The 134,629-nt window shown below is 34.5% G+C and overlaps 1 protein-coding gene and 1 non-coding gene across 2 annotated transcripts; both read left to right on the top strand.

Annotated features, from left to right (window-relative positions):
* The first annotated feature begins 13,520 nt into the window (after positions 1–13,520).
* Positions 13,521–57,370, top strand: BTC (betacellulin). Its single transcript, XM_049789870.1, has 5 exons — positions 13,521–13,539; positions 29,678–29,776; positions 48,617–48,737; positions 54,302–54,448; positions 57,265–57,370. Exons 1-5 carry the CDS (start codon positions 13,521–13,523, stop codon positions 57,368–57,370), a joined length of 492 nt encoding a protein of 163 aa, XP_049645827.1.
* Positions 57,371–71,310: 13,940 nt separating this feature from the next.
* On the top strand, positions 71,311–71,417 carry LOC126032936 (U6 spliceosomal RNA). The gene has a single exon (XR_007504095.1). It is a non-coding gene; the product is annotated as a U6 spliceosomal RNA (small nuclear RNA).
* Positions 71,418–134,629: the final 63,212 nt, after the last annotated feature.

Raw genomic sequence — 134,629 nt, 5'->3', positions numbered from 1 at the left:
GAGCAATAAATTCGAATCATTTTTAAACAGATGATGATAAAAGCAATACTATGCATCAAGAAAGTAAGGAATTAATAAAGTAATTAACCTTAGACAGCATGTTATATGACCCTATGTCCTAAGAACAGATTACAAAAAAGAAAAATTGCCCAAACCAAGTAGAGTAGGGGGTTTTATGATCAAAGGGGAAAGAAATGATACTTTAAAACAATAATAAAAGTGCTGTGATTGAAAAAAATTTCATAGGACTACTACTCAGTGATTTTCTCCATAGAAAAGATAAAGGTGAATAAGGACCAGGATCTTGAAAAAGTGATACAAGAGCAGCAGTCCCTGCGAGGAGTAATTTTTAAGCACATATCTAGGAGTAAGTAATGAGCCCCTACTGAGGTGACCCCCCCCCCCCACCGAAATAAAGATTCATTATATGAATAGGATATCTGTCCTCATGTTTCCTACTATGTGGTCAAGGAGAATAGGCCTGAAAACAAATAAAATCAATAGATTGGTACTCCTGAACTCTTTTTAAGATGTACCAGAAGAACAAAGAAAAAGAAATATATTCTAATAGGAATTAAAAGTGAAGAAAAGCTTTACATTTGAATTGATGCCCCGAAAGATGAATGAGAAACAAGTATTCAGATCAGTAGGTGTTTAGCTGTGTGTCAGAAAGCTGTCAGTTATTTAAATGGCTAGGTGAGATTATACAGGAAGGTAAGTAGACTTCCTGAGAGACAGAAATTAAAGAAATGGGCAAGGGCCACACTGCCAGATATTATGTATTGATGAAACACCCAGACTAGTGGGCTATTTTTAGTGGGCTATTTTTGAAGGCTGTTTATTTATTTATTCATTTATTATTTTATAGGATATATACATGTCTTTCATTCTCCTAAACATTAGGTATACATGGGGCTAGAGCTATAACACAGTGGATAAGGTGTTTTTGCTTTGCCCACAGCCGACCCAGCTTCAACTCCCAGCACTCCTTATAGTCCCTCCAACCTGCCAGGATTGATTTCTGAGTTCAGAGCCAGGAGTAACCCCTGAGCATGGCTGGAAATAGCAAAAACAAAACAAAGTAAAACAAACAAACAAAAACCATTAGGTATAATTCCTCAAATTAAGAAGTAAAGATCTGGGGCCGGCGAGGTGGCGCTAGAGATAAGGTGTCTGCCTTGCAAGCGCTAGCCAAGGAAAGACTGCGGTTTGATCCTCTGGCGTCCCATATGGTCCCCCCAAGCCAGGGGCAATTTCTGAGCTCTTAGCCAGGAGTAACTCCTGAGCATCAAAAGGGTGTGGCCTGAAAAATCAAAAAAAAAAAAAAAAAGACCATATGAGATACAGAAAAACACAGAGAAATCAAAGATGAGAGTAGTATGAAGTAGAGGCAGAGTATTAGATTTCTAAATAGAATTGTCAATTATTTAAAGGAATTAAAAGAAAGAGTAAATGTAAATGTTACAGATAGTATAGAAAAAGGCAGGTTGAAGAAATTTTTAATTTAAACACTAACTTAGGGAGAAATAGACTTTGATATGTGAAAAATCTTGAAGATAATCTGAGGGTTGAAGTTCAATAAACTAGGAGTATAAACAAAAAGTAGGTTAGCAAAATAATGGAAAATATATTACAGTCTGTTCAGGGAGTTATAGAATTTGGCTTATGTAATTTATAGTGAGATAAAATGGAAGTGAAAAGGGAGGGATAGAGGGGATAAAGACAGAGAGAAAGAAAGAGGAGGGAAATAAATAGGAATGAAGTAACTGAATTTATAATTCAAAAGAATCATATTCAACTGCAGATCTGAAAGAAGACTCATTATTATTCTCTACATATGAAGTAAGTAAGGCAGATAAATTATATTGCATCAGGGAAATCAACTTGAAGACATTCTAGGAATGAAAGATAAGGGTCTAAGTTAATGTAGTAATACTGGAAATGAGACAGATCAGACTGTGAAATGGTAGGGAATGGAAGGCAGTATTTTTGCATTTTGTGTTACTTTATTTCCTTCTTTCAGAGCAGGGAAATGCATAAATGCCCATTAAGATGATCGAGACAGATTGAATCTCTTCCTTGAGCAGAAATGATCTTGGTAATATTTTCTCTGTAAAGCCAGGAGTGCATTTATTACTTGCAGAACTATCATTTTGATTTATGGGGAAAAGTATTTTAGATGATAATGAAAGATATAGTTGAAATAACCGCAATATAAATATATTTTCAAACTAAGTGAAATGATGAAAACATAAAAATTGAGGAAATAGTTTTCTAGTAAATGTTCAAATGTACTTGATATACTATGTTATGCTAAATAAATTGCTAAGTGTGGAACACCTTCGTATCCCTGGGTTTGTAGTCAGTGGCAATGTACAAATGTGAATTGACTTGAAATGGCTTTTATCAATGAAATTGTGACCACTCAGGTAGATAATAATATAGGGTGTTAGATTGTGTATTGGACTCAGTACTAAAGGAACTTGATTCTACCAAGTACCACCAGGATTAATCCCTGAACATGAATCTGGGTATAATACCTGTGGCAGATTTAAATGTGGCATAAACTATGCTCCCCACCCCTACATTATATAACTTGAGTCTAGTTTTAATTTTGAGATAGTTTATAAGATTTATTTATGCATTATTTGAAACATAAAGACAACATGAGACATCAATGGGAATTAATGTTTCTAGATTTTTTCAAGGAAAAACTACTGAGTAAATAAAAAGCACCTAAGGATTTACACCCCAAGCTGTACCCAGTTCTTAGGGTTTCTTCCCCAGAGCTCATCACCATGGCTCAATTAAAAAAGAAAAAGAAAAAGAAAAAGAAAGCACCTAAAAAGGAAACTAATTATGAATGTGTAAAGGGAGGGAATCATGGTAATTTGCTCACTCTAGGGATTTTCCATTAAATTTACCATTTTGACAGTGTTTTTAAAGAAAGGATTTTAGAATTTAGAAATTATTAAGATTTACGAACATCATTTGTCATTACAACTAGAAGTCTCAATAACAGCTTTGTTGTCTAAACTACATTTTAAGTCTACCCCTCATATCATTAGAGCATTTATCGTAGTTAAAAGAATTATTCCTGGGCCGGAGAGATAGCATGGAGGTAAGGCGTTTGCCTTTTATGCAGGAGGTCATCAGTTCGAATCCCGGCGTCCCATATGGTCCCCCGTGCCTGCCAGGAGCAATTTCTGAGCATGGAGCCAGAAATAACCCCTGAGCAGTGCCGTGTGTGACCCAAAAGCCAAAAAAAAAAAAAAAAAGAATTATTCCTTTAGATTTATTTCTTATGATAATATATGTTCAGATATAATCTAACATATCCAATAGCATGGAGTGGAGGAAGAAAGGCCTTTTTCCACAGGAAAAAAAATAAAGAAAAAAATTGAAAAACTGGTAAGTTACATGCAAATGAATGAAACTGGACCAGTACCTCATACCATACATAAAAGTTAATTTTAAATGAATTAAAGACCTTTATGTGAGACTTGAGCCTTCAAAATATACTGAGAAAATTATAAGCATAAATCTCCATGAAATTAACTTTAAAGAAATTTTCAATTATTTGACTCTGTTTTCAGAGTCTGACTGTTGTAAATAGCACTGCAATGAATATAGGTGTGCAGAAGGCACTTTGTATTGTGTTTTTGTTTTTTATGTATTGTGGTATTGTGTTTTTGAGTAGTATAGCTGGATCATATGGGAGCTCAATATCTAGGTTTTTGAGGAATCTCCATCTTATTTTCCATAAAGGCTGGACTAGATAACATTCCCACCAGCAGTGAATAAATGAGAGTTCCTTTCTCCCTACATTCCTGCCAACACTGATTGTTCTTGTTTAGTTTTACTTCTTGTGATGTATGCCAGTCTCTGAAACACATTCTTTTTAAGTTTTATTTGATACTTATGACAGAGTACATGATCACCAAATTTTATTCTCATTTTTTTTTGTTTCCCTTTCTGAGATCACTGATGTTAGCATCTCCCTGTCATCTGAGCTTCACCATTGCCCTGGTCACTTTAAACCACTGATCATTCTTTCCCTTTTCTCTCTTTCTCTCTCTTCCCAATCTCTTTGACTTGGGGAAAAATTTAAAAACAAAAATTAAAGATAAATGTTGACTTTATTTTTTATGGCTTGAACTTCCTCAAATATCTAGATCACATATCTTTAAATCTCAAAAATAACACGCTATGTGGATGATAACTAGGTTGTAATGACATAGACACAATGCTTAAAGACTTTGTAGAAACAATACAATTTCTTAATATATTTGGAAGAGAGGAGAGAATATTCTGTTGGCATAATGTGTATTTTCTGTTAAGTCATTTGTGGTCATTTTTATGTTATTATCTAAAATATTCTCTAGTCATAGACAGATAACAGGTATATAGTATATGACTAAAGAAGCATTTCAGAAAGTAATTATACTATTAGATATATGAAAACAATTTAAAGTTACCGTAAAAGGAACTTAGATGTTGAAAACTAGGTTCCAAAAGTTGTTAGATTAGTGACAAGCAAGTTAAAGATATTATTAGGTGATTATTTTTGGAAAAACTACAAATTCAAGGGTTATTAAACTAGAACTTAACTAAATATTTTGGGGACATCAGAACAACTAAGCTGTATAAAGATTGATGTTTATAACAAACGATATTTCTTACACCTAGAATGAGTGAGAAAGAACTATGGTACAGATATATTCTTTGATGTGTTCCACCTCTTTAGAATAGCATATTCTACTTTGATGAAAGATGTTTATAATTGTTTCAAGTTTCCTACTCTCCCTACTTTGTGGCTTCAAAAATCTTACTCTTGCCTTTATCATTTTTTTCCCCAAGTACACAGAAGAAAAGAGAAGAAATGGCTATGGAAATCCTAGGATTTACATCCTCTTCATTGTAAATCCAATCAACATTAATTCTCATATAAAATATTAATTTATTTCTCTAGACTCTGAAATAGGTGCTATTTCTTATTTCAAACTTTTAGACTTTAAAAGCGCTATTTCTTTGCTCTTTTAGTTAAATCTTTAAAATTTCATACTTCCTGCTTATTACTTAACAAATCATGGGATCTTGAGTTATGTGCTATTTCTCTAAAGAGCAATGAAACGAGCAGAGTACTGAAATGTAGGAAGAGGAAAGTTAAGGAATCAAAGGAATGTAAAGACACAAATTAGTGACCAAGTCCTGAGTATGAGGCTCTAAGTTTGTTTATTAGAATGGGAATAGCTTTTCTTATCTCCATCTACAACAACTTTTAGAAAAGAGGGTTTAAAAGACCAATTTCCTTTTTTTTTTTTTTTTTTGCTTTTCAATATCAGGACAAATCTTATTTTCTCATACTCTAGGCCCAATATCACTGGAGACCCCTAACAATAGGGCTGTTCATAGGCTCAGTGTTTATGCCTGGGCAGCAAGAGGCAACAGGGATGAGACCTTGAATTTACTAAGTGCTATGAACCTTTGATCTATACTATACTATATTTGATCTATACTATAATACAGTACATAATATTTATAATTGCTATAAAATATCAAATATTTCTAAATTTCATTCATCATATTTTATTCACCCATTTCTGTTCAGTTAAATAATGTAAGGACCACTAGGACAAATGCTATAGTTCTAAATGCCTTAAAGCTATATTTTGGAAAATTAGAATAAATATATTAACAAAAATCTCCCTTAATCTCACCACCTGTGTGTCTCTTTATATGTGATGTCATATGAATGACCACAAGCTTATTTTTTCCTTTCCAGAGGATGAGGGTAAATTGAGACTTCTTGAGACTACTTTGCCCTATGTAGAAAGACAAAGGATTGATGACTAAAGATTCCAAAGAAATTCATTATGTCTCATACCAGGTTAGACAGGTCTGCTTATATATACCAGCCTCATGCTGGCACAGGAAAGATATCATTAACAATCCCTTCCATAGGGAGTATGGGGATACAAATTATGCCTTGTCACTCTGATGACAAATTTCTCTTAGTATTTAAAACACCAAGTCACAACTTATTTACAATGGGGCACTTAGGAGATCAACTCTTTTTTTTAAAATGAATTATTTAAGCACCAATTTAAATTTAACTTTATTTAAGTTACAAAATTGTTCATACTCGAGTTTCAGTCATAGAATGTATACCACCCATCACCAGTGTACTTTTCCCTTCATCAATATCCCATTGGTGGCAAGCATTTTATTCTCTCTCTCTCAATCTTATTCTTTCTTTCTCTCTCTCTCTCACACACACAACACACCCTTTCCTATTTGATATTGTGGGTTTGTACTAAACTAAACTGTACCATGCATGTCACTTTCAGCACCCAGTTCTTGTCCACAATGATAAACTCGAACTATCCTTGTCATACTGAACCTTTCTCTACTTGAACTGTACTCACTGCTTTTATTGGCAAGCTTCCTGCTAGGTTCTCCTTTTGTCCTGTCCCTCATCACAATTATCTTTGGATATTATTACCATTCTTACCTTCTACTTTTCTAGCATAGTGAATGGGATGGGGGGGGAGAGAAGCAGAGGGAAGAGGAGACAAGAGGAAGGAAGGAAGGAAGGAAGGAAGGAAGGAAGGAAGGAAGGAAGGAAGGAAGGAAGGAAGGAAGGAAGGGAAGAAAGAAGGAAGGAAGGAAGGAAGGAAGGGAAGAAAGAAGGAAGGAAGGAAGGAAGGAAGGGAAGAAAGAAGGAAGGAAGGAAGGAAGGAAGGGAAGAAAGAAGGAAGGAAGGAAAAGAAGGAAGGGAGGAAAAGAGGAAGGGAGGAAGAAAGAAAGGGAGGAAGAAGAGAAAAAGGGAAAGATAAAGGAGGAAAGGAAGTAAGGTAAAAAGGAAGAAAGGAAGAAAGAAAGGAAGGAAGGAAGGAAAGAAAGAAGGAAGGAAGGAAAGAAGGAAGGAAGGAAGGGGAAAGGAAGAAAGAAATAAATGCTTGACCTTGAATATTTGTTATAAAATATCAAAGGTATATTCATTCTCTGGAGTACTTATTTTATTTCTGATAGCAAAGAAATACTTCAGGTAAGGTTATTAATTTACCTGACCTATTTAGTATATTAAATTACACTATTTCATACTCTAGTGGCTTGAAAAGTTAATTTGCCATTTGAATGGCATGGATGATGAATACTTACACCAGTCCTATTTTTTAGCTTAGGTGAACTTTATTTTTTATTAGCACTTATAGAAAGGAAAAGGATAGGAGTGAGGTGTTGACCTAAGGAGGGAGAGGATGCCAAGCCCCTTATGAGAGTTAAGGAGGAGAAGTAACCTTGGATTCTCTAACCCTTGTACCCCCATGCCTGCTATCTCTTATATTGCCTTGTGAGTTGATGAGTGACATTCTGAATATTAACAGCTGATATGTATTCATATATATATATATATGTATATATATGTATATATATATATTTGTCAAATGCCTGGGACACCAAAATAACATGTACTGATTTTGTTTTGTTTTGTTTTGGGGCCACACCCTTTGACGCTCAAGGGTTACTCCTGGCTATGAGTTCAGAAATCGTTCCTGGCTTTGGGGGGACCAAATGGGAAGCTGGGGGATCAAACTGCCGTCCATCCTAGGCTAGCGCTTGCAAGGCAGACACCTTACCTCTAGCACCACCACTGCGGCCCCTACATGTACTGATTCTGAAAAAAACTCACGTATGGAAGAACAATGCATAATTGATTTAATTAAACAATAAGAAGAAGGGAGCTGATGCCTGGACCACTTTTTATATTTATATTTATGTATATATTTATAAGATTAAATGTTTATTGGGCTAAAATTCTCTAGAAAAAGAACTTTACTGAGGGGCAAAGATTAGTTATACTGACCTTACAAAAAGCATATAATCTATTAAAAAGGTGTACTCTTTAGTTACTTTGGAAGCAAATTAGTTGAAAGATGACATCAGACTACTACTTATCTTTGAAAAATAAGAATGTGCTAGACAATATTTGATGCAAAACCAACAGATTCTACCTCTCTAATAAGAGGAGGTATCAAGAACTGAGATAATTCTTGACAAGACACAAGCAAATATCAACACTGTCAATTACAATGAAAAGACTAATAGAGAGATAAATTAAACAAAAGCTCAATAAATAAAGGAGAAAATGGTTAAATAAAACTACAAGAAAAATTCCTACAGTGGTTTTTATATTGTGTTTGAAGCAGGGTAGCTTTTGTTGAAATTTAGAAAAATTCTAGAGGAGAGAGGGAAAGTGTTTAAGAGAGAACATGGGCTTCCCCTGAGTAAAAAAATGCAGGCAAGCAAAGAAAGTCACAAACATGAGACAAGACATGTTCAAGGAAGAGCACAGGCTTGAGGAGAAAACTGAAGTAGAAATTTCTAATGTAGTCTAGACTCCCAAGTACTCAAGAGGTTTGGTCCCTGATACCCTATATGATTCCCAGAGCTTCTCCAGTAGTGATTCCCAGAGCACAGAGCCAGGTGTAAACCTAGATCATAGCCAGATGTGGCCCAATACCCTTTCCCAATCAGACCTGTCTCCTCTAAAACCCTCCCCAAAACCAACAGTTTACACTGCAAAGGAATACCAAGATTTTTTTTTTAACTAAAGGCTGGAAATTGCTATTTTATGTAAACAAAGTACCAAATCCCCAAAGTTAGCCTCAGTGAAAGACCCCAAGCAGATGACTGAAATCAGAGAAATTAGAATTCCAAAGCACTTTTTTGATTTGACATCTCTCTCAGTGTGTTCCAAGAGCTTAGCCTGGGACTTCTCTGCCCCAAGATCAGGTTAGGCCTCCGGGACACCCCTAAACGTGCTTGGCAGACTGACTTTCACCTTGCTCCCTGCCTTGTTTACTCTCCCAGGGGGAGGGAAATGAACCGCCAGGTGCGACCCAGCAGGGGCAGTGGTGAGCTGGGCCGTGGACGGGCGGAATATGTCCCGGGGTGTGGGTGTGGGTGTGGGGTAATTTGGGTGGCAACAACGTGGAGGCTCCCACGACACGAAGGAGCTCTGGTGGGGTGTGTGCTCAAAGGCGGGATAAATAGGAGGCGCCCTCCTCCTTGAGGCGCTCCAGATGCCCAAAGGCCGCCTGTCACAGCCTTGCGCCAGTCCCTTAGCCAAAGGGTGCCAGCCTGAGAAGTAGTTTCGCTTCCTCCTGGCTCCGGGATAAGTTTTCCAGGCACCGCGGCCGGCTCCCGATCACTCGGGAAAGGGGGCGCTGAAGGAGGCGGGACACTCGGGTAGGGGCTTCCAAAGGCCCCGCAGCTTGGGGTGCATGGACCGGGTTGCCCCAGGCTGCGGCACCAACGCCCTGCCACAGTTCTTGACCTTCGCTCTGGGTAAGTGGCAGCTCAGGGCACAGGAGAACTAGCAAGAAAAGGAGGGAGGGTGAGCCCAGATTTGCAATAGATTCGAGGCCCAGTCCGTCGGAAAATGTGCGCACTGGGAGAGCTCGAGGTTAGGGATCCAGCAATTGGGTACCTGAGGTTGCACCTGTCGGGGCCTGCGCCCTAGAGTTTCAAGGGAATGGCGGGGTGGTGGAGGCGAGGGATTGGCGTCCTGGAAGAAGGGATTGGGGATTCTGCAGCTGGTGCTGCAGACATCGGTGCATACAGGGCCGTGGCACAAGCAGGGCGCAGGGGGGCGCTGTCCAAGTAAACATGGAATGGTAGGAGAGAACTTTTAACTAGGTTGGAGTTTGGGATATCCAACAAAGGACTCACCCTCCCAGCACAGGCAGAGAGGTAAAGGAACTCAGTGTGTATTGGAACTGGATGGAGGAGCAAAGTGGAGAGCAATTTGCTAGGTGGAGGAAAGGGGAAGGAGAGGGTCTGATTCTTACCAAGTTAAGAGCTGTTAAAGTTCTGGAAATGAATGAGTTTACCTGTTTCTGAAGAGCTGGAGGAGAAGAGAAGACTCAATTCAAAGATTCAAATATTTTGTCTGATAGGAAGAAAGAAAAGGAAATGTCATTCTTAAGGAGTGTACTATCGATGCCAGATGCTATACAGAGCTATTTTATCTAGAATCGTTTGCGTTTTATTTGAAGTTCAGGTTAGAAAATTTAATTTAGGTGTTAGGTCAAGGAGCCTTGTGTGTGTTCGGTGATCTGGTGTGAGGCAAGAATGGCCAGTGGAAAGAGAAGCCAGATGCCTGGATTCCGAACAAGAGGCCAAATGCTCTCCTCTCCTCAGGAGTGAGGGCTGGCAGAAGGAAGCAAGCTGGAATTGGTGAAAGTTTAGGCAGCAGGACTAAACTCTCTTCAAATAAAGACATGTAGGTGGAGAAATCCTACTACAAGGCATCCCCTCTCCAAATGATCAATTTATGGGTGGCGGGGAAGGTGAAGAGAAGGGAATATTTGATAGCAGTGTTTTGTGTTTGTAACTGGGATGACCAGCTGGGATACCAGGGTTTGAGGAATTAATATGAGGGGTATACTGCTGAAGTGTCTATATGATCCTACCTTTAAATCCAAGAAGCACTCTTATGTCAAGAAATGGGATATGAATGGAAACTTCCATTGATCTCTGACCCTGGAGTAAGGGAGATCATTCTAGAAGTGTGATATCAATTGGAAGTACATTAGATTTAGGACTATGATTAAAGAGAGAAGAAACTGATTTAGTAAGACCGACAAAGGAAGAAGTAGCAATTAAGGTAGATGATGTGAAGACAGAGAGCAGATGCTTTAGTCAGTAGTTTTTTGACAAAGTTGTTTTTCTCTTCTTCCACCTTGTCTGGCCTGTCCAAGAGTTCGAATATTGAGACTTGACTAGAGTTGGCAATATTATAGTGTGTGGGAGTTAAGGTGGAGAGAGGGCTCAAGAGATTCCTAAGATATAACTCCTGCCTTAAATGATGTTATGTTGAATTTGAAGATGCAAGACTAACATGACAATATATTTGAAGCAAGAAAATTAAATTTGGAAAACTAGATAGTAAGTTTAATAGTGAGGGATGGGGCTGAGAAAAACCTCTTTGAGGGACATGAGTAAAAGTTTGAGTAGAATTTGAAATAGTAGGAAATGGATAAGGATGAAAAAAGAAAGAAGCCATTTAGTAAACGGTTTATAATGAGAGTGAGAATATTTTTCTGGAGATACAAGCAACCAGCCTGCCAGAGAGTAGAGTTTATGATGAACAGGGAGATAGATTCTGAAAAGCTAAAAAGCTCAAGTTAAAATATTTGTTCATAAGTTAATAAGAATCATCAAAGGTCTTTGCAGTGTGGGAGTGACATGTTGCAAAAGTGATTTAAAGAGATAAATGTGGCAATGCGGTAAAGTGTGGGAGGAATGGGAGGGACCATGAAGCAAAGAACCTGATTATTTCTTAGGTATAATCCAGGCATGAGCTAATTTACTACTAGATTAGTGTGATGTGTCAATAGAAATGTCAAAATGCTTGTTCCAGGATGATGAACATTTTTTTTCCTTTTCATCATATGTAGTTCTTTTTTTCTCAAAACTTGTCAAACGATAGAAATAAAAAAAATAAATAAAACAAAGGCCCAAAACTCCAATTTAATGTCATTGAGCACACAGAGTTAATTTAAACAAATGTAGAACTGTTTTGCTGAGTGCTTAGTTTAGGATTTGAACTGTCTATAGAGCCTTCAAAACTTTACTTACTTCTTGAAAAACGCTAACAGTGGCAATATGTAAGCACCATTGTTTCCATAAAATTATCTGCTTTCATATCCACTTCACCAAGTCCTAATTTACACCATGTATAATTTTATTTGCTTTTGAAAATAATATGATTAATGAGTTCTATGAATTACTAGTGTGTGTATATGAATGCATGCCTATATGTCTCAGTAGAAAATTACCTTGGAAGTGGTTCTAGAAGTCAAGAAGATTGGCTCCAAATATAAAGTGCTGTGAATCTGAGGTTTATGTACAGTCCAGCTTTTAAGGCATGAGGTTTCTTATTTGTATGATGAAGTGTTTGCTTAGATGAGGCTAAGTTCCTTACCAATTTGTTATTCTCATAAATTCTAACAAACTTTACTACTGGGAAATTGAAGAAGGCATAGTACTGAACTTTCATTTATTTTTCTCCCTCCTTTCATTTACTAGCTAATGGAATCATTTATGCTTATTTGATCATAATAGAGAGTCACAGATGTTTGTTTATTTGGGAAATATGATAAAAGTACAATAAAGTACAAAAATTTTTTTCAATTCTTAGAGAAATTGAAATCTTTTCCTTTAGTTGTGTTATTTTAAAACTTCTGTCATTTTCATTTCTACATAAAATGAAGCCAAAATCAAAATCAGTGTAAAAGGAAATGTTTTTAAATGAATGGGTTATGTGATTTAAATATTCTCCTTTATTATTTAGATATAAAACATTATTTTTAGTTAACTTCTTCTGAGAAAACAAATATACCCATGATATATTAATTATGCAGCAAGAACAATAAAGGAACTCAAAGTATTTTTTAATTCTTAGAGAAATTGAAATATTTTCCTTTAGTTGTGTTATTTTAAAAGTTTTGTCATTTTCATTTCTACATAAAATAAAGCCGAAATCATAATCAGTGTAAAAGAAAAATTTTTTAAATGATTTAAATATTTTATAAGATTTAAATATTCTCCTTTATTATTTATATATAAAACATTATTATTTTTAGTTAACTTCTCCTGAGATAACAAATATATCCATGATATATTAATTATGAAGCAGGTAGCAGCAAGTAAAATTTCCATTGTAAAAGTGAAATAAGTCTGAGGCAATGAAAGATTTGGTATATTTTATAAAATTTCTTATTTTTTCAGGGTTCTCTTTAGATTTATTATTTTTATTCAGAGAAGCATGATTTTTTCCCTTAAAAAAGTTATGTGGCAACACTTGCATGTTAACTGTAACTTTTGCCATTGCTGCATTTTCAGTGGCTGTGTTGGAATTCCCACATAACTCTGGGAAACTTCAATATTTCATGTACGAGTTGTCCTGCCTAGTGAAATGGTGCCTGCTGATGACTGTGTAGAACTCACAAAGGTACACAAAGGTTCTCAAAGGTACCCAGAAGGAGAAAATCTTTGTCTGTTGCAAAGACTACTTGACTCTTACTGACCCATCTCTGCTAATACTGCTTATGTCAGATCTACCTAGTGGGAAAGGTCCAACTTGTTTTCTTTCACCCTTTGACAGTGTTAGCTTATGCTAGAACAGAGACATGATCAATGCTGGAAGACTGAATCTGGATATACTCAGAGGGTCAGAGACCCTCTATCTTCTGAAATGACTCCTCCCTCCATGAGCCATGATTATAAACATTTCCTAGAGTCAGAGTCTTCTCAGGAGAGTCTAGATAAGCCATTATTTAGGATCTATACTGCTTAGTCTTTAGCCATAATCCTGATGAACTTCCAACTTTGATATCACAGAGCCCTTGATCCACCAAGAATTCACAGAACACTAGCATAGAGACTGTCTAAAGAAAATTTTAAGAGAAAATTAATATGAGGGGTCGGAGCAATAGTATATTTGGTAGGACATGTCGCCTTTCAACCTTGGTTTGAACCTCAGCATATAATATGGTTCTCTGGATACTGCCATGAGAGCAGAACCAGGACTAAACCATGAGCATTGCCTAATGTAGGTTCCACTCTAAAGAAGAGAAAATTAAATCTAAAAAATGGTTCAGATGTATCTGTATCCTAACAAAGGAATCTTAGTAAAACAAATGAATTTTTAATTGCTGGAATATAAAAGTAATGAGATGGTTGGTTGGAGAGAGTCGGTGTATTCAATCTAAGTTTATATTAATTTATATTGATTGGGCTATATTACTTTGACTATCTAACAAAGCCAAGTCAAATAACCATGAAATACTTTTATTCACTTTTCCTATTTTTAAAGAATGTATAGCCTATATTGACCTAATAATCTGTAGACTTGATACATCGATTCTAAAACAGTAAAAACATGCAACAATGTTTGTGTTCAGCCATATGATTTCAAAATTCCTGAATTGATTTTATAACAGGATAAGTTACTAAAACAATGTTTCTGTCTTGAGAAATCTTGAAATTATTTTTCACTAAGTCATATTATTTTAAAATGTACATTTTAAAAGTCCTTTGAACATAGTAAGACTCAAAATATGAATGAATGGAAACAAGTTACTGTTAATAATAATGTTGACTATTTTAAAAGAAAACAACAACAGAATCAATGAAGAAAACAATTCTTATGTTATTGGCAAATACACCTAGAAAACATAGACATGAAAGGACCTATCCTTTTATACATGATATTTGATTCTGACCATGGTAGTCCTTTTGCAAGACAATTTTGCAAATGGTGAAGTTAATATTTTTTTTATTTTAAAAAATGTTCTGTGTTTATAATTCAGAACTACTTTATATCATGCTTCTGATTGCTAGTAGAACAGCACAACACAAATTTTTTAATAAATATTTTAAGAGATTAGGAAGAGGAATTGGACTTTCCAGTACTTCATTCAAAAATTGCTTTGGTTTCTGTGACATGTGTGTAATTTTCTCTCTTGTTTTGACTAGAGCTTAGAACTTTTCCAACACGAAAAGGAGAAGTTAGTCAAGTTGATAAACTTGGAATTAATAAAGATATTATACTCTTAGATATATCTTTAATATTGAATGGAGTAAAAACTTTTGGTGGCACCTTTAGAAGCCAAGATAGAATTGTTGTGGAAGTTTCTGTATTCTAAATTGTTGGCAGGCGCAAATTCCCAATTAAAAATAAGTATTTCATTGCCATAATAGATTTGGATTTCCTGATGGTTAGGTTTAAATACTTGCTACCTGATCTGTATCCCTCCGTATCCTCCATACTTTATGGTGCATCACTCCTTCCTATTAATTTGTTGTTGCAATGCCTTGGTGTAGAAAGACATGGGGATCACATGCACATGTCATCTCCCAACTTGAACAGTTGGTTTTGGTCAGACTGAAAGTTTGTACATAAAGTCTGTACATAAAGTCACTATTTTGATGTAAATTGCCCCAATCTTAACAAACTGGCATTTATACAATGTTCCTGCACTTTTCTGACATCTGAGAACATGCCTTGAGGCAAATGGATGGACATTACTGTTTCAGATTTACCCATATTATTTCACAATGTCTAAAATGGGGAAAAGTGAGATTTTCCAGAGACATAATGATGTTATGGACCATAAGATTCTGAGGGCCAGAAGCATCATGTCTAATTGATCAGGCCAACTCATTAGTCTTAAGGGAAGTTTTAAACTTAATGCGCCTCAGTTTCTTGATCCATAAAAGCTGATAGTAATGTAAATTAAATTTGTTACTGCATAAGGCATTTGAAATATGCCTGAGAAATAGTCATGGATAGATATTTACTATTGCAATAGATAGTTGGAAAGAACAGAGAAGATCGCTGTGACTAGTAATTTTTAGATACTTTCATTCAGGATGTTTCTGAATATAATCAGTGTCTGCCAATTGATCTCAACTTTTTTCTCGAATTCATGTGTCCATTAGTTATATATCTGATTTGTTTTTAAGGTTTTGTTGTCCTTTTAAATGTCTTTTAAAAATATTCTAAAAGCAAACTATGTATTTTCTAAAACAAAATTTGCTTTTGAGATTCTTCCTTTGATTACTTTGATCCTACCTTTATGTAATAAAAATGTTTCAGCATTTGCTTAGATAGACACTAAGACTTAGTATCTTAGGTTAAATATATAAAATGTCCATCTGTGTAAGTAGAGAAAAAGGAAATATTTAGAAGAATGTTTTAGTATTTTAGGTAGGCTTATTAAACTAGGGCTATCCCATTTATTTAGCTTATATCATTTTCTTCAACAGAATAGATTTTCACTTTGAAAAAATAAACAAAAATAACATCAATATTAATTTCTAAATTAAAAAATATAAATTATTTTATAGTTTTATTTTGAAAATTAATTTTTTCAAAATTTGAAGAGCAGATAATGATTCATAACATTTAATAATTTCATAAAAGATAACTGATAACTGCCTCATATCTCTGAAAAAGTCACATAGCCATCTTTTACTATGTAATCTACAAAACAGTAATAAGAGTACTTTCATTTAGGGACACAAGGTTGATATAAGGTTAAAATGAGATAATGTCATAAAGATGTTGGAAGATTTATTAAATAACAGCTGTTGAATATATCTTTATTATTCTCAATTTGAATTCATAGATACTTTTGTAATAATTTGTGGGTATTGACTTAAACGGAAAAATCATACCATTATGTTCATTAAGCCAATGGGAGTATTACTATTTGTATTTTGATTAAAGAAAATTTCTGCAATACTCACTAGCAGTTCAAGTAATGAAAATATAGAATATTAAGAATGTAATGTTCTCTGAATAGTTAGATTGGAATGTAACTTTTATGATAACAGGAAATTTTATCTTTGATTAAAAGCTATATTTTCAGTGTCTATAACATTGCCTGTACATAGTTGGCAAATATTTGTTCAAGGCCAGAGAGATAATACAGCATTACAAGCATGCATTCATGCATTACTATGTATGCATTCCTTACATGGAGCCAACCTGAATTGATCCTTTGCATCAAATAAAGTCCCGAGTGCAGAGTCAGAAGTAACCCCTGAGTATCAACAGGTGTTGCCTAAAACAAAACAAAAAAAAATAAAAAGAAAATATTTGTTTAATGACTTTAACTAAGTAAGAATGAATCTAAGAATGAATCTACATAGACCAGGTAGACTTTTTAGATATTTATAAAAAGGTATTGACTAAACTATTCAGTTTAGTCTAAATGCAGTTGCTATTAATAAAGTGCAAGCACATAGACAAATAAATACTTTAATAACTTCTATTATAAAAATAATAGCACTTTACTTTCTCCAATGACTTTTTTTGTATTCTTTCTAAGCTATTCTGGAATTTATGAATAACATAGTTCCTAGCTAAAATGGTAGTAATATTTGATTTTGCTGAATAGATTGATTAGATAGAAGATTTGTTCATAAAATTAATATGACTAGAACTATTAGTAAAACTACATTTTATTCAAAAGTATGACTTCCTTTCTTATGGCATAGTATTTGGTTGTTGGAAAGTTCTTTATTTCTGAAATACATAATAATCAAGAAAAAACTTAAAATTTTTACTATTTTAGTTTTATTAAGTAATATATAAGTAATTTGGGGGCCTCCCAGATACTTGATTGATGACCTGGCTCATTGTTCAAATCTGACGGAGCTGTGCTGCTCAGGCCCAATGATACTAAGGATATGAGGACCATTCCAGGGGTACTTTACTTAGGAACACATTCAGTGGTGCTTGGGACACCCTATGCTACCAGACATCCAATTTGGGACTATGTTTGCTCCAAACTTGTGAATTATCTCCATGACTCCCTTTTGTTGTTTGAGAATGTGATTAGGAGCCTAAGAGATAATCTAGAAGTTAAGGTGCATGCCTTGAATGTGATCAGCTCTGTTTCAATCCCTGGCACACAAGCATAGCTGGTTGTAACTTGAAGACCGCTGAACACTACTGGGATAGCCCAGGTAATCTCTAGTACTATTAAACTCAAGTAGTACTATATACTCCGGTGTTGGCACAGTTGAATGATAATTGCTGGAATACCTCCAACCAAGAAATAAGACCCCAAGACTAAAATAAATGTGATTAATTGACTAATGACATAAAGTGTGTATGCTAGTTTTACTTTGCATCAGGACAATTGCCTATATATAGGTCATTGTTGTCCAAAGAGTATCTTAATTAAAAATATCTATTACAGATGAAACATAATATGAATCATTCAATATCTAAAGAAGTTTAACTTGTATAGTCTAAACCAAATGTCATCTTTGGGAAGGAGAATTTGCTGACCCAGAGTGATTATGAAGAAACTTCTTCAAAAATGTAGTCACCAGAGTTCATTGGTCAGTGGTCATGATAAAGAAAAATGGCTGAAGATTAGTACAGGTATATGTTTATGACTTTCTTTTACTCTAGACAGTGAGGATACCTAATTTTTTATTTTGTTTTGTATTGTTTTATTTTTGGCCACATTCTGAGGTATCACTGTTCACTCCAGGATGAAGATCTGATTATACTCTTGTTTTAATCCAGATTACAGATTTGCCTGAATGGTTTGCTTCATAGCTATCTTTTCTGTAACTTTTAATCATGTGTTTCTAGGTTTCTAAAGAAGTAATTAGGTCAAAATCAGAAGAAGATCATAGAAACCATTCATCAAGTACTAGCAGTAACAGCTGGAGAATAAGATTAATTCAAGAGGACAAACTCAAGCGAATTGTTTATGATACAAAACAGGAAAAAATTTAAGAGATGAACTTGTTCATTTAAGAAAAACATTTTATTCCTAACTAATGTCAGAGTTAATTGTGAAAATAAATATTCTGGAGAATTAGTAGCTATTGTATTTTCAGGAAAGTGATAATTTAGGAAATGTAGTGCTTTTAACTTTAGTTTTGATGTGAAGAATGGGTTGTTAAGAAGAGAGAAGAAAGAAAGAGGCAAGGAAAGAGGAAACTACTATAACTATCTCAGAAAGTCTAAGTAGGCAATATAGCAGAATAAATGCATCCATAAATGTTTCTTAGCAAAATGTTATAGGAAAAAGTCACAAGGAATGGGTAGGTAAGTACAAAAAGAGAAATAAAGCTGCCCCTCATATTACTTACTTAATAAAATAAATTATGCAACCCCATACATGAATAGAGTTGCTTTTTATATTTTTAACTTTCTTTATAGAAAAAAGGACATCTTTATTCTGATGTCCCTAAATATGTAGAAATATGAAATTAGATTTCAAGTTAGAGTAATGGAACCCAAATTTAACTATTCTTCCCAGGACTATAAAAATTAATAAATTTTCATATCTCTTTTTATAACAAATTCTAGTTGATATGTTCTTTTTTTGTTTTGTTTTGTTTTGTTTTTGGTGGGTCCACACATATTTGATGCTCAGGGGTTATTCCTGGCTAAGCGCTCAGAAATTGCCCCTGGCTTGGGGGGACCATATGGGATGCCGGAGGATCGAACCCCGGTCCTTCCTTGGCTAGCACTTGCAAGGAAGACACTTTACCTCTAGCGCCACCTCACTGGCCCCTAGTTGATATGTTTTTATGAATTAAATTTTAAAACTCTAGGAGAGAATAACTTTTTCAATAAAATAACTGCAAATGACCTATGTAAATAGCTCTCCCTTTAGGGGTGGAGCTTAACTACTTTGAGTATAAGCTGAACATAATTGGCTTGTTTTCAAAGAAAAGAATATAAAAAGGAAAAAGAATATAGTCACTTTACAATGAAGTATCTGAGAAACACTACTTGGCCAGAGAGTTAAGATTAATATCACAATGATGCCATTCATATAGATATGGTGTACCTCTCATAAGTTGTGGTATCTTTTTCAAAAAATTACCGTATTTTCCGGCGTAAAAGACGACTTTTGAAACAAAAAAAAAGTCAACTGAAAATCGGGGGGTCGTCTTATATGCCGAGTTTATCCCGAAAAATGTTTCAATATGCCGCTAAACGAAAATTGTCTGAATATTGCCACAAAATGAATTTTCCAACTCGATCCTGCACCAATCACTGCCAGGCTGCTCGGACCGCCTCTCTAACTCAGCCAATCCAAGCAGGCTTTTAATGTATGCAAATTAGACAATGTTTTGGACCCGAATCTACACTGTCAAAAGCCTGCTCAGATTGGTCAGAGTCAGAGAGGAAGTCTATTACAGCATAACCTTTGAACCTTTGCTTGTTGTGATTGACTCACTGTGGTATATACAGTTGCAGCACAGGAACGTTCTGTCTGATACAGCGAATATAGGCCTAAATCTGTGTTTTAACTGCAAAATTAGGGGGTCATCTTATGTGACCAGTTGTCTTATATGCCGGAAAATACAGTATAACCTTTGTCCAATAATTATGTAAATATTAAACTAAAATTAAAAGACAAGTTACAAACTTGCTGATAAGAACTTACTCAATTTGTCAACAAAATAATTAAAAACAGAAAAAGATTAGGAACTATCATAGATCAGAGGAAGCTAAGAAAAAAACACACAAAAAAAGAATCTCAGATAAAATAGTTGAAATCAGAATTAAGTCTTAAGTTAGTCAATCATAGTATGCCCATGTTGGTTCATAGTCTTGATCTGTGATATCATTGATCAATATTGGAAATGAATGAAAGGATCATAGAGATTTTCAATGTAAATTACTGTAAATCTAATATTATAAAATTAAATGTTTATTCCTAAAAACTATAGAGGACTCAAAGAGCTATCTAATACTAATTTAGAGAGTATAGCTGAAAATATAAATGAATAGCTGATTATAACTTTTTTTGTGTGTTTTTTTTTGGGCCACACCCGTTTGATGATCAGGGGTTACTCCTGGCTAAATGCTCAGAAATCGCCCCTGGCTTGGGGGGACCATATGGGACGCCAGGGGATTTGAACCTCGGTCCTTCCTTGGCTAGTGCTTCCTTCCTTCCTTCCTTCCTTCCTTCCTTCCTTCCTTCCTTCCTTCCTTCCTTCCTTCCTTCCTTCCTTCCTTCCTTCCTTCCTTCCTTCCTTCCTTCCTTCCTTCCTTCCTTCCTTCTATTTTTATTTCTTTTCTTATAGCTGAATCTGTGCTCAGGGGTCACTTTGACAATGCTTAGGGAACATATGCTGTGCTGGGGACTGAACCAGTGTTAGCAAGCACAGAAATCCTCCCCCCCCCCCCACCTTTTATTACCCATTTTAATCTCTCTGGCCCAGGAGTGCCAAATTTAGAAAGATCAATCATTTTAGGGTCATTGTGATAGTACAATGGGTAAGACATTTACTTATGCAGCCATACTGGGTTTGATCCCTGGACCTCATAGGGTTCCCCAAGCACCACTGGGAGTGATATTCAAGTGCAGAACCAGGAATAAACACTGAGCATTTCTAGTTGTGGCCCCATATAAGACAAAACAAGAAAACTAAAGAAGGAAAAAGTAATCATATCAAATGTTGATGACTTAGTATATGCTAGAGGTATAAAAGAGGTCACTTGTGTGGGGGTGATGGATATTCCCCTGATACAATGTTAATATGTACTTAAAATACTACTGTGAAAGATATGTAAGTCATTATGATTAAAAATTGTGTTTTATTTAGAAATATTCTTTGACTTACATGTATTATATTATATTAATTATATGTTATGTTATGTTACTATATTATGTTATATCAGTTTACCTCAATATGTTAATTAATTTTGTCTCTTGAATGAATTCTTACAATAAAAAATTTAAAAAAAGAGATCACTTGTGAATGGGCCACTCATAAATAACTGGTACTCTTGCAAAAACAGAAGAAAAACATTGATGTAAATGAAGAGACATGGTTCACACATGTATAGACTAGGAAGATAGAAATTTGGATTGGTAAACAGGTAGTGCAAAGGGCAAAATTTAGATAAATCAACTAAAATTCTAGGATTACAACTCTCACTTTAATTAAAAAGTGATTATCTTCAAACTTACTTTTTTTAAATGTAAAACACACTACATTATGAGAATCTCTCATAACTGAACATGCTTGTAATTTGTCTGAATGGTATTTAAAGGGCATAGTGGTAACTGATTAGACAGGAAGTAAACTAAATATTAATTTAAGTTCTCTATGTTTCAGTGAACAAAGAAGATCTCAATTCACTTTGGTAATGTTTTTAGAGATTGTAAGATAGTTTAAAACTAAGTAAATGTTAGTATAGTTCTTTGGAAAGAGAGTGGCCTAGAAAAGATATTTGGAAGTCTTGGGAATAAATGACAAAGCATTTTGAAAAATTAGTTGAGTTTCTAGTTTCCAACTCCACCCCAAAGTTTTATGTAATAATTAAGACTTCTCAAGATCCTTAAAATCTCTACACTCTTTTTTAAAAATCATTTATTAGCATGATCATGATTGACTAGGATCATTGTGAAGAGAAAAATAATACACAAATGTAGTTATTATTAAAATTTATTGTACATCTATTTAACATTCATTAAACATGAACATTTTAAATACTATTACAGGAAGCACATTTATAACATTATTATCAATGTTAAATATAAAAAAGTTCTCCACTCAGTTTCAGATAAATGGCAACTACTCTGTAATGATGGCAAGAGGAGTGATTAGCAGGTATTCACAACATTTAAATGCTCATTAGGTGGCTTTCTAGACTAGTCCAATTTTTTTCTGGGAATCTTGTCTTTCAGGATGTGGTGAGCAAACTTTGCAGAGTCACTGGAAATAAGCAATGTGAATAGTTTTAGTAAGTCTTATTTCATAGGTCACACCAAAAATTCAATGGAATTGTTTCAGAATCATAGCACACACATCAAGAATGCATCTTTGTATAATTCTTTACTCCATTGAACAGCTTTACTCATTGTTTCCCATACACATCAATGATACTCATTTCAGTGTCATTTGGTCAAGCTTTTCTTGCAATTTCTCTGAAATGTTTTTCTGTGATATATTCAACCTAACTCATTGCCATTTTGTACTTTCAGCAAAATTTATATTCTATTTACATGACACTTAAATATATTGCTTAATATTAATTTATTTACTTATATTTCTGGTTTCTATACGTGGTTTTAATCAATAAAGATAAAGGGATTGATGTTAACTGTCTTGGTTTACCATAAGTTATTTTAAAACTCAAATCCAGGGCTGGGAGTTGAGATTGGGTTAACATCAATGATCTTGAAATGCTTATGTTCTTTTCTTTATTATCCCAGTCTGATGACTGTTTTATCAGGGTTCAGAAACGGTAAGATTATTAGATCCAGAGGCCAATTTGACTATTCCTACTCTCTATGCTCTCTGATAATACTCTCTGATAACAAGAGTTTCTTTCCTCTTGGTCATTGTCTTCTTTAGGAGCTGTAAAATTCAAGAAGCTCATAGACTTTCACTTAAAGTTTTGTAGTGTCTGACTGTATGAACTGTTCTTATCATAGAGTAATGAGAATCATAAAGTCAGATTTAGACAATGGATGAATTCTAAGAAAGGTCTAGGTTATGATATGCTTCTCATTCAATTATATATATTCTTTATATTATGTATATACATATATGTATGTATATATAATTATGTATATTCTTGTTACAGATTTAATAATGGTAATGGAAAATACATTTTATGGGGGCCGGGTAGGTGGCGCTGGAGGTAAGGTGTCTGCCTTGCAAGCGCTAGCCAAGGAAGGACCGCGGTTCGATCCCCCGGCGTCCCATATGGTCCCCCCAAGCCAGGGGCGATTTCTGAGCACATAGCCAGGAGTAACCCCTGAGCGTCAAACGGGTGTGGCCTAAAAACCAAAAAAAAAAAAAAAAAAAAAGAAAATACATTTTAAAAGGTTGTTTAAGGGGCCAGAGCAGTGGCTTAGCATACTTGCCTTGCATGCAGCTGACCTTGGATAGACTTGGGTTTGATTCTCTGGTGTCACATATGGTCACCCAAGCCAGGAGCTCATAGCTAGGAGTAACCCCTGAGCGTCACAGGGTGTGGCCTAAAAAACAAAACAAAACAAAATGATTGTTTTACTGGCAAAGGCATTATTGTGGTATTGATTATTTTTAGATCGTGAGTTCATTTATGTGTGACAAGTTAAGTCACCACTTAGAAAAACCTTTGGAAAAGTTGAAAAAAACCTTTCTGTTCCTGAAATGTGGCTTTCCATTGACAGGTTCTAAATTTTCACTGTATTGTGATACAAGTACTCCTCTTAATAGTCCTGAACTACTTCCTTTGTCTTTCACTCAACAACTCAGTCATAGCAAATTCTGATTGTTTTCTGGGCTCAGAGATAACTCTATGTCCCAGGGCTTGAACTTTGATCTTTCACTTACCATGGAATCAGAGATTGAGGGAGTTAGAACCCAGGGACGATAATTCTGTTTAATCTGATATTGCTTATGCAAGTACTTTGGCAGAATTCCTTTTTATTCCTTCTTCCATCAGCTATCACTTCAAGACAGAGTTCACTTTTTGTATACTTCATTAGTCCATGTGTTGTTAATGGACATACACTCTGAACAAATTCCCATATTTTTGCTACTGTCTTTGTAGCAATACCCTGACTATGGCTTTCTTTGCCTTTATTTTTTTAACTTTAAAATATGCTTCCCACAGCCAGAACTTGTACCTCACTTAAGAAAATGCTGATCCTTTTAGAAGACCCCACTTGAGTTACTTCATTTTAAACTATTTGGAGTAAATCATTTCTCTTTTTAAATGCCTGTCTCAAAAACAAATAATATAAGAAAAGGGAGTATGTAAGAATTATGCTTTGTCTGAGGAGTATTATTTATCCTGGATGTATGAGAAAACTGGTTAATAGGAGATCAACAAAAACAATTAAACTAAGCTAAAGGCATTATCAAAAACAACAGAGAACACCACTATCAAACTTCTTCTAAATTATCATTTTTATATTAATATAAAAAGCTTATTATTAAGCATCATTTTCTTGATTTTTTTTCAACTCCATGCTATTCATGTTCTTGTTTTGAACTCTGAGAAAATGTGAAGTTTAAGATATATACACAACTCCAGGCACCACAGGGTCATCCAAGCATCATCAGCTGCTGTCTCCTCTAGTTTTTTTCACTGAATTTCAAAGTCATTGAAACCCCCCATCCATAGGGAAAAAAACCTTTATTTTTCATAAATTAGAAATATGATTTATAATACTCTGGTTGTTATATAGAGTCTATTAAGAGATGAATTTATTTGCTATTTTTGTGTCACTGAATCATTTAACCATCCCACTGAATCATTAAAGCCATCTGACATAAATACTATGCTCAGTCACTGACAGAACACTACTAAGAATACAAAGAACCATAAATGTTGAAGATGTCATGTTTCTCTTAATTAGTTGAAGCATTTACTTCACATATTTACATAAACACTGAAGAAAAAGAAGACAGCATAAAATTACATCTAAGTACACACATGAATAAGAACACAAAAAACTTTAATATTAAATCTGTGTTTCTTTTATGTTCAATTTCACATACTTTATATACCAGTTAAATCATACCCTCAAACTACATTTTTCAAATATATTTATGTGCATGATTCTCAAATTTTTATACCAAGATAATTAAAAGTTTTTTCTTTGGTCTCTTCTAAAGGTTATTTTATTAATGCTTACCACTTATTGCTAGTGTCAAGCATTAACAAGATTAATAATTCATAATTTACTTTTATTCTTTCTGTAAACACATAGCTAAATACTTACCTTGTAAATCATGTAATATAGGCCTAATTTACAGATGGGAACTCTAAAGCTTATTGATTGAATGAGCTAATCATAATAGCAAAACTGGTCTATTTAACATTTGAATATTCAGCGTTTGACTTGAGCTCTATGTAATTTGAAACCTGTTTTTTTTTTCTCATGAACCTATACTACTTTTCTCTAATATAAATTGAATTTCTGCTTATACACATTAGTCGATAAAGTTTTTGGTATATAATTGTATCTGTTAATTGAAAATTATAGTTTAAATCCTAAATTAATATTAATCACCTCAGAAATGAGTGGAGTTACACAGATGGATGATAGGGTAAAGATAAGTTGACTTAAATTATTAGAATATAGTTGAATGGACATTTTATGATAAAGTTTAATTTATCCTTAAAATATAAAAGGCACTTGGCCTTAAAAATGGAAAATTCAGCTCAAAGATGAGGCACATGCAGTGTACATCACTGTTTAAATTGGTCACATTTGATCTTTTTAAATAGTTGACCCAGCTGGTGTGTGACTTACCTCAACATTAGCAGTTACTGAGACAGTGGGTCATGACCCTTGTCATTGAATGCTTGCATTGTTCCTCAGTGACTTCATTCCCTGTGCTAGTTGACAGGAATAATGCTTCTCATTCATTTGGTAATCTTTAATTCAATAATCAGTGAGTGTATAAAAGTAAATGAAAATTTGATTCATAGAAGTAGTCAAAAAAAACCCAACAACCAAACAGTGATATTTTTGTCTTAAAAACTAGCTTCAGAAACCAGATCAATTTTCAGTTTCTTAGCGAATAAAACCAACCTAACATTTTGTGTTTTTATTATTTTAACACATCTGAGAAGTTCTGTAGGACACGTGACACCAGAGTTATGAATAAGTGGTTAAATAAAAAAGTGAAATGATTTAATTATAGACAATATCCAATATAGTGATATTCATAGTGACAATTAGAAGTCAAGTGATTGAGTGAAAAGTAAAAATGACAAAAAGCAGAACAGTAGTAAGAAGACTATCCATACACTGCTTTTCAGAAGTTAAAAAAAAAGGAACTTGTTTGATGGTTAGCATGACTAAATACTATTATTTTGTGAGGCAACGAATGAGGGCTGATATTCTATAGAGTTGTTCCCAGAAATATGGTGCTTGCAACAAGGGACTAAGAACTCAACTCTTTTTCCTTTGTTGAATTATGAGAAGTGACATTTTGTATGCTCTGAATTTAGGGCATTATGCAAAGCTTGGGGGGATCTTGATGTCAAATAAAATATGACAGAAAAAAAACCCTGGATTTTTAGCCTCAAGAAAAACTATTTTAGGAAGAATTTATAGCTGATTTCAAGTCTATGAGGATCTGTCAAAGAAAAGAAAGATTAGGTTTAATTTAGGTAATTCCAGTGAACAGAGTAAAATTACAAAAAGGCAAATGCCAGCTCTATTTATGTAGCATTTATAGGGTTTTTGAAAGTAGTGCTTAATATTTTTTAAAGAATTAATTACTATGTTTGTTTGGTTGGTTGGTTTTTGGTTTTTGAGGCACAACAGGCAGTGCTCAGGACTTATTCCTGGCTCTTCTCTCAGAATCTCTCCTTGCAGGATCAAGGATCATATGGGATGCTGGATCGAACCTGGTCTGTCCCAAGTGGGCAGCATGCAAGGCAAACACCCTACCATTGCGCTATCACTCTGGCCACCAAGAATTAATAACTATGAATAAAAGGGAAGATTTACTGGCTTTTAGTATGTCATATCATACTAATCATTCTACAATGAACAGTTTTTCACAATTTTCCAGTCTGGGTTGTTACTGTAAAAGTGAGAAGCCTGTTAAAGATGTTTGTTTCCATTAATTTTAGGCCAGAGCATGGATTTCCTGAAACAGTGAAATCAAATGTAAGGAATATAAACAATCCATAAGCTGTTTGTTTCTAAAAATGCTGCATTCATTCAGGATAAAATTGTATTTTAAGAACTGTTAGCTTTGAATGCAAAGAATTATACCTGCCAGAAAACCCCTGCCTTTCCACTGCTCAGGGTAGAGCTTGGGGAAACATTTGGCATACCAGGTCAAACCCTGGTCAGCTGAAAGCAAGACAATCACCCTACCCACTGTGTTATCACCCCTACTCAATGACAAATGAAGAAATCATTCAACAATATATAATAAATATTCATAAAATTAAAGATAGGAGCATAAACATAAACATTGGATTTTACAAAAGCAGTAAATCTTTCTAGAGAAATAGTAGTGACATAAAATGTGTATTCTTATGACTAAATAGTATATGTAATTAATTATTGTTACTGATATTACATCTAGGCTTATATTATTGTTATTAAATAAAATAAAGAGAATTTTGTAAATTAATTGTATATATGCTGAATTATTTTTACAGGAAAAAAATGAGTAGAAATGTTTCAGATTCAAGCATTTGTACAGTTTTTTTTTCTTTTTGTAGTTTTGGGACATGCCCATAGACACTCAGTGGTTACTCCTGACTCTGCATTTAGTAATTGTGGGGGAATGTATAGGATGCCTATACAATCAAACCTGGTTGGCTGCATACAAGGCAGATGCCCTATTTGCTGTGCTATAACTTTTGTGATAGCACAATTTTTTTATTTTTGCTTTTATCAAAAAGTGCTAAAATATCTTCCTAATTGCAGTGATGTTTACCCATCACTAATAAATTTGTGTTTCTCTTCACTGTTTCCAATGGTGATTACCATTTTTATTTTCCAAATAAAAAATTCTTTTCAATTTGATAGGCAGAAGAGAGTCTCTAAAAATAAAGCAGGGTTTTTTATTAGTTTTTGTTGTTGTTGTTGTTGTTTGGAGGAGTACTCAGGGACTACATCTGAGTATGTACTCGGAATTTAATCCTATATGTACTCAGTGGAGCATAAATGTTGCCAGAGATTGGACCGGGGTCAGATATAGTCAAGACAAGTGCCCTTAACCTAGTACTATCAGTCTAGTCAGGAAATTTGCTTTGACTTTTGAATGGTCTGTTCTGTGACACAGTGCTATTTATTTTTATTTGGATAATTGGCTGATTAACTAAAGTCTGAGTATCTTTGTAACCATTTGAGAGTCAAGCATGTTGTGTACACCTGGATTTTCTTTGATAGTCATGAATGTTTATGGAACTAAACTGAATTGGAGAAGACAGTTTATAAATTCCAGGCTAGATGCACAAAGAAAGATCAGTGTAGCAGTGGACAGGTGTCTTATACTTACCAATTGCATCATATTGAAGATTTTTGTATTGTTCAGTATTTATTATATAAGAATACAGTTTGTGCTTTGCATGATAACTTGATTAAATGCTCATAATCTTTTGAAAATAGAATTATTTTCATTTTACTGAAGAGGAAATATAATCCTTATAAAATTTGTCCTTGGAACCTGGCCAAAAGTATTTAAAACTGTCAGAAGCACAAACAGGGCAAGCTAATGTCAAATCATCGTATCACTCCACATCTGCCCTCCTTTCCCATCTCTAACTACTTATTATAAATACTGAGAAATATAAATAAAATTGAATAGTATAGTGAATTTATATATACCAATATGGGAAATTCAAAAATTCAAAAATTTGTAATTTGTAGCCAATGTTTTTTTTTATCTTTGCCCTTCTCCCTCTTCATTATATTTTATTTCAGCAAATCTCATATATATTCATTTCATGAATGATCATTAAATATATGCATTTAAGACATATGATATGCTTTTAAAACTGAACTACAAATTATTATCACATCTTAAGACAGCTTGACCCATCCCTTAATATTATCTAGTGCCTAGTCAGTGTTAAATAGCCTGGTTATATTACTAGTGATTATATGGAGTTGGTTTCTTTGAACCAGAATTCATGCAAGCACTGAATATTTCACTTAGAATGTTACAACCCAGCACAGTGGTTCTTTCATCCACACGCTCATTCAATAGTTATTTATTTATTTTGAGAGTAATATTCAACTCAGGGCTTCATACACACAAAGCAAATGAATATACATCTAAGGTGAGTCTCAAGCTCCTTTGATAATGAGTCTGTATGTATGTAATGAAAATACACTTGTCATATAGGTTTTTCATCTTTTTTCACTGGAAGCTAATCATCATATCCTTCAGGTAGATGAAACTTTCTCTTTCATAAAACATTTTCACCTCCTAACTTAAGATGCAATACATGATATTGACGTTTTTTAGAACTTTTTCAGTCCCAGGCTTAAATTATATGCTGAACCATGTACCTTTCCATTGTTTTTGGAGAATTATTTGAAAATAGAATCCAAAATGATCATGAGTAGGTTCACTGAAAAAATTTTTTTCAGTTTTCAAATTTATTTTTCTTGTTTTGATCTTTAAGGATTATTGATATTCCACTGTGTGGTGGCAGATGGGAATTCAACCACAAGTACTGAAAGTGATGGTCTTCTCTGTGGAGATGCTGGAGAAAATTGTACAGGTAATACGCAACAGGTGATACTTTTGTATTTTATTGGTCTTCATATTCAATCTTAGAATACTGATCTCCATAATTTTTCATTTTTATAGTAGACATAAAACCAGACAGTTTTTGAACTATAGAACATACATAAAAGCTTCATATACAGTAATTTATCCACTTTTCACTAGAAACCTATGAATTAGATATTCAGAGATAATGTAACCTGACAAAGATGAAACATCTGATAAAGTGAAAACATCTGGGACTCATATTCAGGTCTTTTAAATTCTAAAGCTTCCATAACAATTTGGGTTTGCACATATGTTCTTGACTTCAAGATGTGATATCTTAGTCTAGATTCATAAAAATTGACAGTCATATTAAAAGTATTTTTATTCTAGTTCATAAAATAAAAGACTGAAAGAATTATAATATATGTCAGCTGGAGATATATATGTCAAGCTTGGAGATGCTTAAATTAGTATTTTCGAAGTTATTGGTATGGAGTAGAATTAGTCATAGTAAGGGTTTGGAAATTATTTTAGGCAGTGTAGACCATGCAGTATATGTTGCAGATTTTCAGCTCCATTTGTATTGGTAAAACAGCCAGACACTATGTAAGTTAATGACTTTGTATAATGGTCTTTACCTTGAGGAGAAAGGAAGGGAATACACCACTCCCCAGCCCACACCATTAGTGATTCTCTAGATACAATTGGATCTTATAGTTGAATCCAATTATGGCACTGTTTACCTGGAAATAGTGTCAGTTCCAAGAATACTCTCCTTGTGCTATTTTTTTTGCCTTATCTCTTCACAGAACTCAAATAAATACTTATTTGTTTCTCTGTTTATTTTAAAGAATGTAATTTGGAAATGATCAAAGGAAGAGATGCATAAAAGACGTGGAGCTGTTATCCTCTCTCTGAATGTCCATTAAACTCGATTTCCCCAAACTTACCAATTCTGAATCAAATCTTTTTGGATTTTCCTGAGTGCTTAATACATATGTATTATGGTTGATTAAATTATACCCTATTGGAATTTGATTTAACATCCAGGCCCTTTCTTCTCCAAGAGTTCTGAAGTGAGACTAACCTTTCCAAACCTATAATGATATGGTAGGTGCCTTTGACAACTAGCCCTCATTTTTAGACCATCACATCATGGTATCAAAAACAATTTTTAAAAATAATAGCACTTGGGGCTGGAGAGGTGGCGCAAACGGTAAGGCGTCTGCCTTGCATGAGCTAACCTAGGACAGACCACGTTTCGATCCTCTGGCATCCCAAATGGTCCCCCAAGCCAGAATTGATTTCTGAGCACATAGCCAGGGGTAATCCCTGATCATCACTGGGTGTGGCCGAAAAACCAAAAAAAAAAAAATAGCACTTATGCTCAGGGGTTACTCCTGGCTAAGGAAGGACCCCAGGGGATCGAACCGCGGTCCTTCCTTGGCTAGCGCTTGCAAGGGAGACACCTTGCCTCTAGCGCCACCTCGCCGGCCCCACTTATTTTTTACTTTTAGTTTAGGTGTAACATCCAACTGTGCTCAGGACTTACTTCTGTCATTGTGCCCAGTATCACAGTATCAGTCCTCATGTGTCTGAGGGAAACATAAAGTACTAGGGGTTGAATGTGGGTTGTTTGAGAGTTCAGATACCTACCCACTTGGCACTCTCTTGAGCACCCCCAAACCAAATTTGTCTCTCTTGTCATTTAGAAAATTTTAGAGTATTTGTGAGCTCTGCTCTATGAACAAAAGCCACATGTTTAATTCTTGTTATAATAGTAACATATTAAATTTGTTTCAACAAAGCACCATTTAGAGAAATAACCTTTATTCATTTGCTTTCATAGTTTTATAATCGTGGTCTAAGCTTCTGTCCTATTATAAATGGTAGAATCTGTTCTACTAAAGGGGGTCCTTCTGATTTTATAGCAAAATATGTGCTAATTCTAAAAAGTAGATTTGAGAGAATCTCTCTTCCTGAACATTTTCTGTGAATGAACTCTTTGTTTTCCAAATGTTTGTGTTGGTTCTCTCCTTTTTGTGATGAATATCTGTTTTCAGTGCTTTCTCATGATCTCAGGATAGTTGGTATGATTTCAATCCTCTTGACTTTGTGGAGGCATGTTTTGTTTCCCAGCACCTGGTATATTCTAGAGAATATCCCTAGAACACTAGAAAAGAATGTTTATTTGGTTTTATTTGAGGGGGGGGGTGAAACACCCTATATAAATATCTACTTGCTCTTCCATTTTTTCTCCTCCTGAGTATTTCCTTACTGAGTTTTAGACTAGTTGATCTACCAGAGGTGACATAGCCGTGTTGAAGTATCCTATTGTGTTACTATTAATGTCTTCCTTCCATTCTATTAGCAGTTGTTTTAAGTATTTAGGTAGTCCCTCATTAGGTGCAAGTATGTTAGGAGTGTGAGTTCTTCTTGATGTATATGTCCCTTAATCATTAAAAATGACCTTTTCTCTGTCTTATAACATTTTTGAGACTGAATTCTATGTCATCTAATTTTTTAACTTTATTGATTGATTGATTGATTGGTTTTTGGGCCACTCCAAGCGGTGCTCAGGGGTTACTCCTTGCTCTGCACTCAGAAATTGCCCCTGGCAGGCTGCGGGACCATATGGGATGCTGGGAATTGAACCAGGTTCCTACCTGGTATGCTGCATGCAAGGCAAATGCCCTACTGCTGTGCTATCTCTGGCCCCCATGTCATCTAATTCTAATCTGGACAGCATGACCTTTTTGAAAGGGTTTGAATAATTGTCTTCCAATAACTTTTGGCTTGAATAATTGTCTTCTAACCTCAGACTTTGAGTTTGTGTTTGTACAGACTGTTCAAATGTGATTCTTGTGGAATATTGGGTTCAATTTTCAAATTTATCCTGCCACTCTGTGTCTCTTATTTGGTGCATGTGGTCCATTGACAATGAGATATGATTGCCATGGAGTTTTATGCCATCTGTTTTTAGAAATTTAGTGTGTTTGTAAAGTCTTTCTTGTCTTCAAGTAGAGGTTTTTGGTCTTAAAACCTCTTATTTCTTTTATTAAAGATGCTTTTTAGTATATAATGTTCCTGAGCTGTTGTTTATATGTGAAGTTGTGTATAATTTCTTCAAATTTGAATGATAATCTGCCTTGGTAATATTTTTTTTTAATTTTTGGGCCACACCCAGTGACGCTTAAGGGTTACTCCTGGTTATGCACTCCTGGCTTGGGGACCTTATGGGTAGATGGGCTCAAACCGCAGTCCATCCTGGGTCAGCTGCATGCAAGGCAAATGCCTTACAGCTGCGCAATTGCTCTTGCTCCATGCCTTGGTAAAACATTCTTGATGAAGTGATCATTTCATTGAACGTTTCACTATATTACACCACTCTCTTCAAGCTTAGAGGATTTTCTTTGGTAAATCTGCTATAAACTTTAAGAATACTCCTTCTTATATCATTTTCCTTTCTGATACTGCTGCTTTTAGTATCGTATGTCTACCTATGGTCTTCATTGTTCATTATTATGATTAGTATGTGCCTTAAGGTGTGTGGGTTTCTTTTCGTTAGAACTTTTCAGGTGTCTAGTTTGTGGGTTTATATGTTCTCCACCTTTGAAAATTTCTCAGCAATGATGTATTTGACTGTTTTTTTTTCATAGGGGTTTTCTTCCTGGCTCTCTGGGAAGCTAGTGATTTTTAGATTGTTTCTGTTGAATTTATCTCAAATTTCTCTTATCTGTTCATTATTTTTGAGGCTTTTTTTACCCCATCTTCTGTTATTGTCTAGAGATTTTCTGCTTTTCATCTTAAAGCTCACTGATTCTGTTCTTAGCTTTTACTCTGCTGCAAAGCTTTGCAGTAATATTTTCATTTAACCTAGCAACTTTTTCAGTTCTGACCTTTCAGTATTTTTATCATTTCTGCTTTCATATCCTCTTGTGTTTTATTGGCAGTATGTTCCATTATTTCTTTTTCTTTCTTTCTTTCTTTCTTTCTTTCTTTCTTTCTTTCTTTCTTTCTTTCTTTCTTTCTTTCTTTCTTTCTTTCTTTCTTTCTTTCTTTCTTTCTTTCTTTCTTTCTTCCTTCCTTCCTTCCTTCCTTCCTTCCTTCCTTCCTTCCTTCCTTCCTTCCTTCTTCCTTCCTTCCTTCCTTCCTTCCTTCCTTCCTCCTTCCTTCCTTCCTTCCTTCCTTCCTTCCTTCCTTCCTTCCTTCCTTCCTTCCTTCCTTCCTTCCTTCCTTCCTTCCTTCCTTCTTTCTTTCTTTCTTTCTTTCTTTCTTTCTTTCTTTCTTCTTCCTTCCTTCCTTCCTTCCTTCCTTCCTTCCTTCCTTCCTTTCCTTCCTTCCTTCCTTCCTTCCTTCCTTCCTTCCTTCCTTCCTTCCTTCCTTCCTTCCTTCCTTCCTTCCTTCCTTCCTTCCTTCCTTCCTTCCTTCCTTCCTTCCTTCCTTCCTTCCTTCCTTCCTTCCTTCCTTCCCTCCCTCCCTCCCTCCCTCCCTCCCTCCCTCCCTCCCTCCCTCCTTTCTTTCTTTCTTTCTTTCTTTCTTTCTTTCTTTCTTTCTTTCTTTCTTTCTTTCTTTCTTTCTTTCTTTCTTTCTTTCTTTCTTTCTTTCTTTCTTTCTTTCTTGTTCCATTATTTCTTTGATTTTGTCAAACGTTTTTAAAAAGTTCTAAAATCTTAAGTATTTCCATTCTGCACTCCATTTCAGACAGGGCATATAGGGGTTCACTACTGATTTGGTCTGCAGGATGGCAATATTCAGTCACAAGATGTGGTGGATTTTTGCACTGTTTTATCATGATTCCTTTTGCAGTATGAAGGTGGATCTTTTCTATGTCACAGTCTTCCCCACTTCCAGGGAGGTCTCAGGGAACTTATGTGGGTGAGAGATTATCTTGCTCCATCATAAGCACCAACCTTCTCTGAAGGCCATATCCTTCAGTGTGTGTGCCAACACTGACTCTGGTATTTGAGTTTTTCCCTCAGGCCTCAGACTGCTACTCACTGCCAGTCTGTGTGCTTGGAGCTGGCCTCTACCTGAGGGTAGGTCAACTAACTCTGACTTTGGTTTGTACATTTTTTTTAAGAATTTGGCTTCCTGCTGAGCTTTAAATTTTTAAGTATACAAAGTTTTGTTATGCAAAATTTTGGCATTATTAACTATAGACTTGATGTGCATTAAATATCTAAAAGTTACTCACCTGCAATTTAATAGCCAATGAATAACAGCTGCTCAGACAATACCCTAGTCCCTTATCTTTGGATTCCAACATCTATTCTAATTGTCTGAACATGGCTATTTTCATACCTCATTTAAATGTACTCAGATAGTATTGATCCTTCTGTTGTCATTTAACTTGGTGTAATGTTCTACAGGGTCATTTACATTGTGGGACTTTTACAAGATTTTTTTATACCTTTGTGACTGAATAATATTTTATTGTGTTTGTGTATATGTATATAGAGATATATATCTTACAATCTTCTCTTTCTCTTTGATGGATATCTTTGTTTTCATGTCTTGGTTACTGTGAATAGTGATGAATCAAATATATAACCATCATTTTGAGATTTTCTTTTTAGTTCTTTTGGATAAATATCTAGAAGTGTCATGTTTATATCAGTTTTATTTTTAAATTTAATCTATGTTTTTCATAACTAACACATCATTTTATTTTACTTTATTTTTTTTTTAGTGCAATGCCTGTCAATACTCAGAGTTTACTCCCAGCTCTGCACTTAGTAATCATTGCTGATGGTTTCAGGGGACTATATAGAATGCCAAGGATTGAATTTAGGTTTGCTGTATGCAAGACAAGCACCCTACCAAACATACTATTGTTTTGGCCCCAACAGTGATACCATTTTACATTCCTATGACATGAGTCCCAATTCCCCCACAAGCTCTCCAAAACTGTTTTTTTTTCCTTCAATTTTTTAATGACAGTTCTAAAATGTCTGAAGCAATCTCTGTGCAGTTTAAGCTTTTATTTCCTATTTGTGGTTTTGAACATATTTTCATGTATGACATTTTTGAAAAAATAACTATTTTGAAAAAATACCTTTTACCCATTTTAACTCTAATTGAAAAATCTAAGCTGTAAGAATTTCTTATACATTTTGGTTAATACTTCTTATCTAATACATGATTCCCAAATATTTTTTCATTTTGTGCTGCTTTTTTATTCTAATAATTTTTCTTGTCTTAACAGTTTTTAGTTACTTGTATTTCATATTGTTTATTGTTGTTGTTACATGTAGTTTTACTACTAAATCTAAGAAATTATCATAAGGAATAACTAGTTTTTCACATATAAAACCGTTTCAGGTCTTATGTTAAAATTGCTTTTGAGTTGTTTTTTAATTGGTATAAAGAAAATAATTCAATTTCATCCTGTTGTGTTTATATATATAAACACACACATATATACATATATGTTTACATATATATAAACATGTATACATATATAAACATATATATATATACATATATATCCTATTTCATGGCATTATGTTGAATAGTATTCTTCATTGCAAATTCTTAGTATCCTAGGTTGACCATATATGTGTGGATTTATAGTTGGAGCACTCTGCTTTTTTCTTCAATCGATATGTTTGTCTTTAAACTTCTCTAAGTACTAAAGCCTTGGTATATATGTATATATATATATGTATACGTATGCATATACACTGTATATATACTATATACACATATAGATTTGGGGGGGCACATCTGGCAGTAGCAGTGCTCAAAGCTTACACCTGACTCTAACTCAGGGAATATTTCTAGTGGGACTTAGGAAAATAAATAGGGAAGTAAGAATTAAATCTAGGTCAGTAACATACAAGGCAAGCACCTTACCTGCCATACTATCTTTCCAACCACTGTAATATAATTTGAAATTGAAAGTGTGCTTTTTCCAACTATATTTATTCTCAAGTTTTCATAGTACTTTGTGATTTTAATATTAGTCTTAGAAATTACTCCATTTGTCATAAACGTTATAGAATATTTTATAGAAATTGCTTTGATATAAACTTTTAGTGGTATTAACTCAATGTAGGGATGCTTTAATATATTTTTTACTTCAATTTCTATTATTACAGTTGTTTAGTTTAGAGTATACAATATTTCATGTCTCTTTTAAATTTAATCCTAATAATCTTATTCTTTCATTGCTATTATAAATAGAACTGTATTCTTGTTAGGAAAATTATATATGCATTTAGGACCAATTTCAGGAGATAATTTTTTGGGGATGGGAAATATTTCTAGTTCTTCAATGTTACAACACTATAAATAGCATTTTTATTTATCATGATTAAAGTAGCTGCATTATATTAAAATTAAAGTTAAAATAAAAAGTGGCCTATGTTATTTTATTAAAGCTAGATTTCTGAGAATCTAGGCATGATAGGCTTTCTCTGAAATGATGGTAATATAACTATTTGACTTCTTTAAATAAATTTTACTTCCTCTCACACTCTTTTATTTTTATTGAGACCATTGTGAATTATAAGTCTTTCACAGTTGTATTTCAGGCATTTAATGTAGTTAATTAGGGCCATTCCTACCACCAGTGTTGACATCCCCCACCATAGTTCCCAGCATGTAGCCCAAACCTCCACTCCTATGCCCAGGACTACCAGTGTAACAGATCCATTTTGTGTTTAGCTTGTATTTTGGATTTCTTGATTCTTTTGTCATTAACTTTGGAATGAGTATTTAGATCTGACCTTTTTTTTTTTTTTTTCCATTCAATGCTCCTGAGACCACTTGACTCCTGGGCCCAGTCCACTTTTTTTTCCTTTTCTCAATTTGGAAGATATAGAAATATGTGACAGATTGAAATGACTCAAAGTCTATGGTTCTATGAAAATGGTGGGATCCTCTATCTAGAATATAAGTAAAATCAAAAAAAGAAAAAAAGAGAGGGAGAGAGGGGCAGCTGTGACTAGTTTTCTTTTGTTGTTTGTTTTGTTTTGTTTTGCATAGGCACAGCAAATGTTTGGGAAATTAGAAAGGAAATTCTATTGTTCTAAGAGATATAGGGTGGGTCCATGAAGCATACTGTCAAAAGACTGACTACAGGCTCCAGGCATGTTGGTTGTCTCTCTTTATGGTCCCAGAGAAAGTTCTGCTCAGTCATGGTTGTCAAAATCAGTCTTCTATAGTTAGCAATCTTGGTTTTTGCACAGGTCCTAGAATGAAGCCTAGAATAGAGTCTTTCTTTGTGGTCCTAGAGCAAATTCTGCTTAGTCATGGTTTTTGAAGTCAGTTTGATGTACTTAGAGAGATCTTGATTCTTGCACAGATCCTAAGATGGAGGATCCTCACTTTTGGGTGGTGAGGTAGGGCAACCTGCTGTTTCGTTGTTGTCATCAGGGTGTCTTTGGCCTACCCTGGAGCAAGTTGGTACGAGGGCAACACATAGGTCTCCCCCAGTGGGCGTTTGATCCCTCGTTCTGGTACTATAAACTGTGCCATAAACTGTACCAATGTTGGGACCCCCACGTGCTGGCCTCATTTTTTCGGTTGTTGTTTTAAGAGCTCAGACCCATTCCATAAGGGTCACTTCTTCAACTATAATCTATGAATAGATCTTTGTTGACTATGTGTGTGTGAGTGTGTACGTGGTGGATTCCTCTACACTTGTCTAATCTGTATTGTACACAATCCCTGCCTATATTGTATATATTTCCTATTATATAATATCCCTCCTCCCCTCTCCGTCTACCACTTTACATATCCTCTTCTATCCTCTCACTCCCACCCTAATCCTCTTTCTCCCCCTATTTAACTCTCTAAACCCTCAGTTCTTAACTCCTCAGGAATCAGAAACTTCACTCTAACCCAATAAGATGCCAGCTGACTTCCAAAGTGAAAGGACACCATCTCAGCCCACTATGTCTTGGCCCTGGAAGAACCTGTAGGTACTGCTTCTGCAGATCCATTCTATGCATCTTTTTTTCTCCCACCTTTCCCCACTGTAGCTTGCTACAAGATTTGGCTCCCTAGAGACCCCCAGTTCGAGGATGCAACTTGATTCCCGACTTCTGTGAACTATTTTTCTGACTCCACAAGACCATAGGGCAGGATGAAACTATCTCAAACAATTTAAAGGGTTTTATATATTTCTTTCGTATATTTTTGCAGATGCATTTCTTAATAGTTATAATTCTTAGTGTCTATTTCCATATTTAAATTAGATTCCCCCATCCCTGCTGTGGGTCTGCTTAGTAGGAAATTCTTGTAGAAAAGTTATGATTGGGTTATGAGGTCAGTTTAAAATCAGATTATAGAGATTGTTTAGCTTATTATTTTTACTCCAGATGCACAAGGAGTATCATGTGGAACTGTTCCTTTTTTTGCATAAACATCCTCTCACACTCTTTATATCTTTCCATTCTTCACTATCTCCGGTTAGTATACTTTAGGCATCTAGTATAATTTAGTATACTTTTTGTACCATTATATCAACATCTTTTAATCAATATAAGAACTATTGCCTATAATTTTATGTTGTGCTCAAATATTATGATGTATAGTAATGTTTTACATATGATAATATGAAACTCTCTCTCTCTCTCTCTCTCTTTTTTTTTTTTTTTGGTTTTTGGGCCACACCCAGTAACACTCGGAGGTTACTCCTGGCTAACCGCTCAGAAATCGCCCCTGGCTTGGGGGACCCTGCGGGACACCGGGGGGTCGAACCACTGTTTGTCCTGGCTAGCGTGCACAAGGCAGAAGCCTTACATCCTGCGCCACCGCCCTGACCCCCATTATCTTCTCTATTAAGATGATGATAAGAAATAGGGAAGTTAAATAATATTTTTAAGGTCACACAGTCATCAGTATAACCTGTAATGAATCCAGGGAGACTGGTTCTAAAATGTGTGTTGTTATCACTATGCTAAACTATTCAAATATGTGGGGAAATCAGATGCTGACTATGTGAGACTAATTATGAATCATAGTACTTGAATATAAAACTAATATGACAATAGATTTTTAGAAGAGGAATTAATGTGGAACTGTTGCAAATTCTCTTTATTTACTGACTATAACTTTGAGCTGAAGTCACTGGAGCTTTCAAGGACTCAATTTATAATTTATGAAATGAAAACTTAATAAAATGATCTTCAGGAGCTTTAGTTGTTTCTTAGTAATACTATTTTCAAATAGTTATGTACCATAAGTGTTCCACTGTTCATGTTTTCACTTTATATTTTCTCTGAAGTATTTATTCATTTTATCAATATTTATTGAAAGCTGAAGGACAAGTTCCAGGTGCTGAGAATGTAACAATGCACAATATGGCCAAAGAAGGGGTCCAGAGAGATAAAATGAAGGTAAGGCATTTGCCTTGCATGCAGGACGGTGGTTCAAATCCCAGCATCCCATATGGTCCCCGAGCCTGCCAGAAGCAATTTCTGAGCATAGAGCCAGGAGTAACCCCTGAGTGCTGCTGGTTGTGACTCAAAAACCAAAAAAAAAAAAAAATGGCCAAAGAAGAGTTCAGAAAGAAATTAGTCTCTAAAATAACCTCATAAAAAGCCTTGCCAAATTATAAGGACTTTAGATTTCATTTTGTATACTTTAATTATACGTTATGGTTCTGTATGCAGGGATATTTGTTAAAGGTTGTTATCATGGAGACTTTCTGACATGTTGATTATGTCAGGCTTACACAATACACACACACACACACACACACATATATATATTATGTGTGTGTTTTGTTTTGTTTTTGGGTCACACCCAGTGACACGCAGAGCTTACTCCTGGCTATGAGCTCAGAAATCACTCCTGGCTTGGGGGACCATATGGGACTTTGGGGTATCAAACCACGGTCTGTCCTAGGTCAGTGGCATGCAAGGCAAATGCCCTACTACTGGACCACTGCTCTGGCCCTATTCTGCATATATTTGTAATACAAACAATACAATTTTATAATAAATTAGATACAAAGAAAAAGAGGAAGATTAAATTGAGATTTTTGGTCATATAAGAAGAATAATTTACAATAAAAACATAAGTTGGCACTGTTATTATAAAAGTATATAGAGTCAGGATCATCTAGTAAGGAAATATAGAGGCAAAGACATGGAAAAGAAAGCGTTGAGTTTCAGTTCTTTGTAAAACTGGGAGCAATAAGAATAAGCTGCAAAGGACAATGAGCAAAGGAACATAGTGCACTTCAGATTTTTATATAATGCACTGTGGAAAAATAAATGGAAATGCCAGCCTGTCCATTGTTCTTTGTTTGCCCCCCCACTCCCTCCCACTATACATAAACTTAAATACAAGCAAAGACAATCACACTTAAATATCTTTGTGGTTTTGGGTCACACCTTTTAGGTTATTATCTCTGCACTCAGGAATCAATCCTGGTTGCCTTAGGGGACCATATGGATGCCAAAGATTGAACCCAGGTTTGGCTACATGCAAGGCAGTTTCCTACCCTCTGGCTTTCTTTTTTTTTTTTTTTTCAGGAATAAAATAATATTGCAACTCTCAGTAATGAAATATTTTTGTTAGCTTACAAATAGTGGACATGGACTTCCTGGTTAAAACACAATGATCCTGGTTGCTTAGCCCTTTGTAGAAATATTTCTGATAGTACCAAGTAGTATATAAATACATCTGTGATTTATTTTTTTTTCTTTTTTGAGTAATTAATTCACATTTCTGTTGGAAATGTTGCTGCATTTAACACAAATGGGAATCCTTCATTATAATAAAAATGAAAAATTTGTACTTCTTCAAAGGAGATCTTGAATTTCACTTTCCTGCTTCAGGGAGACAGTTGGTGAGACAAGAAGGAAAATTAAACTAAAAATAAATTATAAAACATTTTTATTCACCTCATGACATGAAAAAGTTGTGAAATAAAGAAACCCAATTGGGAAGATGCCTGAAAGCCAAAAATTAGCATATTAAAGTCTTATGCTCTACTTCTTATACTAGAAAAAACTTTTATTTAAACTCTACTGAGTTTAAACTAAACTTCTTTATTTTAAATTCCTTCTTTATTTTAAAATATCTTCAGTAAAATGAATTAATATATATTCATTTTATTTTAGCATATAATAGACTTCTGCTTCAAAATTTAGTATTTCCTTCTAAAACTTTTACATAAAATTTAAGTTTTTTTCTAACTAAGGAGAAAGGCGATTACTATGATGTTATAATCTTAGTAAGAATCATAGAAAGGAATCATAAAACAGTTGAACCAGTACTGTTTTTGGTGTTTTGAAGTTACTTAATAAGCATCTTAGAAAGAATGTAAAGTAAAAGCAATAGCGACAATAATTTATAGTTGATGAAACACATTAACAGAAGGTATTCTGAGCTGTAGAAAGTTCATTTCTAGAAGGATCCCTAAATTCATTCTTTGATTTTTATTTCTTTCTTTTTATTTTAAATTTTGAGACCATTTAAATTATAAGTCTATCACAGTTGTATTTCAGGCAGATAGTGACAGTGAATTAGGGCCATTTCCACCATCAGTATTGACCACCCTCTACCATAGTTCCCAGCATGCATCCTATACCTCCAATCCTAGTCCCCAGGACTAATCCAGTGTAACAGGTCCATTTTGTATTTATCTTGTTATAGTTTGTGTTTTTTGATACTGTTGTTGACTACGGCTGGTTATTTAGATTTGATTTTTTTAACTCAATGTTCCTGAAACCACTTGACCTCTGGATCCCATCCACTTTTTCCCCCCTCAGTCTATAGAAAGAGATAGAAATATGAGGCCAAACAAAATGATTCAAGTTATAAAAGGGGGGCAGGTGTTGCAAGGTTGTTTTTTGTTTTGATTTGTTTGTTTATTTGTTTGCAAAGGAGTAGTTGGAAAAATTAGAACGAAATCTCCTTGACCTAAAAGTTACAGATTGTCTCCAACAATGAAGCATACTGTCATAAGACTGACTACAGGATCGGGGAATGTTGGTTGTCCAATCCCAAGTTCTTTCTTTATGGTCCCAGGGGAATTGTTGTTCAGTTGCAGTTGTCAAAGACAGTCTTTTATAATTAGAGATCTTATTTTTTTGCACAGATCCTAGGATAGAGCCTAAGATAAAATCTTTATTTATGGTCCAAGGAAAAGTTCTGCTCAGTGGCAGTTGTTGTAGTCAGTCTTCTGTGATTAGAGACCTTAGTTTTGCACAGATCTTAGAATGGAGCATCTTTTGATTTCATCTCACAATTATGTAATGAGGTAGGGCAACCTGCCCCTAGATCAAATTGTTGTTTCCTCACCATCAGGGTGTCATATGAACCTACCCTGTAGCAAGTTAGTGCCAGAATGGTATTAGTGCTTCCCCTGGGAGGGGGGATTTGATTCCTGTTGCTGGTGCAGGAAACTATGCCAGTTCTAATGTTCCATCTGGTATTTGGGGTGAACAGTCGAACTGATTGATTGAGGCCTAAGTCGAGTCTCTATGACTAATGTTCAGGGTGGAAAGTGTCTCTACACTTTCAATTTATGGTAAACCAGACTCTTATTGTAAATTTGAGAGAAAATAATCTTATTAATGTCCTTTTTAAAGTCACAAAATCGAAATGTAATGAACATTTTTAGAATAAATTAAGTAAATGTTTTATAAAAGGAAATAACCCCAACAAGAACTATGTAGATAGCTCAATGGACTTATTGGATGTTTGCATGTGGGAGGCTTGAGCTCACTTCTCAGGACTTCATTTGATTCCGTGACAGGAACACTGACAGGAACAGCTTCAGAGCACTGAGATGGCAGTAGCCTCTAAATACCACTAAGTATGGGTCCCAAACCAAAACATTAAATAAGTAAATAAGCCTAGTAAATCTAATGCAACAATTCTGATGTGTTTTAATCACACAAACATCAAAAATTTACTTTGGCTTGAAGGAAGGAATCATGTAGAGGAAGCCTAATAAATTATGCTTTATATAAAATTTATTATAATTTGAGTAATATTGATTAATGTCAGAACATATATAACTGTATAGTCACTGCACCCTACCACCTCTAACGTCTCAAAAACTTACAGGATTATCCCTATGTCACCTCTAATCTAAAAATTATGCTGTTTGTTTAAAAAAAACCCAGGTTTGAAAGTTTTTACTTTGAAATTAAATATTTTAAACATATTTGCTGTATTCATTCAATTTAGTTGGGCTGAAATAATCTATTACATTTTCTCTAGATGTCAGATAATCCAAATATGATCAGTTCTTATAGATATATGTGTTCAATGTGATTAAAGAAAGGTGTGTCTACCTTTGATTCCTTTTATTAACTCATAGTTTTGGCATAAATTGATCTGCAATAAGCATGTAGTTTCTTATTGACTTAATAATATTTGAAATATTGTATTGAAAGAAAAATTTGAAATGCATTACTGTGGGGTTCAATATACTTATGAGCTTATGTTGTGACCCCGCTCACCTATGGATGTAGTTCTTTTTTTGTTTGTTTTTGTTTTTGGGCCACACCCATTGGAGCTCAGGGGTTACTCCTGGCTATGCGCTCAGAAATCGCTTCTGGCTTGAGGGAACCATATAGGACACTGGGGGATTGAACTGCAGTCTGTCCTAGGCTAGCACTTAGAAGGCAGATGCCTTACCTCTAGTGCCACCACTCTGGCCCCTGGATGTAGTTCTTTTTCCAGAGCTATTTTGTAGGGGAAGCTCACATCCAGAAAAATGTTTTAGTTTTGGAGATGTGAGAGAAGAAGAAAAATGGAGAAAAAAGTGATCAAGTTCTTCTAGTCCAAGTGTCAGGAGAATATTTATGGAGGAATAAATTTTCATAATTATGCCTGTCATTTATTTTTCCACAGAGACCCACAATGCATAGGAATACTAATTCTTTTGTCAAAGTTTTAATTTTTTGATAAAAACTGATAGAAGGAAAAATAGGTTTTTTGATCATTTGCCCTATGTCATTAGATATCATGATAGGCATAAAAGGCTATCATGGTTATTCAACTCTTAGCTAGTGTGACCTTGATGAATATTAGATGAAAACAGCAGGAATTTCAGGTATATTTCAAAAGGAAAAATGCTGAAATATCTTCTCCTTTTGCATAAGAGAGGGAGCAATGAAGTCTGTTCTCTTATTGATGAGGTGGTGACTGCAATACATGTGATTCCTCTTACCTCTTGCATTTTAAAATTGTATAGAGACATCATTAGACATTTTTGCTTGGTGGCATGAAAGGATTTTTAAATCTAAATAATGCTAGGAATATTTTAGTGAATGCTTTCTTGGCAAGGGAGAGAGCTCTTTGAGTAATCAGCACATGTCTTGGCAACTATTTCCCTGGCATAGATTCATATTGCTTGATGAAGTGAAGCTAGCCAAATCACAGTATCCAGCAGGCTGCTGGTTAAGGTAATTTTTGGTATCATGATATATGTGATATTAATGTCAAGACACTGAATACATTTAAAAGGGGCATGACAACTAAAGGAATTAGTAAAGTTCAAGATTTAGAGAAAAGGTGTATGTTGAAAGCTAAATATACTTGCAAAGTAGAATAAGGTTTAATTTGGAGCACAGACGATCTATTGCTTGGTTTTCTGCCTCTTGTATCAATCTCCTTGTTCTCTACTTCCCAGACCATCTTTAAAGTTCTGCATGAATCACATTCATAGCATTTTGTTTTTCTCTCTGTCAATATTGTATATTCATTTCGAATCTACTCTGTGCTGCACTCTAATACATTAGCAAAAATTTTCAGTTTTTTTTTTTTTTGAGAAAAGAGAGAGATGTTGTCAAGACAGTGCTTAGTGGATTCAGGGGCCACTTTCAGTGATACTCAGTTAATTGGGCCAGATGGTTCAATGCTAGGATCAAGGATGTGCACCTAATCTGGCCACCAGGGTCTCCCCACAATGCTCATTGTCTGTAAGACCATTCCTGGTAGTTATGGGGTCTCTAGGCCTACAATTGGTAGTGTTTAAGGACCTGTGTGATGTTAGGAATTGAATACAGGTTAATAAATATATATATGTATAATTAAATTTATCCCAAAAGTAATTTCAACTTTTTCCTTTCCTGTATTTCAAGTGTAAGCATTATAGTCCAATCACTGTATTTGTTGTTGATTTGTTTTGCTTTTTGTTTGTTTGTTTTGCTTTTTTAAATAATCAATTCATCATAAGTTACGAAGTTACAAATATATTTATGACTGAGTTTTAGGTTTGCATTGTTCCAACACAATCCCTTCACCAATGTCTACTACCTTCCATCAATGTGTCCAGTTTCCCCTTTTTCCCCCCACTCACCACCTGTCGTACACACACACACACACACACACACACTCACACACACACACACACACACACACACACATACATGCACGCACTTGTCCCTTCTTACATTGTCCTACTGTTTCTTTCCTAACTTATCCCACCTTATTCCTGCCCCAGGGGCAAGTTTTCTACTGAAAACCAGTTCTCCTGCTCTTCATTTCTATAGTTACCAGATATTTGATATTCCCTTATAAAGTTTCTTTACATCCCTCATTTGAGAAAGATCATTTTGAGTTTGTTCTTTTCTCTTAGACTGATTTCACTCAACTTGATATTCTCCAGATCAACCATGTTGCAGCAAGTTGCACGACTTTATCTTTTCCTAATGTAGCATCAAGTAGTATATCGTTGTGTATATGTAGCATAGTTTCTTTACTCATTTACCTGTTCATGGGCATTTGCAGCTCTAAATACAATAGCCTACTGACTTTTGACATTTGTACTTTCAATCTATCTCCATTCTTGGCAACTCCCCTTTTTATTTCCAAATCTGCCTTACACCCCTTGCCTAAGGCTTGAATATTCTGAGTTGAATTTTTCTCTTAATATTCTATAATTCAGTTGCTTGCTTACTTACAGCTAAAAACTGTATTTTATTAAAGTATTTAATTAGATAAGCTCTCTTTATATTGACTCAATACTTCTCTTAGAATTGCCAGTGTTTTCCAAGATTTAGAATGAAATTTTCTACTTTAGAGTTAACTGCCCAAGGCCGTCTACTGCGAATTTGAATTTCTGCTTGTCTTTTTTTATTTGAGTCTTTCGAGTTTCTATTAAGTAGATATCATCTTTAGTTCAGAAAGAAAACTGCGGTTCAAGCAGCTTTACTAGCTTATTCTGTCCCGAGTACTAATGACAGACAGAGCTGAAAAAGAAACACTCATTTTCTTCTTGCTAATGCATTGTCTCCAGAGTACTCTCCTTTTTATAGTTACTAATTGTCTCTTCAAGCAGCTTATTATTGTCTTTATTTCTTCCATTGTACTAATGTAGGTAGTTAGAACTAAATAGTTATCCTTTATGTCTTGGTATTTTCCAGTGCCTATTAAGGGCTCTGGAAATAGAGAGCATTAGTTGATTTAAATTAACTGATTGATTTACTAACCAAAATATAATGATTTTTGCCCTTGAGACACTTCCAAGTTGTTCCTGTAAGAAATTACAGTGAATCCATTGACTGACATGCAAGGGAGAAAATATTTGGCATGTATAAGCAGTTGGCATTGTGGGTAATCAATCTACTGAACAAAACCAGATCATCCAGTTCCTCAGGAACATTCTTTTACCCTATGAAACTCTGTACTGTGACCTGGCATCACAGGAATTTGCTGTGTATAGATCATTGACAGACCTTTTGTAATTATTTCTGGCAACTCTGGGCAATTATGTATATACCTATTTCATAAAAATAATGAAGAAATGTAATAGTCATTACTATTGACAAATAGTTGTTTAGTATAATTGGGATCCAGCATGCTATAACAAACCAAGAGTAAAATGAGGGACTTGATGTTTTAGGTCTGTAGGTATCTAAGTCCTACAGGTTCTTGGTCAGACCATAAATATAGATCTTACCTAGGCTGGCCTTTGCTAATTAACAGATTTTAATGAAAGCAAGTGCACATAATCCATAAATCAATATATGATCAGTTAGTTTTCTTTTACTATTTATTTTTATATTGCTAGTTTGCCAAACTTTCTACATTCAAGCAATAAAGAAAATGTATATATTGTTGTCCCAAGTTAGAAAGTGAAGAACTAGGACTCTCAGTGGTATGATGAGGAAGTCAGTTCAGAAATAAAATTCTTGGCATGAAATTTTTAATATTTTCCTGCTGCTTCAGTTCAATCAAATCCTTAATATGCCATTTAAGCAAGCATGACATGAGATGTCAGTTATCTGCTAAAGAGTAGAGTAAATAGTACCAGGGTAGAGTAGCTAAGAGAATGGATGTTATGAAAAGATTCTTGGCTTGGCTTGCAAGTCTGCTTATTACTACACACATTTTGCTTTACTCATTCATAAGTAGGAGATGAAAAAAACTTTACCATTGAATGAATTGAAATACATAGATTTTTATATATATGTGCATATGTAAAACATCTGGAATTCAGTGAAAAGAAAAATTAATTCTAGGAAAAGGGAACTAAATTAAAGAAGAGTAAAGAAGAGGGAACACAATACTTTCTTCTCTGTTTTAGAGGTCATCAAACCTTTTCATACTGACCCATGTCATCATTATAAATAGAATAGCTTTCTCCATATCATAATCAATTCTCATTCCAAGAAACACCAATACTTCCAGACACAGATCTTTATTTTTAAAACATTAGTTATAAAAAATTCTCACTACTCACCTTGCTACTCAATACCCAGAGCTATTTTGGGAATCAAGAAAGTCTGGACTTTTTCCCACTGTAGAGAGAAGAATGAGATTGGAAGAGATTTCTAGGGGAAAGCTGCCAGAAAGACAGAAATATTCTATTAACAAGTGTTCATTTAAAGTGAGTCAATTTACTGAATTTTTTCTCATTTTTCAGCTGCTACTACCACACAGTCAGAGTGGACAGGCCACTTCTCTCAATGCCCCAAGCAATACAACCAATATTGCATCAATGGGAGATGTCGATTCCTGGTGGCCGAGCAGACGCCCTCTTGTGTGTAAGTGCAGTATTTTGAGCCAATAAGCAATAGGATGCAAAATAGTGCGTCCTCAGACTTCACAGCAGTTAACCAGGCTATCTGTTAGAAAACAGGTTGCTGGTTCTGTGTTAGACACTTACGTAGGGTCTGTTCCGTAACTATTTATGGAGAAGTCAACATACACACACTTTCCTCCTGAAATCTGAGCTTGCCAGAATTCAATCCCTCTTATAGGCATGGTTGTGTCCTCTTTTAATTTCTGTGCTTTATACAAGAAATACAGTTTCTGCCCAGTGTTAAGGGGATTTTCAGTGCAAATAGTCTTCAAGGTGGTTTACATGGCAACAAATTCTGATGGCCTGTTGAGTAGTTCATGCTTTCATAAATATGAAGGGAATTTTTGCCCAATTAAAAGCTGCTTTTGCTGGTATAAGTTAATGCCAGAGTATCAATCTTATTTATAAATAGAAATATGCTAAGTTTTACATACTTTAACAAGTAAATAAAATAAAATTTTTTTTTCAACTGATAGTAGACTGAGTCCAAGTTTAATTTGGTTAGGCACAATTTTAGTGTAGTTTTCCCTCTATTTTTGGTCCAAACCCCGCAGTGTTCAGGGCATACCCCTTGCTCTCCACTCAGTGATCTCTCTTAATGGGGAATGAGGAAGGCATATTGGGTGCTGGGAATCAAATCCAGGTGATCAAATGCAAGGTGAGTGGCCTAGCTTCTGTACTATTGCTTTGAACATTTTTGTTCAATTTCAAATATTCATTTTCTTTTAAACAAATATCTTTTTAAAGTGTCATCTGAGAACTTATAAAGAATCAAGATGACTTTTAAAATATAATTTTGACCTAAGGCTCATAAAATATTTATATTGTATGAATAGTTCCTCTAGCAGACTTTCATTCCAGTATCTCAGAATATTTTTTCTGAACCCTAATTTAATGGAATGTTTAAGACCTCTTAAATCTGTTCACAGGCATTTAAGTAAATTTTTGTTTTACCTTTTATAAATATTGCTATGAATATCATGGTACAGATGGCTTTTAAAATTGGAATTTTCATACTTTTCTAATGTTTAAGAGTGATATTTGGGGGGCATATGTGATTTTCAATTTTCTCTTTTATAAAAAGTATTACTTATCAATGTTATAAGATGGAACTAAAATAACTAGTCTTCTGGAGCCATGCATTGACTTTTCCTTTTGAAATATAAACTCAGGTGTGAGTTTGTCCATTCTGCCAAGTAGTGATATTCTAGTATAACTACTTTATCCTGGAACATGACAATTGACTATTTAAATATTCTCTTCCTCTTTCTCTCTGACATTGAAAAGTTTATTGGAAAATAGAAAGGAAATGAAGACAAACTCCAAGCCAGAGAGTAACTTAGTATAGAACTGAGTTTCTTGCAATGTGTTTTGAGTGATAGGTGCTTCTAGAGGGCTTCTTTTTTTGTGTTGGTTCACTTTTTTTGTATGATAGTTTCAAGAACAGTATCTGGAAATCATTAGATGTTCAAGAAATATCTGGTTAAAAATGAATAAATAAATGCCTCTATCAAAGCTAAATGTCAAAAACCAAGGTCTTAATGTAAATTGAAACATCTTAGTAGTGGAAAGATAGAGGACCAATAGGAGACTCAGAAAAAGGGTATAGAAGTTAGAACAAAGATTTATGAAGTCAGTGGCCTGTATATTTTATAAAGCAAAAATGGATGATTATTTTCCCAAAGTTCAAAAGTTAACTTTTATAAAAGAGAAAAACATTGTGTTTCTTTCAAATATTGAAAATTATACAAAAATAATGCTAACAAAAATACCAATCATGTTAACAAACACAAACTAATTTTTCCTGAAATTTAAAAGATGTATGCATTCAACTGAGAGGGAGATGTTTAATTTAAGCTTATTGTTTCAAATGACTTGGTGTAGTACAGAAAAAAACTGTCTTTCTGTTGGTTACTGTTCAACCTTGAAAAACCGAGGTAATTGTTTTGTTTAGAATCACAGGAATGTATAGATTACTTGGTTTAAGATAAAAGATGAAAGTATGTTTTATAAAACTCAAATTGTTTTATGCATCTACTCACCATTCTTGGAATCGGTGGGGTTTGTTGTCAGATACATAATCAACACTTGTTTAACTCACTAAGTGAGTTATAAGCAGTGTTAATGCTAACCACATAAACATGTAGCATAAACATGGTATTCAGAATTTGTTTTGAGACTGAATTCCACTCAGTTAACTTTTCTATATAATTCAGCATTTTCATTTATTAAACTGGGGTGAAGTAATTGTACTAACTTCAAAAATTTTGTAAGTACCAATTGAGTTTAAATGTATAATATTAGAACATTTATTGATGATTATTTTGAGCTTGCTATTTCAATTACTAATTTGGCAAAGTCTTCAAAGGGCATGAATGCCTTTAAAATTTATACAAATGTTATTTTATCAGATGCTTGTTAAATAAAAATAACTTATTAATGATGTAATAAAAACCTACTAGAAACTTGACGTTTTAACTCTTTCTATTTAATATATATTTAATATTTTAATATACAATATATTTATTTAATATATATACTGGATGAAAATGACCATCATATGATATAATATTGGATTGAAGAAAATTGAAATAACATAGGGATCATTAGTTAGCAATTCTATGGTTTGATCTTCATGCATAGCATTTTGTTTATTGAGGAATTTAAAGTATGGTCAGGTCATGGAACCAGAACATATAATTTGAAAAATTTTCTAAAAGAACATTAAGTAAATGGTCATGTTTTATTAGAAACAAAGGACCTATTGTTCGAAAGTGCTACGTTTTCTAAATTAGTTAGAGTTAAGCTAATTAAGAGACTATATTTTTAAGGTTTTTATTAAAATTTAAAAAATGCATCCTCCAATTTATACAATGAAGAGAATTTCCCTTTTAATTCTGCCCTATGTCCTATACATATGTGCTAATTCTTATTGATCTTGCAATGAAGATGCCTAGCAATCTCATTTTTTTAATATATATTTTTTGTTTTGTAGCCATACCCATTGTTGTTCAGGGGTTAGTCCTGACTGCACTTAGGAATCTCTTCTCCTGGTGGTCAGGAGACCATATGTGATTCCAAGAATCAAATCTGGTGAGCCACATGCAAGGCAAATAACCTACCTACTGTTCTATTGCTCCATACTTGATATCTAGCAGTCTTGAAGGAAGCAATATTCTCTCATACATCTCAGAGTTATTCTTTTGCAACATATGCTATTAGGCACTTTTTTCTCCTTTGCTTCATTAAGCTCACTATGATTTTTATATCATTCCCAGAATTGCGGATGTGCTACTTCCTGGCTCAGTGCTTGGAAAATTGCTCCTGTTGGTATCAGGGATCATACTTAAGTCTTTTGCATCTAATGCACTTGTTCAGCCCTTTAAGATATCTGTCCTGCCCACATATCACTTCTCACCTAAAGTTGCTATTCAACTTTTATATTTTGATGTATGTCATTAGGGAATCTCCTTACTTGAGGAAGTAAAGCTCTGTGGTAATTAACTGACTTAGCTTTATCAAAAATAAACTATAGAATATCCTAGCAATGAATCCTCTTTTTTTTTAAATCAAAATTCAACACAACACTTTGCTGATACCAATAACAACAAAATAAGGTTGTTCACTATTCTTGTAAAGATGAATAATTTTATATTTTTCAGAATTAAATATTTATATGACCAATATCTCCTTGTATTTTGAATAAGTCTGAAGGAAAAAAATATTGATTAAAAAGTACTGATGTTGTACACCTATTTTTTTACTTTAAGATATCTTCAAGTCAACTTTATATATACTTATAAGCATTTGAAAAAAATATGAACTATTATGAATAATTATCATAAAATTAAACTTTTAGCTCATTAAATGTTGCTCAGGCAAGATTTGTTTATAGACTATAAAATGGTTCTATATTGACTTGGACCATCTGCTGTGTAAAGTTTAATCCTAAATTTGTATTGAAATAGAATTTAGAGAATGAAGGGAACAAAATGTCAGCCTCAAAGGCCCCTTGAGAAAGAAAGGAAGCAATTTAGAGAAGTGTATCAGTTTGAAACAAAGACTTTGATGATCAGGAAAAAGGAGCAGAAAATATCAAATAGGTAGTGTGGGGTTAAGCTGTAAAGATAAATTTATTGTACATGGATGTTTGTAATGTAACACATATTCTCAATTTAGTTGGCTAATTTTTTGTGCAGCTATGACTAGTGGATATAAATTTTTACATGCAAAGTTCTAGGGCCTGGTGATTTTGCTACCTAAGACCCAAAAATTGTAACTTTGTTCATGCTTCCAATTGAGATAGTTTATTTCCTTGTTTTCAAGGTTGTATGTGATTTTCACATTAAGCAAATTTCACTTTAAAATTTTGTACTGAACAAAGGTGAAGACCAGTTTATTAAAAACAAATCTTACATAGTTTCTATGTTACCTACCACAATCTACTACCAATAGCCTAGCTATAAACAGTTATTTAATTACTGTAGCCTTACACTATTTCTAGGTTATAAGGAAAGTATAAACTTCCATCTCTTTATTTTGGCAGTGTAATTTTTTTATTCAAATTATTTGGTCTGTTCTTTATAAGTATTATTCTGGCATTACACACAGCCTTTTACTTAAATATATTCACTAAGCATGAATTAGTTTATTTCTATATTGGGGTGAAGATTTAAAATAAATAAAATAGTTGAAGAAGAATACTAGAGAGGCTATGACGTACTGTGTTTTTGTGGAACATAGTTGGAAGATAGTGAGTATATAAAGGACAGAATACATTATCTAATCTTATAATTTCTACAAAAGTAGAACTTGATCAATTAGTTCTAAATTCAAAGAGAGGAGGAGGTGGTAGACAGAGACAGAGAAAGATACAGTAGAATAACAGTTACGAGGATAACTGTATATTATGTTAAACATACATCTATGAATTTTCACTCATAGTCCTCAGTCTTACTCCTATCTCTTCAATAGGGAGCACTGTTGGTGAGACACAGGAGAGCATATGTGACATCCTGGATTAAACCCTGGCCATTTGCTGGCCAGGCAAGCACCTTTCCCACTGTATTATCTTTCCAACTTCAGCGTGCATTTTTCAAATATGCAATAACAGATCTGGATATGTTGAGGCTGTTCATATGGATTACAAATCAGTGGAGCCCTGGGAAATTTTAGTTTTTTTTGTCATGGAGATATTTAAGAATTTAGCAGTATTAGGAATATAAATTTATCATTCCTTCTCTTTTAAGCCTAGAATCTAAAATATCAAACTGAATTTAGAATACAATCTTTGTTGTGTATATTAGGCATATTCTTAATAATATTCAAGTGATTACAAGTCTTAACAATAAATCTAGTGAAATCACTCATGAACACTATGGTATTTTAGTTTTATAGGTTATTTTTGGGCTAATTCATGCCCTTTATTAATGTTAATAAATGAAAAGTCTTAATATTTAAAAACGAGTAGATATTCTTAAAGCTTATATATTTTTCACTTATTGCCCTCTTGCTTTATTTTTATAGCTGTGAAGAAGGTTATGTTGGGGCAAGATGTGAAAGAGTGGACTTGTTTTATCAAAAAGAAGATAGAGACCACATTGTGGTGATTTGCTTGGTAGCAGTTATGGCGTTTTTAATTATCCTGGTGGTTGGTATCTGCACATGCTGTCAGTAAGTATTTATACTCTAGTATTGAGTAAATGTGATCAATTAGATCATGATTTTTTTCCTTCCTTCTTCCCCATTTTCTTTTTGCTCCTCTGCTTTAATTTTAAGATCCTTTAAGAATTAATATCATATAATTTATATGTGGTATTTAGAACTGCATGAAGAAATGCAATGGTTTGAATGGAGTTATCTAGAACACTCAACCCCAGAATGTAGTGAGAAGGAAAGAAATTGAGTAGAGGATTTGAAATAATAGGGTGACGGACCAAGGGGACTCAGTTGCATTAATGGTGTTAAGAAAGGACAGAACTAAATATCCAAGCCACAGAGTCAACAATTATGAAATAATGATACCTAAACTTTAACAATTAAACTAGATAGCATGGAGATAAGGTGTTTGCCTTACATACAGAAGGACGGTGGTTCGCGTCCCATATGGTCCCCCGAGCCTGCTAGGAGCGATTTCTGGGTGTAGAGCCAGGAGTGGCCCCTGAGTGCTGCCGGGTGTGACCCAAAAACCAAAAACAAAAACAAAAAAAAAGTTCCTTTTATGATGGTAGACTGAGAATAGAGGTATAATGACCTAAGATGGATTTTGGGAACATTGGTGGAAGGAGGTTGACTAGAAATGGGATTGGTGCTGAAATATTGTATGTCTAAAACTTAACTGTGAAAACCTTTGTAAATAACAATGTTTTAAATAAAAGAAAAGAACTGCTATAACATGGGCCAGAGCAATAGTACAGTGGGGAAGATGCTTGCTTGCTTTATATATAGTTCACTTAGGTGTGATCCCTAACAACACAACATATCTCCTGAGTCCTGCCAGAAGTGATTCCAGAGTGCAGAGCCAAGAGTAAACCCTGAGCACTATTGGATGTGCAAAAAAAAAAAAATGATTGCAGTTATTCATGTGAAAATATTTGTTTATAATAAACACATAATACATCTTTTCATCAATTTATTAAATATTATTATACTTTAAAATAAAATTTGTAGAAATATTACTGTTTTAAAAAATAAAGGAATTGACAAACTAAATAAAAATGGTCAAAGGGGACCCATTTCTAATTATAAATAAATAAATGAATAAATAAATAGATAACTTTGGAGATGGTAATATATTCCCGGTGACCACAGTTAACAATAATGTCTTATATATTTTGAAAGTTGTTGAAAGAGTATTTTTTGAGGAGAAGAGAAGGTTGGACCTTATCTGAAAGTGCTCAGAGATAACTACTGATGGTTCTTGGGAGCCATATACATACAGCCATAGGGATTTAGCAGGGTTCAGGACTGTACAAAACTATCTCTACAGCCTCAGAAGGGTAGATTTTTAAGGATTTTGTAAGGATTGTAATTTTTTATCACAAGAAAGTACTTTTTAACTTTTATGTGGTAATAGTATTCATTAAACTTACTTTGATAAACATTTCATAATATATTCGCATAAATAGAATTATTATGTTATACACTTAAAACTAATTCAATGTTACATAGCTAATATAAAAGCCAGTTATTTGGTCTTAAAATTCATTGTATTTTATATGACTTTTTACTAAGGTAAATAACATTTTACTTTCTTAAACAGTTATGAAACAGCAACTTCAAAAGAAATAAACAAATGGTTTTCCCTGTTCACTTTAAAACAAACTTTTTTTTATAAAAAGATGATCACGATGTTTTTATTACCTATACTTTTCATTGTAATGTGACTGTGATAATGTAACTGTGATAATAACCAAAAAATGTTTGGTCTCTGAAAGTGGCTTAGCATAATACTTAGATATGTTTCCTATGGAGCCCATTGAAAACGAACCCAGGAATTTTACATAGTGATGAAAAAAGGAACTTTTTTTTTTTTTTTGGTTCACACCCGGTGACACTTGGGGGTTACTCTTGGCTATGTGCTCAGAAGTCGCTCCTGGTTTGGGGGACCATATGGGATGCCGGGGGATCGAACCGCGGTCCATCCAAGGCTAGCGCAGGCAAGGCAGGCACCTTACCTCTAGCACCACCGCCCAGCCCCGAAAAAGGAACTTTCTTAAAGTGCTGTGTTCCTCTTTGAGAAGCTAATCTAACTTCCCATATTATTACAGTCATTTTGGGACATTCCAGAAGAGATTTCTATGTTTGTTTACTCACAATGTTCTTGAGAGAAAACATTAACTGTACTCTAAAGTTTGATTTTTGTCCACTATTTTGTTCCACTATTAAATATCCTTGAGTCTTGAATAAATTTCTTAACTAAATTTTATTTTCTACAAAATGAGAAAATTAAAATATAAACTCTATAGTATTCATTCTCTGTAAAATTGAAATAGTTAAAACTATCTATTTTAGTAGCAAAAAGTCGTTTTATAATGCTAGATATGGAGCAGAAATGAAGAGGGCCTATTTTATGACGATAATCCTAAGTTTTGCTTTATAAAAACTGCATCAGTGTGAAAATCTAACTCATTTATAACTTATTCTTCTAGAATTTTTATGAACATATACAGACTAATCACACTTTTCTAGTTTCCTTATATTTGTTTACAATTAGTAATATTTCTTCTTTACACTCTAAATAACATATATTTGTCTATGTTTAAAAATGAAACATTTTCTTGTGCTAGCCAAAGCCCATCAACATTTAGGTCCATATTTTATTAGGTATATCTAAGATACTATTTTATCTATTACTTGAGGCTAGAAAAAAATAGTGAGTTGTTGGGTAGTCCAATAGTATAGTAAGATCATAGGCTAGCTTGATGATTAATTTTGTATTTATATTAATGAGCAGTTCTGTACTGATTTCTAACACTTTGATTTCTAAGTCCTCTACAAAAATATCATAAAAGAAGGAAGAAAGAAAATATGGAAACCCTGGAAAAAGACAGAACTCCAATAAATGAAAATATTCAAGAGACTAGTATTGTTTAATGGTAAGCATATTAAACTTGGTAGATGTAAAATTTATTATGTGATCTATTTGTGAAATGGGACTTAATTATCTCTAGTAAATCATTGATTTATTGAATATATGGTTAAACATTTTAAAAAATAAGTTGACTTTTTATTAATGGAATTTGGAGACAAATAAAGAATTTCTCACATCTTTCTTTTCATGTTACCAGAGAGATAGACATTGGGAAGAGAGAATTTTTTTATATAATTTATAATCATTGAGATCACTCTTCTTTCTGATTCCACACTGTTTTATTTTTCTTCCACATTTTAGTGAAAGGAAGAGGAATCAAAGTACATACATTTCGTGTAGGACAACAGACATCTTTTATAATAACCGCATTTCAAAAGCATTTATCAATTGTGAAAGTCCTTAAATACATTTCCATCAAGAATCACTTAGTTTCTGATGATATCCTAAAGAGATGTTGATCAACGAACTGGGAGGGCAAGGTTGTGGGATCCTGAAGTCTAGTGTTTTGGGGTAACCTGCTCTATTTCCTCACTTAGAAGTCCTGGAGGAGGGAAATTTGGGACATTGGTGAAGGAGGATGTTCTTTACATGACTGAATCCCAACTACAATCATATTTGTAATCAAGATGATTAAATAAAGATATATATATATATACACACACTTTATATGTATATAAAGTTTTGAGAGAAATTTTATCTTTGCACAGGTAAGAGCTGCAACTGTGGACAGAAATAGATATTACTAAAATCTGAAAAAGAAAAAAGACAGGGAATAAAGTTAAAAAAATAAAACCGACATTTTTCTTCTTTCTGTCTCCAGATTTTTAGAAGGTGCCTCATCTCAACCAAACCCAAACAGAACCTGAAAGGCACCTTTGGGATGTAACTGGTTGCATCAAATCTCCTGTCATATTATAGCCAGGGTTCTTTTGGTTGTAATAGTATCAAATCCAAACAAATTGGTTTAAAATAAAGTTAATTGGTTTACATGTATTGGCAGAGGAAAGATCATCTTCACAATTGGTTAAACCGGAAGCTCCCATTTTTTTAATACAGGACATTATTTTTCTCCCTTTCTCCTTTTCCTTTTCATGATTGAAAAAGTTAGCTTTTTCCTTGGTTAATTCCTTATAAGTTATAGCAGAAACCAGCAACAATTAAAGACAATAGCTTTCTTGTTTACATCCAGGAAAGAGCCAATGGCATTCCTTAATTCCTATCAAATTAGTCAGATAGCAAATGCCTCTGGAGTGAATACAAGGTTCCCTAGCTTAATATCAAGAAGACACTAATAAAAAAATAAAATGCTGTACTGAAGTTTTAAAATTCTTGTATAACATTTGTTTCCATTGGCCTGATTTATTTTTTCTTATTTCTGCAGAATATGAAAATATCTACAGACTGTTAGAAAGCAAAAAAATCACTTTGCTCATTTGGAAGTGGACAGAATGTGTCTCAGGAAAACAACTAATAGAAACGAACTTTAAAACATGTGTTTACTTTTGCTTTTAATATTATCTTGTGATGTTACTATTGCCTTTTTTGAAAATATATAAGTGCATTATTGTTTTGTTATTAAGGGAAAGGACCCAATTAAAATGTTCAACTAAGTTTAGTCAGAGGGTTTACTATTCAAATGGAAAGGAATTAAAAACAGGAATTAATAATAAAATATCATTAATCACTGCATAATATATTCTGAAAACTTAAAATATATTATTTGCTTTAATTATTTCAAGAATCTGAGGCAATGGTTCTCATTTCCCATGTATATAAGCCAGCTCACAGAAGTTAAATAATCTAACCAGGATTTATAGAATTAAGATTAAACAGAGTTGGAATCAAAACTGAAACTTCCACAAATTTAGTGTACTCTTAATCATTGTTTCTAGTAATTAGACTTGTGAAAGCTGGCACACTTATGTAATCTAATATTGCTTTGATTTTTTTTTTGTTATGTTTCTGTGACTGACTTGTTGGTACCTTTTCCTTTAGAAACTCAGAAAGAAGAGTTCTATTTTATATTCCACCTTCATTCTTTTTTGTAATGTTGACTTTGTTCATGTCTTTATTTTATTCTTTATGCCTTCTTACTGCTAAGAATATATTTCCTGTGATTAAAGCCAGGAGATTTGTTCCATAGCTAGAGTAACTGAAAGAAAAGAAATTTAATGCTAGGCAGTCTTCAAGACCAGATGAAGCGTTCATGCTCACTATATAAAAATAAATAGAACTGAAAAGACTTTCTTAAAGGACAATTGTCAACCATAATACAGCAAACACAGACAGAGATGATTTCACTTGGTTTTTCTAAAATGCAGTACTTATCACTGCTTTCATGAGGATTTTGGTGCAATGAAATCATGATAAAGATCTGTTACATGGAGCCATCTTGTGAAATGCTTCTTTAACTCGGTAAGTAGGGCTTTGATAGAGACCATATTAAGCCTGTTAACAAAACATACATGAAATCTACAATAGACTACTTTTGATGTTGAGTCAGATAATTTACAAAAACCAATGGAAGATATTTCCATATTTATATACTTTTGGCTGTTGTAATTTCTACCTTCATGTCTTCTTTTCCAGAACCTTTTTTTAATTCTATAGTTTAGACTGTGTATACAAAGTGAAGAAAATCATATCAAAAGTATAGTTGTATGTTCAAACACATAGTGTGCTCAGAATGACACCATGACTGTGCTTAATATACTATAGAAATAGATCACATATCAGTATGAACTACATTAAAATATTTTTATAATTATTATTTTTTGACTTAATGGTCATCTTTGAAACAGGACTCTATTCAACTGAAGGAAATTGTGTATATATATATTTTTTTTTGAAGTCTCCATTTCAGCTTACTCTTGCCATTTCCTGATATCTTTTTCATGCTAAAAAGACTTGAAGCAAGTGGTTGTTAAAGCATTGAAGAACAGAACACAATGCTGAAAACGTTTCTTATTCAAACTTAGGTTGGTTGACCAAAAACATAAATCAAGTCAATAGCAGGCTTGGGAATTTTGTTATAAAAAGTTAATAGTACATCTGGTGTCAAGAAAAACACTTAACATTTTATACTTTTTCAAGATATAGTATATCATTGTTTTACATATACAAAATGGTCTTGCTTATATAAATAATAGTGCCCTTTAATAACTTAAATTTATTTTTAAACAAAAACAATGCTTTTTTTGGTACTTTATTTGGTACCATGGGTTACTAATTGAAATTGTAAATAAATTAAAAGTTAATATAAGTAATATGACTGAAAATGTTATACTTTAATAATGTAATTATTAATGTATTGAAAATATTTTATTTTGGTTAGAAGTTTTCTTTTTACTAAAAATGGACAGTGTGGCAGACAGACACATGTTTGGCTCCAAAACCTGGTCGTGTGTATGAGTGTGTGTGTGTGTGTGTGTGTGTGTGTGTGTGTGTGTGTGTGTGTGTGTGTGTTTGGGTAGCACCTGACTGTGCTCAGGACTTGTTCCTGGCTATGTGCTCTATAATCACTCCTAGCAAGCTCTTAGAACAATGTGGGGTATTAAAAGATTGAATCCAAGATAGCTACATGCAAGACAATTACCTTATCATTTGGGCCTAAAAAGCACTGTGTGTGTATGTGTTTGAGGACCACACCTGGTGGTGCTCAGAGCTTACTTCTGGCTCTGTACCTCAGAGGTCACTCTTGGAAGCACTATTTGCTGTTGCCCTGGTGCTATTTTTGAACTCTACATCTAACTACATTTGCATGACTGAGATAAATGGTACTTACCATATTTATTCGAGTATAGCGCACAACATTTTCTACCAAAAAAAGAAATCAAAGTTTGGGTGCGCATTGTAAATGAGGGCTGGGGTGGGGTGGCAGTGGTGGCCGGTCCAATGAGGACACAGGCGAATTGTGAGTTTGCACTTTACCTTTTCCGGGAAAGAAAAAAAAAACCTCTAGAAACCTGGCCTATCTCTCGTGATATCCTGGGTTAAAACATCATGGGAAGACACTCCAAAAACAATGATCATCAAGAGTTTTTGGAAGACAGGCATCAGCAATCACATGGAAGGCACAGAAGACGACCTGTTGTGGAATTCAGACTCAGAAGAAAGCCAAGAAACTGGGGAAACAGATGTTCCTGCCAACTGGGACACTGATGAAAAATTAACTTGAGAAGAATGAGAACATATCCTTAGATGAATCTGACTTTGAAGCATTTTAAATAAATATTGTTACCGGTAATTTTATTTTGGTACTGTGTTTATACCAGTTTACATTGTCAATAAATGATTTTTATCATGGCCGCACGTGTTCAACAACATTTTTTTTGTGTGTGTCAATTACAATGCTTGATGTGAAACAAAATTTTATACCGATTTTTAATCGAAAATTATGGGTGCGCGTTATACACAAATAAATACGGTAATGAAGTTGGCCCTATTCTTATAAAGATTGGAAAGATGAACTGAAATTGGTATCAATGGGTTTGGCATATGAAAGTGTACAACTTGAAACTACTGGTAGTCAAGTTGTGATCCATATGAACAACAAAAAAAAAATATAAGGAAACTTGTCAGAAAAGAACAGAAATGAAACCAAAGTTTCCTAACAGTTCATATCTCCATTAATTCTAAAAAAGTTAGGTGAACTTTATTCCTTTCATCGGTGTCCACCAGACATTATATTTAAATAAATTTATCAGTTATCTCAGATTTTTAAAATTGCTTTATTTAAGCAGTGTGGTTAAAGTATTGTTCTTAGTTGGGTTACAATCATAGAATGTACAAGACCCTTCACCAGTGTAACTTTTTGATCATTAGTATCCCCAGTTCCCTTCCTCCTCCCCACCTTCACCTGTCTCTTGGGCAGGCATTTTGTTTGTTGATGAAGTGATTCCATGAATGTCACTTTATCCCCTTTCAGCACCTAGTTGTCTAGAGTGATCAGTTCCCATTATCATTGTCAAAGTATAACTTTCTCTAACTACATTCACTGCTTTTTGTGGTAAGATTCCTATCATGGATTGGTCCTCCTAACATCTCTATTATTTCAGGATATTATTACGCTCTCTTATATTTTTTTTATATCTCCCAGATGGGTGAGATTATGCTATGCCTGTCCTTCTCCCTCTGATTCATTTCACTCAGGAAAATAATCTCCATGTCCAAATGTGTATACACAAATTTTATGACTTCACTTTTCCTAATGGTTGCATAGTATTCTATTGTGTATATGTACCACAGTTTCAACAGACAACTAATATGTTTTTTAATAATAGTTTTATTTAAACACCTTGGTTACAAACATGATTGTGGTTGTGTTTCAGTCATATAAGAGGACACCCCCCATCACCAGTGCAATATTCCCATCACCAATGTCCCAAATATCCCTCCTCCCCACTCTGCTACCACCTGTACTCTAGAAGGCTTTCTATTTCCCTCATACATTCTCATTGTTAGGATAGTTTGCAATGTGGTTATTTCTCTAACTAAACTCATCACTCTTTGTGGTGAGGCTCATGAAGTGGGCTGTAACTTCCAGCCCTCCTCCCTTTTGTCTTGAATCCTTTTGCAAGAATGTCTTTCATTTTTTCTTAAAACCCATAGATGAGTGAGACCATTCTGAGTCTTTCTCTCTCTCTGACTTGTTTTACTCAACATAATAGATTCCATGTACATTCATGTATAGGAACATTTCATGACTTCATCTCTCCTGATGGCTGCATAATGTTCCATTGTGTATATGTACCACAGTTTCTTTAGCCATTCATCTGTTATAAGTTACCTGGGTTGTTAACAAATTCTGGTTCTTGTAAATAGAACTGCATAGAAGTGCAGAGGACATTTTTATTGTGTTTTTTTTTTTGTTCTTAGGCTATATCCCTAAATATATATGCTGGATCATATGAAATTCAATTTCCAGATTTTTGAGGAATATCCCTATTAATTTCCAGAAATCTGTACTAGATGGCATTCCCACCATCAGTGAATGAGAGTTTCTTTCTCTCTGCATCCATATAAGCACTGGTTGCTCTTATTCATAATGATATGTGCCAGTGTCCATAGTGTGAGATGATACATAATTCTTATTTGATTTGCATCTTTATTATGATTAGAGATTGCCAGACTCACCACTGCAGTGGGCCTAGTGCACTGAAAGGGCTTGGAGTCTTCCCTTGACCAAGTTACTCCTCAAGGAGTCTGAAACAGATTGGTTAAAGGGATCACCATTGGAATGATCACACACAGACACCCACAGTGGAGGAAACTGTAAAGCAGAATCTGTTTTTATTTTTTGTTTGTTTGGTTTGATTTGGTTTGGTTTCATTTTTAGTTCATTGATGCAGAGAGAGATTATTGTCATGGGATTTTGTGTCAATCCTTTGTAGGAGATAGGTGTGTTTGTTGGGTTTGCCTTGCTTTAAATATTCCCTTCAGTTCTTCTAATGTTGTTTCAAGTGCGTAAAATATCTGAGCTTTTGCTTATTTGTGAACCTTTTTAGATTTTTTTCAAGCCTGAATGAAAATCTGAGTAAAATTTTCTTGGAGAAGCATTCATTTAATTAACTTTTGTCAATATATTCCACCAGTGCCTTTGGTGTTGCTTGTGATAAATATGCTGTAAACTTTGTTCATTTTGTTTACGTTTTTTGGTCATACCTGGTGGCCCTCAGTTCTTACTCCTGACTCTGTACTCAGAAATAACTCCTGGCAGATTTGGGAGACCATATGAGATACTGTGATTGAATCTGGGGTCTGCCGCATGGGAGGCAAACACTTACTCGTGTTTCTATTGCTCTGGCACACAGAGATCTACTCAGTTAAAGATTTTAGGGAGAAATCCGTTACCTGACTCACAGGTAATCTTTTTTGGAGGGTCATTTGATCACATTGGACCACACCTTGTGGAATTCAAGTGTTACTCCTAGTTCTGTGCTCACACATTACTTTTGGTTGTCTTGAGGCACCATATGGGATGCCAGGAATTGAACTCAGGTCTGCATACAAAGGCAAACACCCTATCTGCTGTGAATTCTCTCCAGTTTCTGCTGTAAATCTTAAGGATGCTTCTTTATATGTAATTTTTATTTTTGATCTTGATGCTTTCAGTATCTGTGGTTTTCATCATTGTGACTAGAATATGCCTTTGAGTCCTTTTCTTTGGATCTCTTTTAGCTGGTTTACTTTGAGCATCCAGGATGATGTTATATGCACTTTTTAACTCTGGAAACTTTTTGGCAATGATGTCTTTAATTGTTGATCTTCATGAGGTTTTCTTCCTGGGTCTCTTCGATTCCAATGATTCATGTTTTGTTTGTTCGTTTGTTTTCTATTGAGTTTATCCCAGAGTTTTATTATCATTTGTTCACTTTATTTGAGGATTTTTTTTTCATTTTCTGATAATTTTTATGAGGCTTTTTTCCAGCCTCTTTTGTTGTATAGGGATGTTATGTACCTCATCTTTTATCTCACTGATTCTGTCCTCAGCAGCTTCTGAGACCTTCCAGAGAGTTTTTCATTTTGCCTATTCAGTTTTTCAGTCCTGTTATTTCAGTCTTAAGTTTCTTGTTTCTACACTCATATCTTCTTGAGTTTTAGCTTAGTTAGTTTGGTTTGTTCCATACTTTCTTAGAGTTCTTTGAGCATTTTTCAGATTTCTTCTCTAAATTCTTATCAGAGAGTTTATAAAGGTGGCTGGTACTTGGGTTTCAGGGCTATCATCTTCATTATCTAAGCACTGTGGACTTCTGTTTTGTTTCCCAATTGTCACCTTTACACTATGGTGTCTTTTTATGTTTGCTAGGGTTTATTGACTAGAAAAAATGCATAGCTGCAGAACGACACAGAGCAACCACACTTGTCTCTTTGTCTCTTTGTGCTGGTCTTCACCTAGCTGCATCTGGCTGCCTTCAGTGGTATAGCTCTGGTCTGTGGGCCGCTATGAACTGCACTTGCAGTTCACATGGTGACAAATGTTTCTGCCTCAGTTATCTCAGGTTAATCATGACTACTAAGACTAGCTGTTCATCAGGATCATGTAGGGAATGTTTGGTCTGAAAATTTCCTTGTTCCAACTCAAACTCATGAGATGAAATAATTGTTAATGGAAAATAATTTTCATTTGTTTAAGTTCCTGTAATCTGAAAACAAAATCCAGACCCACTCCAGCACATCATGTAATTTTGTATAACAATTTAATAAAGGGAATATGATATAAATTGTGTTTTTTTTGTTTTATTTCCCCCCTTAAATTGTGCTTTTTATGAAATCACTGTCATCCAGTGGAATACGAGAACAGTTCTAGCAACAATATTTTGATTTCATCAAACAGACATATGAGAGGATGACTGTGAAAGACATGATGAAGAAGCAGGAAGTTCAGAAAATACCTATAATGAAACTGTGTGTCCAAATCTAATGAATTTTAAGAGGAGTAAGACACAGTAGTCTAGAGCATCTTTGGTATATTCATGGTGGTAAATTGCAATAAATTTGTACATCAAAACCATAAATGTGAACACTATTGCTATTGTGAAACCCAAAGTCAGGATCTGGAGTCATAGTACAGTGGGTAGGGCACTTTCTTTGCATGCAGCTTTTCTGGGTTTAGTACCTGGCACCTCACGAAATCCCCAGAGTCCTCCAGGAGTAAACCTTGAGCACAAGTGATGTAGCCCATCAACAAAACAAACAATATCAAATCAGGAAAAATAAAGAAAATACAGCAAAACAAAACATTAAAGTAATATGGTTTCTTAGGAATCTTACAGTTTAGTGAAAGAAACCACTGCTTGCTAGTGGATTACTGTTTTGAAAGAAGAGGATGATTTAACTTGTTTGAAAAGGGATTGAGGGGAAAGTCAAAACAGAAATTAATCAGAATTTATAAATTCTTCTGAGAAGTAAAGACCTTTGTCCCAAATCCTGAGTAAGACCAGTTATTTTCTAAATTCTTGTCAAATTCTAGTTTTTTTGTTTTTGTTTTATTTTGCTTTGTTTGGGGGCCACACCCGGTGATCCTCAGGAGTTACCCTGGCTATGCACTCAGAAATAGCTCCTGGCTTGGGGGACCATATAGGATGCTGGGATTTGAACCACTGTCCATCCTGGATTGGCTGCTTGCAAGGTAAACACTCCACTGCTGTGCTATCGCTCTGGCCCCAAATTTAAGCTTCTTTGTTGTTGTTGTTGTTGTTTTAAGGAATTCTCCAATAATCAAGGAAGCAGCGGGCATTTCCACAAGAAATGTGAAGTAGAGGGGTCCGGGGTTTCACATTTTATTCTAGATTTATTCCAGTCATAACAGGATAGAAATATGGACACATGAGCTAATAAGGGAGAAACTTTTAGGTCCACTGATGTGATTAAATGATGAAACGAGATGAGTGGAAGCTTTTAATATCTTTGAGGACATGGATTATTCTAGTCTTTCATATTTCTCACTTTTGAGAGCAAGTAGAACATAACTGGGTCAAAAATTACTATCAGAATAAAGACCAGGTCTCTACAAAATTTTGTCTAGAAAATTGAGGACATACATATTTTAGTGCTCATAATTTTAAGACTAAACTATTGTTTTAGTAAAGTTTTCCTTTTAATATATTCTGCATATGCTGGAGTGGGAGGGCATATACAATGTTTCCTAGATCTTACTCTTTTCTGCCGATTGGCTCAGGAATCACTTTTGGCAGATTCAAAGGGTGCCTGAGAAATGAATTTGGGTCATCTATGTGCAAAGCAAGTGCTTTCTGACTGTACTATCACCTGACATTTGTCTATAATTTTTACTGAGAGGGTAAACATGCTGGGACATTGTGTAACTCATTAATTCAAAATTTCATTTCTTTAGTATCTACTAAATGTCAAATGCTTTAGGTATTAAGCTGCATCAGTGGATAAATGGCTTTAACATGTGACCTCATGTAGTTTATATTCTAAAAGAAATAATTTTTCATACTAGGGAATTAACACTTATCCAAAAATTTACATTATCCTGAGGACTTTTTTTTCTACTTTTAACCAATGCCACTGATTCCAAGTATAAAAATTAATGGTTCAGAAAACCTCTGTATATGATAGGATTAATGAATTTCTCTTGACCCCTTGACATAATTTACATATTTTAAGGATTATGATGATCAAAATGTATAGTTAAGATTCTTTGGTGTAAAAATTTTGATTTATAATTTTTGCTATGGTTTATGAATGTGTACATTACATTTGGGCATCTGTTCTTTTTCATAAAATCTTCTATGCTTCAAAGCATTTTTCTGTGATGGAATCAGTTTCCATGCAATGTGTTTTGGTAACTGAGAGTTAACACGTGAACATAATGTACAAAAACACTATTCTTGCCTCTTTGCTAATATTACTAAATCCAAGGAAAGTGTATCTTATCATAACATATAGTTGACACTTGGATAAATTTATTCTTCCCTGTCAGCTATTGCTATTTTAAATAATCTAAAATTATATATTAGGAAGCCAAAACTATATAGCTTCTACAAAAATGCTATCAATGTATATTTTCAAAAAACAAATTATTAGAGATGTTGCTGTCGCTGAAAATTTTAAAGTGTGCAAATTTGGGTGAGTTTAATTAGCAATTATAGGCAATGCTCTAATTATAAAATAAGTGATAGCAAACAGACTTTTTCCTTTTTAAATGTGAATTTAAGGGGCCGGCGAGGTGGCCCTAGAGGTAAGGTGTCTGCCTTGCAAGCGCTAGCCAAGGAAGGACCACGGTTCGATCCCCCGGCTTCCCATATGGTCCCCCCAAGCCAGGAGCAATTTCTGAGCGCTTAGCCAGGAGTAACCCCTAAGCATCAAAAGGGTGTGGCCCGAAAAAACAAACAAACAAAAAAGTGAATTTAAAATTTAAAGACTTTTTCTTTATGTTTTGTTATTGTTACTCTAATTTAAGCTACAAGAAAAAAATACATGTACCACAGCAGTATTTCTGAGGTCTTTTCTTTTCTCTTCTTGAGTTTATTAAAAGAAGTCAAAAATTCTTTGCAAGTATAATTATTTAATGTTGTTGTTGTAGCAAGCATAGTTATTCTTCTAAGATGTGAGAAGAATAATAAAATACTCTTCAAATGTGATATATAATGACTTGCTGTATGTAGGAAGAACAAGAACTTTTAGCTTGCTATCACAAAACCGTTTTTAAATACTGCAATGTATAAACTGAATTTAATCAATGCTTCTAGTTTATTACCTTTAACAATATAGGAATGTTTGCTTGCTCAATAAATTATGTCTCTGCATTCTAAAATAATCACTTAAAATAGTACATTTTGAGTTAGTGATTAGTTTTTTTTTTCTTTACTACATAAATAATATAGTCCTACTCCATGGAGCCTCTACTTTTTAACTAAAAATTACACTTTAAAACAACCATACCAGTGCTTCTGGTCATTCTATAAATGGCAACGAGATAGAATATGCATTTGCAAATTATAGTGCAAAGACTCTATACACATGGATTCTATTCAGAATGATAAGGGCTTTAATCCTACACAGCTAGTTACCTAACACTTGCTTATCCTTTATCAACAAGCTGAAAATCAACAATAAATAGGTTGAATTTAGAGAATTTGATAGGATCATGCTAACAAAATGTTTAGCTAACATCTCGATTTTTTTTTTTTTTTTGCTTTTGGGTCACACCCGGCAGCGCTAGGGGGTTACTCCTGGCTCTACACTCAGGAATTCTCCTGGCAGGCTTTGGGGACCATATAGAATGCTGGGAGCCACCCTCCTCCTGTATGCAAGGCAAATGCCCTACTTCATGCTATCTCTTCAGCAAATCTCAAATATTTTAAGTAATTTTATATAAGTTAATGTTAGTTATTAATTAGTTCAATTATAATAGTAATAAAGGCATTCTTTAAGTTATGTAAAACAATGAATTATTTTTTATCAAATTAAGTCACTATACTGCTACAGTGAAAAGTTATTTGCATTTCTGAGTATTTGTAAACCTTATGGAAAAATATTTCTACTTACCGTATTTTCCGGCGTATAAGACGACTTTTGAAACAAAAAAAAGTCAACTGAAAATCGGGGGTCGTCTTATACTCGGAGTATATCCCGAAAAATGTTTCAATATGCCTGCTAAACGAAAATTGTCTGAATATTGCCACAAAAAGAAATTTCCAACTCGCTCCTGCACCAATCACTGCCAGGCTGCTCGGACCTCCTCTCTAACTCAGCCAATCCAAGCAGGCTTTTGATGCATGCAAATTAGACAATGTTCTGGACCCGAATCTACACTGTCAAAAGCCTGCTCAGATTGGCCAGAGTCAGAGAGGAAGTCTCTGACAGCATAACCTTTGAACCTTTGCTTGTTGTGATTGGCTCACTGTGGCACATTCAGTTGCAGCACAGGAACATTCTGTCTGACACAGTGAATATAGGCCTAAACCTATGTTTTAACTGCAAAATTAGGGGGTCATCTTATACGCCCAGTCATTTTATATGCCGGCAAATATGGTAAATCTCAGAAGCTAGGTTTAGATAAGCAATTTCAGCTCAATAAACTATCCTATGAAATTATTCCATTTCTCTCTCCTTTTTTTCTTTTCCCTACTTCTTTCTTAAATTATCATATACGAAAGAGGACAGAAGAATGATTACAATCATATTAGAAATAGCTAAATAAATTATGAATTTAATTATGTTGAGGTGGGCTAGATACTTATAGAGTGAAGCTGCAATTTACTTTTGTACATGCAACCTTATTGGGTGTGGTAAAATTGTTTGGACCAGCCACAGTGATATTCTTTAATTTTTTTATTTAAAATGTGCCTCCTTATAAAAGTTATAGAATTCATTAGCTAATAAATTTAACACTCAGCAAAAATGTTTTAAGCATAGTATAAAATTATATTTTGAATAAATTATTGTGTTTTTGCTATTTGTTTTGCCCTTTAGACCACACCTGGTAGTGGTCAGGATTTATTCCTGACTCTGTACTCAGTAATTACTCCTGGAAGAATCAGGGAATCATTTGGGTTGCCTTTGTGTCTTTGCTGCTCTTCAAATAAACATAGACTTTGAGATCAGTATGTTTATTTGGAAATAGCTTCAGGATAGAAAAGTGAAGAAATGAGGGAAAATGAGCCAGAGGGGGGAAAAAAAGAAGCTGCAAAAGAATATGTTAATAAGACAATCACGCTTGGACCATTGAGCTTAATTTCGCTTATTCAATTGAGGGATTCTAGAACGCCCATAGAAGAATTGTACCAAGTCTTAAATTAGAATGGAGTGTTTATTTACAGGCGCATACACCTCATTGGTTCAACACTACTGGTAAAATTATGCCCAGTAAACTTTTTGCCATCTTATCACCAGTATATAAATCTCCTTTTTGTTGAAGAATGTCTGAGACAGAGAGCAAAGTACACAAAATGGGAAAGCTGAGTGTCAAAGTACATGAGACTGATATTCATGTGGTGGTGATGGCTTTATCCAGTGGTGTTTCTACAGCCCTGCAGAGTACTTAAGTCAGAAAAGTGGAAAGAAGAATTAATGTAGACAAAATGCTCTAGGAGTCTTCATGAAAGTAAGCAGTGAAAAAAAAAATGGCTGGAATTTATCTAGCATCCTCTGGGAAAATCTATACGGCACAATCATGTTTATTCTCTTATCTATTTTTCCACTCTCCACACGCATATCTCTTCCTCCCCACTCCTTCTTTCACCTTTCCTTTACAAATTTATTTTTTTGTTTTTGTTTCGTTTTTGGTCCACACCAGCAACAGAAATTACTTCTGGCAGCTGGGGGTATTATTTGGGATAATGGGGATTGAACTTGTGTGGGCTGCAAGCAAAGCAAAAGCCCTGTCCACTGTGCTGTTGCTCCACCTCCCCTTAATTTTGATTTTAACCTAATTCATTTTTAGCATAAGATAAGGTTTAAAAAATCAACTCAGGTGCTCGCTTCGGCAGCACATATACTAAAATTGGAACGATACAGAGAAGATTAGCATGGCCCCTGCGCAAGGATGACACGCAAATTCGTGAAGCCTTCCATATTTAAAAAAAAAAAATCAACTCAGTTGGTTTGGAAGATTTAGCCTGAGTTCCTGGAAAGTCAGATTTCTTCCTTTAAATGACCTCCTGCTTCTCCTCTCCTCTAGGATGAGCAAAAGCAATCACCTGCTTCCAGCGAATTCACATGGAGTTGCCTATCAAATATTGGTTGGCAGGGAAACCAGTCCAAAGCAGAATAGAAAGATAAGCCTAAATATTAAAGATTTGTTTGGTGGTATGATTTATTTTTCAACTCTGAAATTCTTTGATTTACGAAAATATGAGTCTCTGTTTTATTTCAGATATGCCAAGTGAATTCTAAAGTCATGTCCCACTACTAAGTTTATGCATTTCAATGCTTTTTGCCAGTACTTTTCTTTTTATGCCTTTTAATAAAATCATAAAAGAGCAATTGTAAATAACCTCTGGAAACAGCATGCTTTGGTGAGAGTGAGATGGTAGATAGGACAAGAATCTAGTGGCACGTAGATATGCATCTCACCTCTGCAGTAATATTTTTTCCATCAGACTTTTGACACTGCGGACTTACTTAAAAAGAGCATTTTTATATTTTATTTTGTAAGTTGAGAAACTCTCATATTGCCTTTGAAGATGAAAAGTGCTTTTCAAGAACCAGCAGTGCCTTTCTCAACATAACTTAACGCATATTCAAACCATACACTACCTGGTAACACAAACATATTTTTTTTAGTGCTATCGGCTTTCTGACACAAGAAGCTCAGTGGCAAGAATTCCCACCGATTTCTTCCACTGATTAGAAAAATTTCACTATCACTGAAATTAAGTGTATAGTATAGGGACACCATTGTAAATTAAAATGTTTATTATACTATCAGTAAAGTCAGAGTAATTTCTTCAGAGTCCCCAAAAAGAAATTTTACTGAAGATTGAACACCTTATGAAACAACTTTGTATTCAGAAATTATGTAAGAATTTATAAGCTAACTAAACCTGGGCAAGCACTTATACATTTTGAGTTTGGGTGACCTTAAAAGTAATCGGTATATAAAAATTATCTGTATAGATTCCTAGAACATATTTTGGTTGGAAGGGAGCTCAGAGGTTATGTACTTGAGTCTCTTTTTACCTTAATTTACAAAAGCAAAAGGAAACTGTGGGTCTATAGATGAATACATTGATCAATTCTACATGCTTATTGGAAATGGAATAAGGTATATACTTTTTTTCCTCTTTAGGGATGGTGCTAACATACACACAACTGAACATGTCGGTCAATTGATTTAAGGAGATTATTGTCAAATAGATAATTTTGAAATATTCACTTTTTAATATTTCTGTATCAAGATACAATTGTAACTGTTAATAATACAATTTGTTAGCAATACAAATAGATGTTATAAATATTGTTTCTCATTTGAGAGTATATGTTTAACATCTTTATAATTTTTGAAATGAATGTATTTAAATGTCATGGTCTACAGGTTGTTCATAAAAAGGCACTTTTTACAGTTAGAAAGTTATTGATTATTGAATTTTAGTCATACAATGTATGATATCCTTCACTAGTGCACATTTCCTGCCACCAATGTCCCCAGTTTCCCTTTCACATTTCCCCTACCTACTCCCTTGCCTGCCTCTGTGGCTAATATTTTTCTTTTCTCTCTTTTTATTTTGTTCCCCTTTAGAAACTGTGCTTTGCAATATTGTTCCTGAAGGGCATCTTGCATATGACTTTATCCCTATTCAATACACAGTTCTTGTCCAGAGTGATCATTTCCAATAATCATTGTCATAGTGGTCTCTACTCTGCCCTAGTTGCACTCGGATGCTATTTGTGGCAAGCTTCCTACCATGAACCAGTCATGGTGATTTTAGTTCATTTATAGATGATTGGCAGAGAAATTTTTTGCCATCTTTTTGTAGATGTTTGGTGTGCTTTTGTGATTTGTCTTGCCTTTAAGTAGCCCTTTTAGTTCTTCTTTGAAAATTGGTTTTGAGTCTTTATAATTCTTGAGTTACTGTTTATTCATGAAACTTCCTTTAAACTTGAGTGAGAGTCTAGCTGAGTGAAGTATTCTTGGTGAAGTGTTCAGTTAGTTGAGTTAGTTCTCTATATCCCACTAGTGTCTTCAGCTTGAAGGGCCACTAGTGATAAATCTATTGTAAATCTTAAGGGTGGTCTTTTGTATATATTTTCTTTTTTATTGCTTCTTTCTGTACTCTATACTCTATTTTTTATCTATTGTTTTCATCATTGTGACTGGGGTGTACATTGGGGTGTTTTATTTGAATATCTGGTATCATTCTGGCTTCTAGGATGTGAGTGCCTGCACGCTATAGCTCTAAAAACTTAGAAATGATGTCTTTGACTTGCTTTTTCCTAGGAGCTTCCTTCCTGGCTCTTTAGATTCCTATGTTGTTTCTACTAAATTTGTCCCAAAGTTCTATTTTCATCTATTTATTTATTTTTAAGACTCTTCCATGTTCTGCTGTTGTATGGAGGAGTTATGCAGCGTATCTTCTAGGTCACTAGTATATGCAACTGTTACTCTGCTGTTGAGGCATTGTAGTGAGTTTTTTATTTCATCTACCAAGGTTATTCTATCATTTTTGTTTTATGTTTTCTAATTTTTATTTCTTTCTTTCTTTTTTTTTTTTTGGTTTTTGGAGCCACACCCGGTGACTCTCAGGGGTTACTCCTGGCTATGAGCTCAGAAGTTGCTCCAGGCTTGGGGGACCATATGGGACGCCGGGGGATCGAACCGCTGTCCATCCTAGGCTAGCGCAGGCAAGGCAGACACCTTACCTCTAGCGCCACCACCCGGCCCCTAATTTTTATTTCTAATTTACAATTTCTATTTCACATCCTCTTGAATATTATTGTATATTTGTTCCTTGGTTTCATTGACTTTATTGATCCTCAACATTTCCTCTTTAAAGGGCTATCCAAATGAATAATATTATCTGAGTCTTTAGAAATCATATATTCCAGCATTAAGCATGGTGGGGTACTGAGTTTTTTTTCCCATTGTGATCTTTGCAGTGTGTTGGTGTTTCTTTATGTGTTGCTGTGAGGCTCATTGACTAGAAGAAATGTCCATCTTTGGAGTGCACTATATATGGTGCAAATGGATCTTCTGAATGAAGAAGACCTTATTGTCAGGCTTTCTATCTGTCTTCAATTTTTGGGACTGTGTGATTGAGTGAAGCCCAGTTGAATTGGCTGTAATAACCCTTTTCTTGTCCTGATGTTTTTATTTCTTTTGGGGTTCACTGACCTGTGGTGAAAAATGGCTCTTCTGAGTCAAAGAGGAACTCACTGCCATTCTGTCTGTCTGTCTGTCTCCATTCCTTGGGACTGAGTGGCTTGCTGGTTAAATTATTTTAATTGATTATTTAAAAACAGACAGTTAATTCTTGACGTATTTTATCTTTACCTGCATATATTCAGTAAATTTTGTCTTTTATTATGAAATAGCAAACTAGATATAGAAAGAAAGTTAAAGATACGGACACAGACTCATGATTGGTTTTTTTCCTGGAGGTAGTCTTGTTTAATTAACCTTAAATAATATTGCTGATAAAACATAATGAGACACAATTTATATTTATTTTAGAAAGCTTCATAACATGTAACCATTGGAAGCAGAAAGAACATTTAAATGTTTAAATGCTTAATAGAGATAAAGTTGACCTGGCTTCTAGATGATATTTGGAGATTGTATTTTTGGGTCTTAAAAAATCCCTCCACTAGACTTAATTTTTACATTATCCCTTAGTTGTTATGTGACCTTGAGTAAGGTTCTTTACTTATCTGATATTTACTTATAAATTGAGAGGACAAATTTTAATATTACATTTCCAAATTTAAAAGTACTATAATTGGGGCCGAAGCAGTGGCACAAGTGATAAGGTGTCTGTCTGCCTTGCATGCACTAGCTTAGGACAGAATGCGGTTCAATTCTCCATTGTCCCCCAAGCCAGTAGCGATTTCTGAGTGCATAGCTCAGTGCATAGCCTGAGCATCACCAGGTGTGGCCCAAAAACTAAAAAAAAAAAAAAAAAGTACTATAATTATGGATTTCTTATTTTTGAACCATCACTACAAAGGTTGCATAACCTAATTTATCTTTTGGGGGTAAGGGGTTGAGAGGATAGATTCTTTATTTTCTAGAATTTTGGCTTGAATTTCTTGATAATTAGTTACTAGAATCAGAAAACTATTTAGACCACTCACATTTCTGTTATTTTATAATCTGAATGCCACTTCATAATGATATCTCCAGAGAAATATAGAATTTATTGGCACCTTTGAGTTGAAAAGAGATGGCATCTTACGTCATGCAATGTACCAGAGACACTATTTGGGGTGTGTGTGTGTGTGTGTGTGTGTGTGTGTATTAAGAGGACCTTTGACTAGGATTTGGAAGTGTGCTTTTTATATATCTGTACCTATATACTTACATCCAAAAATATTTTATGCACAGATGTCATATTTTATATGTTTTATATTTTCTATAACATTAATATTTATATAGAATACATTTATATATCCATATATTATAGAGATATCCATACTTATATATAATTGTTTTATTATTAATATGGTATAGGCATGTGTGTCTATATGTTGTCTTAATATTAAATATTTGATTATATGTCTAATAATACATTAAATATGAGTTTTTCTTCTCCAAAATATAGATTCCCATAGAATTATTATCTATATCTTTAATATTATATCTATATATGATTAAGTGTCTATCTAGCAATATACCTACCTTCCTATCTATAGTCTAGAACTAGAAAAATATAGTTAGATCGGTAGGAATAGCTATCTTTATAAAGTGTCATATAGAGACAAGTGGACAGAAATCTTCAGTTCCTTCATGATGTGACAACAAGCCAGTCCTGGCCATTTCTTCTGCCAGTCTCTTAATTTTGAAGAAATTCTTGCCTTACTTCACTAACCACATTATAAAAAGTTATGAAGAAGTCAGAGGATGTGTGCCAGAAGTTCTAGGTAATATTGGTTGAAGTCAGAAAGAAATTCTGAAGTTTTCAGAAATCCTGAGTAAGAGAATTGCAATGGCCAAAATGAAGAAATGACTAATAAAATGAATACATTTATATATTATGTTGTATAGGATTGCATTATAACACTATGTGAACTTCAGATGTATATCATTAAAACCAAAATGTATGCTGCACTGTTCACTACTGTAAGTCTAATTTTATCTTTAATGTAGTTGACTATTCTGTAATTATGGTTTACTTACTAAAATACAATATCCATGCTCGTTTGTCCTTTCACTCAAATATCTCTTGTTGGTAGTGTTGTTTATATTTCAGACCATGATTAAAAACCACTTTTACCTGACAGGTCTCTGATTTTGAGAAAAATGCCTCACCTTTCTTAGTTTCCTTTTTACTGCCTGCTTGACTGTTTTGTTTTCATTCTGCCCTACTTTCTTAAGTAACTAGCTTTGCAAGAAAATCTATAATGAAAATGATCCAGAAATTTGGATTAATTTTTTCAGCCAACATGAATATATGTGATCTGTAGTTACTTAAAATCACAGAAACTTGTTTGCACAAATTAATAATAGTTTTAACAAATAGATTTTATTATCCATTGCTAAAAATATTCCAGTCAGGTTTTAGTTAAAAGGAAAGATATGATAGAGACCCATCCCCATGGCAACAGTACTTGAGTAGTTTATGCTACAGCCATGGTTTATAACAACTTTTGAAGATATTGGGGGTTCGTGTTTCACAGCTGCCTCCCTAGATAGAGAAGAAAAAAAAAATAAAAGGATATAAAACTGAATATCGACTTTTAAATTATCATCTGAGTGAGCCTTACCTTCATTATTTCAGAACTGAACTTAATGATGTGTGGGATGATGAAACAGAAATTCTTTAGAACAGCAAATTACCATATATGAGCTGCCAGACCTTGCAGATTAGTTTTTATCTGATTAGGGTACTGTATCCAAAGGCTCATAGAAATAATAAAAAAAATTGTAGTATTTTAGAATTCATCTTGAGTTAAAAACAAGGGTTTTGAATCTATTACACAAATTTAAAGGCTACTAAAATTAAATTAGATTTTAGAAGGCACAGTTGTATACAAGACAGGTTTGACTAGGAACCTGCAGTGCTGCATTGCTCAGTTTCCCAACAGTAGATTCTCCATAATAAAGACCTTCCTTAGCAGTATTGAGCAGTGCTTTTACAGCACCAATGACTACCAAGAGAACTGAAGCAAAGCAAAGGAACTCACAGAGTGCAGCAAGACTCTTAGCTAGTGAATCTTGAAGCAAAACAGGCTTAGGACTCAAAAAATGCAAATAAATTATTTTAATGGTAAAATAGCACCAAAGCAAACTTGAATCTGGCCTCAACCTTAGTGGGGTCTCTCCAGGCTATATTCAGTTGTGCTAGGCAGGCTTTGTGGTGCTAGGGACTGAGTCCAGAGCCATGTTCTTACCATACAAATGTTCCAGCCCTTTGACTTACCTCTATGGCTCTCCAGTCTCCATTTTTAAACGTATTTTAAAAAAAAAGTATGCAATTTGATGTATTCCTTATTCTATGTTTTGATTTTGAAGGGAAATATGGTTGATTTTGGAAAATTTCAAGATATGTGAACTTTATATGAGAAAACAAATAATTAATTCACTATCATCCAATAAAAGTGGTATCCAGTGATTTTTGACACTTTTAATGGCCTATAATAAGACTTAAAAGGAAAAGGCACTTCTTTTGGTTTTTAGATGAGGATATTCCAGCAAAGTACCAAGGGCACCCAAACTCACAGACTGCTTATCTAGGACATTTCCACCCAATTCACCTCATGTTCAATTATTTATTTATTATTTATTATTTATTTTGGTTTTGGGGCCACACCTGGTGATGCTCAGGGGTAACTCCTGGTTATGCACTCAGAAATCGCTCCTGACTTTGAGAAATCATTTGGGATGCTAGGGATTAAACCTAGGTCTTTCCTGGTCAGCTGCATGCAAGACAAATGCTCTTCCACTGAGTTATCTCTTCTGCCCTGATTTTATATAAAATTATTCTAGAAAAAGAGCTCAATATTTTTATCCTGAAGATTTCTTAGAGAACCACAATTAAAAAATATATTCTGAATTTCAGATGAAGTCTGAACTGTTCTAATTGTGATTACATGAATATTTTCTATAATTTGTAGAGTCCTTATACAAATGCTAATTAATACTAAAACTGAGTTTAAAATATGTTGTTCTTATAAAAATATATTAGTTTCTTTTCCCTTGCCACATATTTTTATTTTTATTGTGAACAAAGTGAATAATATGTCTATCACTGTAATATTTAAGGTATATAGTGACAATGGATCAGGGGCATTCCCACCATCAGTGTGGTCCTCCCTACACCCCTGTTCACAGCATGCATCCCATATCTCCCTCCTTTGTCCCCCAAACTTCTAGTGTAACTGGTCCCCTCTGTGAATAGCTTGTTGTAGATTGGGTATCAATTCTATTGTTGTTGATTTTAGATTTTGTGTTTAAGTCTGATCATTTTTTCATTTCTACTCAGTGTTCAAATGATTGATAGCATCCTTCCACCCCCCCCCCCTCAATTCATGAGGCAGAACAAGATGATTCAAGTTATGTGGTTCTGTTGGAAAAAACAGAATGCAGCACTTAGTAGATAGAAAAAAGGCCAATAGTTACAGTAAAAAGTCTTTAATTATAATTATTTATTTCAGAGCCCAGTTCTTTTTTCATTCGTTCAAATTAATGGATATTTTAATTTCTGGAGACTCTGATACTTTTTATGTGAAATATTTAAATAAACTCATTTTACATACTGCACATCATTTGAGAATTACTCATTTGAAATGGATTTTTTTTAGGTTATTTGTGAAATGACTTATTACAATTTATATGAGAGTTAAAGTAAGATGGCTTATGTATATCAATTTGCTATTATTGTTTTAACAAACCCTGGCATAAAAAAAAAAAGCAATAGATTCTCACATTTCTAGAAGTCACAAATCTAAAGTATGCTTTATTAGCTTCATTGGCTCAAAGTACTCACTGTGCAGAATCAGGCCTCCTTTGAAGACATTGGGGGAGAATCTACTTCCTGTTTCTGGAGATGAAATATTCTCTGGTTTGTGGTCACAACAGTCATTGCCTTCATTTTCATTTTTTCTCTCAGAGTATAAAATATTCTTCTAACTTTTTACATTAAGAAAAATTGTGGTGACACTGATCTACCTAGCTAATCCAAAGTATGCCATTTCAAAATCTTTCACTTAGTCTTAACTACAGATTTATTTTGAAAGAAAGTACAATTAAAGAGGTTAATAATTTGAATCTAATATCACTAGGGCTACCTTTTAACTCAACAAAATTATCCTTTAAAAGCTTTATTTTAATTCTATATTTATTTTTAAAAGGTAAATGTCACATATAATTGGAAAGCCAGCATTACTCATGCTATGGTAAATAATAAACAGAACTGCAATGAGAAGAAAATATTTCTGAACTCTGTCTAGAAAGTGTGATTTGCCATGGAACAGTTTGTTTTCTCTGTTATAGCTATAAAGGGAGAGTGAAAAGTGCAATTATCACCTAAAGAGGTGGTAAATGCTTATTGGCACCAACCCCAGACTTCCTCTTTGATAAAATCCAAGAATTCAGTGAGACCTAAAAAATAGTAACTTTCTCATCATGTAATTTAGTAATGGTAATGGATACAAATGTCATCTACCTAAACACAGCTGTAACTCAGCTGTGATTCCTGTAACTTCTTGAGATACAAGACATCATATTCAAGTTTGATTTTATATACCATTTTAACATCTGAATGGCTGAAACAAATTCTTCATTCTCACAGTACTCTCTGGGTAAGTAATCTCCAGCCAAATATTTCTTCTTTTTAATTAAATTTGTTTTGTTTTGGACTCAACACTCAGTGTTGCTAATAATTTACTCCTGGCTCTGCAATCAGAGATTACTAGGGAATTGGGTACCATATGGGATGCCGAGGATTATAGCCAAGTGGGCTGCACGTGAAACAAGTGCTCTACCCCCTATATTTTCTTTCCAGCCCAAACCCTCCACTTTATTAATACAGTGAACAGGTACTTCTCTCTGAACAGCAGGTTTCACTATCCTGCTTACTTGCAGAACTACTGAAAGGAGTCACTCAGATAGTCCAAGGGAATCAATAGTCAGCTCGTTTTACTATTGCTACAAAACCTGCTTTCCAAGATCCCTCTGATTCATTTAAATTTCAAGTGAAATTTTCAAGAGCAGAGTTGAGTTCTTCTCCCCAGTTTATTATTCATATTCATATGCTAAGATCTGCTAAAATCAGGGCTGGAGAAGTGGTGCTAGAGGTAAGGCGTCTGCCTTGCAAGCGCTAGCCTAGGACGAACCGAGGTTTGATTCCCCATTGTCCCATATGGTCCCCCCAAGCCAGGGACGATTTCTGAGTGCATAACCAGGAGTAACCCCTGAGCATCAAACAGGCGTGGCCCAAAACAAACAAACGAACAAACAAAAAAGATCTGCTAAAATCTCACCTTTTTCTTGCCAGGTGATCCTGTGTATTTAATCTCCCTAAATCCAGTGGGGGAAATATTTACTTTGTCAATGGACTAGAGAAGGCCATTCAAACACTAATAAATTGGGTATGCTACCATATTAGGAAAAAACATTCAAAAACATTTCTGAATTATTAAATTCTGCTTTACACGCTTTTTAAAGTGTCATGGTAATCAGATAAAATTACTTCAGGTGTTCTGTGGATAGAAAGTCCTAGACTTGAGGGCAGCTTATATTTACATGAGAGTCTTCATTTAACTTTATAAGAAATCACTGGGTTTATTTTGACACAATAAATCCCATTTGTTTAAGTTTTCATGCATTTGCTTGGCAAGTGGTTTTGAGTCACTAAAGATGCTATCATGTCCAATTTCATAAAGGGTTCTACTTATGTATTCCTCAATATAATTCATAAAGAATGGGGCCTATTATGGCAGCCATTGTGACATTTTTAATTGACATTCTGTCATGTATGAGAAAGGGTCTGTTTTTACATTTGTGACTATTTTGCCAGGCTGCAGTTACTGCGGTAATCTACAAGGTTGCCAAGTTTCTTCAGATTACTGCATTAAGCTGCAAGTCTGTTTGCTGCTTGGCTGCTGCTCCGCTGCCTGGGCCTGGTACTACGGGGCTCTCAGGGGTCCATGAGGCCCAATGTGGTGGCCAAGAGCCTAACCAGGGACTCCAATTTGTAGTGACTTAGCATATGGAACTGAGAAAGGGGGTGGGGGATAGAAATCTTTTTTATTCCTCCCGGAACCTAAGGCCTGCCACCAACATACAAGGGTTTCATAGAAAGAGGGAGATAGAAATTCACCGGGCAGAGGTGGCAGAGTGAGGCCCACAGTTCTGAATTTGATAGAGATATAGGGATAGATACAAAGCAGGCAGCATCTCACCTCAGCTTTATCTCTGTCCTTCCCCCTACCCCCTGCAGATTGCTCTGTTCACTATCCTGGACCCCCCCCCACCAATGGTCCAAGGTTTTTCTTTTAAACCTGGCCTGACAGGCGGCCTGTCCAGGTTCAACTGTCATTGCAATGAGGTTATCCAAGGGCCGTGGCCAAATCCAACTGCCATTACATCAACATGCAACTGCTGGAAAGTATCTTTATTCCAGGAACTGTCTGGATTACTATAGATTTATAGTATAATTTAAAGTTGGTAAAATAAATTTCTCATCTTTTATCCTATGTTTTCTCTGCCCAGTGGGAAGGAGTGGTTATTTCTTCATATAAATTTTAACAGCATTTGGCTTACATGTCGGAAAATGTTACTAGATTAAGCAGTTTCCTGCACCGCAAAAGAAATTGTGACTAGAATAAATAGATGCAGGGAGAAAATATTTTCACACAGGAGAAACAGGGAGAGAATATTTGCACACCACTTCCACTTATTTGACAAAAGGTTAATATTCAAGTTATATTAAAGTACTTGTAAAACTTAAAAAACCTCAACCCCATCAATGAATAGAGAATTCTCTAAAGAATTCTAAAGAAGTAATACAGATGGAGAATTGGTTTTTGGGTCACACTGGCAGCTCTCAGGGGTTCCTCCTGGCTCTACGCTCAGAAATAGCTTGTGGCAGGCATGGGGGACCATATGGGATGCAGGAATTCGAACCACCGTCCTTCTGCATGGAAGGCAAATGCCTTACCTTTATGCTATCACTCCGGCCCCCCCGATGGAGAATATTTTATAAAAATTTCTTTTTAATGGGACCAGAATAGTGGCACAAGCGGTTAAGTAGTCTGCCTTGCCCTTGCTAGCCCAAGACAGACCATGGTTTGATCCTCTGGCATCCCATATAGTCCCCGAAGCCAGGAGCGATTTCTTTGTGCATAGTCAAGAGTAATCTCTGAACGTCACTGGGTATGGACCAAAACCAAAAAAAAAGATTTTTTTCTTTGACATTTATTATCAGGAAACTGTAGATAAGAAAAATGATCACCCCCCAAAAAAAAAAACCAAAACAAACAAACCCAAACTAGCTCACACTAGTCAGGATGTTATATATCTAATAGAACTACAGCAATCAGTGTTGACATGGAAGTGGGGAAATAAAACCCTCATCCATTTGCTGGTGAAAACATTAATATATTCGCCATCTTTGGAAAATGATGTTGACTTTCTAAAAAAGAAACTAGAAATATAACCCTGCAATTCCATTTCTTGGAATTTACCCCAAATGCTAAAAAACTTCATTTTGAAAAGACATATGTATTCCAAGTTTATTGTATCACTGTTCATAGTAGTCAAACATCGAAATAACTTATCGCTAAATACAGATAGCCGGATAAAGAATCTGGTATATATACATGATGGAATACTATTGAACTATAAGAAAAGATGCAACCATGCAGTTTGTCACAATGTGGTTGAAACTATAAGGTTTTATGATGAGTGAGGTTAGTCAGAAGAGAGGGACAGATGCAGAAGGATATCTTGAATATGTAGAATATAAGAAATCGAGTAATGGAATAAAAATGGCATTAGGGAATAGAATCAGAGAATTTCTCTGTACAACAAAATTTACTAAAGGGAGTGGAAGGGGCATTGGAAAGACAGGATTAGACTCTGAAATAATGGTGGATAGAGGCAGACACACTGGTTTTGTGCATTGCATTAGAATGTGTATGCATGAAACTTCATTATTAATAGCATTATAAGTCTTTATGCCTCAACTAGTAATGAATAATAACAGTCTATGGAATTGAGCTTGTCTGCTGAAGTAGAAAAAGGTGGATGAGAGGGACCTTGGACATTACTGAAGAGTAGGGGGTTGGTTCAAGTGTGTATAGAATCTTCTTCAACAATATTGCAAGCCATGGTACCTAAATAAATCAGGGGAAATAAATAGTTCTGCTTTAAAAGGCATAACATGGGAATTTTTTGCACCAAATTATCTTGATTTCACACTGTCATTCCTACCATTGCACCATTTAGTATATAAGCTCTTGTTTGACAAAGATGATAGATTAATAAGCTAAATTTGGGTGCAGTAACACTATAGTACAGCAGGCAAGGTACTTACTTGCCTTTCACACTGCTGACCCAGGTTCATTCTCTAGCAACACTTATAAGTCTACAAGCCACTAGGAATGATACCTGTTCTCAGAAACAGTAGAAAGCCCTGAGCACAAATGGTTGTGATACCTAAACAAGCAAATAAACAAACAAACAAGCTTAATGTTGTTCAGTGTGAGGTTTTAAAGAATTTTTTTTTAATTTAGACACCTGAATTTCTATACTTATCAGTTATTTTCTGCTGGAGTGTGGTTAAGTTGCTGGACATATCAGTCCATTTCTTTACTTGTGTTATCTTTCTCATTGTGACCCCAATGAATGTAAAATGAGTCACATGTAAATTAAAATAGTCCCTGGTATATATAAAATATTTAATAACTGCTAGCCTTTATTATTGAAAAGAAAGAAACCCAGTAAACACCTGGTATCATATTGATATTTTAAATTTATTAAGGTTTTAATAATCCAGAGAAGAAGGACTCAATGTGTGTATTTTGATGGGGATATAAGCATAGAATTTCATCTAAAGCTTGTAGGACTTTTGAAGGAATACTAATTGATAGCAATACGAATAAACCCAGTGTAGGAAGCCGGAACTTGAGACAAGCAACAGAGAGGAGCGAAAAGAAACTTCACTCTAAGTTTCTGTGGAGGAAGCTCATTATTCCACTCCATGGGTGTTCCAATGTGAGAGGTTGACTGCTGCCTCTCTTCTCTGAAGATCTATTATATCCTCCCTTGCTTACAGTTACTTCTACACATACCATTTTCTACTGGTTTATAGCTCCTTGAGGGCAATAATTCTGTTTTATTATTCTTTTATTATCTTTTTTAAAAAGTATCCACTAAGCATGTCAGAGAAACAGAAAAAAATGGGCATAATTGAGCTTAAGTTGTATTAATTAATTTGGGTAAGTAGGAATGCTAACCTGCCAACATATGGAAATTCAAAATACACAAACAAAACCTCAAACTGTAAGTTAAAAGCTCCAAGTAAATGAAACATTATTCTTTGCCTGACAGCCCAGATGTTGGTTCATTCTATAATGCATTTCAAGAAACTAGGATCCATTATTGTGTGGTTTTATTATCCCCTAGGTATATGTCTCTAAAGGAATGAGGGACAAGTTTAGAGTGATGAATCATCCTTTTAGGGACAACGCTCACTAATACTCCATTTGCCTTTTTGCCAATACTTGGCAGCATGACCTTACCTACAGAAAAAAATTGTCTACAGATGGAACAACCTTTTATTCTTCTAATATACAGGAATTAAAAGGAAAAATAAAGATAAATAATACTAGGGTACAATTAGCAATGCTGGAGCCAGAGCAGTGGTGCAGCAGCAGCAGGGCATTAGGCTTGCACGCGGCTGACCAAGGAAGGACTGCAGTTTGATCCCACAGCGTTCCATACTGTCTCCCAAGCCAGGAGCAATTTCTGAGCGCATAGCCAGGAGTAACCCCTGAGGATTACCGGATGTGGCCCAAAACTCAAAACCCACCCCCCAAAAAAAAAATAAACCCGAAAAACAACAAAAAAAAAAACATTAGCAATGCTTGCACAGTTTATAATCATGGAATGTTTACTTAACAGCTGCTGTGTGTTTGAATGTTCCTTAAGTATGGAGATTAGGTGAAGAGAAAGAGAATGTAAATCTCACTTTAGACCCTATCATTGGGGGACACTTCATGTGCCCTATTCTCCAAACCAGATGATCTGTGATGGATGCTTCATTTTCCTAGGAAGCCACAGGTCTTTGGGAGATTTTTTTTTTTGGCATGCAGTCAATTAGTCTGTAATAATGTAGTTTAAAAGCGATTTCTCCTCTCTTGAAGAAAAGGGCACAGAGAATAGGGAATTAGGATTACATGCAAAGAATGGTATGTTCTTTTAAAACTAAATGTGCATATTTAGTTTTCTGGTACAGTTCTACAAATATAGAAAGCATTTCAGAATTCTTTGGGAGAGCAATCCTAACTTGGAATGTAAATGTTGACTTGAGAAATCATTTACAGCACCAACAGACAGCTATACAAATGCATGAGAAGCCTTTCTAATTCAGGAATTTTCTATTTTTGAGTTATGAAAACTTTTCAATTAAACAAATTTAAAACATACATCAAGTGTTATCATTTTTCCTGATGTTAATGTTTAAAATAAATGTCAACAACATGAACAGCTTATATTTCTGGATAATCTGTGACCCTTAGGTAAGGGAATTGGTGATTTTATAGTCAAGATAACTTTCTTTTCTCCTTTTAATATGTACATGGATTGAAAATATCAGGCCAAATGAAATATATTTAAATGTTTATAAACTTTATAGAAATGAGATTATAGGAATTTAACATATGGTTCCACCCATTTTACTCAGAATTCTACTCAGGAAAAAGTGCTGGTTTCATCTTTTTCATTATGTACTATCTTATAATAATTTATTTACAAGGAAAATAAGTATATTGAAAAATAACTAGAGCTAATTGTAGTTATTTGAAAGTAGATTATTTTGCCAATAACCTGTTTTTCTTTCATTTAATAATGTTTTTTAGTTTATTCTTTTGCTAGTTTCTATAATATTTACATTTATACAAAATAGTTTACCAATGTTCATTCTAGAAAAAACAGTGTACTGATATGATAATAAAGCTGATCTATATAATTAAGTTTGACAAGCTGAATATAAAACTTCAAATAAAGTAAATGATTTTTAGCTGGATTATATGAGAGTTTAATTTCCAGGTTTTTTTTTTTTGAGGAATCTTCATATTGTTTTTCATTTAGGCTGGACTAGAGGGTGAATGAGAATTCCTTTCTCCCCACACTCTCTGCCAGCACTGATTGTTCTTTTTTTTTTTTTTTTGCGGTGGTGGGATGGGGTGGGGGAATCTCACCCTGCAGCGTTAGGGATAACTCTGCACTCAGAAATTGCTCCTATGCAGCTGGGGATCATATGGGCTGCCGGAATTCTAACTGTGGTCCATCCTGCATTGGCCACATGCAAGGCAAATGTCTTACAGCTGTGCTATCACTCCAGCCCTGTTCATGTTCCTTGTGATGTGTGCTAGTCTCTGTGGCATGAGATGGTACCTCATTGTTGTTTTGATTTGCATCTCCCTTGTGATTAGTGATGTGGAACATTTTTTTCATGTGCCTTTGGCCATTTGTATTTCTTCTTTAAAGAATTGTCTGTTCATTTTTTCTCCCTATTTTTTGATTGGGTTAGATGTTTTATTTTTTATTAAGTTCAGTCAGTACCTTGTAAATTTTCAATATTACATGATGGGTATTGAGTGAATAATTTCTCCCATTTTGTGGGTGGCCTTTGTATCCTAGCCACTATTTCCTTTGAGGTGCAGAAGCTTCTCCGCTTAATATAGTCCCATCAGTTTATCTCCACTTCCACTTGTTTGGACAGTGCTGTTTCCTCATTGAAGATACCTTTGGTCTCAATGTCATGGAATGTTTTACCTACTTGTTCTTCTATATACTACCTTATGATTCGTGATCTGATGTCAAGGTTTTTAATCCATTTTGATTTGAACTTTGTGCATGGTGTTAGATGGAGGTCAGAGTTCGCTTTTTTGCATGTGGATGACCAGTTGTCCCAGCACCATTTTTGAAGAGGATTTTCTTGCTCCTTTATCAAAGATTGATTATATGTCTACGGAACATTCTCGGAATACTCAAGTCTATTCTGATCTGATCTGAGGGTCTGTTTTTATCCAAAACCAAGCTGTTTTTATGACTATTGATTTGTAGTACAATTTAAAGTTGGGGAAAGTGATGCTTCCCTTATTCCTTTTCCCAAGGATTGCTCTAGCTATTCGCAAGTGTTTATTGTTCCAAATGAATTTCAGGAGTGTTTGATTCATTTTTTTGAAGAATGTCATAGGTATCCTTAGAGCTATTGTATTCAATCTGTACAATGCTTTGAGGAATATTGCCATTTTAATGATGTGAATCCTCCTAATCCATAAACATCATATGTGTTTTCATTTCCTTGTATCCTCTCTTATTTCTTAAGTAGTGTTTTGCAGTTTTATTTGTGTAATACAATACAAAAATGCCTTCTGTACACCTATATTTATTTCAGTGCTATTTATAATAGCCAGAATATGGAAACAACCTAGATGCCTGACAACAGATGGGTGGCTAAAGAAACTGTGTTACATATACACAATGGAATACTATGCAAATGTCAGAAAAATGAAGTCATAAAATGTTCCTATACATGGATGGACTTGGAATCTATTATGCTGAGTAAAATAAGTCAGAGGGAGAGATAAAGACACAGAATAGTCTCACTAATTACAGGTTTTATGAAAAATTAAAGACATTGTAATAATACACAGTGACAATAGAGACGAGGACTGGAAGAACCAACCCATAATATGAAGCCTATCACAAAGAGTGGTGAATTCACCTATATTCATTACATTAGCCAGACTCTGTAAACATCCAAGATGCCCTTCAACAGATGAATGGCTAAAGAAACTGAGGTATATATACAAGTGGAATATTATGAAGCCATCAGGAAGATAAAGTAATTAAATTTTCCTATACATGATGTACACGGAATTTATTATGCTGAGTTAAATAAGTCAGAGGGTGAGAGATAGACACAGAATTGTATCACTCATCTATGGGTTTTAAGGAAAATTAAAGACATTATTGTAATAATTCCCAGAGACAATACAGATGAGGGCTGGCAGAACCAGCTCACAATATGAAGTCACCACCAAGAGTGGTGAGTGCAGTTAGGGAAATAACTACACTAACAACTATCATGACAATGGTAATGAGTGAGAGAAGTAGGAATGCCTGTCTCAAATACAGGCAGGGGTGGAGAAGTAGGGTAGGTGGTACTGGTGGTGGAAATGTTGCACTGGTGAAGGGGTATTCTATTTATATCTGAAATCCAACTACAATCGTGCTTATAATCACTATGTTTAAATAAAGATTTATATAAAAAGCTAATGAGGAAAAATAGAATCATTTTATAAAAGTGCAAACAAACAAGATGCCCATCTGATATATATATATGAGAAAATCTTCATGTGATAGAATTATATTCTTGGAAATATGCAAAAGAAATGGAAAAGCTACTAAATAAATAAGTTTATAAAATTTAATATCTAATAATTATTAACTGTCTTATTTCAAACAGCAATTGATAACATATGTGAAAGATTGCAATAATATTTAAGTCTTAAAAATTAAGAACAATAAATTTAAGAATGTATGACTAAAACTGAATCATGAAAAATTTGTAATTGAATATCTCAGAGATCCAATTACAAATTTATTAATTAAAAATTGGAAAATCTAAATCAGAAGAAGTAAAGTAAAACTTTAAATGAAAATTATTAAAAACTACATGAAATAAACTAGAAAATTCTACAACATTTTAAAAATAAAATCTACTCATGTAGAAATATAAGTATGCAGTTCTAGGTATATTCTGGGCTCTTAATTTTCCCATCCCACTGTCCCTATAGCTTGTACCACTTTTCTATGGCTGCTTTGTACCAGAAAGCCTCTTCCTAAGCCCTATACTTACCTGTGGAACCTAGAGTAAGCCCTCAAGGAATCCATAATGCAGATACTAGCACCTCTTATCTAGGTGCATCTAGGTCTCTGATTGCCCCACAATGTCCCCACACCATATGCTACATTTTGTTTGCCCAGCACAACTCCTGTCTCTAGAATCCGAAACCCCACATACACATTAGCATTAGCGTAATAATTTCACCCCTTTCATGCACTAACTGCAAGTGTTTCTGGTTTTGATATCTTGTCTCAAATACCTTAAAAATTGCCTTATATCCAAAAAGTCCTGGCAGCTGAAAGCATGCACCACAGACACTGATATATTAATCACAGAGCTAAAATATTTTGGACTGTGTAGCGGCATATATGGCTGCAAGATAACTCCTAATTTTTCAATTTTGTCATCCAAGTAGGAACACTACAATTTAGATATCAACATGGAATCAAACCACCTAATATTCAGAAAAAAAATAAACAAAAACAGAAAGATTAATTAGCAAAAAAAATAGCTTAGTAAACATTTTGACAATGACTTTATTATGGGTTATAATAATTTTCACAAATTTTCTTTTTGTTGTATTTTCTTTTAATAATTTATTGCCACTTACCTGTAAACAATCTATATGAAATACATTATTTTATGCCTGCCAAGAGAATCAGCTTGGGAATGGGTTGGAATTTTGAGACAATAGTGGAGGGAATTTTACATTGGTGATGAAACTGGTGTTGGAACGTAGAGTAGAAACCTATGAGCATCTATATACATTATAGTCTTTAAATAAAGAAGTTATAAGAAAAGGCTACAATGATTATAGTGGTACTGAAATAAAGATAAATTTTCTGATCAATGAATCAGTCAAATATCCAATTACAAAACTCCATATGTGTAGACAATTAATATTTGATAAAGAACATGAAGTGAAGTTAAGATAGCCTCTCTAATAAATGGTGATTGGAAAACAGGTTAAGTACATGTAAAAAATTAAAACTCAATCTGCATTGACACCTTACATAAAAGTCAATTCCAAGTGTATTAAAGACCTAGAGATTTGACGATAAACTATAAAGTACATTGAAGATAATGTAGGCAGGATGTTCCAAGATTTGGCCCTCAAAGGCATTTTTAGTGATCTAATACCACTGGCTAAGTTCCCCAAATCAAAAATTACAAAAATGAGGCCATATCAGATTAGTTTCTGCTGGCAAAAGAAAAAAAAGCTACAAAAAAAAGTTAGTTGAATTAATATGAAAAGTATTCAGATTCAACACTTTTGATAAGGGCTTAATATCCAAGATATATAATATTAACAAGGACCTACAGAAACAAATTCAAAAATCCTCTCAAAAATGGGGAGAGGAAATAAATGGACACTTCTCAGAAGAAGACTATTGAAACACCAATAGATTTATGAAAAAAAGTGTTCATCACCACTTATCATTATGGAAATCTAAATCAAGACAATGATGAAATATCTCACAGCAATGAGAATAACACATATCAAACAATGGCATATATTAAATATCAGTTGGAACAATCTGTGCTGGTGGGGATGCTAATGGAAAAGTTGCCTGGTTCAACTTCTCTGGAAAATGGTATGGAGAGTTTTCAGTAAATTTAGAATTTAGCTGACATGTAACCAGACAATTCCACTTTTGGATATCTATCATCAGAAATTAATACCATTCATTAAAAGGGATTATACACATCATTATCTATTGCTGCAGAGAGTCCAATGGCTAAAACATGGAATCAACCTATGTGTCCAATGAGACATAAATGAATGATAAAGATATAGTACATATACACAATGGAATAATATGAACATCAAGGAATTATGAAATCATACAAATTGCTGCACCCTTGTAGAAACTGGAATATATCATGTTGAGTGAAGTAATCCAGAAGAAGAAAGACAAACACAGGATAGTCTAACTTATCTGTGGTGTATAAAATAATCATATTAGAATATTTAATATAATAAAAGCAGATGATGCCTAAATCATTCTTGACCCCAGAACTTAGAAAAAGATGGAGAAGAATTGGGGTTAGAGAAATAACACAATGGGAGGGCATTTGCCTGGCAAATGGCCAACTCAAATTTGATCTTTAGCTTCCCAATATGGTCACTGGAGCACCACCAGGATTGATACATTAGCACAGAGCCAAGAGTAAGCTTGAGCAACTCCAAAAACAAACAAAAAATAATGGAGAAGAAAACAAGCAAGGCAAGAAGGAAGAAGATGAGATATGAAAGTAATGGAGTACCAGGGGTCTGAGCTTTGATTATAATTGTTATATTTGGGATATGGGTGAGGGATGTAGTTTTAGTTTTAGTCTGTACTACACATTTAAAGCACAGACTGAACAGCACTGAAGATATAATATCTAAGACCAAACCACCAAATTTTAATGTCCTTGCCAATGAGTCAGGTGGGGAATTGGTTGGGGAGTATGAAAGCACTGATGATGAAAGTTGACACTGGTGGTTGGATTGTTGTTGAAATATATGTCTAAAACTCAACTATAAAAAACTTTGTAAATTATGGACTATAATTAAATACTACTTTCAAAATATATGCAGTCATAATAATAATTTTTAAAAATAATTTATTTGAGCAAATAAATTTGTGGTTACAAAATTGTTTATAGTTGGCTTTCATGATTTTAATGTATCTTGAGAATAGAATAGACTTTAAAATATATGAGAACTTATGTCATAGGGCTCTTGATAGTGTTTTCCATATTCCTTTTTGATTATCTTTTTAGATCACACATGGCTATGCTTAGGGAACCATATGTGGTGCCATCCACAAGCAAGGCTTCCATATTTTTTATTGCTTTATTTTGCTTATTGGGTGGCCACAATTAGCAGTGCTTAAGGCTTACTCCTGGCTGTGTGCTCCAAACCTTTTCTATATTTTTAAGGTTCATCCTCCCGGTAGTAGAATAGCTGCTACTTTTCTAGGTATTGTGCAATCTAGTCCAGTGTAATATGGAGGAAAGAATGGAAAAATAAAGAAGGAATAAGAAGAACGGTAAATCTTTAAAAGGATTAAAATAATATTAAAGTCATTTACAGATCTCAAAGTGCCAAGTCAGGAGAGACTGGAACAATTAGGTTGACTGGAAGTAAAAGGAAAATATAGATAAAGGATATCAAGCACAAGAGGTTTCAGGAAGGTCAAGTATACACTAAGACAAGAGCTGTGAAGAGGGGCAGACATGGGAGGGAGATAAAGAATGTGGAACCAAAGGTAGCATAGTTACTGGGGTGAGGCACTTCAGAGGCAAAGATGTGCAATAACTTTGAACATCAATATCAAAAACATAGATCCTATTATAACTATTTATCACAAAATTATAATAAAATATAAAATGTTTGTGTTTTCTTTTAAAGTATGGAGCACACCATTTTGTATAACATAGCAGATATATACCATTTTATTAAGTAGACTAAATTTAGTCAGTTCACTTAGTTTTAGTTTTTTCTCATTACTTCTTTCAGCTATTCCATTTCTGACTTATCACATTTTAGATAATATTTCAGACATAACACATATTTTCAGTTGATTCCAGCTCTTGAACATGATAAAAATGGGTGATACTCATGTTCAGACATTTTAATGTACTGCACATCAAAATCTCAGTCTTATCTTCAATAAAAACTTTTCTTCTCAGGTACCTCATAGTTGTTTTGATTTGCATATGTGATTCCTCCAAAAACTGGAAATTGAGCTCCCATATGACCCAGCTATAACACTCCTAGGAATATAACCTAGGAACATAAAAATACAATACAAATATCCCTTCCTTACACCTATATTCATTTCAGCACTATTTACCATAGCAAGACTCTGGAAACAGCCAAGATACCTTTCAACAGATGAATGGCTAAAGAAATTGTTGTGCAAATACACAATGGAATATTATGCAACTGTCAGGAGAGATGAAGTCATGAAATTTTCCTATACATGGATGTACATGGAATCTGTTATGCTGAGTGAAATAAGTCAGAGAGAGAGAGAGAGTGCGAGAGAGAGAGAGAGACGCAGAATGGTTTCACTCATCTATGGATTTTAAGAAAAATGAAAGACATCCTTGCAATAATAACTTTCAGACACAAAAGAGAAAAGATCTGGACGTTACAGCTCACCTCATGAAGCTCACCACAAACAGGGTTGAGTTTAGTTAGATAAATAACTACGTTTTGAACTATCCTAATAATGAGAATGTACGAGGGAAATAGAAAGCCTGTCTAGAGTACAGGCAGGATTTGGGTGGGGAGGAGGGAGATTTGGGACATTGGTGGTGGGAATGTTGCACTGGTGATGAGTGGTGTTCTTTACATGACTGAAACCCAAACACAATCATGTATGTAATAAAGTTGTTTAAATAAAAAAAAAAAACAAAAAAAAAAACCTTTTCTTCTTCCCAATATTGTAATCCTGACTTTTGGCTTGGGAATCTCCATGGGAAGGAAAGATTTTGTATTCTTATTCTTTGTTTCATTCCTCTTTTAATTTTTGAAACTAGTTGTATTTGGGGGGGTTATTAGGAATATACTTGTAGGCACTACTGTTCTGTTTTAGGGATCAGATTTAAGGCCTCAAACATGCTAGATATGTTCTCTTCTAATCCAATTGCTCTAAACATCACACATTTCTGTCTTAATATATTTTCCTGATTTGGTCATATTTTATATTAAAGCATAAAATAAGAAATTACAGAAAAAATAAAAGTTTTATCTGCCTATGCCTATAGTAATAAGATTCTTGCTGTTTTCTGTGATGATTAGATACCTATCCAGACACAGTATACCACCTAAATTTAATCCCTGAGTTGCACTTAACTGAACTTCTAGTATAGGTCATTTCTAACTGGTATTCAGGCTTGACTTTTCACTGTATTATAGCACCCTGCATCACTAAATGGTGGAAATATAACTTATCATCAGCAAACAACTCTCTTTCACAGCTTCAACTTTACTTTATATTTCACCATTGTCTAGGGAGAAACACACATCAATTACTTGACTTTTGTTATCCCACACTCTTGCACTTTTCTTTTTTTCTCATAGGAAAATCTAGACATACATTGTCATAGCTTGGTGATGAGAGGTTGTGGAGACTTTCTCCATTTCTATCTCTAATAACAGTTCTTTAAATATTACCTTACATATCTTAGGCAGAAAGAAGAGGTTGCTAACTCCTTCTTCAATTTACCTCTGATTCCTTTTTCAGTAGTATTTATTTTTTAAAATGATTTTTATTTAAACACCTTGGTTAAAAACATGATAGTGGTTGGGTTTCAGTCATATAGGAGTATACCACCCCCATCACCAGTGCAACATTCCCATCACCAATGTCCCAAATATCCCTTCTCTCCTCCCTGCCCCCACCTGTACTCTAGATAGGCTTTCTATTATTCTCATATATTCTCATGTTAGGATAGTTCGCAATGTAGTTATTTCTCTAACTAAGCTCATCACTCTTTGTGGTGAGGTTCATGAGGTGGGCTGTAAAGTCCAGCCCTCCTCTCCTTTGTCTCTGAAAATTGTTGAGAAATGTCTCTCATTTTTTCTAAAACCCACAGATGAGTGAGACCATTATGCATCTTTCTCTCTCTCTCTGACTTATTTTACTCAGCATAATAGATTCCATGTACATCCATGTATAGGAAAATTTCATGACTTCATCTCTCCTGATGGCTGCATAATATTCCATTGTATATATGTACCAAAGTTCCTTTAGCCATTCATCTGTTGAAGGGCATCTTGGTTGTTTCTAGAGTCTTGCTATGGTAAATAGTGCTGCAATAAATATAGGTGTAAGGAAGGGGTTTTTGCATTGTATTTTTGTGTTCCTTGGATATATTCCTAGGAGTGGTATAGCTGGATTGTATGGGAGCTCAATTTCCAGTTTTTGGAGGAATCTCCATATTGCTCTCCAGAAAGGTTGAACTAGTCGGCATTCCCATCAGTAGTGGATAAGAATTCCTTTCTCACCACATTCCTGCCAACACTGCTTGTTCTCATTCTTTGTGATGTGTGCCAATCTCTGTGGTGTGAGCTGATACCTCATAGTTGTTTTGATTTGCATCTCCCTGATGATTAGTGATGTGGAGCATTTTTTATGTGCTTTTTGGCCATTTGTATTTCTTCTTTATCAAAGAGTCTGTCCATTTCTTCTCCCCATTTTTTGATGGGATTAGATGTTTTTTATTGCAGAGTTCTGCCAGTATCCTGTATATTTTGGATCTTAGCCCCTTATCTGATGGGTATTGGGTGAATAATTTCTCCCACTCAGTAGGTGGCTCTTGTATCCTGGGCACTATTTCCTTTGAGGTGCAGAAGATTCTCAGCGTAATATATTCCCATCTGTTAATTTCTGCTTTCACTTGCTTGGAGAGTGCAGTTTCCTCTTTGAAGATGCTTTTAGTCTCAATGTCATGGAGTGTTTTACCTATGGGTTGTTCTATCTACCTTATGGTTTCAGGTCTAATATCGAGGTCTTTAATCCATTTGGATTTTACCTTTGTACATGATGTTAACTGGGGGTCTAAGTTTGCTTTTTTGCAAGTGACTAGCCAGTTGTGCCAACACCACTTGTTGAAGTTTTCATTTTAAGGTAAAGTTTTCTCAAATAGAGTTGAGATGTAGTTACAGTCTCAGAGTCTTGTATCAACTCTTCAAATAACCTTCATGGAAGTTGTTAAGAGTATAGTTGTTTTTTTATATAGCATAGAAACATATTGCTAGTATGCCTAGTTTCAAGGAATTAGGAATAAGAACTAAAACAAAATAATAGGATATAAGTATCCAATACAGTCCCCCTTTACAGTACTGTAAGAAAATGGAAAAGTGAACTGCATGGAATGAGCATTTAATAAACAATAAGGACAATGAGTAGGAGATGCAGAGCTTCCACATCCTTCACCTCCAGAGACACCTTCTAAAATTTCTCACTGTTTCCCAAAAAAGTTTTACCTGATGAGCTGTTGAGTGTTTGATTTAGATTTCTCAATTGCCTTCAGATTGTCCTCAATGGTTCATTATATGACAACTAGAGAGACTCTCTTAAAAATTCTAACTTATGTCTATAGATTTCAATTAAAAAGCCATAAAACAAAGTATGATAATAATACCCAGAAACAACAGAGATGAGAGCTGAAAGTACCAGCCTATGATATGAGCTTACCACAAAGTATGGTGAGTGCAGTTAGAGAAATAACTACACTAACAACTATCAAGACAATGGTAGTGAGTAAAAGAAATAGAATGCCTGTCTTAAAGACAGGCAGGGGATTGGGGAGGAGAGAGATGGGGAGTATTGGTGGCAGGAAGGTTGCACTGCTGAAGGGGGATATAGGTTTTATGACTAACACTCAGCTACAAACAGGTTTGTAACCATGTGCCCAAATAAAGATATTTCTTTAATAGAAGCCATGCTAGAAAATTAATGAGTGAGATCTTTTTCCATAGAAAATCTTTACTTAGACTGATAAGTAAATTTTTGTCATATAGTCCCAGGAGTTCTGCCTGCTCTTGTCAAATACATCCTAAAAGGGTTACAGATTTGCTGACATTCCTCTGGGGACAGAGAATAATGAAGTGCATGAATTTGTTGATGTTAATTTGGTATTTTTTAGCCCACAGTTAGCAAAAGTAGGCACAGTGATAGGATGGTTTTATTATGTAAGAATGAACCTTCAGCTTTGTGAAAGTTGCTTCTAATTACCTCCTTGAACCATTTTCTTCTGCTTCTCTTGCTCTTACCGTTTTCTGCTGCTCCTGCCCTGCTGTTGCAATTGCTTGCTGAATCTTGACCTCAGTGATCTCAGACACTTTCTAATACCTTATGAAAGTGTGGCATGTAATCTTTCAGAAGATCTGGCCATAAAAGTTCCAGTTACAAATAGATTTAATGTGTTTATAAATTGATGTGAATTTTTGTCCATTTTAGGAAGTCTTAGTTGGAGCTAGTTGTCTGGTGGGTTTAGAGAAGTGCATTACAAGGCATCTGAGCAGTCTACGAAATGCAGGTCAAGAACAACTGACAGTGTCTCTCCTCCTACGAATGATAGCCTTATAGATGGATCTCCACTGGTCCTATTTTCTGAAACTACTTGCAAAACAGGCTCTGTTACATCCATGCTATTCTCCAAATAATCTAAAGTGGTCCTCCATAATATCCTCAAAATTAACACACCCATTCTTTCTCACAAAGGGGAAAGAACTACAAGTCTTGAAGATCGAAAGGGCACAATATTTTTTATCTGTTTCCCCATTCCTTTGTAAAGACGAATTCCTTGAATTTCTAAAAACACTTTCTTTCTTATTATTATCAGAAGACTTTTAGTATAAAACCTTATCTATATTCCCCCAACAACTCACACTTTTTTTCTTTTCATGTTTTCTTTTCTAAGATGTCTTATCTTTTAGGCAAGGAGTCTTCAAGAGCCCAATAGAAGTACACATATAAGGGCTGGAGAGGTGACACAGCGGTAGAATTTTTGCCTTGCATTTGGCTGACCTATGACAGACTGTGGCTTGACCCCTCGGTGTCCTATATGGTCCTTCAAGCCAAGAGCTATATCTGAATGCATAGTCAGGAGTAACCACTGAATGTCATCGGTGTAGTTTTACTGATCTAGCACTGAATAATAAATGTAGATTCTGAAGTCTGTGTTGAAGATGTATTTGTCTGAAAAAGAATTTGCATTAGAAGCTTGAAGATAAATTTACCAGGGCAATATTTCATCTGTCTGATTCATGATTTTATTCTTTATGCCTAGAAAAAATGGTAAGTGAAGGAAACTTAATAAACTTAATAAATAAATAAAATAAATAATAAATAAATAAAAATTAAGTTATTAAATCAACAAAAAAATCTCAGAAAGTTTTTACTTTTTACTGTTATAGCTGAAGGCAGTTAAATCAAGTCTGAAGTGAAGGTGATAGAAAGCCAAAATATAGAATGATCCACTTAGTAATAAATAAGAATCAAAGGATCATAATGAACTATAGTTTACATAATAATGGACACATTAATATTTATAAATAAATATTAAAGATACATATAATTATGTTACCTTAGCTCTTGCAGTAACAATACCACACCAAATATAAGCTTACTCAGCAACTATAAGTGCTAATGCTATTAGTTAATTAAAGAAATTAATTAAATTAACAAAATTAAGGTAGTTAATTAAAGAAATTCCTGGAGAAATAACACATTCTAGAAAACATACAAGATGAGTCATTTGTATCTTGTAGTACTAGCAAATAAGGAAGTACTAAAACATCACTACCCCACTACTGCCACTCTGCCTTAAATGATGGGGGAATATCAAAAGGAAACAAATATGTACAGAAGGAGCACAGATGGTCAAATCTAGAACAATTTGATCAAGGATGTTTAGTATTATTGTGTTAAACTAAAAGTAAAATATCCATCCATTAGTCAAAACTGATAGAAATACTGAACTCAATGAATAGATTAAAATGACAAAAATAATCTCACAGAAAATCATTGCAAGCAAATTATGTTGGGTGTCTACATGCCAAAAGGCCAGTGAAAATCTTTAAAATGAGGTGTTTATATGATAACTTATTTTATAAAAAGGGAATGGAAAGGTATGGAAAATGGATCAATAGAACTTTGCAATGGATAGAAAAGAAAAATCCTTCCTCATCCAGATACATCAGGATTAACATAATAAGATTCTTGATAGTACATCACTAGATAAAATCATTTATATGTCATTTAAATATTCCTCCCTAAAACCCACAATTCCATCTATTAATACATAAAATATAAGATACATTTTTATGGTGCAATGAACTTACAAACACCTATTTGGCAAAGCATTGATACTGTCAGGTGAGGGGCAAGAGAGATAGCACAGAGGGTGGGGTGATTGTCTTACATGTGATAGACTCAGATTTAAAACTTTGGTACCCATAGGGTACCAAATTTAAATTTAAATAGGCTTAGGGTCTCCTAAGCCAGAGCCAAGGTTAAGCCCTGAACACCATCAAGTGTGGCCCAGTAAGAAAACTGCCAAGGTTATAAAAAAATTTAGAAAATACTTGGAAAACTATTGGAGGTAAAAGAAACCTAGGGACATATGATGAAGAAAAATGTAATCATTTCTAAGAAGGGTCTTAAAACAGAAAAGAAACATTAAGTCAAAGTGAAAGAAAACCAAATAAACTAACTAAACTATGGCCTTATAGTAAAGGCTCCCTAATCCTGATTTTCTAGTTGTGGTAGATGTTCCTTCATAAAGTAAGTTCTTAACAATGGGGGTTCTTAGATTAACTAAACCAAACTGTTATACCCTAACTGATACACCCTACACTATTAAGCTGTATCATCTATTTTTAATATAATTTTTATTTTGATCATAGTGGCTTACATATTGTTGACAATAATATTTTAGGTACATATTAACATAATATCAGGGGGATTCCCATTACCAAATTATCCTCCCTACACCTCCGTTCCCATTCTCTCTCCCATATCTTCCTCCCTCACCCCCGGGGCTGCTAGAAAGGTGCATCATCTTCTTTACATGTCAAAACCCATCTGGGAGAGTACTAGATACGTTTTTTACCTTAAAACCTCTTCTCCACCCTTGGGGTTAGTCCTATCTTCCCAATAAATACTGCAGTCCAGATGGCCTCTTCCTCTTGCTTTACATGGTAGAAATGTCCCAGACTCATGCTTTATCTTTCTCCAGCCTGGTTTGGATTGTTTCTTGCAGTCACCCTGCTCCAGACCCGCTTTCCCCTTTTTCATGGAATCATGGCATGTGGATTTATTCACAGAAGGTGTAGAGGTGTTCTAAGGAGACTAGAATTTTTTAAACGTTTTTTTTAATATCCAAAATTATTATACATAAAATGTTTATTTTTACAAAGAAAATGAAAATTTAAATAGACTGGGGCCAGAGAGTTAGTTTAGGGGGTAGGGCACAAAATTACACATGGTTAACCCTTTACCCTATCCGCTTTACCTTATATGGCTTCCTGAGACCTGCCAGGAAAAATCCCTAAATTCAGAGCCAGGGCGAGTTAATCCCAGAGCACTGCCAGATGTGGCTCAAATCCAATCAAAAGTTTTAATAGGCAAAATTATTCTAAAGTGCTTGTGCATATTTGGTGATAAAATGTTAATGTGGAGTTAATTTTTCCCAAATGCTAGAAATAAAAGATGATAGGAAATGGAAATGTGGGATAAATAACAGAGATATTGAAAACATTTTCAAAGATCTTAGATGGGTACACATTATTTAGGGGAATTTGGGTTGCTTTTATCTTCTGATTACTGTGAAGAATGCTGCAGTGATTATGGGTACAGAGACATCTGTTCAATTTCCTGCTTTCAGTTCTTCTGGGCATACATCCAGAAGTAGAATTTCTGGGCCACGTGGTAGCTAGCTGTATTTCTATTAATTTTAGAAACAGCCATATTTTTTCCATAGTGACACCACCATTTTACATTTCCATCTTTATATGAATAGCGCAGCTTCCATTTTCTCCCACATCATTACCCATGTTTAATTTAAGTAGTATCTCTTTCTGGCTTTTTGTTGTGTTCTGCAAGTGATTAGGAATTCTGAGAAACTTTTTTTGTTCTTGTTGACCATATGCATATTTTTTGAGAAATAAGTATCTAAGTTCTAAGTCCATTTTTGAAATCAGAATTTTGTACATACAATTTCATTCATTCTATGAGTTATTTTTCATTCTCTTTCTTGCCAAAATTATGTTTTACAAATAAAAGAATTAACTTGAGGAGTTTACATTTTGACAAATAATGAATTTAACATTTACAGATTTAAAATTCAATCTAAGTCAGATATTTAAAAAAAATTGGTTAAAATGAATTATAACCTTACATGTAAAATGTTAAAAATAAAGTTTTAAAAGGTTTTAGGGAAAGGAGAAAAATCTTTGTAATGTAAGAGTAGGCAGAAGCACTTTGACTTGGGATCTGAGATATAGCTGTGAACAAGGTACAAGCCTAGGACTTGTTCATCTTGCGTTGGGTTCTGGGCACCACATCATCTCTTGAGCAATGCTGGGTGCAGCTATTTAGGCTCCAACCCCCACTGGGTGACCAAGGGCCTAGGTAATCCTGCCTCCCTGATACTTCAAGGCCCAAACAACATAATCATGTCCTCCCATTCTTGCTCTGATTGTGAACCACTTCCGAGTTGCTCAAGAATTCCTGGCCCTCCTTAGTACTACTTGGGTGGCCCTTCTTCAACAACAAAAGTTTCTGGACTTCATACCAACTGTTCTGTTTATCAAAGATGAAACTGATAAATTTACTTTATCAAAATGGTCTTTGTAGTTCCCTGCTAGAAGAATTAAAAAAAAATCTACATTTAAAAATTGCAAGCTACATATTTAACAAAGTGATACTTAGAGTATATAAACACTTCTCAATATAACAATTTAGTTTGAAAATGAAAACACAAAGTAAAGTTTTATTGAAAAGATGCCAACACTGTTAGGCACCAGTTAATGCAAGTTTTAACTACTGTATATATCACATTTTACATGCATATAAATCTCTACTCACGTTGAAATGATAAAATAAAAGACAACAACAGAACCACATATTTGCAAGACTGATAGATACTGGTTCACTCATATATTGCTGGGGGCCAAGGGAGGTATAGAAAAGCATATGTAGAAAAGTTTGGTGGTTTCTTTAAAAAGTTAAACTTGTTTCTACCCTATATTGGAATTTATTTTAGAGCAATATTAAACTTACTTCACATGAAAAGCATTCACACAGATGTTTATAGTTTATTTTTAAAAGCCTGAAGTTAGAAACTATTTAGGTGATGTTTACTGGAAAAATATTTAAACAAATAATGGTACATTTATATCAAGGGCCACTATCAGCATAGGAAGAAACGAACTACTAGAGAATATACATGACAATCTGGATTATTTTCCAAATTTTTGTAATGAGCGGTATAAAGAAAAACAATTTCAAAAGTTACATACTATGTAATTTTGTTTACATAATAACATTCTTAAAATGACAAACATACACATGTAGAAGACTAGGGACTTGGTGGTATAGGTAAGGTGGTTACAGAAAATCAGATGTTCTTGTGATAAAAATGCTCTGCATATTTCTAAACTTTGAGAACACTCTCAATATTGTCTGAATATATAACTTTAGTCTGCAGGATACAACCATTGATAGAACATGAATAAAAGATATACTATATCTCTCTAGAGTGTTGCTTACAATTAAATGTTAATTTAAAATTATATAACGATTTAAATTAATGAAATTAATCAGTGAAAGCAGAGTCTAGTAGTAAACTGCAAATATATCTAATGACCTTTCACTGACAATTACTTACATACAAAAGGCTTCTTGTTAAAAATTACTTGAAACAGACACTTTTTCAAAAGGTATTGAGAATGAATTATTTTATTACTCACATTTAAACTCACAACGGATTAGTCCAAAATCTATCTGGGAAGTGGACCAAGTACTTTTTTGGAAGTAAAAGGTTCAAAAGCTGAACAGCGGGGCAGGTGAGGTGGCGCTAGAGGGAAGGTGTCTGCCTTGCAAGTGCTAGCCAAGGAAGTACCGAGGTTCGATTCCCCCCCACCCCGGGCGTCCTATATGTCTCCCCCACCCCCGACGTCCCATATGGTCCCCCCAAGACAGGGGCAATTTCTGAGCGCTTAGCCAGGAGTAACTCCTGAGCATCAAATGGGTGTGGCCCCCCAAAATAAAACAACAACAACAACAACCAAAAACCAAACCAAACCAAACCAAACCAAAAAACTGGACAGCTTATCTGGTTCTCTGTAGATCTTAAACTCGGCCACAGGAGGGCGCACTTATTCTAGTTATAGTAGATTAAGGTGTGAAGGGACTTTTGAATTGAGAATGGAAATTTAAATGAAACGATGCTGTTTCCATAAATCAACAGTTTAACTGCATACTTACTCTGGGAAATATATTTGTAGTTACACAAGGAGATAAGATAAGGATTGCAATTTTGACAATATTAATCCTTATAATCTATTAACGCAATGTAATTGCTTTTTCTTGTGCATTATTGCTTTTATACGTTTTCTATTTATTTTCATAGACTTATTCCCAAGTAGCATACATTTTGAGTTGCAGTTGTTAAAAGTTGTTAAAAGAGATTTTTTAAAAATTCTATCTTTGTCATTGTTCAAATAAAGGAATCCTGTGGATTTCTGTGTCTTTATTTTATCACCTGTATGGGTTATTTATTTTTTTTTGAGAAGTTTTTGGTAAAGTCTTTATATTTTTTAAGTCATTTTCAAATAGTGATTCTTTGACTGTTTTTCCAAACTGGATTAAATTAGGTGTTTTTGTTTGTTTTGTCTAATTTTGTGGCAACAGCTTATTTATAATACTATGATGAATACTAGTGATGAGAATGGTCAATATTGTCTTGTGCTTGATCTTAGGAGGACTGCATTCCATTATTTTTCTGGTGAGTATAATGTTAGTTGTGTGTTTGTAATAGACAGCTATAACTATCTTAAGGAACTTTCCTTCTATCCCCATTTTATGGAGTTTTTCAGTTATAAATAGGTGATAGATCATGTGAAAAGCTTCTCTGATTCTATTCATAAGTTTTAATTTTTTCTTGTATTGATATTGTATATCAATATTGTATATACAATATAAAGATTGAATAGTAATCATATAGATTTTATTTTTTCCTTGTATTGATACTGGATTTTATTTTATTGATATATTGCAGTATATCACAATTTAATACTATTAAATAAATTGCATATATTAAATTACCCTGTATCTTTTTGATCTTATTAATGCATTGTTGGATTTGGCTTTGTTATGGGTGGCCACACCCGGTGACACTCAGGGGTTACTCCTGGTTATGTACTCAGAAACCATCCCTGGGTTGGGGGACCATATGGGACTCTGGGGAATCAAATTGCTGTTCGTCCTAGGCTAGCGCACACAATGGATTTGGTTTCTTTAATATTTTTAATAATTTATTATATTGTTGAATTCTTAAATATTTTTAAAGAATCTTTGTACCTATAGTCATTAGAAAATATTTTTATACGAAACTAAAAAGCATTAGAGATACGTCTTTTATAAATAGCTCAAAAGAAGAAACTGCACTCTCCAAACAAGTGAAAGCAGAGATTAACAGATGGGAATATATTAAACTGAGAAGCTTCTGCACCTCAAAGGAAATAGCGCCCAGGATACAAGAGCCACCCACTGAGTGGGAGAAACTATTCACCCAATACCCATCAGATAAGGGGCTAATATCCAAAATATACATGGCACTGACAGAACTTTACAAGAAAAAAATCATCTAATCCCATCAAAAAATGGGGAGAAGAAATAGACAGGCAATTTGACAACAACAACAAAAAAATACAAATGGCCAAAAGACACATGAAAAAATGCTCCACATCACTAATCATCAGGGAGATACAAATCAAAACAACTATGAGGTACCTACCATCTTACTCCACAGAGATTGGCACACATCAAAAAGAATGGCAACAAGCAGTGCTGGCAGAGATGTGGAGAGAAAGGAACTCTTATCCACTGTTGGTGGGATTACCATCTAGTCCAACCTTTCTGGAAAGTGATATGGAGATTCCTCCAAAAACTGGAAATGGAGGTCCCATATGATCCAGCTATACTACTCCTAGGGATATACCCTAGGAACACAAAATTACAATACAAAAATCCCTCCCTTAAACCTATATTCATTGCAGTACTATTTACCATAGTCAGACTCTGGAAACAACCAAGATGCCCTTCAACAGACGAATGGCTAAAGAAACTGTGGTACATATACACAATGGAATACTATGCAGCCATCAGGAGAGATGAAGTCATGAAATTTTCCTATACATAGATGTACATGGAATCTATTATGCTGAGTAAAATAAGTCAGAGGGAGAGAGAAAGATGCAGAATAGTCTCACTTATATATGGGTTTTAAGAAAAATAAAAGACATTCTTGCAATAATTTTCATAGACAAAGAGAGGAGGGCTGGAAGTTCCAGCTCACTTCATGAAGCTCACCACAAAGAGTGATGGATATAGTTAGAGAAATAACTACATTGAAAAGTATCCTAACAATGAGAATGAACGAGGGAAGTAGAAAGCCTGTCTGGAGTACAGGCAGGGGTGGGGTGGGATGGAGGGAGATTTGAGACATTGGTGATGGGAATGTTGCACTGGTGAAGGGGGGTGTTCTTTACATGACTGAAACCCAACCATAATCATGTTTGTAATCAAGGTGTTTACATAAAGACATATAAACAATAAAATAAAAGAAAGGTAAAATATATCTAGGATAGAGACACCCTAAATTTAATGCATCTTGACTGAATTAATAATGTAGTATATAGACATAAATACACTTGGAATTATTTGCAAAAACAGTAGCTCAAAAGAACTAGCTAGTAAATTCATCTAGCCTTGGATTTTGATTTGGGGAAGACTTTGATTATCTTTTCAATTTCATTTAGTAGTTTATTCACATGATCTGAGTTCTCTTTGTTCATCCATGGAAGGATATAGGAGTGCAAAAATTCTCCAATTCATGAATTCTCCAATTCATAGAAGTCACTGATAATCCTTTGTATTTTTGTGGTATTTGTTGTAATCATCTCATTTCTGACTTCATTTATTAGGATTTTATGTAAAATCATTCTTTTTCTGAGTCTAGCTAACAGTTTGTCAAACTTGTTTAGTATTTTAAAAATAAGCACTTGATTTTACCTATATTTTGGAGTTATTTCCGTCATCTCTGCTGTTTCATTTTTTTATAATGTAACATTTATTTTTACAAAATGCATCACTTAGTTGGTCATTTGTTTCCAGATAAGTGAAAGGAAATTTATTGAAAAAAAAGAAGAGAAGAAAGTTTTTTTTAAAGAAAAACTAAAGTAGCAAGCACATTCGTGAAAATTATTGTATCTCCAATGAAGTCATTAGTAAAATGGCAGAGGTTTAGTAAGCTCTTGTTGATAATTGTCCATTCTGTAAAATTGCTGTGTTCCTATAGGTATAACAGCATTAAACAAATAAAATTGTCCAGAGAGTAACAGTACTATTACTGATATTAGGAATTTTAGGGGCATGTATTCAGCTGCCCTGGCAAAAGGAAGATATGGGGGGGGAGGATGCCCACTCTCTCCAAAAAACCTTGGTGATATCAGACCCCAAAACCTGTATGCCTTAAGTTTGGTCAGATTGCTGTCCACGAAGGGAATTGTAGAGGGTGAGTAATGAGATAATGCTTTTGGGAAAATGGTGATTTTAGGTGATGGAGGCAGCAGTCATAGTTTCACCAGGGCAAGGGCTTGACCTATCCTTTCCTCCCAAGATGGTCAACTTTCTGATTCGTGGGCCAGTGTACACAGGATCTCACACATTAGAGAATAGAATGAATCTATGAAGCTGGCCCATTTTAACATGGTGACTGCTCTGCTCTAAGTTTTATTATTTTTTTATTTTGCTTGTTTTGGGTTCCCTTTGTTGGTCTTATTCTGGCATCTTAAACTGTTCTGTTAAGTTATTTATTTGTGTCCTTTATTGCTTCCTAACGAATGCTTGCATTACGAATATCCCTCTTAACACTACTCTTGCTGAGTCTCTTATGTTCTATTAAAATTTTCATTCTTGTTTGTTAACAGGAATATTTTTATTTCTTCTCTGATTTCCTCTTTGACCCACTTGATGCTCAGGTAAAAGTTGTTTGATTTCCAAGTGATTCATTTTTCTCCATTTGTGATTAATTTGCACTTTCAAAAAACCATAATCTGCCTGGATAGTTGATACTATTTTTTATTTTCTTGTATTTATTGGTGCATGTTTTCTGACCAGCTTGTGGTCTATCTTGAAAAATTGTCCAGGTGAAATGGAGAAGAGTGTGGAGTTAAGGGAACCTTCACATATCTCATAGGCTCTCTTACATTTCTCTCTTCAAAGCCAATGTTTCCTTATTGGGTCACTACTCAGAAGGACATAGAAGAATACCAAACTCTCCAATCATCCTTTCTTCAGAGAAATGTGATAAACATATAATGGCTTTCTATCTAAAGTATTCTCAGTCTTTTAGGATCTTAAGAGTAGGGAAAGAGAATTTTATGATGCAGCTTTTCAAATATCTTTTCTATCCTTATGATGAAGTCTAAGGTCAAGAAAGATAAATGCTGAACAATTATTGTACTGATCTATGAATCTAGATGTTGGCTTTTTTGTTTGCTTTTTGTTTTTTGGGCCACACCCAGTGACACTCAGGAGTTACTCCTGGCTATAGGCTCAGAAATTGCTCCTGGCTTGGGAAAAAATATGGGATGCTGGGGGATCATCCTAGACTACCACATGCAAGGTAGATAGATGCCTTATGCCCTATGCCACTGCTCCAGCCCCAGAATCTGGATGTTCTTGACATTATTTATTGTTGTAGTTTTTGATGCAGTAATAGACACAAAGCTAGTAAGAATTAAAGGGGGGATTAATAAGAAGTGGAAGTAAATATTTTTTCATTAAATTTTTATTTGTGAAGTTTAATATCTATATTTTTGGGGGGTTTGGGTCACACCCAGTGGCACTAGAAGTTACTCCTGGCTTTGTGCTCAGAAATCACTCTTGGCTCGGGGGATATTTTTGGGATGTCAGGGATCAAGCCATTTCTGTCCTGGGTCAACGGTTTGCAAAGCAAATGCCCTACCACTCTGCTACCATTCCAGCCTGAGAGGTTTATTAAAGAAGAGAAATAAATATGGAAAATTAATTAAATAAGAGATTTAAAGAGCTAGAGAAATACTGCAGCTGGTAAAGTGCTTGCTTTGCATGAAGCCTACTAGGTCTGATTCTCAGCAGCACATATTGTCCCCTCAGTTCCTTGAGGTGGAATCCCTGAGTAGAAAGCCAGGACTAAGCCCTGTGGTGTGTGACCAATAACCAAAAAATAATAATAAACAAGATATTTACTCAAATTACTTTCTGTTCTTCATCATCTGTCTCTTTTAAAATATATGGGAACAATTACTTTATTACATTCTATATTTCAAGCTCATATATTAGTCAATAAGCGTATATTATGTTATTCCTTTGCATTATGGTCACTACCAAATGTTTTATCCTTCACCATACAATTGGCTCCTTTATACCCAATTTAATCACTTTTTAGTTCCTTCCATCTTGAGAAGAAAAGAATAGGAGAAATTCTGGGAATCATTGAGAAATGAGTGAATCAAATCAGAGAAGTGAACTTAAGCATGACTATGAATTTGTATGAAATTTCTGGCCTCGTCATAAGGGAGTTACAGTAACATGAAGTGCAGAGTATAGCTTTATCAAATAAGAGACTTCCTTTTTTAAGACAAAGAAGAAAAAGGAAACATAAGCATCACACTAAACATACCAAAAACCATGTGCAGGACATTGCTAAGAGGCAAAGAAATTCCCTTCATATAAAAAAAAAGCATTTCCTAAGAGAAATAAATGTTAAGGACATATGATTAGTTGAAGGAAGCAGAAAGGTTGCAGAGTAGAGTTGAGGCACTGAGACAGGGTATCCTATAACGCAGAGGTAATAGCTTGAGTTCAGTGACTGACTAATGCTGAGCAGATGAGGAGATAGTGTAGTGTTTCTGTTGACAATTATGCTCTCAACCTAATAGGTTCCTTATTTTTGATGATTCCTGTCTTCATCATGGGATCTTAGTAAGCACTAAATTGTGTGTGGGCTTACTCTTCTTTCCAAGGATAATTATTGTTAATACTATTTTGCTGTTTTAACTTCTTAATAAGAAGGCATAACAAACAGTGATGCTGAGAACAGAAGGCTCAGCATCAAGTCTTTCACTTGAGAAGTCACGGGGGCATATTAGTCAGCTAAAGCATTTTACTTGTTACCTAAACAGGGGCACTTATTTTTATTCTTTGGTATATCTTATTGAAACCCAGAGAAATATGAACATTCATTCACTTATCCTTTCCATAAACATTTGCACTTCATGACAGGCATTCAAATAGTCCACAATGATTAAGCAATAAAAAAGTTCATCCTTAATGAATCCTGTTGGGGATTTGAATATAAGTATTTATCTAATATGTCTACTGACTTTCTGATATCAAAATTATATACTATGAGTTCATTATTTAACCCAAATGGAATATATGCTTTATTTTCCATGGGCTTCTCTCATCGTTAGAGCTGCTTGTCCAACCACGACCTCTGACACAGTTTTCTTTTCTAAATTTCACTTAGTATACTATAAATAAGCAAGCAATGTGAAAAAAAGTCTTTTAGGTTCTATTCTATTCACTACTTTCTGCCATCAGCCTTCAAATTATATCACCATTCTCAAGTCAGTCATTTATTTTAGTCATTTCCCTACAGATCACCCAGAGCATTCTGCACACAGAAATCTTGGCAGCTTTTCAAGTTCTTGTATTTGGCCTCTTGAGGGCATTGTTGTCCTTTAGTACTCATGGATATCTGTAAATTTGCTGGAATAAAAGGTAATTTATATATAATAATAATTTTTAAAGAAAACATGTGGTAGAAACTTCTGAATTTAGACATTACCAAGAATCTGAGGTAATATATTTGCCTTCTGAATTTATTTCTAATTACTAGAATAGTCATTTCATATCATAATTTTTGTCTTTCTACCCACCACTGAAGTTGGAGTGAAACTGTTAACAATGAACTCTACAGAAATTTCAAATTTCCTTCTTCCCTCTTTTTTCTCTTCTGTGTTGTCTCTTATTATTTTTGTACATCTTTCTTACTCCTTCTTTCTTTCCTCCTTCCTTTGCTTTCTTCTTTTATTCATTTGTTGTGAAAGTACTTATTGAAGGTGAAAGATTTTCCTCTCATGTACCTTAAATTCAAAAGAAAGATAACCATATCAATAATAATTGTCTCAGCATGTTTCACTAGTGAAGGGGGATGTTCTTTTATTATAACTAAAATCTAACTGCAAACATGTTTGTGATTATGGTGTTTGAATAAAGATATTGATTTTAAAAAAGAAATAGATAAAAAATAGAAGTAGCCAATTTGTAAGACTATAGAAGACATAAGTGACATTTACATCATGAAGGAGGGCCTGAAGAGATGGCACAATGGGTAGGGCATTTGTTTTGCAGTTGTTTTGAACATGCCTGATTCAGATTTGATCCTTGGCATCCCATTTGGTCCCCCAGCCTGCCAAAGGAAATTTCTGAGCTCAAACCCAGGAGTAACCCCTCAGTGCCTCTGGGTGTGACTCAAAACCAAGAAAAAGGAAAAAAGCCATGAAGGAGGTCAGGGCTAAAACACATTTCTTTATTAGTTATTTTAAGATGTGAACATGTGAAACTTAATATAGATATCTTACTGTACAGTAGTATCTTAGGCTCTTCTTCCTAGGGCAAACATAAAGTCTAGAGAAAAATATAATCCATAATCTCTCGGGCAATTTATAGGAATGTAAATCCTTTCATTTAACTTTCACAGTGGAAAAACTATTCTTTGCGCAGTAAAGTTATTTCTCAGTTCAGTTTACATAACAGAATTTCTCAAAGATATCTTGAAAAGCATAGTTATTTGCACATTCCCCTAAGAAGAAATATTTTGAGTTGGTAATTCTATGATGGGACCTGAAGCTTGTAGCTCAAAGAAAAAGTACCTTAAGGCAGGCTGGAGTGATAGTGCAATTGTAAAGGGGCTTATTTGACATGTACTTGGCCCTGATTCAATCGCTGGCACCATTTGTGGACCCCAACTAGCACCAGGACTATCCTTAAATACAAAACCAGAAACAAGCCTTCAGCTATGCTGGATGTGTCCCATCATCCTCCTTCAGAAATGCCTAATAATTTTGATGCTAAATCAATGTGGGGAATGAAAAATTTTGACTTCTCATGTAGTATGTTGTACAGAAATAGTTGAACATTTGAAGTCATACAAATGTTATTCTGAACTCTGGTCCTATCTTATACTAAACTTGTGCATTTGGTCAAGTTATCAAATCACTTCATCCCCATCATTGGGGATGAAGGAACCACACTGTTTATTCAGGGGGTCAAATTTGGCCTCCTACATGCAAGGCACAAATCCAGTCTGATGAGTTAGCAATCCACCCAGAGAGACTAATAATTTCACCTATATTTATTGAGTACTAGTTTGAATAAATCAAATTTTTTGTATCTAGTATTATCCAAGATTATTTGTATTTTACCTAGAAATAGCGACCCAGGAAATTAAAATTTTATGAAAATAGCCACTCCTATTCTTCCAAAACTGTTATTCTCTCATAACTGCCCTTCTAGTATGGAAGGTAAATAGGGGAGGAATTAGGGAAGAGAAAGAAATTAAAAAGGGAGAAAGGGAGAATGAAAAGGGAAGAAATAAAAATAGTGTATCTGACCAACAACAAAGACTGTGAAAAATATAACTGTATGGGCACTACAGACAATGACCGGGATTGGACAAACTAGTTTGCCTGGAGCCTAGAAATGGTCTTGTATCAGGAAACTTCTGGGGTAGGGTCTCTGTGTATTTAGGCCAAAGGTTTTCCTTTTCATGACCCCCATACTTTGGTGGGCCCATGCAAATGATAATTGCCACTCTAACATTATTTTTACAGAGCTCCTTTGACCTTTAAGAAACCACTAGTAAAAATATCTGGAACTACATATATGCTTTTAGTTACACTAGCATCCTGGGGGATAAAGGAGGGAGATAAGGGATATATGCTTGGGAACAGGGATGAAGGGAGGACAACACTGGTGGTGGAAAGGCCCTCATTTATTGTCACTGTGTACCTTAAATATCACTGTGTAAGATTTTTGAAAATAGATAAAAATGCCTCTAATAATGTAAGCCATTATGATAAAAATTTTGTTTTAATCAGAAATGTTCTTTGACTTACATGTATTATTATATTATATTAATTATAGTATATGTTTTGTTATGTTACTATATTATGTTATGTTAGTTCACCTCTATATGTTAATCAATTTTGTCTCTTAAATAAATTCTTACAATAAAAATTAGTGTATCTGACTATATGAATGTTTAAAACAGAAACTTGGTATCTTATTATTAAAGATTCCTTGAGATAAAGTTCTTGGAGCATTCTGCCTATGTTTTACTCTGTGTACTTTATAGATTCAGGTTTGATCTCAAGATATGAGATATGAATTGAGCTTTTATTTCTTACCTATGGTGTACAATTGTCCAACACAATTTGTTGAGGAATCTGTCTTTATTCTATTTCATGCTTTCAACTTCTTTGTCAAAAATAAGTTGAACACTCTTGACGTCAGAGTATAGTGAGGAGAAAGAAAGAAAGTGAAAGGGAGAGGGGAAAGCCTGATATGAAATAACATCAGACAGGCTTCAAGGGGACTCAGGTGCATTGCTGGTGTTAAGAAGGACAGAAATAAATATCTAAGCTAAGGAGTCAACAACAATAAAATCATGAGACCCAAATTTAACAATTAATCCTCAAAAGGTGCCTGTTATGATGGTAGGCTGGGACTGAGCAGTGTTGCCATGGCATGGATTGTAGGAACATTGGTAGAGGGAGGTTGACATACTGGTGGTAGGACTGAAACACTGTATGTGTAAAACTCAATTACAAATAACTTTGTAAATCACAATGCCTTAAATCAAATAATTAAAAAATAACAAATCCCAGAAACTTTGTTTCTACTAACTTTCAGTCCCCCTTATCATCTTGTGGCAATTTATAGCTATTACAGTAAATAGATCAAATGAATAAATGAGCATACAACCTTATTTTCTAGTTGCCAAACTTTAAAAAATAACAACCATTCTTTCTTACTGATGATTATAATTAACATCATTAAAATTCAATTAACTTCAAACATTCTAACAGCTGTGAAAACAAAGTATAATGAGTTTTCACTTAGTTTAAAAATCTGCCCTAGCAAACCCTTTGTTATTAGAAAAGTTTGCTTCCATTTAGTGGTCTTTCTACAATTCTCGTAATCTTTTTTTGGTCTAAATTCAGGGGTCCTCAAATTTTTTAAACATTGGGCCAGTTCACTGTCCCTCAGACCATTGGAGGGTCTGACTATAGTAAAAACAAAACTTCTGAACAAATTCTTATGCACACTGATATATCTTATTTTGCAATGAAAAAACAAAACAGATACAAATACAATATGTGGCCCGTGGGCCATAGTTTGGGGAACCTCAAAGCAGACAGACTTGGTATAAATAAAAAGGAAACATTTCTGAGCTTCTTTAGCAGAACTTTATCTCCAAAAAGATAGTGAGTTTGCTTTTAAAAGAGACTATTACAGAAAATGCACAATTCAGGAAACTGTCCCCTGATAAATGGTTTCCAAACAAACTTGGAACCCCTGCCTCTTTGAAGATTGTCTTGTATTTAAGTTTGCAGAAATTTTATGTAATATTGAACCATATGGTTAAAATGTCTTTGATTCACTAAGTAAATATTCCTGGCCTAATAAAATTTAACAAGCGTTTCAACAAAATGGTGTAGCCCTTTGTCATACAGAATTTACTATTCATATCTATCATTTTTTTCAGTGATAAAAGTCACTAGCTCTTACAGTTGCCTTACCAGGGGAGGGAGGCTTTTCTGATTAAAATATAAGGTTATTCACTTTATATTTCGGGCAATCCATGGGAATATAGCAACAAAGAGAGAAAGAAAAGAGAGGAAGGAAGGAAGAAAGAGTTAATGAGAGAGAGAGATATCTATCAAAGTCAAAGGAGCAGTCTGAATGGAGCAGATCTTGAATCTTGCCTTGGACATCTTGAAATAAAAGCAGAATGCTTTTAGAAAGACAAGTTCTAAACGAACTTATCAAAGTAATCATAGTTAAAACATTGTTCATTTCAAAACGCTTCATTGAGGTACTGCTAATGATGTTTTCATGCATACGTTATTCTATCATCATACCAACCACCAGAGTGGCCCCTTCCTTCCACCAAGTTCTCAAAGGCTCTTATGCAACTCTATCCAGATCCTTCCCTTCCCTGTAAATTTAGTTCTGTGGATTAACTCTTTAATTATGTTGCCTTTGGTACTTTATTGCTTTCTTACTATTTATCTTTAAATACTTCATTTAAAGGATATTGCTTTGTACCTAGCCCTTTATTTTTTGACTTTCTTCATTCTGCATGATACTCCACATAGGGGCAAATTCAATCCACATATGGGCAAATTTCTCCTTACAATATTCCATTGTAAGTTTGTGTGTTTATAACAACTTCTTGATTCAGAGTTGGCATTTAGGTGCTACAACAAACATAGGTATTACATATCCTTTTGAATTCATGTTTTAGTGTTTTAGAGCATTTTAGAGTAGATGCTAAAATGTGGTATCACCAGGTCCTATGGAAATTTTATTATTATTGCTTTCCAATAACATTTCAATAATGTTATTTGCTGACCCAAATAACATTCCCACCAACAGTGCATGAAAGTTTTTTTCTACAATTCCACCAATAGCGACTTGTTTCAACACTTCTTTAGATTTGGTATAGTAACTGGTAAAAGGTGATATCTCATCCTTTTTTCTTTGTTTGTTTTTTTGTTTTTGGGTCACACCAGTAGCACTCAGGAGTTACTCCTGGCTCCACACTTAGAAATTATGCCTGGCAGGCTCAGGGGACCATATGGGATGCCAGGATTCGAACCAATGGCCTTTAGCATGAAAGGCAATGGCCTTACATCCATGCTATCTCTCCGGCCCCGATATCTCATCCTTTTAAGTTGCATTTCCCTAATTAAAAAAAGACAATGAGCATTTTTCATATGCATATTAGCATTACATGAAATATTAAAATATATGTATTCAATCATAAAGAAATCCTGGTGGTCTAAGGAAAAATTAACTGTTCATTCTAAAAAATATATAATCAAGTATATATTTAAAACTATTTAACCACAGTCAATCATGCTTGTAATCAAATTGTATAAATAAAGATATTAAATAAAGAAAGAAAATTGGAAGATACAATTAGCAGAGATTATAAAGTAGCCCTCTTTATGTGATCACAGCACAGTGAAACAGCTGTATACACAGAATAATCTTTTGCTACAAATCTTTGGGAGTTTATATACACGGTTTCTAACAAGTCAACCCAAGAAACAGTAATTTAAGTTCTGAGAATCTATTTCCAGAAAAAAATTAAATAAAAACCTTCACATACAGATGTTCAATGCAGTGTAACCCAAACATTGAAGCAATATAAAGGTTTCATTACCTTTAGGAGGAAAAATTGATGCATAGTTTCTACTGAATTTATAATTTTTCAGTTATGGGAAATGAGTAGTTGATTTTATTCATTGCACACTAACAACAAAGAAAAATATCATTTTTTTTACTAATATTACTAATGAAAGAAAAAATATATCCAGAACTGACTATGTGTTGGGCAACCTTCTAGGCACTTTTACGTTTCTATATCTTTAATTATTTTTTGTTGTTGGGGACATACCCAGTGGTGCTCAGGTTTAATACTGGTTCTACTCCTGGCTCTCTACTCAGAAATCATTCCTGGTAGGCTTGGCACACCTCATGGGATGCCAGGAATCTAACCTGGGTCAGTCATGTTCAAGGCAAAAGTCCTACCCCAGTTTCTTTTTTTTTCAATAGCATGGTGAGGTAAGTACTATCACTAACATCTTTCACAGGAGAAAACTGGAAACTGAAAACACAAATGGAAAATTATTTTCAGGTAACAAATGGTAGGTTTGGTGTTTGCTTTTTAAAAATATATATTTAAAAATTTTTTGAAATACAAATTTACAGAACACAAGTTTATAGAATATAAAATCCATTGCATTAAATTAATTGCATAACTGAAAGTATGATATTCACTTAACACTGATCACAGAAAATATCTTTAAGTAGGAAGAATTAAAACTAATTTTCTGGAGTCTAGTAAATTTCTTGCACACAGACAAAAATTTCACTTTTCTTCTTCCCAGCATTTTTGAACTTAGCATAGTTCCTACTCATAATGAATATACTTTTCTATGAGTGAATGAGTGCCTTAATAATTTGGAGATTAATTCTCAGTTCTAACATTGACCAAGTTGAACACAGCCCATTTCCTTGCAACTCATCTGCCTGGGTTGTATCTGCTCAGGAAGACCTTGTGACTCAGACTGTGTCTCCTCTCTGTGTCCTTGATTGCAACCCCATTTGAAGACAGCCCAACCCCTTTTTATGCCATTCTTCTACATGGTTCACTAAATTCCAGTGTTTACTTTCCCCACTATTACCAGCTCTTCTTTCTTAAAATAAAATGATTTTGAACTGATTCAATGTCTTTCCAGTAATGTTCTCTATTTTTATATTTTAGATGTTAGGATGCCATGAAATGAGGAATCGGATAACAAAAATTGTTCCATAGCATACACTCCTCTAAAGCTTCTCTTTTTTCAATTTACGAAACAGTAAACATTTGATACCTGTTTAGATTTTGTCTGAAGCAGTGAACAAAAAAAATAAAATAATAAGATAATTTTATTATAACAAAAATTTAATTATTTTACAATAATTTTATTATAATAAAGTAATAAGATAATAAGAATAAGTTAGCCCTTTTCCAAAGAAATCCAATGCAAAATCAATCACCTATGACCAAAACAAGTCACCTCATAGAATATACAGGCTTTTTTTGGGGGGAGGCATAGGGTTTTACACATTGCTGTGCTAAGAACTCATAGCTCTGTGTTTAGGGAACACACCTGGTGGTGCTCAGGCGACTATATGAGGTGCCAGGTTAGCTAGGTTGCAAGACAAATATTTTACCCTCTGTAGTCTCTGGGGACCTAAATGCACATAACTACTTGCGTAGTCTTGATTTAAGCAGAATGGCAACAAAACCAAACTTACTATTTTGTTCCTCCATATTTCCTTCCTTCTTAATGAAAAATAAACTAGTTACATAGTCATATACGTCATGCTCAATTCATTTCTTTACTCATGTTCTTACCCTTGTCTGGAAGCAGAAGATAATCTTGAATCACATTTTGAAATGTTTTTCTTCTAGAGCTAGAGGAATAGGACAGAAAATAGGCACTTGCCTTACATATGGTGATTCTAGGCTCTATCCCCAGCTCTTATATGTTCCCTAATTTCTGCCAAGAATGATTCCTGAATACAGAGACAGGCGTAAACCTTGAATCCACTGGCGTGACCCAAAAACCATTACTAAAAAAAAGGGTTTTTATCTTAACTACTTTTTATATAGTTACCTATTTTATAGTTCATATGCAATGTGTTATTGCCACCCAGCTCTATATAACTGTTTTTTCTCTTCGTTGTGGATATTTTGTATTAGTTCACCAACTCAATGCTCAATGCATTTTAATTTAAAATATTAAAATAATACATCAGCCCTGTTTTTTCAATGATCTTCACTATCTCACTCCAGTCTACCAATCCAGTGCAGTTGATTTCTCATTCTCAGTAAACTATTTGTACAATACTGGCATATTTGCTTCTGAGGCTTGGACTTTCGTTTGTTTGATGGCATCTCCAGGTGTGCAAAGGACCTAGTGGATCCTGTATTGTAGTGCTACTTAGGGACACAATGGCAATGCTGTGGGTCGTAAGAGGTACATTCTGCAGTGTATCAGGTGTAGAGGGTTGCCAAGGAATAAAACCTCTAACTTTGCATTTACAATATGCTCTTTGTACTAAGTCACTGGTTCCTTCTCAGGAACCAGTTTTAGCTAGAATGTTCATCCCACTGTTTGCTTTCTTCTCCTGCAAATACAAATTCCTCCTACTCGCATCTTCCATTCTGAAGAAAATATGCCTAATTAAGTTATTAGTAACTGGGTAAAGATAGTCAATGGGGCTATATTTTATGAATAGAATATTTATATTAAATATGGTAAGCATTATCTATCCACTCTCTTTTTGTTCTGTTTTGTGTTTTCTTGTTCTGGGGTTATTCTTGGTTCTGCACTTAGGAATCACACTTGGGGGTGCTCAGGGGACCATATGGGATTCCAGGGATAGAATATAGGTCGGCCACGTGCAAAGCAAGTGGCCTACACACTATGCTATCACTCTGACCCTCTCTTCTACTTTTAAAATTATTAATTGACTATCTTAATGAAGAAAAATCAAACCCTTTTTGAGTTCAAAATAATAACAAAATCCTCCGTGTTTCCTATTATCTAGCATAAGTTCACAATTACAATATTCACTTGAGCATTTTTGGAGAAGGAAAAATTAGTACAAGAGGATATAAAGTCATTGGCTATCTTTGTTCAACATTGCTTTGTTACATTGATGAAGATTAATGAAAACTAATATTCCCAAAGATAAACTATCAGTAAATGAAGTTAGTCAAGTATTCTTTTAATAACATTACTTTTACTTAAATTCATGGTTTCTCAGAGCTTGACGTGAGGATTTAATGTAGATATAACTGTCTTCTAGAAATTTGTAATCTCCTCTGTTCATGGTCTAGAGATTTTAAATACATTGAGATGATCTTGGTACCAAGGATTTTTGTGTGTTTAATGTTGGTAGTCAAATAGATTGTTTAACTTCTAATTGTATCTGTAAGTCATTGGAACTTCATACTTCTAATTGTACTGTTAAGTTATCTGATAACCATGCTTTGAAACAAAAGTACCATGTAGATAAAGGCAATTACAAATTCTTCTCTACTGTGATAAGAATATTATGGATAATTAAGATGCTCTGGGACTTGAATAGATATTTGCTATAGACATCCTTGACTTTCCATAAAAAATGCTTTCTAGATATTTGTCTTTTCATCTAATGAAAGTATCTCCTTTGCTTTTATTTAATCTTGTTTCTTTATCAAATTACTTCTATATGATATTCAGAATTCCCTCATTGTCACAAAGTAAAATATGTAGAAGCCACAGTATGCTATTATATTTGTCTGGCCCCTATGCCCTTTGTACCTGCTTACATTGGCACTTAAGAGATTATAATATTAATCCTTATTAACTTTATAAATCTCCATAAGACTGCATACCTAAGAATGACAGAAACAAGACTTTTTTGTGTATATTTGCATGTCTTTTATATAAAACAAGGGTAAACTATGTAGCTATATACCATTGCAATTAGCTGCTCAGACAATCATATATTATTGTTTTCCATACTCAAGCTCATTTTTAGCAAATACTGAAGTTATGTAGTTTTAATCTACCTCTTTTATGTTATTATATCTTTTTATTATTAGTTAAATTTTTAAAAAATATAGATTCATTATTAAATAACTCAAGAACTTAATATTTACAGTATCTTAATGCTATTTGTGTTTCTATTGGCACTTTTATTTCCAAGGAGATAGGTTTGTTTCTTTTTGTTTGGGTTTAATAAACAGGAATAATTATTAACTTTACACTTCATGATTACTCTTGGCAGAACTTTATGTAAATAGTGATACAGATAACTTGAGAGACAGGGCAAATATGTAGATTCTGGTCATTGAGTCTCTGATAAGGATAACTGTTACATTTAATAATCTCTACAGAAAGCCAGTTTTCTTTCTTAATGTGACATCCAGGCCAATTTATCATGTATGTGATGTTACACAGAAGATGTTAGAGTAATGAATTTAGGCTCTCTATGGTAAGTAGATCTCCTTTAGAGTGAATGGCGATAGGTAAAATCTCTTACATAAAATTTATCAGAAAAGCCATCATACCTTTCATCACAGGAACTCAAGGCTAGGTTGAAATTTCTGGGAAGTTAGAATAGGGTGGGGTGAATGGAAATCAAGCATGTTTGTTGTAGATTAATTTATTCTCTTTACACAAAAACTATCCATGAGAGAATGAGTCACATTTAGATTAAATTCCAAAATGGTGCTCATGAGCTTTCTCCAGAGGTCACAGAAAATTTACTGATCTATTATGGACATTTTCTGAAAAGGTTTATAAAGAATTGTGTCCCTCAGACCACCAGTATATGAAAACTAACGGCTTTTTATCTCACCTGAGTGAGTCATATAAGAAGGAATCTTCAGTAACCAATATTTTCCACTGTACCCTTGTTTCCAGAGCTGGTGTTTCATCATACCAATTGCTGACTTGTCTGATCCTGTAGCAAGTGAAAACACGGTTCTATTTGCTTAAGAATCTGTGCCACTGCCAACTTCCTCTTTGGGAAATCATAGCTGCCACACACCCAAATATTCCTTGAAGAAAAAGAGAAAAAAAATATAACCTACCATGGTTTTGATGACTCTGTACAAACACAAATAGGCTCTCCAATAGTCACACATCGGCTGAAAGATGCTAAATTAAAATTAATAAAATCCTATTGTCTTTTATTTTAGCTAACATATAATGCCATGATATCTGGTTCAGTCTGTCAAAGACCATGGCTTACAAGCCTGACATAAAATGGACCTAGAAAAAATAATTGTCCACAGTATTAACACCATTACTACAGGTCTCTATTTCTTTCTAAATTTTTCTATTTTTTGGCTATTTTTAATTTATTTCTTTTGAAGCTGCCTTCCTGCAATATCCAGAGAAAAAATTATCAAACAAGAAACAGGCTTGGCTACCATTACATAAACAGTGTGCAAAAATTGAAATCATCACAGATAGTTTTTACTTATTTTAATGCTTAATTTTCTACAAAATCTCACTTATCCTATCTATCCCTGTATTTTTAAAGTGAACAGGTCAAGAAGAAACAATAATATTAATTTACACTCAGCAAAAACAGAAAAGGAAGCATGAATGGGAAAAGTGAGCAGAAGGTCATTTTTGTGTGTTTTGGAATTGGTAACAATTACATACATAAGGAGATAGCAGTTAAAATTCCTAAATTACTTAATATTGCAAATCAATCAATGGTACAGTAATGAAAATATTTTAAACAGATTAAGTTTGTCTAACCTGTTATGCTGAAATTGTGTTCTGGCTGAGATTTTAAGTAATTGCTTTCTTATCAATAACAAAACTGTTCTCTTGGTGTTGAATTCTTCTAAGACCAAATATTGCTTGGTGATGAAACAGGGATTTGAAAAGTATTATTTCATTCTTACACATTAATTAATTGATTTATTTATTACACATTCATTGATGTGTAATTAATTATTTCGGTTGCAAATTTTGAGCTTTCTATTCAAATATTTATAGAGAAAAATGTGGGAAAAGTAAATTTTGAGTAGGGGGATTTAAAATGCGAAGATATCTCAATTACTTGCAGCTGTGTGAAGACAATGAAAGAACAGCTTTCCAAAGAAAATGTTGGGCTAGAGAGATGATAGGATGCCAGACAACTGTATGCTATCCTGAGCACTGCCTTGAGTGTAGCTTGAGCACAGAGGCAACAGTTAGACCTGAATACAGCTGGGTATAATTCCAAACCAAACACACACACACACACACACACACACACACACACACACACACACACACACTCTCGAAGAAAATATTACTTATTAAAATTAGCTTGATTACCAATTCTTCCAAAACTTTCCATGAAAAATTGAATTTTGGGTCTAATTTATCATTTGACCATTTTTCTTTGATATTTATTTGGGCTATCCACTTCACCTTTCACCTTACCTGTCTTTTTCATTCTTTGGTGACTAAGAGAAGCAACAACTCCACCCCTTCTTTTCCAAAGAGGGGAAAATGTGTGGCTGTTTCTGAGGATGTACTTCTGAGTCAGTGTAAAGTGGGGGCAGGATGCCAAATGACTGATTCATGCCCCAGAACTGGAGGAGGAGAACAATTAAAGAATTAAAGGTCGTAACTTAAGTTCTGAGGGTAATGGCTTATGCAAGCTCACTTACTACTGGTGACATGACAGGAAGTTTACCATAATTTTTTATTCAAACACACATTCTTGTCTTAGCCTGCTGGATATGGGTATGTATCAAGAGAGAGGCAATAAACATTCCTTCTGAGAGTTTCATATTTTATTTTTATTTTATAATAGAAAAGTTAACAATTTACTCATAAGTACTTTCCTACCTCCCTCCTTCCTTTCCTCCATCCCTTCCTCCCTTCCCCCTCCCTCTATCTCTTCCTTCTTTTTCCCTCCCTCCATCCCGCCCTCCTTTCTTTCCTCCATCCCTCACTCCCTTCCCCTCCCTCCATCCCTCCTTCACTTCGCCCTCTTTCCATCTCTTCCTTCTTTTTTCTTCCCTCCATACTCCTTCCTTCCTTCTTTCTTGCCTTCCTTCCTCCCTTCCTCTTTCCTCCTTTCTTCCCTCCTTCCTTCTCCTTCCCCCCACCCCCTCCTTCTCTCTTACCCCTTCCTTCCTCCCTCCTACCTTTCCTTCAACCCTCCTTTTTACTTTCCTCCCTCCTTCCCTTCTTTCCTCCCTCCTTTACTTTCTTTTCCTTTCTCTCTTCCTTCCTTCTTCCTCTTTCTGTTTCTTTCTTTCTTTGTTTTATTCTTTCTTCCTTCTTTCTTCCTTCTTTCTTCCTTCCTTCTTGCTTTCTTTCTTCTTCTTTCCTTTTCTTTCTTTCTTTCTTTCTTTCTTTCTTTCTTTTTCTTTCTTTCTTTCTTTCTTTCTTTATTTCTTTCTTTCTTTCTTTCTTCCTTCCTTCCTTCCTATTCCTTTCCTTCCTTCCTTCCTTTCCTTCCTTCCTTCCTTCTTCTTTCTTTCTTTCTTTCTTTCTTTCTTTCTTTCTTTCTTTCTTTTCTTTCTTTCTTTCTTTCTTTCTTTCTTTCTTTCTTTTTTCTCTTTCTTTTTCTTTCTTTCATTTCTTTCTTTCTTCCTCTTTCTTCTTTCTTTTCTCCAACACATAGCCAAATTTCTTGGGTAAATAGGAATGCTTTCTTTTGTAGCTAATTTGTAATTCAAATAATACAAGGTATCTAATAATAAATATTATAAGCAACTTACACATTTGGATATCTAATTATAAAAATAGTCTTACTTAGTGTAATTTATATCCTACTTTCATTTACATATATTCTCATGCAGTTATTAAATTTTTGAAGTATTTCTTCCATTTGAATATAGTAAAAACTATAGTAAGACTGACAGAGCAGTTTGTTTTTACCAGGTATTTCTCTATCTAGGGTCCTTTTTCCTAAGTTTAAAATTTTACTCTCTACATCAAACCTTCTACAGAGCAACGTTTAGACAATTAATTACATTGGAGAGTTTCTATTCTTTGGGATTAAAGTGGGGACAGACTTTGAAATGCACACAACCAACCTTCAAAGTGTTGGATAATAGATCTTTGCAATTTGTTGTGTTCAAACTGACAATATGAAAAGATTGGGAAAAGTTGTCAGCTATTAAACTTTCTCCTACAGTCAAGAATGGTCCATGATTTTGGCTGTGATGCTCACATATATTTTTTATATTAGGCTATTGAGCCTTCACACAACTTAGTAGTGAGTCACGTCTTGAGAATATGGGGAATGTTGAAGGAACGCAGAGTTGCTAGGCATAAACAGTAAAACAGTTGAAACAACAAAGTATCTAAGGCTTACATTCCTTACACTGTTCTATGTTGGTATGAGGTAACGTATAGTCTTGCTCTATTTAAGAAATAAGATTCTATTAATTTAAAAGTGGATCATTAAATAAGAGTTGAACTATACTGCCTGAGTGTTTTTGAAATCCTGAAGGATTCCTCAGAATGGCGCCCCTAAGGGAGTGCATCCCCAAAAACTGCATTTTTACAGTCCTAGTACAGTACAATCTTGCTTCGGGGGTCTTCGTCCAATAAGCTGCGGTCTCAGGCCATTAGGCGGCTCCGCCTGCAGTAGCTTTGTTCCTCTGAGGACTGTCACACTAAGAGCCTGAGCAGAAGAGTGTGGCCTCTTCACTTTGCGGCCACACATTCTTTCTAACCAACAAACCCCACCACAACACGCAGAAAAAACCACACTATAAGCGTCAATATGGGGAAACCTTGCAGGCAAACACCATCCACAGAGAATGAAGATGAAAGCTCAGATGACCTAATTAATTCCAACCACCTGATTAACCTCTCAGATAAGGAGTTTAGAAGAGAAATATGGAAGAAGTTGGTAGAACTAAAAAAAAAAAAAAAAAAGCATAGATTGATCTGAACAGAACACAAAGACAGATATTAGAAAACTCCAAACTGAAATAACAGATCTGAAAACCCGGTTGCTAAATGAAAACCTTAATGGATAGCCTCACCAACAGGGTATTAGCAGCTGAGGAGAAAATCGGCATACTGGAAGATGTGATGCAGAAAACTCAACACAACAGAAGAAATTGGAAAAGAACCTTAAGACAAACGAACAGGCAATGGAAAAAGTACTCAAGGAACGTGAACAGATGAATATAGAAGTCTTTGATAAACTCAACAGAAACAACATAAGAATCATTGAAGTCCTAGAAACCCAGGAAGGATATTTCCAGGAAGAATCAACTGTCAAAGACATCATCAAAGAGATACTCCCAGAGTTAAAGACTACATGCAATCAAATCCTGCATGCCCGAAGAGTACCAGCTAAAAGAGACCCAAAGAAAAACACCTCAAGACACATCCTTGTTACAATGACAAATCCCATAGATATAGATAGAATACTGAAAGCAGCAAGATCTAAAGGGAAATTACATTCTTAGGATCCCTAAGACTTACAGAAGACATATCACAAGAAACTCTCAAGGCCAGAAGACAGTGGTGGGATATTGTGACTAGACTGAATGAAATGAATGCCTCACGGAGAATACTGCACACAGCCCGACTCACGTTCAGGTATGAAAGAAGAATACATAGCTTCATGGATAAACAACAGCTCAGAAACTTCACAGATGATAAACCAGCCTTAAAGAAAAAACTAACAGGTCTACTCTAAGACAAGAGAGACCAACAAACACAGCAAACTTATCTACAAAGATGACATTAAATCCTATGACAATCATCTCCCTCAATGTCAATGGACTAAATTGACCAATTAAAAGACACAGAGTGGCAAAATGGGTCAAAAAAGATGAATCCAACCTTCTGCTGCCTACAAGAAATACAACTGAATAGTCAGAAAAAACATAGACTCAAAATCAAAGGCTGGAGGAAAATCATCCAAGCCAAACAACACCCTCAAAAAAACCTGGGGTGACCATATTAATATCTGATGACACCAACTTTATACTCAGTAAAGTGGTAAGAGACAAAGATGGACACTATGTACTAATCAAGGGATATGTGCAACAGGAAGAAATCAGACTATTAAACATATATGCAACCAATGAGAGACCAGCAAATAATGTAATACAATTACTGAAAAATATGAAAGAAGAAATCAATAATGACACAATAATTGTGGGAGAACTCAACACGGCCCTATCAACACTTGATAGGTCAACCAGATTGAAACCCCAAAAAACATACTAGCCCTGAAAAGAGTAATTGAATAAAGAGGACTAGTAGATATATACAGGACACTCCATCCCAAAAAACCTGATACACATTCTTTTCCAATGTACATGGTTCATTCTCCAGAATAGACTACATACTGACATATAAAACATACTTCCATAAAATCAAGAGGTTAGAAATCTTGCAGGCTACCTTTGCTGACCACAAGGCTCTGAAATTAGATGTGAACTACAAAGCAACACAGAAGAAAAACTTTAACAATTGGAAATTAAACACCCTGCTACTGAACAACCAGTGGGTCCGAGATGAAATCAAAAAGGAAATGAAAACTTTCTGGAAACAATGATAATAAAGACACAAACTGCCAGAATATGGGACACAGCAATAGCAGTCCTCAGAGGAAAATGTATAGCTTTACAAGCACACATTAGGAAGGAAGACGGGGCATACCTGAATAACTTAATGACGCAGCTAAAAAAAATAGAAAATGACCAACAAAAGGAACCAAAAATAGGGAGACTTAAGGAAATAAGAAAGCTGAAAGCAGAACTCAATGAAGTGGAAAACCGAAAACATTCCGAAAGATCAAAGAAAACCGAAGTTTTTCTTTGAAAAAATAAACAAGATTGATAGAGCATTGGCAAAACTCACAAAGAAAGAGAAAGAGAGAGAGAAATCTGATAACCCATATTAGAAATGAAAAGGGAGAGATCATGACAGATATTGCAGAGATCCAAAGGGTAATCAGAGACTACTTTGAGAAACTTTATGCTACTAAACATGAGAACCTAGAAGAAATGGAAAAATTTTTGGACACTTATAACCTTCCACATTTAAGTAAGGAGGATGTAGCATATCTAAACACCCCCATCACTACTGAGAAAATTGAAAGTGTAATCAAACATCTGCCCAAATAGGAAAGCCCAAGCCCAGATGAATTTCATAATGATTTTTTTCAAATCTTTCAAGAGGAGTTACTACCAATCCTAACAAAGCTCTTCCATGAAATTGAAAAACCGGAAAAACTCCCAAACAGCTTTTATGAAGCCAACATTACCTTGATCCCAACACCAGACAGAGATGCTTCCAAAAAAGAAAATTACAAACCAATATCCCTGATGAATGCTGATGCAAAGATCTTCAACAAAATCCTGGCAAATAGGATCCAATGCATAATTAGGAAGATCATACACTATGACCAAGTAGTTTTCATCCCAGGAATACAAGGATGATTTAACATCCGTAAATTTATCAACATCATACACAACATCAACAACAAGAAAAATAAAAATCACATGATCATATCAATAGATGCAGAGAAAGCATTTGATAAGGTCCAACACCCATTCTTGATCAAAACTCTCAACAAGATGGGAATGGAAGGAACCTTTCTCAATCTAGTTGAAGCCATCTACCACAAGCCAGAGGCAAATATTTTCCTCAATGGAGAAAAACTAAAAGCCTTTCCTCTAAATTCTGGTACAAGACAAGGCTGTCCGCTCTCACCACTCCTCTTCAACATAGTACTGGAAGTTCTTGTTATAGTGATCAGGCAAAAAAAAGATATCAAGGGAATTCAGATAGGAAAGGAAGAAGTCAAGCTCTCATTGTTTGCAGATGACATGATACTCTACTTAGAAAACCCTAAAGACTCTACCAAAAAGCTTCTAGAAACAATAGATTCATATAGCAAGGTGGCAGGCTACAAAATCAACCTACAGAAATCAATGGCCTTATTATACACCAATAATGATAGGGAAGAGAGGAAGTCAGGAAAGCAATCCCATTCACAATAGTGCCACACAAACTCAAATATCTTGAAGTCAACTTGACCAAAGATGTGAAGGACCTATACAAAGAAAACTATAAATCCCTGCTCCAAGAAATATGAGAGGACACACGGAAATGGAAACACATACCATGCTCATGGATTGGCAGGATTAACATAATAAAAATGGCAATACTCCCCCCAAAATTATACAGATTTAATACAATCCCCTTAAAAATACCCATGACATTCTTCAAAGAAGTGGATCAAACACTTATGAACTTCATCTGGAACAATAAACACCCTCTAATAGTTAAAGCACTCCTAGGGAAAAGGAAAATGGGAGGCACTACTTTCCCCAGCTTTAAACTGTACTACAAAGCAATAGTTATCAAAACAGCATGGTATTGGAATAAAGACAGACCCTCAGATCAGTGATATAGGCTCCAATTCTCAAACAATGTTCCCAGAGATACAATCACCTAATCTTTGAAAAAGGAGCAAGAAATCCTAAGTGGAACAGGGAAAACCTCTTCAACAAGTGGTGCTGAAACAACTGGTTAGCCACTTGCAAAAAAGCGAACATAGACCCCCAGTTAACATCATGTACAAAGGTAAAATCCAAGTGGATTAAAGACCTTGATATCAGACCTGATCCAGTGGTCCTCAAACTATGGCCCACAGGCCACATATTGTATTTGTATCTGTTTTGTTTCTTCAATGCAAAATAAGATATATGCAGTGTGCATAAGAATTCGTTCATAAGTTTTGTTTTTACTATAGTCAGACCCTCCAATGATCTGAGGGACAGTGACCTGGCCCCCTGTTTAAAAAGTTTGAGGACCCCTGCCTGATACAATAAGGTATATAGAACAACACGTCGATAAAACACTCCATAACATTGAGACTAAAGGCATCTTCAAGGAGGAAACTGCACTTTCCAAACAAGTGGAAGCAGAGATCAACAGACGGGAATACATTAAACTGAGAAGCTTCTGCACCTCAAAAGAAATAGTGCCCAGAATACAAGAATCACCCACCTAGTGGGAGAAACTATTCACACAACACCCTTCAGATAAGGGGCTAATATCCAAGATATACAGGGCACTTACAGAAATGTACAAGAAAAAACAGCTAATCCCATAAAAAATGGGGAGAAGAAATGAACAGACACTTTGATAAAAAAGAAATACAAATGGCCAAAAGGCACATGAAATAATGCTCCTTGTCACTAATCATCAGGGAGACACAAATCAAAACAACGATGAAATACCACCTCACACCACAGAGATTGGCGCACATCAGAAAGAATAAGAACAAGCAGTGCTGGCAGGGATGTGGTGAGAAAGGAACTCTTATCCACTGCTGGTGGGAATGCCGTCTAGTCCAACCTCTATGGAAAGTGATATGGAGATTCCTCCAAAATCTGGAAATTGAGCTCCCATTCGATCCAGCTATTTTACTCCTAGGGATATTCCCTAAGAATACAAGAATACAGTACAAAAACCCCTTCCTCACACCTATATTTATTGCAGCACTATTCACAATAGCCAGGCTCTGGAAAAACCAAGATGCCCTTCAACAGATGAATGGCTAAAGAAACTGTGGTATATATACACAATGGAATATTATGCAGCCGTCAGGAGAGATGAAGTCATGAAATTTTCCTATACATGGATGTACATGGAATCTATCATGCTGAGTGAAATAAGTCAGAGGGAAAGAGAGAGATGCAGTATAGTCTCATTCATCTATTGGCTTTAAGAAAAATAAAAGTCCTCAGAGATAATGAGAGGAGGCCTGGAACACCAGCTCACTCCATGAAGCTCACCACAAAGAGTGGTGAGTGGTGAGTGCAGCTATAGAAATAACTATACAGAGAACTACCATAATCATGTGAATGAATGAGGTAACTGGAAAGCCTTTCTGGAGTAAAGGTGGGGGTGTGGTGGGATGGAGGGAGATTTGGGACATTGGTGGTGGGAATGTTGCACTGGTGAAAGGGGTGTTCTTTACATGACTGAAACCTAATCACAAGTATTTATGTAATCAAGATGCTTAAATAAAGAAAAAATGGGTAAAAAAGAAAAAAAATAGTTGAACTACAAATTTAGAGCAAATGATTTTTAAAAAAGTGTTTACCTCATGTAGATAAAACACTTTTAGAGCAAGAAAACAATTTAAAAAACAATAATATCATTAAGAAGCTAAATGCAAGCCACAAACTAGGAGAAAATATTAGCAAATACTAGATAGTACTAGGTGGTCAAGAGTTCTTATAATTGAGCATACAAATATAACTTTAAAAATGTATTGAATCACTGGATTAGAAGCTTACAAAATTATTCATGATTAACTTTCAGGTGTAAAATGTTCAAACACCAGTCCTTTGACCACTGTACACTTCTCTCCTCTAGTGTTCACAGTTCCTCTCCTAATCTAAACCCCCAACCTGTCACCTCTACCCAGATAACTTCTATGGCAGCAAATTTTTCTTTTCCTTTTTTTTATATTTTAGGCCCTGTGGTTTACAATACTGTTACAAATAGGGTACTGAGCATATCAGATTCTTTCTGAAAATGTTAACTAATTTCTTTTGAATTCTAACTCTGACACTTTTATTTTTATTTTTTTATAAAATATTTACGCACCATGATTACAAGCATGCTTGTAGTTGGGTTTCAGTCATAAACAGAACACTCCCCTTCACCAGTACAACATTCCCACCAAGACACTTATCTAAAGATAATATGTAAATGACATGAAAGTACCAAAAACAGACCAGAGAGATAGTATAGCAGTGAGGTGCTAGCCTTACATGAAGTCAGCCCAGGTTCTTCTATCCTTGGCACCACATATGGCCCTGTAATCATGGCTAGAGTCATCTATGAGCAGAGAGCCAGGAATAAGACATGGCACAGACAGTTGCCAAGTTATCCCAAAAAAGGTACCAAAGAAGATGCTGAGACAGTCATGCCCCACATCTACCACCATCTCCACTCATTGGCCAGCTCCATAAATTAATTTTATTTTTGAAATAGATATAAATCAAATAGCAAAAGGTCATGGGTACACAAACCTCTCAGTTGAAAACTGGGGAACTCTCAGGAGGAAGGGTAGACCAAATTCTTTCCCTGCTGAAGCCTCAGCAGTTGCATCCACAACCCAAAATTGTCACCATGCCAATGGCACAAATTTCACTGCTTTAATACTGATCACTGCAGGTCAAAAGCTCCAGATATGTCAATATTTAGTCTGATATCTCCATAGTATTACTGGAATGACTGTGAGCAGTCTCTCCCCCTTTAATATTACCAGAAGCTCTGGCAATCACAATCATGCCTCACAATCACTGCCATGTTAGCTACACAACTTGGAAATCCAAGACCACATGGCCACATATGTGGCCATGCAACTCCTCCAAATATTTTCAATACTAGCATCCTAGTATAAAAATACTAAATATAAATGACAGCTGTGAAAAGATTCCAACACCCATGAGAATAAATAGCTAAGCTCCAAAGACAATGTTTATTGAGAGTAAAAAATATGAATCAATTATAGCTCTCATATATTGGTTGGTAAGAACAAAATATGCAATGATTAAAAAAAAAACAAGTAGAAAGTTTGTATTGTTCTGTAAAAACACTTAAATAGGATCCAACATTCTCAATTTTAAATATTTTTCAAAGAAAAAAGTATTTTCACTAAATATAATACTTTGTTCTAATGGCAGATAAATAGTATTTTATTTACATGACAGAATAAAAAAGAATAAACTATTTTGTAAGTAAAGCATGAGAAAGAGAGCATGAATTATGCTGATGGAAGGAAGCCAGAAAAAGAGATGATTCAGAGTTTGCATTTACTTGAAATCCTGGAGAAGGCATAATATTTGGTTGCCTCAGAAAGTTAGGGAGTAAAGAGAGAAAAATTTTATAGCAATAAAGTTTTCAACAATTTAAATGTTGTGGTGGTCACAGTATGATATATTTGTCAAATTTTACTGAACAACTCTTGAAACAGCCATATTTTAATTAATGCAAACAATGCTTTAACAATGCATATTTTTATGATTTTATGATGAAATATAAAAACTTTTCTCTATTTCACCTTACTTATGTCAGGTTTTTGGAAGCAATAAGTTTTTAAGTGCATTTAAAAAGTATTTAAACTGTACTTTAAACCTTACTATTTTATAAGTATTTATTAGGAGGAAAATAAAGAAGTAATTATCTCAGCTCATAAAACCTATTTATGAAATCAGAAGTTTTTTAATGAGATAACTCACACCACAGAGATTGGCACACATCAAAAAGAATAAGATTAATCACTGCTGGTGGAAATGTTGTATAACTGAAGTCAATCATAAACAAGTTTATAACTGTAAAAATAAACTCAATTGTATTATGAGCAACCTTGTGAACATGGTGTTTAAATAAAGTAATTTAAAAAGAATTAGGAATTTTTGTTCATTTTCTAATAGCAACTTAAATTAAGAAAATATTTCTTAACTCATTTATATTCAAACATTTAAAATAAAAAAAAGTATAAACAATTGAAGCAAACTTGTATTAGTACTAGTTTTTTCAGTTGCAAACATAAATTTGTCAGGAACTACCTAAATGAATTTAGAGTTTAAATGTGCCATAGTCATTTATAAATACAGTACAATAAATTTTTCCTTTAAAAGAGTATAAATGAATATAACATGAGAAATAGCATAAGTTATATGAAGTAAGACTTAAACCAAGTTATTAAAGTAGCTTTCCCACCTTTTTTCTTTCAAAACAAGAATCATGAATCTTCCATTCATTGATCATTAAGAAAAATGACAATCATTTATTCAAAACTTGAAAATTTATAATGAAGATGAAGTCAATTCAAAGAACATATAAAGAAAATAAGATGATCTTTTATTTGATTTAATGGTTTTAATTCGTTTTAAAATAAATGATCTCTGAAACTGTATATAGGTGTGAAAATGAACAACAAAAAAGGAAAATAATACCATTGTTTTAAGTTAATGTAGTAAATAGATAAATTGATGAATAGATTTTCTTAACAAGATTGTAAAAAAAAGAAAAACTAAGTAGAATATATAGAGCATCTTTCAGCTATTGAACATTAAAAGAAAAACATAGCAAGGTAAAGTACCCAAAATATCACAAATTTATTACATAAGTACACATAAAAGACTCTACATATAGATCTAGATCTGGAAATTTAATTGTGTTGAATCCTAAATATAAATAATTGCTTAAAGATACTCATATAAATTAAACATTTTTCAGTTGATCCTTGAAATAGGCTTCTGTAGGATTTATACAGAAAGAAGGAGGAAAAATCTGGGTTTTTAACAGCCATCAGTTCTCATCACACAGAGAAGTTTGAGAGATATTGATTTAGGATTGGATTATAAAATGTCCTAGCGGGGTAGTCTGGTAAATTCGTTCATCCAACAAATATTTATGAATACTAAAAACTGTGTTAGGTTATAGTTTAGATATCCTGACACATATTGTTTTTACTTATTAGAACTATATAATATATTTTAATTTCTAGAGAATACTGTTTCTTAACCATTATTCTTTCTAAAATCCTTCTTAGGAAGTGTTACAGATATTGTGAGGTGGTTGACACTTGCTTGGGCTTTAAAGTTAGATGAGCTCCTTTAAATATATTTTTTATATATTTATTTGTTGTGGTGTTTTTGTCGGAAAGTCAGGATTTTCACATATGCTTAGTTCTGGTGTTTATTGGGGGTTGCACAAAGCTTGCAGTGCTTGAATATTTGGCTTGAGCGCTCGCTGAAGTTTGCACTTCTTAGTTCTGGTGTTTGCCCACATTCTCTCAAGCAATTCACTCTAATGAAAGTGCTAAACTATGGCTGTAGTACTTACTGAGGGCTGCTTTTGTGTTAACACACGTATTTACCCATGGTTACATTTCCTATTATATTCAAATAATTTATCTAATTAACAAATGGTGATGAACAAAGTAATTCATAGTTTAGTTTTATGCATGCATTTCAACATCAAGCATACCACCCCTGTCCACCAGCAGTTGTATTTCCTCATGTCACTCATACATCCTTTTGGCTGTGGTACTCACAGAGGGTTTAGTGTGGGATGGTTTAATATTCCTTTTTTTGTGGTAGTGCTTACATACACCTAGCCATGGGGTAACTGGAAATCACTTGTGGTGTCAGAGATCACAGAGATTAGAGCTGCTAGGCTCAAACAATAGAGTGTTCTTAATTACACTGGGCCCATGTAGGACACTGAGGTTTTGGATTTGTAAAATCATGCTTGTAAGGAGATACACTGCATGATTTCCCCAGTCAGTATTAATTTTCATTGTAGCTCCATGCCTTACAATAAGGAGTCTGAAGAAAAAGACACTACTGAAGACTAATAATAATTACAAAACTAGGAGGCAAAATTTAATGAGAACAGCTTTTTACTCTTGGAGTACATGTTCAAAAAAATCATCACCAAATAAATAAACTGTATTCTTGGTCTGATATAGCAGGGTGGGAAGAAAAGAATAATTATTAAAAGTTTAGCATGAAAATCTTAGAGTACAACTATTAATTTCAAAGTCAGTAATTGTCTTAATATGAAAAGAGAGGGGTTGGGGCAAGAGTTAATTCCCAACCACAGATGCTAAATTCTGTGGTTAAATTAATAATTCATATTAATTTATGATTATACTGTCTGAAAGACAAGATGTAATATCTTCTAAGTTACCTTTTTCTGGATTTTACCACATTTAATGGAAAAATATATTAGAGATTGCTTTGGAGGAAATTTGTAATCTAAGATTTATTGGAAAGATACTGTAGTGGGTAGGATGTTTGCTTTACACATGGCTGACCCAGGGTCAATCTACTGCATTCCAT

Source organism: Suncus etruscus, chromosome 16 (genome assembly GCF_024139225.1).
Source record: "Suncus etruscus isolate mSunEtr1 chromosome 16, mSunEtr1.pri.cur, whole genome shotgun sequence".
NCBI classification, from domain to species: domain Eukaryota; kingdom Metazoa; phylum Chordata; class Mammalia; order Eulipotyphla; family Soricidae; genus Suncus; species Suncus etruscus.
Note: the sequence above shows the minus strand (reverse complement) of the source record. Positions and strands in the feature narration are given on the sequence as shown.

What these genes read in the sequence shown, in the direction of transcription:
- BTC (XM_049789870.1), top strand. An exon ending in TGCTGGAGAAAATTGTACAG is followed by an intron (nt 29,777 to 48,616) that starts GTAATACGCAAC and finishes CTCATTTTTCAG; the next exon opens with CTGCTACTACCACACAGTCA. An exon ending in GGTATCTGCACATGCTGTCA is followed by an intron (nt 54,449 to 57,264) that starts GTAAGTATTTAT and finishes TTGATTTCTAAG; the next exon opens with TCCTCTACAAAAATATCATA.